General features: G+C 51.8%; 3 protein-coding genes across 4 annotated transcripts; 2 read left to right on the top strand and 1 right to left on the bottom strand.

The window, feature by feature from the left end:
* Positions 1-32,436: 32,436 nt before the first annotated feature.
* Positions 32,437-88,470, bottom strand: LOC116942493 (microphthalmia-associated transcription factor-like). Of its 2 annotated transcripts, none has more exons than XM_032954493.2 (9): positions 88,035-88,470; positions 38,017-38,465; positions 36,837-37,199; positions 36,637-36,732; positions 35,950-36,070; positions 35,008-35,064; positions 34,232-34,307; positions 33,199-33,370; positions 32,437-33,009 (listed from the first exon to the last, which is right to left on the bottom strand). In XM_032954493.2, the coding sequence occupies exons 2-9, from the start codon at positions 38,335-38,337 to the stop codon at positions 32,575-32,577; spliced, it is 1,641 nt and encodes a 546-aa protein (XP_032810384.1). In that variant the 5' UTR covers positions 38,338-38,465; positions 88,035-88,470; the 3' UTR covers positions 32,437-32,574. The 2 variants fall into 2 exon arrangements, with proteins under 2 accessions (XP_032810384.1, XP_032810385.1); XM_032954494.2 differs by having other exon boundaries at positions 33,199-33,346.
* A 12,031-nt stretch (positions 88,471-100,501) lies between these two features.
* LOC116942494 (testin-like) lies at positions 100,502-126,765 on the top strand. The gene is made up of 8 exons (XM_032954495.2): positions 100,502-100,652; positions 103,609-103,694; positions 107,697-108,096; positions 119,145-119,378; positions 120,566-120,847; positions 122,293-122,451; positions 123,292-123,533; positions 124,405-126,765. Exons 1-7 carry the CDS (start codon positions 100,626-100,628, stop codon positions 123,487-123,489), a joined length of 1,386 nt encoding a protein of 461 aa, XP_032810386.2. The 5' UTR covers positions 100,502-100,625; the 3' UTR covers positions 123,490-123,533; positions 124,405-126,765.
* A 4,976-nt stretch (positions 126,766-131,741) lies between these two features.
* LOC142924560 (uncharacterized) lies at positions 131,742-140,452 on the top strand. The gene is made up of 4 exons (XM_076066973.1): positions 131,742-132,021; positions 134,059-134,229; positions 134,860-135,169; positions 135,604-140,452. Exons 2-4 carry the CDS (start codon positions 134,197-134,199, stop codon positions 138,114-138,116), a joined length of 2,856 nt encoding a protein of 951 aa, XP_075923088.1. The 5' UTR covers positions 131,742-132,021; positions 134,059-134,196; the 3' UTR covers positions 138,117-140,452.
* The last annotated feature ends 1,427 nt before the right edge of the window (positions 140,453-141,879 follow it).

The following is a 141,879-nucleotide window of genomic DNA, read 5'->3' as shown; positions in this document are numbered from 1 at the left end:
CACTCTCTGGCTCTGCGAGGTATTTTCCGAGTTATAACGCTGTGTGTTGGTCGGCGTGATGGTCCCAGCATGCAGTGTGAAACGTCGGACATCGGGCCGAAAAATACGCGGTACAGCCCAAACACAAAATCGCAAAGCTCCCATCTGGTCACCTCGGTAAGTCTGAGACCGTGAGATGACTGGGTAGAAGTTTTGTTCGTGGCAGAAACAGACTTCAACTTCACCACAAGGATTCTTCTGGTGATTTCACAATCGCGTTATTCCTGTTATGTTACTTTGGCATGAGCGAGTGTGATTTTAAATTCGCCATTCGTACGGAGGTGGTCGCTTGGGTCAGCAGTCACCACCCATTCACCCACTAATGCACCCAACCTACCCACTCACCCATCTACTCACCCACTCAGCCATCCACTCACCCCCCTTCCACTCACTCAGCCATCCACTCACCCCCATCATCCACCCGCCCACCGACCCATCCACTGACACGCCCACACCCACTCACTCACCCATATACCCATTAAGCCACTAATCGCCCACCGATCTATCTGCCTACCCAAGTCACACACTTACCTACTCACTCACTCACCTAAACTATAAACTACATTTTATTTTATCAGGTAAGCCCCACTGAGCTATACTGTGTAGCTATTTTTCAGAAGCGACCTTGCCACAAATGATAGACCAATGAAAAGTGGCTTACCATCTGTACATTTAAAGCAGCCAGATACTTTAAACGCATGGTTATAAATGTGGAGGAATGGGAGAAAATCCACGCGACCACGGGGAGAGAACACGCGTACTCCAAGTATACAGGCGTCAGGATCTAGATCGAACCCACGACCTCATGTACACCAGGCGAGGTAGTCAACATCTCCTAGCCAGCGCGGCGTCCGCTCACCCTTGTCACCCAACTACCCGCCCACTCAGCCACCCACCCATCGACCCCCACGCACTCTCACCTGCTCACCTTCGACACACCGCAGCACAGCACCCGAACCCAGCTCGCATCACCCATCCACCCGCCCGCCTCCTCCCTCCCCCCGAGGGAAATCTCTGGCAGCCAGTGAGCCCCCCCCCCGACACCCAACAGCCCCCCCCCCACGTCAGTAATTGCCTCCTCCCCTCCTCCGCCCCCGCGAGCCTCCCCTGCCGCCAGATCGCCACTGATTAGCCGCGCGAGTTCCCTCCCCGTGGTGGTGCGGATGGAAGCGCCGTTTTCTCATTCCACGCGTCCGCCCAGCAACGTGCGGATTCCTCTCACCGAGTCTCTTCCACCCCCCTCCCCACGCCATCAAGGACCTGGGTTTGAAACCAGGTTTCCGCAGACTGGGTAGTCAGTTCATGGTCTCAGCCTGGTCGCCAATGACTTTGGTTAGTGGGTAGTGGTTGTGTTGATGGGGCTCTGTGTGGTGGTGGTGGTTGTGTTGATGGGGCTCTAAGTGGTGGTGGTGGTTGTGTTGATGGGGATCTGTGTGGTGGTGGTGGTTGTGTTGATGGGGCTCTGTGTGGTGGTGGTGGTTGTGGTGGTGGTGGTGGTTGTGTTGATGGGGCTCTGTGTGGTGGTGGTTGTGTTGATGGTGCTCTGTGTGGTGGTGGTTGTGTTGATGGGGCTCTGTGTGGTGGTGGTTGTGTTGATGGGGCTCTGTGTGGTGGTGGTTGTATTGATGGGGCTCTGTGTGGTGGCGGTGGTGTTGGTTGTGGTGGTAGTGGTTGTGTTGATGGGGCTCTGTGTGGTGGTGGTGGTTGTGTTGATGGGGCTCTGTGTGGTGGTGATGGTGGTTGTGTTGATGGGGCTCTGGGTGGTGGTGGTGGTGGTTGTGTTGATGGGGCTCTGTGTGGTGGTGGTGGTTTTGGTGGTAGTGGTTGTGTTGATGGGGCTCTGTGTGGTGGTTGTGTTGATGGGGCTCTGTGTGGTGGTGGTTGTGTTGATGGGGCTCTGTGTGGTGGTGGTGGTTGTGGTGGTAGTGGTTGTGTTGATGGGGCTCTGTGTGGTGGTGGTTGTGTTGATGGGGCTCTGCGTGGTGGTGGTTGTGTTGATGGGCCTCTGTGTGGTGGTGGTTGTGTTGATGGGGCTCTGTGTGGTGGTGGTGGTGGTGGTTGTGTTGATGGGGCTCTGTGTGGTGGTGGTGGTGGTGGTGGTGGTTGTGTTGATGGGGCTCTGTGTGGTGGTGGTGGTTGTGGTGGTAGTGGTGGTTGTGTTGATGGGGCTCTGTGTGGTGGTGGTTGTGTTGATGGGGCTCTATGTGGTGGTAGTGGTTGTGTTGATGGGGCTCTGTGTGGTGGTGGTGGTTGTGGTGGTGGTGGTGGTTGTGTTGATGGGGCTCTGTGTGGTGATGGTTGTGTTGATGGGGCTCTGTGTGGTGGTGGTTGTGGTTGTGTTGATGGGGCTCTGTGTGGTGGTGGTTGTGTTGATGGGGCTCTGTGTGGTGGTGGTGGTGGTGGTTGTGTTGATGGGGCTCTGTGTGGTGGTGGTGGTGGTGGTTGTGGTTGTGTTGATGGGGCTCTGTGTGGTGGTGGTTGTGTTGATGGGGCTCTGTGTGGTGGTGGTTGTGTTGATGGGGCTCTGTGTGGTGGTGGTTGTGGTGGTGGTGGTGGTTGTGTTGATGGGGCTCTGTGTGGTGGTGGTGGTTGTATTGCTGGGGCTATGTGTGGTGGTGGTGGTGGTGGTGGTGGTGGTTGTGTTGATGGGGCTCTGTGTGGTGGTGGTTGTGTTGATGGGGCTCTGTGTGGTGGTGGTGGTGGTGGTGTTGATGGGGCTCTGTGTGGTGGTGGTTGTGGTGGTAATGGTTGTGTTGATGGGCCTCTGTGTGGTGGTGGTTGTGTTGATGGGGCTCTATGTGGTGGTAGTGGTTGTGTTGATGGGGCTCTGTGTGGTGGTGGTTGTGTTGATGGGGCTCTGTGTGGTGGTGGTTGTGTTGATGGGGCTCTGTGTGGTGGTAGTGGTTGTGTTGATGGGGCTCTGTGTGGTCGTGGTTGTGTTGATGGGGCTCTGTGTGGTGGTGGTGGTGGTGGTGGTTGTGGTGGTGGTGGTGGTTGTGTTGATGGGGCTCTGTGTGGTGGTGGTTGTGTTGATGGGGCTCTGTGTGGTGGTGGTTGTGGTTGTGTTGATGGGGTTCTGTGTGGTGGTGGTGGTTGTGGTCGTGGTAGTGGTTGTTTTGATGGGGCTCTGTGTGGTGGTGGTTGTGTTGATGGGGCTCTGTGTGGTGGTGGTTGTGTTGATGGGGCTCTGTGTGGTGGTGGTGGTGGTTGTGATGGTGGTGGTTGTGTTGATGGAGCTCTGTGTGGTGGTGGTTGTGTTGATTGGGCTCTGTGTGGTGGTGGTGGTGGTGGTTGTGTTGATGGGGCTCTGTGTGGTGGTGGTGGTTGTGTTGATGGGGCTCTGTGTGGTGGTGGTTGTGTTGATCGGGCTCTGTGTGGTGGTAGTGGTTGTGTTGATGGGGCTCTGTGTGGTGGTGGTTGTGTTGATGGGGCTCTGTGTGGTGGTGGTTGTGGTTGTGTTGATGGGGCTCTGTGTGGTGGTAGTGGTTGTGTTGATGGGGCTCTGTGTGGTCGTGGTTGTGTTGATGGGGCTCTGTGTGGTGGTGGTTGTGGTTGTGTTGATGGGGCTCTGTGTGGTGGTGGTTGTGGTGGTGGTGGTGGTTGTGTTGATGGGGCTCTGTGTGGTGGTGGTTGTGTTGATGGGGCTCTGTGTGGTGGTGGTTGTGGTTGTGTTGATGGGGTTCTGTGTGGTGGTGGTGGTTGTGGTCGTGGTAGTGGTTGTTTTGATGGGGCTCTGTGTGGTGGTGGTTGTGTTGATGGGGCTCTGTGTGGTGGTGGTTGTGTTGATGGGGCTCTGTGTGGTGGTGGTGGTGGTTGTGATGGTGGTGGTTGTGTTGATGGGGCTCTGTGTGGTGGTGGTTGTGTTGATTGGGCTCTGTGTGGTGGTGGTGGTGGTGGTTGTGTTGATGGGGCTCTGTGTGGTGGTGGTGGTTGTGTTGATGGGGCTCTGTGTGGTGGTGGTTGTGTTGATCGGGCTCTGTGTGGTGGTAGTGATTGTGAGAGGCGGTAGGAGGGGCTTGGTTGTAGTGAATGTAATGTTGGATGAGGATGCCCGGATGAGAGATTGTGGTGGAGTCCCGTGGCGGGGGGGGAGGGGGGGTCGTGGCTGAGCCCACAAGGCGATGACTCGCACGTCTCGCTGTGATCTCCACTGCTGGCTGAGCACAAAGGCTGCAGCGCGCATCTCCGCTGATGGAATTTCAGACAATGGGGGTCGTGGTGGCAGTCTCCGGCTGGGGGGCACGGGCTGCAGAGGAACGTCACAAATAACGAAACGGGGTCCCAGGCAGGGGCTCGTGTCGCCGCGGTGTCCCGGGAGGCTGCGCGCTCGTTCCGCGCCCCCCGTTCACCCCCTTGCTTGCGGCCTACGCTACGCGGGATTATAGCGGGGAGGGCGTGGAGGGGGGCGCTCCCCCCGAAACCCATAAATTGTGCATTGTATGGTTTTTTCACTCTCTGTCTCTCACTCTGCCTCTCCACACGACCTCTCACACTCTCCCGCACTCTCTGACTTTCTCGCTATATGCGTCTCTCTCCATCTCTGGCTCTCTCTTTTTACGATCAGAGGAAACAAGAATATGCTCGGTGTAGTCGGCACTTAGCTTCGTTCATCATCTCGTTTTTTAATGCTTTGCTTTATGTAAGCCCCCCCCCCCCCTTTTTAAATGAAAGATTTAACAAAATATTTCTCGCTCTGCTCTCGTTACCCTTTCCCTCTCTCTCTATCCCCCTCTCTGCCCCCCTCTCTCTCTCTACCCCCTCTCTTCCTACTCCATGTCGCTCTCTCTCACTCTCTCTCTCTACTCGCAGTCGAGAGATCCACGGCATTCCGCACTCACGCCTGGGAATGCGCGCCGCTTGGCCGCCCAGTAAAGGTCGCGTCCCTCCTCTTCCTCGCCGCAGCAAAAACCTCCACCACGTGTGGTATGATGACGACGGTCGCATCATGCGGATGGTGGTGGGGGCAGGGGGAGCGGTGGCACTGCAGTTAGCGCACTGCGCTGCTGTGAACCCGGCGAGCCAAGTTCACCAGGGGCGAGTGGTGTCTGAACGGGTTCTCGCCACTGCCGCCCATTCGCCTTCACTATTCGCACGGAGCAGCGTGGTGAAGCATGGCCAACAAGAAGCCTGTTTATCAACAGGGTACGGGGAGGCCTTAATTCAGCAGTGGAGTGACAAAGGCCGCTGTCATCATACTCGTCATCCGTGATCAAACCACTGCTGGATGAGGGTTACACCCGAAACGTCGCGGTGCAGCGATGTAATTGAGAATCCACCCCGATGATGCATACGGCCTGAAAAGTGTGCAAAGCAGTGGAGAGAGAGAGAGAGGCATGCGAGGAAGAGGAACGTATCGACTGGAGAGCACACGGCTGGGCAAGACGGAGTTTGTGTTTGTGCGTGTGTTCACGTGTGCGTATGGAGGCCTTTATAGGTGCTCGCTAGCAGCACTTGCCCCTACAGTCTGTTAAGGCTATACAGGGGATCTTTGTCTTTGAATGGAGGTCGACTCCGCTTCAAACGAATTCCTGGTGCGGTGTGTAAACATCGCTACTCGGGAGACCAAGGTGGCCGGGCGTGGTGCTGGCCATCCACGCCCTTGTGTGCATCGTCGACCTTCATAGGTGTTCGCAGAGAGAACTTATTCCGAGTCTGTCAAGGCTGTCCGGGTGACCATTGTCTTGTGTGTGTCGTGGTGAGCCCCATTGTTTTGTGTGTATCGTGGTGAGCTCATTGTCTTTTGTGTGTCGCGGTGAGCCCCATTGTCTTGTGTGTGTCGTGGTGAGCCCCATTGTCTTGTGTGTGTTGTGGTGAGCCCCATTGTCTTGTGTGTGTCGTGGTGAGCCCATTGTCTTGTGTGTGTCGTGGTGAGTCCCATTGTCTTGTGTGTATCGTGGTGAGCCCATTGTCTTGTGTGTGTCGTGGTGAGTCCCATTGTCTTGTGTGTGTCGTGGTGAGCCCATTGTGTGTGTCGTGGTGAGCCCCATTGTCTTGTGTGTGTCGTGGTGAGCCCATTGTCTTGTGTGTGTTGTGGTGAGCCCATTGTCTTGTGTGTGTCGTGGTGAGCCCATTGTGTGTGTCGTGGTGAGCCCATTGTCTTGTGTGTGTCGTGGTGAGCCCATTGTGTGTGTCGTGGTGAGCCCCATTGTCTTGTGTGTGTCGTGGTGAGCCCCATTGTCTTGTGTGTGTCGTGGTGAGCCCATTGTCTTGTGTGTGTCGTGGTGAGCCCATTGTCTTGTGTGTGTCGTGGTGAGCCCCATTGTCTGGTGTGTGTCGTGGTGAGCCCATTGTCTTTTGTGTGTTGTGGTGAGCCCATTGTCTTGTGTGTGTCGTGGTGAGCCCATTGTGTGTGTCGTGGTGAGCCCCATTGTCTTGTGTGTGTCGTGGTGAGCCCATTGTCTTGTGTGTGTCGTGGTGAGCCCATTGTCTTGTGTGTGAATTGTGGTGAGCCCATTGTCTTGTGTGTGTCGTGGTGAGTCCCATTGTCTTGTGTGTGTCGTGGTCAGCCCTATTGTCTTGTGTGTGTTGTGGTGAGCCCCATTGTCTTGTGTGTGTTGTGGTGAGCCCTATTGTCTTGTGTGTGTTGTGGTGAGCCCATTGTCTTGTGTGTGTCGTGGTGAGCCCATTGTGTATGTCGTGGTGAGCCCATTCTCTTGTGTGTGTCGTGGTGAGCCCATTGTGTGTGTCGTGGTGAGCCCATTGTCTTGTGTGTGTCGTGGTGAGCCCATTGTGTGTGTCGTGGTGAGCCCCATTGTCTTGTGTGTGTCGTGGTGAGCCCATTGTCTTGTGTGTGTTGTGGTGAGCCCATTGTCTTGTGTGTGTCGTGGTGAGCCCATTGTGTGTGTCGTGGTGAGCCCATTGTCTTGTGTGTGTCGTGGTGAGCCCATTGTGTGTGTCGTGGTGAGCCCCATTGTCTTGTGTGTGTCGTGGTGAGCCCCATTGTCTTGTGTGTGTCGTGGTGAGCCCATTGTCTTGTGTGTGTCGTGGTGAGCCCATTGTCTTGTGTGTGTCGTGGTGAGCCCCATTATCTGGTGTGTGTCATGGTGAGCCCATTGTCTTTTGTGTGTTGTGGTGAGCCCATTGTCTTGTGTGTGTCGTGGTGAGCCCATTGTGTGTGTCGTGGTGAGCCCCATTGTCTTGTGTGTGTCGTGGTGAGCCCATTGTCTTGTGTGTGTCGTGGTGAGCCCATTGTCTTGTGTGTGAATTGTGGTGAGCCCATTGTCTTGTGTGTGTCGTGGTGAGTCCCATTGTCTTGTGTGTGTCGTGGTCAGCCCTATTGTCTTGTGTGTGTTGTGGTGAGCCCCATTGTCTTGTGTGTGTTGTGGTGAGCCCTATTGTCTTGTGTGTGTTGTGGTGAGCCCATTGTCTTGTGTGTGTCGTGGTGAGCCCATTGTGTATGTCGTGGTGAGCCCATTCTCTTGTGTGTGTCGTGGTGAGCCCATTGTGTGTGTCGTGGTGAGCCCATTGTCTTGTGTGTGTCGTGGTGAGCCCATTGTCTTGTGTGTGTCGTGGTGAGCCCATTGTCTTGTGTGTGTCGTGGTGAGCCCATTGTCTTGTGTGTGTTGTGGTGAGTCCCATTGTCTTGTGTGTGTCGTGGTGAGCCCATTGTGTGTGTCGTGGTGAGCCCCATTGTCTTGTGTGTGTCGTGGAGAGCCCATTGTCTTGTGTGTGTCGTGGTGAGCCCATTGTCTTGTGTGTATCGTGGTGAGCCCATTGTCTTGTGTGTGTCGTGGTGAGCCCATTGTCTTGTGTGTATCGTGGTGAGTCCCATTGTCTTGTGTGTGTCGTGGTGAGTCCATTGTGTGTGTCGTGGTGAGCCCATTGTCTTGTGTGTGTCGTGGTGAGTCCCATTGTCGTGTGTGTGTCGTGGTGAGCCCATTGTGTGTGTCGTGGTGAGCCCATTGTCTTGTGTGTGTCGTGGTGAGTCCCATTGTCTTGTGTGTGTCGTGGTGAGCCCATTGTGTGTGTCGTGGTGAGCCCATTGTGTGTGTCGTGGTGAGCACGAGGCGCTCAAACATGGCGACGCGAGTTGGATTCGCGCTCGCGGCCCACCCCGTTTATTTCAATCTGTGCTGGGCCTCCCCTAGATTTGTGCCTGGTGCGATGTGTAGTAAACATCGCCACTTATGGAGACAAAGGCGGCCGGGAGTGGTCCTCACCACCCATTCCCTCGCGCGCCGTTCCGGCCTTAATATATGCCACTCGCTAACAGCCCTTGCCCGAACAGTCTGTTAAGGGCTGTCTCTGTGCGTGAGTGAATGTGCAGGCGGGCGGGCCCGCAGAGGCGAGGCGCCGCGAGTTAATGAAGTGCGCGGCTGAGACCGGCCCGGATTTATCGAGCCCGGAGAATAGCCAATAAACCCTGGGAGATATGCAGGACGTGGGTTTACTGCGCGTGTGTAAGTGTGTGAGTCAGTGCGTGTGCGTGCGTGTATGTTTGTGTGCCGTCCCAGCCTTCATTGGTGCTACTCGCTAACAGCACTTGCCCCAACAGGCTGCCGATGTGACCTGCGTTGTGGCAGTCGAACACTGTGGTGGATGATACGAAACAGCCGATCGGTGTCTTGAACCAAACCGGGTCCTCAACACGAGTGGAGGGAATACATTTTCTGACCCGCAGCTACTGGACATCTGTGAAAAAGAGCTTCATAGCTTATCGGATTCCTCTAGGATAAATACCGCTGCCGTGAACTTCGCCACGCGTGGCAGTAGCTCTCCACGAGTGACCAGGAGGCGGCTGGCTGCTGCTTCACGAGGTCATCAGAGTGGAGGCAATCGGCCAGGCGGAGTGAGAGATGTTGTCTCTGCCCTGCGCGAGGGTTCGCGCTCCGCGTTCCCGTCACGCGCGCGGCGACCGCGGATGGTGGCGGTCACCAAATGTCAGCGATGATTTATTCTCGCGCAGCAAAGCGCCGGCAATCTGCCACGAATCGGCGCAGCTCACATCTCTGATGATGGGGCCCTGCGCTCGTGGCTGCTGGGCAGTAATAGAAATAACAAACAGAGATGGAGAAGGAGATGCGCCTGGAGTGAGGAGGGGGGGGGGTGCTGTATGGGGACCAGTGGCACTGCGCTATGAACTCGGCCGACCCCAGTTCGATTCCTGCTCGCTCACGGCCGGGGCCTGGAGTGAGTACCCCCTTGTATGTGTGGTGGCTTTCTCGATCTCACACGAACCCACAATCCTCGCTCTTCATTCGAATTCACGGTCAAGCGATTCAGGACGCGATTTCAAAGCTTGAGATTTATGGACTCCCCCCCCCCCCGACCCATCCACCACCGCTGCCTTGGGAAGTTTCTTGCGACCCGTCTCTGATCCCCCCACCCCGCCCCCCTTACGTGAGCCAATCTCGTGCAATCCACGCGACGTGCGGATCAATCAATCGGCGTCTGAGCGGCCGTGTGAAAAACAAACTCGGATCAAAGGCGAGCGAGCGAGCGGCTCCCCACCCGGCCGTGTGGCTCCACACGCCGGCGCCTCTCGCCGGGTTCCAAATCGTGGCTCTCATCTCCCGGTGACGGCCGCGGAGAGGGCGGACAGACAACGCGGACGAGTCGGCGAGGTGGCGAAGCGGGCGGTGGCTCCTGCAGGGAGGGACGAATGAAGGAATGCATGGATTAATGAATGAAAGAGAAAGGGGCGGTGAGCGTAGGGCGTGGTGGAATCGTCGGGGTGAATTCGGTCCCGTGAGATTGGTGTGGTGGTCTTACTGTGGTGTTATCGGCGTGGTGGGAGCCGTGGTTGTGGATTGGTGCTGTGCTATCAGTGCGGTGCTATTGTGTGGGTAGGGATCCTGGGTAGGGATTCTGTGCGGTGGAGCAGCATGCACACACACGTTACAAAGCAGCATAATCAGCATGCATGGTCAATCCAATGCTGGATGATTCTAATATATTACTTGCCACTTTTGTTTGCTCTGAGCGGGAATCAATCTCAGGTTGCTGGGTTTGAAGCGCAGTGTGCTAACCATTGGACCACCCTCCCCAACGACAAAGATCGCCCGTATAGCCTTAACAGACTGTTGGGGAAAGTGCTTTTAGCAAGTAGCACCTCTGAAGGCCGGCACGGCACACAAGGGGGTGAGTGGCCAGCACCATTCCCTCACACACACACACAGGCACACAGAGAGACACACAGACACAGAATCACGCACACACACACAGACACACAGAGAGACACACAGACACAGAACCACACACACACAGGCACACAGAGAGACACACAGACACAGAATCACGCACACACGCACACAGGCACACAGAGACACACACAGACACAGAATCACGCACACACACACAGGCACACAGAGAGACACACAGACACAGAATCACGCAAACACACACACAGGCACACAGAGAGACACACAGACACACGCACACACAGACACACAGAGAGACATACAGACACAGAATCACGCACACACACAGACAGACACAGAGATATGCATATCACACAGCGCGCCACGCTGTGAACATCAAAGTCGTTGAGAAATCAACACAATTAACCCAATCTCTCAACCACCACACCGAACCCACCGGACCTATCTATATAGTGGTGGTGGTTGTAGTGGTGGCGATGGATGGTAGTTGTGGTGATGATGGGTGTTGGTGTTGGTAGTGCTGTTGATAGGTGGTGATCGGTGGTGGTGGTAGTGTCGGTGATGGTTACAATGATGGGTTGATGTGGTTGTGATGGATTGTGATGATGATGGGTGGTGGCGGTGATGGTGATGGGTTGTGTTGGTGACTGGACACTCGGTAACGATATGACGGATGAGAAGCATTGCCCATTCCGTGACCTTTGCCCCCTCTCCCACCCACCCACCCACCGACTACACGACCCCGCCGTGCTGCGAGGACGAGAGGGAGCGAGGCAAAGAACGGGATAATTGTGGGAGCGAGAGACACAGGTGGGAGTGAGGGGTGAGTGAGAGTAAGACAGCGTGAACGAGATCGAGAGAGAGAGAGACGGAGAGAGAACGACAGAGATTTAGACAGAGCCAGAGCGTGAGAGAGAAATAGCGAGCGAGAGGAAAGGAGCATCAGAGAGGATGAGAGAGAGCGCGCGAGATATGTGGGGTGTGCCGGGGGAGAGCGGAGCGAGAGAGAGAGGCGTGCGGGATATTTTCCAGCTGACGTCTCTTTAAGTAGAAGAGCTGTCGCACAGATTACATTCCGTGCGTGTGTGGGAGCGGTGGCGCAGTGGTCAGCGGGCTGCACTACGAACCCGGCGACACGAGATCGATTCCCGCTCACGGCAAACACCGGTGATAATTATCCGAACCGGTCCTGAGCCTCCCCTAGGTCAACTCGGCCTCAAATTAGTACCTAGTGAGGTGTGTAAACATCAACATGAGGAAGACAAAGGCGGCCGGGCGTGGTGCTGGCCACCCACCTCCTTGTGTGCCGTGCCGGCCTTCATAGGTGCTCGCTAACAGCACTTGCCCCAACAGTCTGTTAAGGCTATACGAGGCCTTTGTTTGTGTGTGAGTGAGATTATTGGTTGGGATCTCCCACAGGTGTGAGGAGGAGCGAAATAATGGAGAGGAGGAGGCAGTGGGAGCAGCAGGAGGAGGAGGGGGAGCAGGTGGGGCGAGACGAGGAACAGATAGACGCATCAGGGAGGCCAGTGATCGTCATCTGATCCCCGCTCGGAGCTCCCTGCCACAGCAGCAGCGGCAGCGCTGATCGAAACGGATTATCTGCCCTTTGCGAGTTCACGTTTGCGTGTGCACGTGAGTGTGTGTACGTGCCTGTCGGTTTAACACGTAGGCTTTCGCGACCAATATCATTCATAATACAGGTGTTGTTGGGGTTACATCGCGTAAATATAAAATATAAATGTGTCGCGAAACCCGCCACAGCCCAATACAGCCAACTCGTAAGGTTTGTCACGTAAACAGAACGTGCCGACTCGTTACTAGTACAGCACACCGATGTGTTGGAGAGTAAATCCACAACATTTACGATCTTGAGTACGACGTTTCGCCAGTAATTACAACCAGCATCATCATCAGGCGACAGTCAGATTTGTGGAGATATTCCTCCTGTTTCGTTCTTAAATTACCTGACGAGTTGGCTGTGTCAGGTGGTGGCGGGTTTAGCGACGTATTGATATTTATGGACGTGTCTGTCTGTGCGTGTGTCCCATCGGTGGGCTTATCCGGCAGGCTGGGTCATGTAGCCCGCATGCCCACGCAGCCTGCTGGATAGAGGGGGTTAAACGGACGAGGCACGGGCTAGAGAAGAGATGGACTGGTGTGGTACGACGAGAGGATGTGGAGCTGAGTGGACTTGCTGATGACCGGTAACAGCGGTGTCAAGATCGGCCTCTGTGGAGGAGGCTCGTGAAGGACGCTGCTGGGCAGTTGGAGGCAGTCGCCCTCCAACAACAACGGCGGGCGGAGGAGCGACGCTCACAACAACGAGCGGAGCACTAGGTGGTTAAAACGCAGCAAGTTGGCATCTGTCAGTCATCTCAGTCAACCCATGGCACCTGGGTCTGTCCCGTGACCTCCTGCCACCGAGCCGTTGACAATTCACGTGGATGCAAGTGTACCTAGCCTGGCACAAGCGCCGTGGTGACGTCGCCTACACTAAGTGTCGAAGGGCTGCTGTTGTTGTGTTCCAGAGTGTTCCACCCCCTCGTGTGCCGTTCCGGCCTTCATAGGTGCCTGCTAACAGCACTTGTCTCAACCGTCTGTTAAGGCTACGGGGGATCTTTGTCTTTGTGCTTGCCTGCCATTGTGAGCCTGCGTCGGTGCGCGTCTGCGTGTGTGTGATGCGTGCGTTCGTGCGTCCAGATGTGTGAATGCTGCTCTCTCTCTCCCGTGTGTGCGCTCTCTCTCCCTCACGCTCTCTTTTTCTCTCTCCCTTGTGTTGATAGAGCTGGGAGAGTCCGTGCGCAACAGAATCAAGAGCGACTTTTTTTTGTCGGCGATGGAATTCAGCGACGCGTGGCTGAATCCGCCACCCTCGTCCCCAAGCAATAACGCAGGGCCCCTCGCAGCGCTATTAAACCCGCGCCCTCCCGTGTCACACACGCAGACACACAGAGATAAAGATCTCCCGTTTAGCCTCACGGCACGCGTGGGCAAAGTGCAGGTAGCCAGTCACTGGTGACGTAGCTGACGAGCGTGGTGCCGGGCGTCTCGGGCGCCGGGCTGCGCACAGCCGAGGTGAGTGGCCGGGTTGCTGCGAGAGGTGAAACACGAACGGGGGGGGTGGGGGGTTTAGTTCCGCCTTAGAAGTCGCGCTCGCCCCTTTAAAGCCCCGCGCTCACTGGCGAGCGGCGTTTGGATGGAGCGGCGAGAGAGAGAGAGAGAAAGACGCGAATTTACATTCAAGGCAACCAACAGTGAGATGTGCCAGGGCCCGCTGATGAATTCGCAATGAAGTCAATTTATTTACGAGGTGGGGGGAGGATGGAGGAGGATGATGGAGGAGGGAGGGGGGGGGACGGGGGTGGGGGGGGTTACAACTTTTTCTGTATCTCCAAATGTTTTTCGAACCATCGCCCGATATCGGCAGAAGGAAGCTCCCTGAAGTGCCACAAGGCGAGCGTCGACTTTGATCGCGGCCGCTCCCACAGCAGCGGCCGCTCCGTTGGCAGCGCGCCGCCTGCGGTCCCCGTCGAGGGCAGCTCGCTCGTTCGCCGCTTCTTGCAGAGGTTCGCGGTGCGAATCAGGCTGGCCGCCCCGGTTAACAATTATTGTTCGAGTGTCCTAACGGTAATAAACCACGCGCCGTCTACTTTAGAATGGACGTAACAGATCCCTGGTAGGTATTTTCAAGAGTAGGCCGTTGCGTACTGCCGTCACGGTCGAAATTTGCTAAGTTTGAACAAAAAACTACCCGCACATTACTCGGTTGGTATGACACACCGAGTAGTAATCCTTGCCCCCTGACTGGCAGCAGACTAATGCGTACTTGCAGGCCGGTGCTGAGTCTTCTTGTACCGCACAGGAACAGCTGCCACTGAACGTTTGAGTTGAGACGTTGATATGAGGAGCGTTGCGATGCTGAAACATTTAAGCAAACGTTGTATTCATGCAAACACGTATTATTGTTCTTGTTATGTAAGCAGACAATTGTTTCACGTGCCCGTGCCTCCACGTACAGGAGACATCCCGTCGGCCACACGGCCGGGCTGCCAGTGAGAGACAGAAAGGAGCACGCGGAGAGCACGCGCCAATCAAAGAGATCATTCCGAGTTCAGGACAAGTCGCCTGTGTGTGCAGGACGCGTCACAGCCAAAACGGGACGATGGCCGGCGGCCGAGAGAGGGAGACACGGCCGAGAGTCGTCCACTGCGGAGACGGAGCGCCGAGAGCGGCGCGCGCCCAGCTGCTGGTTGCGAAGCGCTCCAGAAACGCCCCGCGCGGTGCGTGAGTGGTGAGTGAGCGGTGAGTGAGTGGTGAGTGAGTGGTGAGTGAGTGGTCGGTGAATGGTGAGTGAGTGGTGAGTGAGTGGTGAGCGGTGAGTGAGTGGTCGGTGAGTGGTGAGTGAGTGGTGCATGAGTAATGAGTGAACAGTGAGTAAGTGGGAGTGAATGAGGGGTGAGTGAGCAATGAGTGAGTGGTGACTGAGTGGTGAGTGAGTGGTGAGTGAGCGGTGAGTGAGTGGTGAGTAAGCGGTGAATGAGTGGTGAGTGACTAGTGAGTGAATGAGTGGTGAGTGAGCGGTAAGTGGTGAGTGAGTGGTGAGTGAGTGGTGAGTGAGCGGTGAGTGAGTGGTGAGTGAGTGGTGAGTGAGGAGTGAGTGGTGAGTGAGCGGTGAGTGAGTGGTGAGTGAGTGAGTGAGTGGTGACTGAGTGGTGAGTGAGTGAGTGTGTGGTGAGTGAGCGGTGAGTGAGTGGTGAGTGAATGAGTGGTGAGTGAGTTGTGAGTGAGCGGTGAGTGAGTGGTGAGTGAGTGGTGAGTGAGCAGTGAGTGAGTGGTGAGTGAGTGGTGAGTGAGTGAGTGAGTGGTGAGTGAGTGGTGAGTGAGTGAGTTGTGAGTGAGCGGTGAGTGAGTGGTGAGTGAGTGGTGAGTGAGTGAGTGGTGAGTGAGTGGTGAGTGAGTGAGTGGTGAGTGAGCAGTGAGTGAGTGGTGCGTGAGCGGGCCTCTCTCAAACACCAGCAGTGGATTGAGATTGCGCGAAAGCGACTGTGATGACGATGGCGACGACACGGGAGGAGGATGAGGAGAGCGGGCGAGTCCGCCCGTCACTCGGCTCCGAGACCGATTCAATCAACGCTGATCACCAGAAGCTGCTCCGCCAAGCTTTCATTAAGACGGAAATTTCCCTGAGGAGTGGCCGTGAAGGGGGAGGGAAAGAGTTGACGGAGGGAGATCGCGAGGAGGGAACGTGGTTATGGGGAGCACGCGGCCCTCGTCTCTGTGGTGCGTGGGTCACCAATGCGGACAACATTCGAATCCACTCTCTGTATACACAAAGAGCCGTCCGCTGCCGCTGCTGCTGCGCCTCACACACAGCAGCGGCAAATCGTCACCCCTGTCCACGTGCCTGGCATGCATGCCACGCGTGTACAGTGCTCTCAGCCTTGTCCACACCACCTGCTCCAGAGCTCAATGTGGATTATCGTGCAGGCCACCAAGAGAAGGACAGTTGATATAATAATGAACTTTCTGGTTGGACCACTTAGTGATCCGGCCACACGTGTGTGGCTGATAACCCTCCACCACTCCACACAGCCCACCCGAATCAAATGGTCACGAAGTGTCCAAAGCGTTTACACCACGTGCCAGTTATCCTTCATTCCGCTTGTCGGTCCATTGCCCTCTTGCCATCTCTCGCCCACTCGCCGGCCGACTCGTTTCGGATGACACCACGGGGATCTTCGACGTGCAAGGGGAGTGACCCGCATGGCGCGTCGGAGTCGCCAGGAGTCTTCGCGATTGTTCATCCGCCACGCGCCGCAACGTTGAACAGGACGGACGCTGTATGGAACATTACTTATATATTTATGAAGTGCCTTCGCTCAAGGCGCTTGTCATAGTTTGCAGAATGTAAAGATGTAGGTGGCAGGGCGTGCTACAAGGATTGAGGAATGAGCGACAGCAATGGAGGGGTACTTGGGGATCACGAAAGGGCTACGGGGGAGGGACGGGAAGGAGTGGAGGGGCGAGCGGAGGGAAGAGGAAGAGAATGCGCGACGGAGGAGACGCTGAGGCTTTGAGAGGCACGGAAGGAGGTGAAGGAGGGGGCCTGCTTCATGTACTGGGGGAGTTGACTCCGGTGGAGGAGTGCAAGGACGGAGAAGAACCGAAAACGTGATTGGGCACAGAACATGGAGAGAGAGAGAGAGACGGAGAGAAAGACAGACACAGAGAGACAGAGAGAGACAGACACACAGAGAGACAGACACAGAGAGACAGACACAGAGAGACAGAGAGAGACAGACATAGAGAGACAGACAGAGAGACAGACACAGAGACAGACATAGAGAGACAGACATAGAGAGATACAGACACAGAGAGACAGACATAGAGAGATACAGACAGATAGAGATACAGACACAGAGAGACAGACATAGAGAGATACAGACAGATAGAGATACAGACACAGAGAGACAGACAGATAGGAGCAGACACAGAGAGACAGACAGACAGAGATACAGACACAGAGAGACAGATACACAGAGAGACAGACACACAGAGAGACAGACACAGAGAGACATACACAGAGAGACAGACAGAGAGACAGACACAGAGAGACAGACACACAGAGAGACAGACACAGAGAGACAGACAGACACAGAGAGACAGACACAGAGAGACAGACACACAGAGATACAGACACAGAGAGACAGACAAAGAGAGACAGACACACAGAGAGACAGACACAGAGAGAGACAGACACAGAGAGACAGACAGAGAGACAGACAGAGAGACAGACATAGAGAGGGAGAGAGACAGACAGACACAGAGAGAGAGACATAGAAAGATAGACACACAGAGAGACAGACACAGAGAGACAGACAGAGAGACAGACAGAGAGAGGGAGAGAGACAGACAGACAGACACAGAGAGAGACATAGAGAGATAGACAGAGAGACAGACACAGAGAGACAGACAGAGAGACAGACAGAGAGAGGGAGACAGACAGACAGACATAGAGAGATAGACACAGAGAGAGACAGATAGAGGATTGGTAACAAAAAGAGGAGGAGGAGATGAGAGAGGTGGCGATGGCGCTACCGCTGGGCCGCGCAGGGAGCCACCATCCGTGGCTCTTTGTGGCGAGCCGCGCTAGCGGCTGCCTCGACGCTTTAACGGAGCGCTAATTAAAGATTAAAGTGGTAATTGAAGATGGAGATGGGCTGCTGCTCTCTCGCTGGTTTTCCAATCCACTCTTTTGAGCAAATGAGCGTTGTTTATTCGATACAAATTGGGTATTAAAATTGATCGGATGGCGGTTCAAAAGTTACGCTTTTGTTATTTGTAATAAAAAATCAAGTTAGCGGGATAAATGCGCAGCGTGAGTGCCGCGTGTCAAGCGAGGCCATCGCACGGTCGAGAGAGATTGGAAGCAGCGGCGTGGGCAGAAGGAATTCATCCAGCAGTGGATAAATCATTCCTGATGATTAATGATGGTGACGGTGGTGATGTTGGTAGCGATGGTGATGATGTTGGTTGTAATTGTGGCGATGGTGTTTATAGGGACGATGGTAATTATGGGGACGATAATGGCGATGGTGATGATGGCAATTGCGAGATTGGCGATGTTGGCGAGTGTGTGCTAGACACGCATCTCTCATCTCCGTGGCCTTTTGGCGCACACGGCGATCCGTGGCCTCGTGTAGCACGGAGCGCGATCCGCTCGATCACAATCGGCGATCCGTGGTCCGTGTGGACCTGAATCTGACTGCTCCCGATGAGAAGTCGTATAGAGACTGGCGAGGAATTCCCATCAGGAGCTCCGGCGCAGAGTGGGGAGATGTAGCTCCGAGTTCGGGATCGGTCTGCAGAAGGTGGTGTCACGAAACTATTGCTCAGGTCCCTTGGAGGTTCCTTCTATTACCTCTTAAACGGCAGCAGGAGGAGTCAATCGAACAGCAATCGCAGCGATCGCCATGTACTCTTCCGAGCAGCAATTCGCCAAATTAAATGACAAATGAAATGTCCTGTAATGTTGGTTTCGCGCCGTAATTGGTGACTGCTGAGAGCGCGTGATTATTTATTTATATAGGGACCCCCCCCCCCCCCTGGCTCACTCTCCAATCACGGACTCGACACGAGACTGCGTTTAAAACGCTTCCTGGAATTGCTCTTGCTTGCCTCTCATCTCACTCCCTTCCTTGTACTCTCCTACCTCTCCCCTCTCATCTCACTCCACTCCCCTCCATGCACTCTCCTACCTCTCCCCTCTCATCTCACTCCACTCCCCTCCATGCACTCTCCTACCTCTCCCTTTCATCTCACTCTACTCCCCTCCACGCACTCTCCTTACTCTCCCCTTTCATCTCACTCCACTCCCCTCCACACACTCTCCTACCTCTCCCTCTCATCTCACTCCACTCCCCTCCATGAACTCTCCTGCCTCTCCCCTCTCATCTCACTCCACTCCCCTCCACGCACTCTCCTACCTCCCCCCCCTCTCGTCTAACTCTACTCCTCTCCACTCGCCCTCTCCGCTCTCATCTCCCCAGCGTGGCGCTCCCGACAGCTCGTCGCGGCAGCGAAGCAGCTGACGGTGGTGCTCAGCCCGCGCGCGATATCGCGGGCCGCTCCGCTCGTATGTTTGCGCTGATTCAGGGTAATTGCTGCCTGCGTTCCTGCACGCTATCGCCAAAGACATTCGGCGCCGAGCGCTAATTTCGGAAGCGCATTCCCACTCACGCGTGGGCGCGCGCCACAATTTAAGAGCCAATTTTGCATCCGGCGATGACTCCTCTGGCGTTCGTTCCTCTGCGCAGGGGCCGTGGTCCCGCGCGACGTTCTCGGAGCGCGCCGCGCCAGTACCGCGGACGGTGGCGAGGCCCGCGGCATCTGTGTGGCGGAGACACGGATTGGTGTCTGGGGAGCTGCCGCCGCCAGTCGGGAGGACGCAGGGTCCGTTGCACCTCGCTGCGCGGCAATGAAAGAGAGGGCCGCGCGTCGTGAAAGCCGCACGGTCACGCGCCCACCTCGCCCCCCCGTCGTGCGACGTCCGCCCAGCGGCGTGAGCGGGTGCCGTGCACCACGAGTCCGTCGCTGAGATCGTGGTTCCAAACCGGTTTCATCGGCCGGCCACAGCGATTACACCACGGGGGTGCATCGTCTCAGCCCGGTCACTCAGTGACTAGAGACCCATAGACTACTCACACAGAGACCCATAGACTACTCACACAGAGACCCATAGACTACTCACACAGAGACCCATAGACTACTCACACAGAGACCCATAGACTACTCACACAGAGACCCATAGACTACTCACACAGAGACCCATAGACTACTCATACAGAGACCCATAGACTTCTCACACAGAGACCCATAGACTACTCATACAGAGACCCATAGACTACTCACACAGAGGCCCATAGACTACTCATACAGAGACCCATAAACTTCTCACAAGACCCATAAACTACTCACACAGAGACCCATAGACTACTCACACAGAGACCCATAAACTTCTCACAGAGACCCATAGACTACTCACACAGAGACCCATAGACTACTCACACAGAGACCCATAAACTACTCACACAGAGACCCATAGACTACTCACACAGAGACCAATAGACTACTCATACAGAGACCCATAGACTACTCACACAGAGACCCATAGACTACTCACACAGAGACCCATAGACTACTCACACAAAGACCCATAAACTACTCATACAGAGACCCATAAACTACTCAGACAGATACCCATAGACTACTCATACAGAGACCCATAGACTTCTCACAGAGACCCATAGACTACTCACATAGAGACCCATACACTACTCGTACAGAGACGCATAAACTACTCATACAGAGACCCATAAACTACTCAGACAGATACCCATAGACTACTCATACATAGACCCATAGACTACACAGACAAAGACCCATAGACTACTCAGACAGAGACACAAAGACTACTCATACAGAGACCCAAAGACTACTCACACAGAGACCCATAGACTAATTATGCAGAAACCTAAAGACTACCCAGACGGAGACCCATGGACTACGCATAAGTAGACCCGTAGACGACTCGCAAAGAGACCCATACATTCACACAGAACCCCGTAATGATTTTGAGTTACGATTTCGTATGCATCTCTAAAGTAACCCGCAGCCTCACAGAACCACCACCCAGGCGAACCACGTTCCCAGACTCCGGTCCGTGCGGTCTCCGTTCCCCAGGGTGCGCACAATCGGCTGGGTGGGACGCCTGTGTCCAGCTGGGTTGGGGAGGAGGGGGCTGTCAAGACCGACATTGCAGCGGGCTCCACAAGTCCAGCGGCCCTAGGCGGAAAAGAAGGCCTAAGAGCAGGTAGTAGGAGACTACTCAGACGGAGACCCATAGACTACTCATACAAAGACCCATTAAACTACTCATACATAAGCAGGACTATGGGTCTCTGTGTGAGTCTGTGGGTCTCTGTGTGAGTCTATGGGTCTCTGTGTGAGTCTGTGGGTCTCTGTGCGAGTCTATCGGTCTCTTTGTGAGGCTATGGGTCTCTGTGTGAATCTATGGGTCTCTGTGTGAGTCTATGGGTCTCTAAGTGAGTATGTGGGTCTTTGTGTGAGTCAATGGGTCTCTGAGTGAGTATGTGGGTCTCTGTGTGAGTCTATGAGTCTCTGTGCGAGTATATGGGTCTCTTTGTGAGTCTATGGGTCTCTGTGTGAGTCTATGGGTCTCTTTGTGAGTCTGTGGTCTCTGTGTGAGTCTATGGGTCTCTGTGTCAGACTATGGGTCTCTGTGTGAGTCTATGGGTATCTGTGTGAGTCTGTGGGTCTCTGTGTGAGTCTGTGGGTCTCTGTGTGAGTCTGTGGGTCTCTGTGCGAGACTGAGTCTCTGTGTGAGTCTATGGGTCTGTGTGAGTCTATGGGTCTCTGTGTGAGTCTGTGGGTGTCTGTGTGAGTCTATCGGTCTATGTGTGAGACTATGGGTCTCTGTGTGAGTCTATGGATCTCTCTGCGAGTCTGTGGGTCTCTGTGTGAGTCTATGGGTCTCTGTGTGAGTCTATTGGTCTCTGTGTGAGACTATGGGTCTCTGTGTGAGTTTATGGGTCTGTGTGAGTCTATGGGTCTCTGCGTGAGTCTGTGGGTGTCTGTGTGAGTCTATCGGTCTATGTGTGAGACTATGGGTCTCTGTGTGAGTCTATGGGTCTCTGTGTGAGTCTATGGGTCTCTGTGTGAGTCTATCTGAGACCAGATGGTGGGGATGAAACTCTCTGGGTAGTCCGTGGAGGTCGCTGCGCGTCTCCGGTGCAGCAGCTGTGGGCCCTGGCGGAGGGGAGGCTGCGTCGGGGGCGAGGAGGCGTGGGGGAGGCAGTGGCTCTGGTGGCCGCCGTGGTTCCTTGACCTTGACCCGGATCAGCTCGCCCAGGGTGCTCCTCGCGGGGCTGTGGCCCCAATTTGGAGTCGGAATTAAGAATCCGGGGCGACGCGCGGCCCATATCTTTTATTCATCATCGCCGCCCGGCGCAGAGAGATCCGCCCTCCGCTCCCGACGCCGTGTGCATGATAATGGAACGTGCCGGACGCGAATCGTGGAATTTAATTCTGTTTCATTTGCCAGGCGATGGGAATTTGCCGAGTTGGAGACGGTGCTGGTGATGCTGGTGGCGGTAGTGGTGGATTTCCGCTCACGGCCAACACCAGTGACGAGTATCTGAACTGGTCTTGGGCCTCCTATAGGTTGACTCAGCCTGAAATGAGTACCTGGTGCGATGTGGAATCGTCGCCACTGGGAATACAAAGGCGGTCGTGCGTGGTGCTGGCCACCCACCCCCTCGCATGCCGCTCCGGCCTTCATAGGTGCTCACTTACCGTACCTTTCCGAAAAGTCTGTTAAGGCTGTACGCGGTTTTTTTTCATATGTAGAGAGATCTGTTGCGTGTTTTGGTGTGATTTGCCACGCATTCGACAACGGTGTGTCAGGTTGGAAGAAGGATGTTCGTCTTTAGTCGTATGCTGCTTCCATGTAGCGAGTGCACTGGACCGTGTCTCTGGACTTTGACAGCCCAGTGCCTTTGACCAGAGTCCGTGGTCACTGCGTGTCGAGGACCTTTAAGGAGTCCGGTCCACACCCTGGGAACCCGCTTGGCTTCTGAGATCTGCTGCTGCTGCTGCTGCGCGTGATTGATGGTGGCACCCTCCCTTACACCGAGGGGCCCTGCACACGAGATGAGAGGCTCGGGTCGCAGTCTCAACTCGTTAGAAAGGGGGAACTCCCAGGGGCAGATGTCTCTGTGCGGCTCAGCACCAAGGCATGCAGGAGGGTGTAAGTCTCCCGGTAGGGAGGCGATTATTGCTGCTGCTGCTGCTGTGTGCAACCCCAAGCGAGTCCCCGTGATGGCCGGAAGTGCATCGCTGTGATTGTCTCGACAAATCGAGCTGAGCACTGAGCGCTGAACCAGCAGTGGAATGAGATCCCTGGAGAGACATCACGCCCTCGGGGAAGCATCACGGAGGGGGAGGAGGGAGGGAGGAGAAGGAGGAAGAGGAAGGCTGAGTGACTGATAGCCGGTGGTGAATCCGAAATTTATTCTGGAGTTCTGAAGCTCTGTTTAACAGATGTTCAGTCGAGGCGGGTTAGAAAGTTACAACAATTAACAATGCAACGAAAAAAAAACGAAGAACAGGAGTGCAAAGTAGAGAAAGGGTAAGCAAGTCACGAATAAATATATACATTAAAAACAAATTAAGTACACAAGTACAAATTGCACAAGTACGTACATTCCTGCCGATGTTTCAACACGAAATGCAAGCTTGGGCAAGGCAGCAAAATAACAACAAAGACAATCCCAGACCACACCGAGACAACACACAGCCCTTAATACAACTGCATGTCAAAATTTAACTGTAGATACACGGGTATAGATCACATTTACAAATCACATTCACAAATGTGATTGTATACAACACCAATCTTTTGCTTCAGAATACCATCATCAACAATCATTACCAACATCTACCATCGTTAACAGTGAGTATCGAGAAGAGAGGAGGGAGGGAGAGATGGGGAAGAGAAGGGAGGAGGGGAGAGGGAAAGAGTGGTGGAGGGTGATTAAGAGATGGCACGGAGAGAGAGGCGAGAACGATACGGAAGGTAAACGAAGAAGATAGGGTGACACAGAAGGATAGATAAGGAGAGAGGTAGGTAGGCGAGAGAGAGAGAGAGGGAGATAGGAGAGAGAGATTAGGAGATGGATCAAGATGAGAGAGAGTTAGGAGAGAGAGAGAGAGGTAGGAGAGAGAGGTAGGAGAGAGAGAGGTACAAGAGAGAGAGATTAGGAGATGGATCAAGATGAGAGAGAGAGGTAGGAGAGAGAGAGGTAGGAGAGAGAGAGGTAGGAGAGAGAGAGGGAGGTAGGAAAGAGAGAGAGAGGTACAAGAGAGAGATTAGGAGATGGATCAAGATGAGAGAGAGTTAGGAGAGAGAGAGAGAGGTAGGAGAGAGAGAGAGAGGTAGGAGAGAGAGAGATTAGGAGATGGATCAAGATGAGAGAGAGAGAGCGTCTCTCTCTCTCGCTCCGAGCCCGTGTGGATTCTCATCGATTGGCTACGGCAGAGGCCGATTCAAGTTAATTCCTCGCGTTTCTGGAACTAATCATCACCTTGTCAAATCCATGGAGGGTGGGGGGCGCAGAGGGGTGGAGGGGTGGGCACGCAGGAGCCCCCCTTCTTTAAGCAGAGAGCCCCTGCTCCCTCGCTCTCTCTCCTCTGCCTCCCCCTCCCTGCGTTGTCTCCACGATCCCTCCTCGTGTTCCTCCTCTGCCTCCCCGTCCCTGCGTTGTCTCCACGATCCCTCCTCGTGTTCCTCCGCGCACGTTCACCCAAGGGAGCCTCACTGAGTCTCAAGACACTTTTTCAGCAGGGTCCTGCCAGGTTTTCGCTGTGGGGGGATGTTGCAGTGTGATCCCAATCGAGAGTGCTTTGGCGGAGATACGTGTTCAGAATTCGGATATTTGATCGATGCCAGTTGCATTGCACTGGGAGGAAATCGGAGAACCCCTGCAGAACAGCACCTGAACACACAAATTCCACGCACTCTCACGCTCACTCTGCATCACAGTCAGAGAACAAACTGACCTCGGCTATTCTATTTACTAAGTGAAGCCTACTACGAGCTACTGGATATTAGCTTGTTTCTTTCAGATGCGACCTCAGAGGCGACCACAGATGACGATAGCTCGTCGAAGTGGTCGATATCATCACATTTAGAGTAGCAGCCAAATAATCTAAACACAAATTGTTATTAAATGTGGAGGGGGGCAAATCTAGAGGATCCTGGAGAACAATGCACGCGACCATCACGGCTGGCGATGTACGGTGTGAAATACGTTCGACATACGTCCAGACAATACGCAAACTCCACTCAGAAAGGAGCTCGAGTCGGGAATCGAACTCGGAGGCCTCTTGCTGCGTTACTACTGCACTGCCACTCCGCCGCCCGAGTCGACGGAATGGGTGCAGAAGCTTCTCGACTCGCCTCCACTGTGCTGTGTGTGTGAATCACCGCGTGCAGAGCTCTCCGCTTGCACCAAGCCTCGGATTGAGCAGCGGCCTCGGGAGCGATTGACCGGGTGGCTGGTAGGGGTGGCGGGAAATCGACGAGCAGAGAGAATTTACGATAATTCATCGATGTAGAGGATCGCGGAGCTTGGGCAATTGTTGGTGACGGTTGACCCGCGTGGCTGCTGCCGCCTTGCCGCTGGCGTGTGGCTCCTCCTCGCACCTCTGAGTCGCTGTCTCTCTCTCTGCAGGCGAGCCAGCCAACACTGCGCAGCGCCGTTACGAGTCGACGCTATGATGATGATGATTACTTTTAAGGAGAACAGGCGAGGAGGAGACGCGTCTTATGGAATCGCGAGCGCATCGACGTCGGATTTGTGCGGCACGAAAAAATATTTCCATTAGCATCGCAATTTAGGGTGAGTCACGCATGAAATTGTCTTTTCAGGTTTGTGTGCGGTCCCCTCTCTCTCTCTCTCGCTGCGTAATGCGCGGCGCTCGCTCGCCGTCTGTGCGCCCCGAATCGGCGCGCGTCCCATCATTTGGAAAGGTCCAGAGATGATTTCGCCCTCCCACTCTTCATTGCGTCTGACGGCCGACGCGATGCGTCGCCCCGAGTGGGAGATTCACTCGCGCGGATTATGAACACAGCGAGTGCGCGCGTGCGTGTCCGCGCGTGTGCATCCGTGCGTACGCGTGCGTGTGTTGGTTTAGGAGCGGTAGTGTAGTGGTTAGTGCGCCGTGCTACAAATCCCGCTACCCGAGTTCGATTCCTGCTCACGGTCAACACCAGTGACGATTGTTTGAAAGGGTCTCGGCCCTCCCCTAGGTCGACAGCGGTGTGTGGAGACAAAGGCGGTCGAGCGTAGTGCTCGCCCACCCACCCCCTCGCGTACTATTCCGGCCTTCATAGGTGCTCACTAACAGCACTTGCCCCAACAGTCTGTTAAGGCTACACGGAAGATCTTTGTCTGTGTGTCCCATTGAACCTTCACCAACCTCACCCCCCACACGATGTGGCCTCCCGACCCCTCTGCCCCCCCCCCCTTTAATGGCGAGAAGCGGGGTAACAAAAAAATAATGCGGGGGGGGAGAATGCGGGGGGAGAATGCGGGGGGAGAATGCGGGGTAACAGGGGGAGAATGCGGGGGGAGAATGCGGGGTAACAGGGGGAGAATGCGGGGGGAGAATGCGGGGTAACAGGGGGAGAATGCGGGGGGAGAATGCGGGGTAACAGGGGGAGAATGCGGGGGGAGAATGCGGGGTAACAGGGGGAGAATGCGGGGTAACAGGGGGATAATGCGGGGTAACAGGGGGAGAATGCGGGGGGAGAATGCGGGGGGATAATGCGGGGTAACAGGGGGAGAATGCGGGGGAGCGGTCGAATGCAGCTTGTTACAGATGTTTGCTGTTCTACTCTGGCAGGCCATCCTGGCCAATGCCGCGTTACTCAAGCTCCGCGACGTCGTTCGAGACAGGGATCCCATAGCATGCCGGCGTTTTGGTCAAGAACTGGCACAGGGGACAGCTGCCACCAGGGGTGCCCTTCGGATGTTTGTGATGGCATGCAAATGTAAGTAACAATATAAACAAGGGCATCATCGTAGTCATCATTATGAGTGTTGTCGTGTGGTTAATTCTAGTGTTGTCGTGTGGTTAATTCTAGATTTGAAGTTTTCGTGACTGCAATGATCCATACTCTTCGGTTCTTTCGGTAAAGTCACGTAGGTAAAAATAAAAATGAAATAAAGTTAAAATAAAACGACAATTGAAAACAACTAAATCTAAAAAGATTTAGTATTTTTACCTATGTGACTTTACCGAAAGAACCAAAGAGTATGGATCACGTGTGGTTGTGCGTTGCAGCAGCTCGTCCCGGTCACCTGTGAGGCTCTATCGCCACCACGTGGTCGAACCGTGTCAGCTCACGGTTGTTGATTTAGCATGAGTGAGTTCATGAGTGGTTTAGTTAGGGAGTGGATGAATGATTTAGTGAGTCGGTGGACAAGTAGGTGAATGAATGAGTGGTTGAGTGAATGAATGGGTAGGGGAGTGGGTAGGTGAGTGATTAGGTGAGTGACGTGCACGCGTGCATGTGTTTGTGTGTGTGTGTGGACACGACAGGAGGGGAATGGCAACACGATCCAGACTTGAACCGGTGTCTTGAAAAGTCACAAAGTATTTATTTACCAACACGCGACTCAAAACAGGCGACAGTGGTGATGCCACTGTCACTGCTGTTGTTACTGCCGTAGCACGGTTCAGCAACGCCACTTTCATCTCTTCCATGGCCATGGAGGAGAGGGGAGTGATGGTGGTCGGTGTGGGCTGGTCACAGCTCCAGGTTGAGGAGGCTAGGACACCCGGCCCGGGTTTTGCACAGACCAAACCTGGGCACGTGTCTCGGTCAGCACGAGATCGATAAACAAAACCGTGCAGTTCAATACAATACCGGGGCCAGAGCTGGGTGCAAATCGATTCCTGCCACCCCGAACACGGATACTGCTTGCCGGACTGGTGCCAAACCTATCCCAGTTCCAGTTCTAAAACTCAATAAATTCCGCTCCCGAGTTTTCCAAGCTGAAGTGGTGATGTCTGCAGGTGGATTCAGTGATAAATTGGAGTGTGACGGCTTTGGCTTCATACACAGAGACACACAGACTCATAAAGACCCACAAACTCACACAGAGATCCACATACTCAGACAGAGAGAACCCATAGTCACATTAGTCACATAGACACACAGACTCATACAGAGACACAAACTCACAGAAACCAGGGACTCACACAGAGACCCAAAGAGAAACTGCCAAACAGTGGCTTCATCATCACCACGACCACCAGCCATTATCATCACTACGACCACCATCCACAATTATCCCCATCATCATCATTACAGATTGCCATCATAATCCTCACCACCACCAGTGATTATCCTAATCATCATGATCACCATCATGATTTTCATCGCATGTCCCCTCCCCACATTCCGGTCATCAGCAAGTCCACTTGCACGTGGTCGTCACGTGGGACTGGAGGCCCCTGGGGTGGCGTCAATACGGAGGGCAACAGGCCGGTGTGCGGAGTGTCTGCCTGTGCACACTCCTCCTCCTGGAGCTACACCCCAACCAACACAACAACAACAACACACAACGCCCGGCCGACGTTTTAAATAAAATCATGACGTTTTACAAAATACTCTTATTAAAAATGGAGAGCGAGGGAAAAAAATATATAGAGCATTCAACCACAGGCAAAGAGATCAAGTATTTGCTACAAAAACATAACTTTAACCATAAAAAAATTCAAGCTGGTGTTCAAGAAACATTGTGTCGCAGCTCTACGCGACCGAAAGTCGCGTCAGAAGGCGCCTCGCCTGTGCTGAACGTCGCTGACGCAATGCCGGCGACGTTCACGCTAATTCCCAAACCTCGCCGCTTGCACCGACAGCCAACCAGAGCCCGGCAAAGCGCGGCGCCTCCGTCACGGGAGAAGCGCCGATCAGCGTCACCGTCTTGAGACGTTTATGATAATAATGATAAATCATTATAATTATAGCAGAAACTCTCTCCCTCGTGTGGACAGAACAACACGGTCACTCCAGCCCGACTGTGGCGAGACGCCTGTGCAAAGCCATCAGCTCCATCACCACCGCCACCACCGCCACTAACACCACGGCGTCCACATCGTTAGCCGCACAGCGAATATGGACGTGATGGCGACGTTCGCGTCGCCCGTTCCAACATAGTCAACGTCTGTTCCCGTGAGTGATTGAAGAGCGCTCGTCACCCTGGTTGGGATGCGGAGCTGGCGCCAGGGATCACGGTACACAGCGAGCGGCTCGCAACCTCGGCCAGTGACCCCGACAGTCCGCGAGCCGCGTTATCCGTGGCCCCAAATGGGTCTGCGAAAACTCGCGTTTACCCGTGGCCGAGCTCACCCTGTTATCCGCATCTTCACTCAGATAGGACATGCGGCCACAGTCGGATCTGCCTGCTGATTCATTCATCTGATTGTCCTCGTGTGTGCGTTCTCCACAGCGACCCCAATGGCAATTCGGCGCTGTATATCGCAGTGTTTTGCATCGAACTAAGACCCATATCAAACACAGAGTGGGTACCTTGCCTATAAACATCCGGCAGTTCACCAGCATTTGCTCAAGCAGGCTTAGCTCTGCTAAGATACTGAATGTGGAATCCGGTCAAGAGTTTGCCTGTTTTAAACCAATGCTGCTGAAGTGATTCCCAGAAGGCTGCGTGGCTGGAGGGATGTGGGCACTGTGTTTACGCGGAGGGGACCATCGGCGTTGGTACTGACCTCTCGTTCTCTCGTCCCACGAGTGCCATCTCTGCAGGGCCTCACATCTCCATCTACTCAATCTCCCGCATCTATCAGATCCTCACCCCAGCTGCCACCGAGACCTCCACTCACGCCGAATTGACTATTGCAACTGTCTCTAAAAACTGCCTCCCCACGTCCCTCACCCCACCCACGTCCCTCACCCCCCCACGCCCCTCACCCCCCACGTCCCTCACCCCCCCCCCCACGTCCATCAACCCCCCCCCACGTCCCTCACCTCCCCCACGTCCCTCACCCCCCCCCCCCACGTGCATCTCCCCACATCCCTCCATCGGCGGGCCAATTAAATTCCAAGTCAATATCAACATCTTTAAGAACCTCCTTGGACTCGCCCTTCCTACATCTCTCCTCTCATCTCACTCTACTCCCCTCCACGCACACTCCTGCCTCTCCCCTTTAATCTCACTCTGCTCCCCTCTACTCTGCTCCAGGAAGTGAGGCTTTCTGTCAAAGCGCCAGGCAACCTTCGCTCAGTGGGAGGTCGCTCACTCTCCTCTGCTGCCCCCAGCCATCTCCCAGCAACCCGTGCTGTCGACTCCCTGCATCTGTTCAAGTCCTGGCTCCAGACCTTCCTCCTCTCCTCTGCCGATTGCTGCCTGCCTCACTCTCTCGACATCAAACGAGCAAAGACATTTCCCAAGGATGTCCACTTCGCACAGTCCTGTGCAGCATTTCGAGATGTGGCCGCGTGCAGGCGCTCTCTGAATCCGTGCCACGGTTGTGCTGAGTATCACGGCAAGGGAGATAACGACCCAAATCCGCAAATTTGATTATCTGCCAACTGCTCCCCCCACCTCTCCACATGATTGCGGATAAGAGGAGTATCACGGCGTCGTGTACATCAGGGGATGGAATCCCGTGAGTCACGGGACGCATGCTGGCGGAGCGCACGAGTCGCGAGTCGGAGCCACCTCCTGCTGCTCGCACGACACCGAGGCGTCGGTGCTCATCTCCCGTTTACGGCCCTGCAGATCCAGCGGTGAAAACTCTACATTCCTATGGCAGGGGCGAGTCTATCTACTGCGCAGCCACTGTCGACGTCCCCACAATGGGGGTACTTGGCGGTACTCGTTTTATTGACCACGCAGCGAAGGGATGGTGATGATGGGCCGAGTCGCGGCGTTCTGGTTGCGTGCCGCTCGCTCTGCCGGCGAGCCGCCACGCCATGGCGGCGTTCCTCCCTCTGATCTCTGCGGCTGCGCGGTTCATGATGACGCCTGTCCCCAACAGACTGGGCCGGCAAAAACGACCTTCGGGGAATTTACAAAGAGCGGTCTCAGCCATCCGTGTCCACTGGGGGGGGGGGGGGGGGCACGTGCAGACGAACATTGGGGGACGGTCACACGTCGGCTCATTGAGAGGCACACGGTCGGCTTTAACGGGGGTGGGGGGGGGGTGGCATGGGGTGGGTTTAAAGGGGCACGGTTGGGTTTAAAGTGGCACGGTTGGGTTTAAAGGGGCACGGTTGGGTTTAAAGTGGCACGGTTGGGTTTAAAGGGGCACGGTTGGGTTTAAAGGGGCACGGTTGGGTTTAAAGGGGCTTGGTTGGGTTTAAAGTGGCACGGTTGGGTTTAAAGGGGCACGGTTGGGTTTAAAGGGGCACGGTTGGGTTTAAAGGGGCACGGTTGGGTTTAAAGTGGCACGGTTGGGTTTAAAGGGGCTTGGTTGGGTTTAAAGGGGCACGGTTGGGTTTAAAGGGGCACGGTTGGGTTTAAAGTGGCACGGTTGGGTTTAAAGGGGCACGGTTGGGTTTAAAGTGGCACGGTTGGGTTTAAAGGGGCTTGGTTGGGTTTAAAGGGGCACGGTTGGGTTTAAAGGGGCACGGTTGGGTTTAAAGGGGCACGGTTGGGTTTAAAGGGGCACGGTTGGGTTTAAAGGGGCACGGTTGGGTTTAAAGTGGCACGGTTGGGTTTAAAGGGGCACGGTTGGGTTTAAAGGGGCACGGTTGGGTTTAAAGGGGCTTGGTTGGGTTTAAAGTGGCACGGTTGGGTTTAAAGGGGCACGGTTGGGTTTAAAGGGGCACGGTTGGGTTTAAAGGGGCACGGTTGGGTTTAAAGTGGCACGGTTGGGTTTAAAGGGGCTTGGTTGGGTTTAAAGGGGCACGGTTGGGTTTAAAGGGGCTTGGTTGGGTTTAAAGTGGCACGGTTGGGTTTAAAGGGGCACGGTTGGGTTTAAAGTGGCACGGTTGGGTTTAAAGGGGCTTGGTTGGGTTTAAAGGGGCACGGTTGGGTTTAAAGGGGCACGGTTGGGTTTAAAGGGGCACGGTTGGGTTTAAAGGGGCACGGTTGGGTTTAAAGTGGTACGGTTGGGTTTAAAGGGGCTTGGTTGGGTTTAAAGGGGCACGGTTGGGTTTAAAGGGGCACGGTTGGGTGTAAAGGGGCTTGGTTGGGTTTAAAGGGGCACGGTTGGGTTTAAAGGGGCACGGTTGGGTTTAAAGGGGCACGGTTGGGTTTAAAGGGGCACGGTTGGGTTTAAAGTGGCACGGTTGGGTTTAAAGGGGCTTGGTTGGGTTTAAAGGGGCACGGTTGGGTTTAAAGTGGCACGGTTGGGTTTAAAGGGGCTTGGTTGGGTTTAAAGGGGCACGGTTGGGTTTAAAGGGGCACGGTTGGGTTTAAAGGGGCACGGTTGGGTTTAAAGGGGCACGGTTGGGTTTAAAGTGGTACGGTTGGGTTTAAAGGGGCTTGGTTGGGTTTAACGGGGCACGGTTGGGTTTAAAGGGGCACGGTTGGGTTTAACGGGGCACGGTTGGGTTTAAACGGGCACGGTTGGGTTTAAAGGGACATGCTACGGTTTAAAGGGACATTCTTGGGTTTGAAGGGACATGCTTGGGTTTAAAGGGACATGCTTGGGTTTAAAGGGACATGCTTGGGTTTAAAGGGACATTCTTGGGTTTAAAAGGCACACGGACGGGTTTAAAGGGACACAGTTCGGTTTAAAGGTACATAAAAGGGCATATTAGCATCAGCCGAGATTTATGTTGACACATTACATTTTAAAGGCATATCCTGAGTTTAAGTACACGTGTTGCTGCATAAGGCTGCATGTTGGGGTTTAAGGGCATGTTTAGGAGTTCAAGGCTTTAAGGCATTTCTTGGGGTTTACTGCAGTTTAAAAGAATCAAAGGGGCACGTGTGGGGATGCGGGAGGTTGAGGGTCACAGCGTCTCCCCCGGACTCTCCACCGCGTCCCCCACAGCCAGAACCACAACACGTACGCTGGTTCGTTTCTTATTTTCTATCAACTGGAAAGTTCCTCTTAAAAATATAAATACAGCGGTGACGATACTTACAAAACCACTAAAATAACGGGGAACGGGGGAGGGGACGTTGAGCGTCGAGTCCACACGAACTGCGCACAGTTACACCAACGGGGGCAGCCCGGCGATTCCAGCAACAACAAAGACAACGACGCTCTCAAGCCACCGGCGTGTCGCTCGCACGTCCGACGGTCGTCGCCGAGGATCTGCGATCGACCGATCGGAACGGTCGATCGCCGGAGCCGAGCGGCGGCGTCAGCCGTCGTCCATGCTGAAGCTGCCCTGCCGGCTGAGCGAGCGCGGCGAGAACGGCGAGAGCAGCGAGTCGGAGAAGTTGTCCTCCAGGAGCATGTCCTCCAGGCGCGACGTCGGGTCCGGCTCCGGGGAGTAGACGCCCGGCAGGCGCTCGTCCACCGCGAAGCCGCTCGACGCTCCCCTCGCATCTCCGCCGCCTCCGCCGGCCGCCACCGCCGGGCCGAAGTGCGGCGTGCCGTCGGCGAGGTCCGGCGTGCCGTGGGCGCCACCGCACGACGGAGGAGCCGAGCAGAAGAAGTCGCCGTCGCGGCGAGCGGCGGCGCCGTTGTCGCCGCCGCCGCCGCCGCCCGGCGTCTCCTGCTTGATGGGCGGAACGTCGGGCGGCACGGAGTAAGCGATGGGCACGCCGTGAGCCTGGGCCTGCATCTCCAGCTCCTGTGGGGGACGGAAGAGGAGAGAGGTGTCGATGGCCGCGCCGGGCTAGGTGCGCGTCAACGGCCGCGCGCATTTCGCACCGAGCCTGGCGAAGCCGCGGCGGCGTCGCGGCCGCCGCTCGAAGCAGAGCCTGGCGGCTCGGATCGTTCGGCAAAGGCGGCCGGGGGAGCGCGGCGACGCCGCTCCCACCTGCAGGCGGAGCAGCAGGCTGCGGTTGGTGTGCTCCAGGCGCCGCTGCCTCAGCTCCATCTCCTTGGCTCTCTGCTGCTCCTTCTGCATGCGGCGGATGTAGTCGACGGACGCCTTGAGGATGGTACCCTTGTTCCAGCGCGTGTCCCTGCAATGCGCCGCATCGCGCACGCTTTGGATTTGCGCCATCCCAGACAACGACAACGGACTCGGTTTAGTGCGGTGACACGGCACGCGCGGACACAGGCAGAGTGGCGCGCGGACGCACGGACCCACAGATACACGGACGATGAATGCACACATGAACAAGCGGGAAGGGAGCCCAAACCAGCATCAACAATTGCCCAAGCTCTGTACTCCTATTGGATTGTTTGTCTAAGTCCATGACTGAGCGTTCATACACATGGCAGGAAACCGGAGCACTTCGGGGAAAAGCCATGAGTGCAAGAGGGTAACTCTCAATCCCCGTACAGATGGAAATGAACCCACTTGCTGTACTGCCATCGTACCGTGACCATAAGCCAGGAGATGGCGACCTCGAGACCCACGGGTAGGAAGGGCATTTCCACGAGCGGGCGTGTGATCCACCAACCCTTGCTGCTTCCACAGCGCTGGGCTATAGGCCAACTCAGTCTACGTGAGTCTATGGGTCTCTCTGCGAGTCTATGGGTCTCTGTGCGAGTCTATGGGTCTCTGTGCGAGTCTGTGGGGCGCTAACTTAATTAACAAAACATTCAACACATCTGCCAATAACACTGCGGCCTTAAAATTTTATAATAAATATATGGCAACGTTTCTGGAGGTAGGCGTTCTTCATAGCCCATGAAGAAGGGCTGTTGCCCGAAACATCGCCTATATTTACTTATTTATTTTATTTCAAGGCCACACACGGACACAGTGCTTTTGTTGGCACGGAGCATGTTGAGCCACTGCTGCTGCTGTTGTTGTTGTTTTTTGTTGTTGTTGTTGTTTGTTGTTGTTGTTTGTGCGTCACTGCGTGCTCTGTGTGAGTCGCTGGGAGCCGGTGACTCACGGGTCGCTGGACTTGGGGATGAGCGTCCCCAGCTCCTTGATGCGGTCGTTGATGTTGAATCTCCGTCGTCGCTCAACTGCCGGGGACAGACGTGGGGTTAGAGGGGTCCCGGCGGATCGCGCGTGTGCCCTGCGGCGGCGTCGCCTGTGCCCTGCGGCAAGAAAGGCCTGGGTTCGAGTCCCAACTCGGGGGGCCTTTCTGCGTGCAGTTTGTATGTTCTCTGCATGGGTTCCCTTCCGGTTCTCCTGCTTCCTCTCACAGCTTAATAACACTCACACAGTGGAATCGGTATCAGCCCAAACATCCCAATGCTAACAAATCACCTGCATATTACTCGACGGAGATGACACACCTTCAGCGGAAGCCATGCCCGCTGTTGCGAAAACTTGTCAGAATCCTGGTGGTGGGCCTACTCTTACACGCTCGCCCTATGCCTTGGGAGTAGCGCAGCGCGGTCGTCACGCAGGAGGGCGCCGCTGCGATTCACATACACGGCCTGCAGCAGCTTCACCGTGGGGACACGGCGGCAGCTGCTGCTGCGTGCGATTCCACTTGAGTGGAACACGATGGCCGACTCGATGGCGCGTGCCGCGATTACCGCCATCAGGTAACGCCGTGTTAGCCACGGCCGCCTGCCGCATTCGAACCGCAAACCTTTGCAACGAGCTGCGAACGGAACACGCTGCTGCCGGGACACGTCACCGGCCCGTGAGTACCCACACTTTCACCCTCACCACGCGCCACCTGCCCCTGTGTGCTTGCAGAGCGACTCGTACTCAGGTTGTGGTTGTCCTTCTTCTGGCGCTCCTTCACGATGGCTCTTGCTTCAACTTCTGCCGGAAAAAGCCCGGAATGAGAGACGCACACTCGCACTCTCTTGCACTCGCACACACTCACACACACTCACACTCGCACACCCTCGCACACACTCACACACACTCACACTCGCACACACTCGCACACACTCACACACACTCGCACTCTCTCGCACTCGCACACACTCACACACACTCGCACACCCTTGCACACACTCACACACACTCACACTCGCACACACTCGCACTCGCACACACTCACACACACTCGCTCTCTCTCGCACTCGCACACACTCACACACACTCGCTCTCTCTCGCACTCGCACACACTCACACACACTCACACTCGCAACACACTCGCACACACTCACACACACTCGCACTCTCTCGCACTCGCACACACTCACACACACTCGCACTCTCGCACACTCGCACACACTCACACACACTCGCACTCTCTTGCACTCGCACACACTCACACACACTCGCACTGTCTCACACTCGCACACACTCACACACACTCGCACTCTCTCGCACTCGCACACACTCACACACACTCGCACTCTCTCACACTCGCACACACTCGCACTCTCACACACTCACACACACTCGCACTCTCTCACACACACTCGCACTCTCTCGCACTCTCTCACACTCGCACACACTCACACTCCTCGCGCTCTCTCACACTCCTCGCGCTCTCTCACACTCGCACGTGCGCGTGTGGGTGCGTACCTGGCGCGGTATGTAAACATCACCGCTGCCGGGCGTGGTACTGGCCGCCGGACCCCATGCTGGCCTACATGGGCGGTGCGCGTTAACAGCGCTTGCTCCAGCAGCCTGTGGAAGCTCACCGGGGGGGATCTTTTTTCCGTGTGTGTGTGCACGCCCACTCGCTCGTACCGGTCACCTCCTGCTTGACGTTGTCCAGCGTGGCCGGACACGAGGAGCTGGTGAGCGCCACGGCCGGCACTGCGAGCGTCTGGCCCCCATAGCCGTCGTAGAGGCTGCTCGACAGCGGCAGCTGGGGGCACGCACGGGCGAGAGACACGGGCAGGTGAACACGGGCAGGTGAACACGGGCAGGTGAACACGGGCAGGTGAACACGGGCAGGTGAACACGGGCAGGTGAACACGGACAGGTGAACACGGACAGGTGAACACGGGCAGGTGAACACGGACAGGTGAACACGGGCAGGTGAACACGGACAGGTGAACACGGGCAGGTGAACACGGACAGGTGAACACGGGCAGGTGAACACGGACAGGTGAACACGGGCAGGTGAACACGGACAGGTGAACACGGGCAGGTGAACACGGGCAGGTGAACACGGACAGGTGAACACGGAGAGGTGAACACAGACAGGTGAACACAGAGACATACCGATCCACGGACAGGTGAACACGGACAGACACATACAGAGACACAGAGGGGAACACACACACAAAGACGGAGAGACTGACAAGGACAGAGACACAAAGATACAAACGCGACGCACACGCGTGCCAAATACACAACACAAGCGACGCAAACGTGGCACACACAACGCACGTGTTACACACACACGTGATGCACACGTGTGGCACGAACCGTGTTGGTGACTTCCAGGCGGGCGCCTATGCCCGTGTAGGGCTCGTCGTTGTAACTCGACTCCAGGCTGATGATGTCATCGATCACGTCGTCCATCTACACGCCGGAGACACACCGCGGTCACCGCATGGCATCTTTCACCGTGCCGGCGTGGCGTTCACCGAGCCAGCGTGGTGCTTCCAGCATGACGAGGCATTTACCATATCGGCATGGCAGGTTGGCAGACTCCACGAGGTCGGCTGCTGCTGCTGCTGCTGAGCCCCGCTGAGCTCGCGCTCGGAATTCGAGCCGATGTTCAACATGGCCATGGGGCTGTTGGGGGCGCTGCTTCCCACGCTCGTGTGCAGCTGCTGCTGATGATGATGCTGCTGATGCTGCTGCTGCTGCGGCAAAGGCAGGGAGCCCCCCGTGGCCTGCCCCCCACCCGGCTGAGCCTGCGGGGAGCGAGCCAGCGACTGGCTCGCCACTTTGTACCCGAGCGTCGTTGACAGGAACTGCTTGAGCTGCTGCCGCTGGGACTGCTGGATGTGGTACCGCGTCGGGTTCTCCAGGTGAGTCTGGACCTGCGAGCGAGAGCCAGAAGTAAAGTTTAAAAAGGTTAGAACGCGAGAGGCCAGGGTAGGAATCTCGTCGGCAGCAGCAGCAGGAGGAGGAGGGTTCTGGGTCGTCAACCACGACGAGATGCCGTTTGGAAACCCCTTCTTTAAGTTGACCTCTGGTTCATACACAGTAGAGAGCAGCACTTTCTGCCGTGTGAGAATAATGCTCGTCACATGACCGTCAAGCCGATAACTTTAATTCCCAGAGATTGAGTTTAGCCAATTTGTGTAGAGGCAAAGCAACAAAGATCTATGGTTCTCTGTGCGATACATTTATAATCGGGCTAAGACTATCAACTATACACATGAGGTCCCGGTTTTATTACAGTTGGCTGAAACCTGGACTCGAACTAAGTTACTCTGACCTCTGCACCACCCAGCCACTGCTCGTAATTTGGATTAAAAACAAACTTGCAGACGAGTGAACGTCGCTGTTCCCTGTCGTGGGACCAGGACCGGAAAACCGGATTATCTTCCAGCCCGAACATTAGAAACCCCGCTCGCCAATTAACCCTCCTACTCGTCTCTAAGCTCTGGCTCTGCGAGCGCTGACTACGAGCCAGTGTTTCTCAGCGACCGTGAGCGCCGGTTTAACTCGTTCGCGGTGGGCCGAGCGGTTCCGCGCGTCGCCACTTGCAAGGCAGGTGGACATTGGTCACCTCGCAAGTCGCCATTCGCTCGGGAAGCGGTCCTAAATAATCGTTGTTGGCGTTCTCACAGATTCCCAAGTCTATCACGAAACAAGACGGCGGGCGTCGCGTGAGCCGCTCCCCCCTCTCACCTTCAGCACCTCCATGGGGACGGGGGGCAGGGGGGGCCGTGCCGGCAGGCTCATGGAGATGGCCGGGCTGGGGGGCGGTCTGGTCACCAGCGGCACCAAGTCCGACCGGTGCTGCCCCGTGAGCGATCCGCACTGCGTGCCTTGCTGCTGCTGGTAGTGCTGCTGCTGCTGGTACTGGTGCTGTAGCTGCTGTTGCTGGTGCTGCTGGTGCTGCTGGTGCTGGTAGTGCTGCTGCTGCCGCCTCTGTTGCAGCTCCCTTCTCTCTTGCTCCTGCAGCTGCTCCCGCATGAGCTCCTGGCGGAGCTGCACACGGGATGACATCGTGCTGCCGCTGCTGCTGCTGCCGGTGGTGGTGGTGGTGGCAGGGCACGCCGACGGACACACGCACGGGTGGACGGACACACGGGCGTGGGAATCCTCCCTGCCCCGATCCGGTTCGCGGATTACTCCTGCAAAGGGGAGAGGGGGTAGGGGGGGCACGGAGGGGGGGGAAGGTCAAAGTCACACTAATGGCGCTGGCTCGGGTACCACGGAGAGCGATACCGTCCGGCTCACGCACTGCCCATTAGAGGGGCCTCCACCAAAGGCAGATTGAGGGAGGCCCTCCACAATGGATTTGGCCTACTTTTCCACAACGCTGGTATACACCTTGAGGGTAACGGAAATAATCTGACAGAACAAATGAGACGGAAATTAAGAGACTGGCAGTACAAATGACACAATACAAACGGGACAATTTATACAACAACAGAAAACATGGATTCTAGAATTTATATCTATCACAATCTTAACAGCTAATCAAACTGCGGAATAATATTAACTTACTTCACCTAAACAGCACTCATCCTGACAGCGGTCACGATCTCTGTGTGTCTTCCAATTGCTGTGGGCATCATGTCACGAGATGAATATTGCTTTAGTTCAGAACCCGCACAGAAAGTAGTGCACCACCCTGTGTCAGAGAACTGTCTCAAATCATGTGAAGTCACACGGCTGCTTCTGCCGTCACTTCAAACCGGCCTCGACGCCTCTGCACAGAAGTTGTGAGTTCAATTCCGGGTTGGCGGCAGGGGTTGACTCTGCACATCATCCCTTCCTCCAGGGGGGAGGCTTGATAAAATGAGCACCACATTGTGGCAAAGTCCGTCAATGGCCTTGCAGGACTGTAAATGTCTCAATGCTCATTTGAGCAACGGTATGTGGCTCTGACTTATGACTGAAGTTGCTTCAACGGGCAACTTCATCTCCACTAGAAGCACACACCCTTCTGACAGACCGATGCCAACTTTCAGAATGTCGGAGGCTGTGTCACCTTGTGCTACACAGGCAGAGCTGCCGTCAGGGGGTGCTCTATGTTACAATACTAACAATAATAATAATGATAGAGCCGGGCACTGGCGCGAGCAGCCTGGAGAGGGTAATCGTGAACGTAGTTCGCCTACTTAGAGCTGCACACCCGGCAACTATTGTCTCTGATTTATCTGTGGAGTCGTTGGTGACTGAGACCACCGACTCTCCGCACCTGAGAACCCGGGTGGCTGAGACTCCAACCCACGATCTTAGCCGTGCCAGTTCCGCCTCCCTGGCACGGCCATTGTGAACCCTCTGAGCCAAGGGGTCACCTCAAAAGTCTGAAGCGCAAGGATGTGCATCGGCTTCTCATTAATATTCTTGGTTCTTTCGGTAAAGCCACGTAGAAGGCTTCTAATTTGTTTGATTCGGTTCCTTCGGGCGACAGTCCCCGCCAGGCATTGTTAGCACGGCACGCAAACCCCGGCTGTGGGGGACGCACCATCGGTCCGTCCCTTGAGTAGCCACTGTTGAACAAAGGAGCAAAGCCTTCAAGAAAAACCCTCCTAATCTCCCCGGCCCGCCTCTCGGGAGAAGACGTCAGTTCTGGGAATCCGACGCAGGGCTCCACTGAGGTTGGGCCCGAGAGTTAATTGATAAAGTCAGACGGGTGGAGGCATGGCGGGGGGGAAGTTCCTGTGCAGCCACGGCGATTACTGTGACATGGCTAATTGCAGGATGGGGTATTGTGGGGAGTGAGTGGGTGGGTAGGTACGTGGTTGGGTGAGTGAGTGGGTGGTCGGTGGTTACGGTGGAAGACATTGGGAGCAGGAGCAAAGAGGGATGACCGACAGGTCTGAGAAGGGAAAACTCTTCCCGTGGAGTTTTGTACATTTTATTTCAGTGATCTGTTCCCCGGCGTAACCCCCCGATTGCGCCACCGGCGTAGCGGCGCCACGAGACGAAGGACCCGCTCGGAAGCCTGCACCCACACACACACCCTCACACTCACCCACACACACACCCACACACTCACCCACACACTCACCCACACACCCACACACTCACACACACACTCACCCACACACTCACCCACACACACACCCACACACTCACCCACACACCCACCCACACACTCACACACACACTCACCCACACACTCACCCACACACTCACCCATACACTCACCCACACACCCACCCACACACACTCACCCACACACTCACCCACACACTCACCCACACACTCACCCACACACTCACCCACACACTCACCCACACACACACCCACACACTCACCCACACACCCACCCACACACTCACACACACACTCACCCACACACTCACCCACACACTCACCCATACACTCACCCACACACCCACCCACACACACTCACCCACACACTCACCCACACACTCACCCACACACTCACCCACACACCCACCCACACACTCACCCACACTCACCCACACACTCACCCACACACCCACCCACACACTCACCCACACACCCACCCACACACTCACCCACACACTCACCCACACACCCACCCACACACTCACCCACACACCCTCACACTCACCCACACACACACCCACACACTCACCCACACACTCACCCACACACTCACCCACACACCCACCCACACACTCACCCACAGACACACACACTCACCCACACACTCACCCACACACCCACCCACACACTCACCCACACACTCACCCACACACTCACCCACACACCCACCCACACACTCACCCACACACTCACCCACACACTCACCCACACACACTCACCCACACACTCACCCACAAACTCACCCACACACTCACCCACACACCCACACACTCACCCACACACTCACCCACACACCCACCCACACACTCATCCACACACTCACCCACACACTCACCCACACACCCACACACTAACCCACACACTCACCCACCCACCCACACACTCACCCACACACCCACACTCACCCACACACTCACCCACACACCCACCCACACACTCACCCATACACTCACCCACCCACACACTCACCCACACACTCTCACACACACTCTAGGTCATAACAATTCCCTTTCTGATTCTTCCCTCGCATTGCTCCTTAGTCTCAAGGTCTATGGAGTTGGTTACGTTTTAGTTTAGTTTACTTGTTACATGGTCCCATTCAGCCAGTTGCCTGGCTATTTTTTACGTAGTGAGTGAGCGCAGCAGCAAAAAAACAAGAACATTGACATCGCAGAGGCCAGGATCCTTAAGGTATATTGCACAACTTATTCATATATATCCATAATTAAACCGTTATAATAAGAGCCAACCAACTAGCATGGTTGGCTATGTACGGTGCGAAAGAAGTTAAACATACAGAACTTTCATAGTGCTGTCTGTTGGTCGCTGCTTGAAGTTTTCACACCTTTAGCCTGTGCTCAGTAACTGTGTTGATTTTAAAACCGGGTCCTCGAGTGATGGACTCATTCCGATCACCAATGGCTCACAGAGACTCAGAGATCCACATAAAGCCCCACAGACTGACGCAGAAAGCCACAGACTCGCACAGAGAGCGTGTAGTGCGACACACCCCACCAGGCGCGGCACCGGTGAGAAGCCCTCATCGTCGCCGTGACAGTGAGGTCACGGCAGGTCTCGCCGGGCGTGAGATGCGCCGCCTGATTACCCCTCGCCTCTCGCGGGCGACGGGGCCAACCCGGGTCACGCCGCGCCGCCCACACCGCCGCCCGCCAGCTGCGGGGACGGCCACCCGGGCGCCCAGCACCAGGAATGCGGATCGCGAAGGCGCTGCGCGCGGAGCGTCGATTTGTCGAGAGCGTGCCGCCACACACGGCCCCCCGTCACCGCTGTCGCCGCCGCTTCTCGCCCTGTCGCTCCGCCGCGAGAACGCACTACGCGTGCCGCCCGAGACCGACCACCACACCGCCTCGCTGTCCTTCACAGGGACATTACTCTGGACATATATAGGGATATTATTATTATTATTGGCATCTATTAGGGCATTGAATTTGATTTGAATGCGGCGGGAACTATGTGCAGGGCATGTGAGGAGCTGCGTAGTCTGTTGAGAATGAGAAGCAACTTCAAAGGACCTCAGAATTAGTTCTGTGGTGTCATCTTTTCCTGGAGGTCGATCTAACTCAAGGTGGGGCAGGTACACGGGCGATCGTTTATCTTTGCCGTTCAGCAATGCGTGGCTACACCGCTAGGTGGAGACAAGAGGGGCTGGCAGAGGAGGGAGACGTGGGGAGTGATTTGGCGCTTGCAACAAGAGTTGCACTGGCATTTTTTTATGTGTTTATGGACTAAATCGCTCGCAACGTAAACTAAACAGATGTCTACACCAATAAATAGCCAGGCGAGGAATACACACAGTTGTATGTACCACACAGCAGCCAGGTCCAGGGATAGATGGACAGAGAGATGGGTTAATCGGTAGAAGGATAGGCAGCATACAGATGGATATGGAGTTAAACAAGACAGGAGTTATACCTCTATACTACTGGAGAATGAGTCCATGCAATGGCTGGCATCCCACATTAGACAGAGAGATAGAAGCAGGCAGATAGATACATTGACACAGATACGTCACTGGTCTTTTTCTTCTCACACAGCTTAAAGGTCGTGGTCTAAGCGTGGCTTCTTCCACTCCAGCGCTAATTCCTTTGTCAAGGGGTACCTCTGCGGATGTGTATACTTTAACTTAGCTATTTCAATGAGCCATTTCAATGCTAAATTATATGCTAATTCCTTTGTCAAGGCGCGTGGTCTTTTTCTTCTCACACAGCTTAAAGGTCGTGATCTAAGCGTGGCTTCTTCCACTCCAGCGCTGTCCTCCAGACAGTCTCGTCCCTTCACCTGATGAAGGCCGCTTGTGTTGTGGCCGAAACGTCGTGATTTTTTGTTATTTTATTTTCACCTACGTGACTTTACCCAATAGAACCAAAGAGTACAGATACGTCCTTTGGCCATGACCAGGTAGGAGCCCACTCAGAGTGCAGTGGGGGTGCAGTGGTTAGCATACTGCTCTGTTCCCAGCTACGGCTAACATCAGTGGCGAATGATAATCTGAACTGGGCCTGGCCCCGTCCACTTCCATCAACCTGCACTAACCTGATTGGAGAAGTATGGCCAAACAACTGACACAACTCCTCATCCAGCAGTGGATGACGCAATGGCTGTAAATCATGGAGGTAACACCGTATCACTTATTCATAGGAGCCCATTGTATTTCAAGCGATACCTGGGTTCGAGTGAATTCAGCAAAATCATGCTTTGTAAACAAATACCCCAGTCCCCTAGACACGTGTTGCGTGTGTGCTTGCTTAGGTATGTGTGTGCGTGTCCTCACAGCACTTGCCCCATCAGCCTGCGTAAGCTACACGGGGGAGTTGTGTGTTTGTTGGGAGCGATGATGAAACGGCTTCGTGTGCAGGTGCCGGGTGTATTGTTGCATCACAGAAGGGTGGATGAGAGGAGGCGGCTTGGAGAGGCCTTCATGCAGCAGTGGCTCGGCCATGGCCGATGATGACGACATGTGGGGGGAGGGGGAGCGGTGGCGCAGTGGTTAGCACCGCACCGCGCTACAAACCCGGCGACCCTGAGTTCTATTCCTGGTCACAGATAGCATCGGCCCGCAGTGTTACTTGAGCCAGTCGTGGGCCTCGCTTACGTCACCTCAGCCTTAAGCTAACAACTGATCCAGTGCGTTACGAGCTCAGAGAGACAAAGGTGGCTGGACCTGGTGCTGACTACCCCACCCCTCGTGCACCATGCCGACCTTCATAGGTGCTCGCTAACACTTGCCCCAACAGTTTCTTAGAGGCTGTACAGGGGATCTTTGTCTTTGTAGTGTGTGTGTATAAATACACATTTAGGTATGTGTGCTATGTGTTTGTGTGTGTGTATTTGCGTGTGCGGTACGCGTGTGTATGTATATGCGTATTTCACACGTGCATAGGGCGATCAAAACCCCACGTACTGTATCAATGTGTGTGCCCTGCAGATGAGAGTTTTCAATCAGTGCAGGTCACCCGCCGTGATGTATGGATCGGAAACTTGGAAAGTGAGAAAATAAAATGGAACAAAAGCTGAGAAGTGCGCAAAAGAAGTGATGACAGACGCATGCATGGGATTACACTGGAGAGACACAGAGAGAGGAAAACGCGGATTGGAGAAAGCACACAGGCTCGGGAAATCGCCACGTTGACTGTGAAGAGAAGCGAGGCTTGGGCAGGAGGCGTCAGGGCGAGAAGGGGGGCCGCTGGTTGTGACTGACCACGAAGCTGCAGCCACACCACGGAACGCGCCTGGGTCACGATCACTGCGGAGATGGAGCGATGGAATCGGCGCGGAAAAGTAGACGGCTTGTTACACCGTGAGGCCATAAGAGATAGCGATAGCGTAGGGGGGCCTTCATCCAGCAGTGGATATAAAATGATCGATGACTTCTTTGAAAAAAACCCATTGAAGGCTATCAGCCTAATGAACTGGTGGATCAACGCTTCCCAGCAGCAATTGTTTAAGCGGACCAATCCTACATCGGTTTTGACTTTTATAAAGTCTCACCAGGAGAGTGCAGCCTCCTCTTGTTATTTATTTATTACTCTTTGGTTCTTTCGTTAAAGCCACGTAGAAAGGAAATGAATTCAACAATAGAATACGACGTTTCGATTGCAACACAAGCAACCGTCATCAGGTAACCCGAATCCATCGCTGATTACCAAGTCACCGGAATGCGCAGAGCTCAGTAGCTGAGCTGGGGGGTTGAGCTTGGATAGTGCTCATAATGGGCCTCCACCATGCATAACAGGTGTTATAGGCCTGGGTTGCCACGTGGTGGGCAGTACAGGGCCGTGCAGCAAAACGTATCTCGTTCTGTACGGTACTTCTCATAAGGCTCCCGGCTTTCAAGCTACACCGACCAGTGTGGGGAAGTTATGACCAAACAACTCCCACTACCCTCGCAGCAGGGGACGACGCACCCATCCAGCAGTGGAATGATCACGGCTGATGGCGATAAGCGAGATGGCGCGAAATGAATGTTCCCCGGTGGTGCCGTGCTGCCCTGCACAGGCCCTGTAGTTTTTAAAATTTGGCAACTTTGGACCGTGACGCCGGCGTACAACAGCCTACCCTTGCTCATGACGCCACGGGATCTTTTAACATCCGCTGTGAAGCAGACGGCACGTGGTGTTCTAATGGTTCTTACATCCGCAGGATTAACTGGGATGATAACAGGATTCGAACCGTGAACCTCTGCTTTAAGCAGCAAATACGCTACCGCTGGGCCACATCACTTCCCAAATTCTGCACTTTGCTAAATACCAGTTCTGAGACGTAAATACCAGTTCTGAGACTTATCGGTTCGTCGTCACTTAAAGGGCAGCTCAGTGATATCCGCTTCTGCGGTCCGTTCTCTAATAACACGAAGTTTTTATGCGCCGCTCTGAAAGGATCCTTCGTCTTGTGGCGGCAAGGGCAACATGATGGAGATGTAGTCGGAGGAAAACTCCAATCTATTCACATGATTCTTGACAAACACGAACCACATCCTACCGACGGGGCTCAGAAAAGTCGGGGCCTGTGCCACAGTTTTCCCGGCTTAAACAAAACTTGCTGGTGGAAAACACCGGCTGGTGGTGGTGGTTTTGTGGAGTGTCTGTTGGTGTGTCGGCTGTGGCATGTGCAATGTTTGCTATGAGATAGGCGCCCTATAAATAGTAACTTTCACTGCCCCTTAGCTCCCACGTGTACAGTGTGACAGTGTGACCATCCCATATGGCCTCAGCTTCTGTTTCCACAGATGATTGGGTCCGGTTTTGATTGCCTATACAATTTTTAAATGTTGTTTTATCTCCCAATGTTAGCCCTATTGTGTCAATTGGCGTCACGAAATAAATCTATTCGGAAATCTCGCCAAGCAACACGAATCCCCTTTGTGTGAGAAAACGGGCCGTGGAAGTAGATATCAAAGAGCTGCCTCTGAGATCCCTGCTTATTCAAGGGACACTGTTCTACTCATCGAGCAGTGGAGAGCCCATGGATACATTACGAACACAGTGCTGTACAGGAATCCAGTATGCATTCCTAAAAACAGCGCGTAAGTGGAATGTCGCTGTTTGAAGCACGTTTCCCCATAGACCTTGTACTCGTGTGGAGGGAGGGGGGTATATTGTCGATGACAAATGAAGTAATTTCATATTATTTTATACTTGGATTACCAAAATAAGAATACATTTACTTCTTAATAATTACAATATTAACTCTTTGGTTTTTTCGGTAAAGTCACGAAAGAACCAAAGAAGATTACATAATAGCATACGACGTTTCGATTGCAACGCAAGCAATCATCATCAGGTATAGAAGAGCTAAATTTAAGAGAGAGAGAGAGGAAACACAGAGATGGAGAAGCACATCAAATTGAACAAGATTTAGTCAAATTTGGAAACAATATAATGCAGCACAGAGGGTCGGTCAAAATACAATTAACGCATGGTCTGGCTGATTACGTTATTTCAAAGATTGCTAAATTATAGGTTAAGCAATCTTTGAAATAACGTAATCAGCCAGACCATGCGTTAATTGTGTTTTGACCGACCCTCTGTGCTGTATTATATTGTTTCCAAATTTTACTAAATCTTGTTCAATTTGATGTGCTTCTCCATCTCTCTGTGTTTCCTCTCTCTCTCTCTTAAATTTAGCTCTTCTATACCTGATGATGATTGCTTGCGTTGCAATCGAAACGTCGTATGCAATTATGTAATTTTATTGTATTATTATTTCTTATTTCCACGTGACTTTACCGAAAAAACCAAAGAGTAATTCCTGCAGTCACGACAGCTCCAAATCAACAAAATTAACATTACAAATTACTTAAGGAGTTTATTTAACACAAAATAATCACGATTAAAACTACTTACAAAGATAACTTCATGAGGAGTAGTAAACGTGCGAGATTATTGAATGCGTCTGTGCGCTACTGCGTGACGCACACCACTGGCGGCGGGCACAGGCGCTGACACTGAGTGCCTCCATCAAGCGCTGATGCCATCAGAAATACGTAAACATTACATTTTTTGACAATCGTTATTATTGATAATTGTTGAACAAAAAAAATCCATTTAATTAATTTCGTGTGTTTTCTTGAGCGCCTAGCTGTGAAACGCACAGCGTAAGTCTGAAGTGTGTCCGGAAAAGATCAATCGCGGAACTTACCAATTCGCGCTATGGGGGGTGGGGAGGGGCCTCTAATCAATTGGCTCGGGAGAATGGGAGGTAGGCTGGTAGGTAAACTGATAAGTGGGTAGATTGATTGGCTCGTAGAATATTGGAGGTAGGGCGGATGGTAGGCTGTTAGGTAAACAAGGGATGTAATCTGGTGTGCTCGTAGGCCGATCGGTAGGTACAGGTAAGTAGGTTGGATGGTAGGTAGGTAAGCTTATCGGCTGGTTGATAACCTAGTAGGTAAGTAGGCAGGTAAGTAGATACACTGGGTAGGTACACTGGCTGGTAGGCAGGTAGGTACACTGGGTAAGTAGACTGGCAGGTTGGCAGATAGGTAGATACACTGGGTAGGTAGACTGACAGGTAGGAACGTATATACACTTGGTAAGTAGACTGGCAGGTAGGCAGGTAGGTACACTGGGTAGGTAGACTGGCAGGTAGGCAGGTAGGTATATACACTGGGTAGGTAGACTGGCAGGTAGGCTGGTAGGTAGATACACTGGGTAGGTAGACTGGCTGGTAGGCAGGTAGGTAGATACACTGGGTAGGTAGACTGGCAGGTAGGCAGGTAGGTAGAAACACTGGGTAGGTAGACTGGCTGGTAGGCTGGTAGGTAGATACACTGGGTAGGTAGACTGGCTGGTAGGCTGGTAGGTAGATACACTGGGTAGGAAGACTGGCTGGTAGGCTGGTAGGTAGATACACTGGGTAGGTAGACTGGCTGGTAGGCAGGCAGGTACATACACTGGGTAGGTAGGCTGGCTGGTAGGTAGATACACTGGGTAGGTAGACTGGCTGGTGGGCTGGTAGGTAGATACACTGGGTAGGTAGACTGGCTGGTAGGCTGGTAGGTAGATACACTGAATAGGTAGACTGGCTGGTAGGTAGATACACTGGATAGGTAGACTGGCTGGTGGGCTGGTAGGTAGATACACTGGGTAGGTAGACTGGATGGTAGGCAGGCAGGTAGATACACTGGGTAGGTAGGTTGGCTGGTAGGTAGATACACTGGGTATGTAGACTGGCTGGTAGGCTGGTAGGTAGATACACTGGGTAGTTAGACTGGCTGGTAGGCAGGCAGGTAGATACACTTGGTGGGTAGGCTGGCTGGTAGGTAGATACACTGGGTAGGTAGACTGGCTGGTGGGCTGGTAGGTAGATACACTGGGTAGGTAGACTGGCTGGTAGGCTGGTAGGTAGATACACTGGGTAGGTAGACTGGCTGGTAGGCTGGTAGGTAGATACACTGGGTAGGTAGACTGGCTGGTAGGCTGGTAGGTAGATACACTGGGTAGGAAGACTGGCTGGTAGGCTGGTAGGTAGATACACTGGGTAGGTAGACTGGCTGGTAGGCAGGCAGGTAGATACACTGGGTAGGTAGGCTGGCTGGTAGGTAGATACACTGGGTAGGTAGACTGGCTGGTGGGCTGGTAGGTAGATACACTGGGTAGGTAGACTGGCTGGTAGGCTGGTAGGTAGATACACTGAGTAGGTAGACTGGCTGGTAGGTAGATACACTGGATAGGTAGACTGGCTGGTGGGCTGGTAGGTAGATACACTGGGTAGGTAGACTGGATGGTAGGCATGCAGGTAGATACACTGGGTAGGTAGGCTGGCTGGTAGGTAGATACACTGGGTATGTAGACTGGCTGGTAGGCTGGTAGGTAGATACACTGGGTAGTTAGACTGGCTGGTAGGCAGGCAGGTAGATACACTTGGTGGGTAGGCAAGCTGGTAGGTAGATACACTGGGTAGGTAGACTGGCTGGTGGGCTGGTAGGTAGATACACTGGGTAGGTAGACTGGCTGGTAGGCAGGGAGGTAGATACACTGGGTAGGTAGGCTGGCTGGTAGGCAGGCAGGTAGATCCACTGGGTAGGTAGGCTGGCTGGTAGGTAGATACACTGGGTAGGTAGACTGGCTGGTAGGCAGGCAGGTAGATACACTGGGTAGGAAGGCTGGATGGTAGGTAGATACACTGGGTAGGTAGACTGGCTGGTAGGCAGGCAGGTAGATACACTGGGTAGGAAGGCTGGCTGGTAGGTAGATACACTGGGTAGGTAGATACACTGTGTAGGTAGACTGGCAGGAAGGCTGGTAGGTAGAAACACTGGGTAGGTAGACTGGCTGGTAGGCGGGTAGGTATATACACTGGGTAGGAAGACTGCCTGCTGGGCAGGTGGCTGAGTGGGTAAACCTTGTAAAACGGCCACGCAGAGCCCCAACTCAATGCAGCCGCCCTCGAATACGCGGCGCCTCGCACAGACAGCGCACGCGGCCACCCCCAAGGGCGAACTGGAGGGTGCAGGGTACGAGACGGGGACGATTCGCGATCTAGCGCGCTGCTGAGTTTTACTTCATGGTCTACGAGGGCGGTAGGGAAGTGGTGACACTCGCACCTCACAGCAGCAAGGGAATGGGCTCGAGTCTGTATGGAGTTTGTCTGTTGTGTGAGTTAGTATGGGAGTGAGTGTGGAGTTAGTATGTTGTGTGAGTTAGTATGTGAGTGAGTGTGGAGTTTGTATGTTGTGTGAGTTAGTATGTGAGTGAGTGTGGAGTTTGTATGTTGTGGGAGTTGGTATGTGAGTGAGTGTGGAGATTGTATGTTGTGTGAGTTAGTATGGGAGTGAGTGTGGAGTTTGTCTGTTGTGTGAGTTAGTATGGGAGTGAGTGTGGAGTTTGTCTGTTATATGAGTTAGTATGTGAGTGAGTGTGGAGTTTGTATGTTGTGTGAGTTAGTATGGGAGTGAGTATGGAGTTAGTATGTTGTGTGAGTTAGTATGGGAGTGAGTGTGGAGTTTGTCTGTTGTGTGAGTTAGTATGGGAGTGAGTGTGGAGTTTCTGTTATATGAGTTAGTATGTGAGTGAGTGTGGAGTTTGTATGTTGTGTGAGTTAGTATGTGAGTGAGTGTGGAGTTTGTATGTTGTGTGAGTTAGTATGGGAGTGAGTGTGGAGTTTGAATGTTGTATGAGTTAGTATGTAAGTGAGTTTGGAGTTTATACGTTGTGTGAGTTAGTATGTAAGTGAGTGTGGAGTTTATACGTTGTGTGAGTTAGTATGGGAGTGAGTGTGGAGTTTGTATGTTGTGTGAGTTAGTATGTGAGTGTGGAGTTTGTCTGTTGTCTGAGTTAGTATGTGAGTGAGTGTTGAGTTTGTATGTTATATGAGTTGGTATGTGAGTCAGTGTGGAGTTTGTATGTTGTGTGAGTTAGTATGGGAGTGAGTGTGGAGTTTGTATGTTGTATGAGTTAATATGGGAGTGAGTGTGGAGTTTGTATGTTGTGAGTTAGTATGGGAGTGAGTGTGGAGTTTGTATGTTGTGTGAGTTAGTATGTGAGTGAGTGTGGAGTTTGTATGTTGTGTGAGTTAGTATGGGAGTGAGTGTGAAGTATGTATGTTGTGTGAGTCAGTATGGGAGTGAGTGTGGAGTTTCTGTTATATGAGTTAGTATGGGAGTGAGTGTGGAGTTTGTATGTTGTGTGAGTTAGTATGTGAGTGAGTGTGGAGTTTGTATGTTGTGTGAGTTAGTATGGGAGTGAGTATGGAGTTAGTATGTTGTGTGAGTTAGTATGGGAGTGAGTGTGGAGTTTGTCTGTTGTGTGAGTTAGTATGGGAGTGAGTGTGGAGTTTCTGTTATATGAGTTAGTATGTGAGTGAGTGTGGAGTTTGTATGTTGTGTGAGTTAGTATGTGAGTGAGTGTGGAGTTTGTATGTTGTGTGAGTTAGTATGGGAGTGAGTGTGGAGTTTGAATGTTGTATGAGTTAGTATGTAAGTGAGTTTGGAGTTTATACGTTGTGTGAGTTAGTATGTAAGTGAGTGTGGAGTTTATACGTTGTGTGAGTTAGTATGGGAGTGAGTGTGGAGTTTGTATGTTGTGTGAGTTAGTATGTGAGTGTGGAGTTTGTCTGTTGTCTGAGTTAGTATGTGAGTGAGTGTTGAGTTTGTATGTTATATGAGTTGGTATGTGAGTCAGTGTGGAGTTTGTATGTTGTGTGAGTTAGTATGGGAGTGAGTGTGGAGTTTGTATGTTGTATGAGTTAATATGGGAGTGAGTGTGGAGTTTGTATGTTGTGAGTTAGTATGGGAGTGAGTGTGGAGTTTGTATGTTGTGTGAGTTAGTATGTGAGTGAGTGTGGAGTTTGTATGTTGTGTGAGTTAGTATGGGAGTGAGTGTGACGTATGTATGTTGTGTGAGTCAGTATGGGAGTGAGTGTGGAGTTTCTGTTATATGAGTTAGTATGGGAGTGAGTGTGGAGTTTGTATGTTGTGTGAGTTAGTATGTGAGTGAGTGTGGAGTTTGTATGTTGTGTGAGTTAGTATGTGAGTGAGTGTGGAGTTTGTATGTTGTGTGAGTTAGTATGTGAGTGAGTGTGGAGTTTGTATGTTGTGTGAGTTGGTATGTGAGTGAGTGTGGAGTTTGTATGTTGTGTGAGTTAGTATGGGAGTGAGTGTGAAGTTTGTATGTTGTGTGAGTTAGTATGTGAGTGAGTGTGGAGTTTGTCTGTTGTGTGAGTTAGTATGTGAGTGAGTGTGGAGTTTGTATGTTGTGTGAGTTAGTATGTGAGTGCGTGTGGAGTTTGTATGTTGTATTGGTATGGGAATGAGTGTGGAGTTTGTCTGTTGTATGAGTTAGTATGTGAGTGAGTGTGGAGTTTGTATGTTGTGTGAGTTAGTATAGGAATGAGTGTGGAGTTTGAATGTTGTATGAGTTAGTATGTAAGTGAGTTTGGAGTTTATACGTTGTGTGAGTTAGTATGTAAGTGAGTGTGGAGTTTATACGTTGTGTGAGTTAGTATGGGAGTGAGTGTGGAGTTTGTATGTTTTGTGAGTTAGTATGGGAGTGAGTGTGGAGTTTGTATGTTGTGTGAGTTAGTATGTGAGTGTGGAGTTTGTCTGTTGTCTGAGTTAGTATGTGAGTGAGTGTGGAGTTTGTATGTTATATGAGTTGGTATGTGAGTCAGTGTGGAGTTTGTATGTTGTGTGAGTTAGTATGGGAGTGAGTGTGGAGTTTGTATGAGTTAATATGGGAGTGAGTGTGGAGTTTGTATGTTGTGAGTTAGTATGGGAGTGAGTGTGGAGTTTGTATGTTGTGTGAGTTAGTATGTGAGTGAGTGTGGAGTTTGTATGTTGTGTGAGTTAGTATGGGAGTGAGTGTGAAGTATGTATGTTGTGTGAGTCAGTATGGGAGTGAGTGTGGAGTTTCTGTTATATGAGTTAGTATGGGAGTGAGTGTGGAGTTTGTATGTTGTGTGAGTTAGTATGTGAGTGAGTGTGGAGTTTGTATGTTGTGTGAGTTAGTATGTGAGTGAGTGTGGAGTTTGTATGTTGTGTGAGTTAGTGTGTGAGTGAGTGTGGAGTTTGTATGTTGTGTGAGTTGGTATGTGAGTGAGTGTGGAGTTTGTATGTTGTGTGAGTTAGTATGGGAGTGAGTGTGAAGTTTGTATGTTGTGTGAGTTAGTATGTGAGTGAGTGTGGAGTTTGTCTGTTGTGTGAGTTAGTATGTGAGTGAGTGTGGAGTTTGTATGTTGTGTGAGTTAGTATGTGAGTGAGTGTGGAGTTTGTATGTTGTATTAGTTAGTATGGGAATGAGTGTGGAGTTTGTCTGTTGTATGAGTTAGTATGTGAGTGAGTGTGGAGTTTGTATGTTGTGTGAGTTAGTATAGGAGTGAGTGTGGAGTTTGAATGTTGTATGAGTTAGTATGTAAGTGAGTTTGGAGTTTATACGTTGTGTGAGTTAGTATGTAAGTGAGTGTGGAGTTTATACGTTGTGTGAGTTAGTATGGGAGTGAGTGTGGAGTTTGTATGTTGTGTGAGTTAGTATGTGAGTGTGGAGTTTGTCTGTTGTCTGAGTTAGTATGTGAGTGAGTGTGGAGTTTGTATGTTATATGAGTTGGTATGTGAGTCAGTGTGGAGTTTGTATGTTGTGTGAGTTAGTATGGGAGTGAGTGTGGAGTTTGTATGTTGTATGAGTTAATATGGGAGTGAGTGTGGAGTTTGTATGTTGTGAGTTAGTATGGGAGTGAGTGTGGAGTTTGTATGTTGTGTGAGTTAGTATGTGAGTGAGTGTGGAGTTTGTATGTTGTGTGAGTTAGTATGGGAGTGAGTGTGAAGTATGTATGTTGTGTGAGTCAGTATGGGAGTGAGTGTGGAGTTTGTATGTTGTGTGAGTTAGTATGGGAGTGAGTGTGCAGTTAGTATGTTGTATGAGTTAGTATGGGAGTGAGTGTGGAGTTTGTATGTTGTGTGAGTTAGTATGGGAGTGAGTGTGGAGTTTGTATGTTGTGTGAGTTAGTATGGGAGTGAGTGTGCAGTTAGTATGTTGTATGAGTTAGTATGGGAGTGAGTGTGGAGTTTGTATGTTGTGTGAGTTAGTATGGGAGTGAGTGTGAAGTATTTATGTTGTGTGAGTTAGTATGGGAGTGAGTGTGAAGTATGTATGTTGTGTGAGTTACTATGGGAGTGAGTGTCGAGTTTGTATGCTGTGTGAGTTTGTATGGGAGTGAGTGTGGAGTTTGTATGTTGTGTGAGTTAGTATGGGAGTGAGTGTGGAGTTAGTATATTGTGTGAGTTAGTATGGGAGTGAGTGTTGAGTTTGTCTGTTGTGTGAGTTAGTATGTGAGTGAGTGTGGAGTTTGTATGTTGTGTGAGTTAGTATGTGAGTGAGTGTGGAGTTTGTATGTTGTATTAGTTAGTATGGGAATGAGTGTGGAGTTTGTCTGTTGTATGAGTTAGTATGTGAGTGAGTGTGGAGTTTGAATGTTGTATGAGTTAGTATGTAAGTGAGTTTGGAGTTTATACGTTGTGTGAGTTAGTATGTAAGTGAATGTGGAGTTTATACGTTGTGTGAGTTAGTATGGGAGTGAGTGTGGAGTTTGTATGTTGTGTGAGTTAGTATGTGAGTGTGGAGTTTGTCTGTTGTCTGAGTTAGTATGTGAGTGAGTGTGGAGTTTGTATGTTATATGAGTTGGTATGTGAGTGAGTGTGGAGTTTGTATGTTGTGTGAGTTAGTATGGGAGTGAGTGTGGAGTTTGTATGTTGTATGAGTTAATATGGGAGTGAGTGTGGAGTTTGTATGTTGTGAGTTAGTATGGGAGTGAGTGTGGAGTTTGTATGTTGTGTGAGTTAGTATGTGAGTGAGTGTGGAGTTTGTATGAGTTAGTATGGGAGTGAGTGTGAAGTATGTATGTTGTGTGAGTCAGTATGGGAGTGAGTGTGGAGTTTGTATGTTGTGTGAGTTAGTATGGGAGTGAGTGTGCAGTTAGTATGTTGTATGAGTTAGTATGGGAGTGAGTGTGGAGTTTGTATGTTGTGTGAGTTAGTATGGGAGTGAGTGTGCAGTTAGTATGTTGTATGAGTTAGTATGGGAGTGAGTGTGGAGTTTGTATGTTGTATGAGTTAGTATGGGAGTGAGTGTGGAGTTTGTACGTTGTGTGAGTTAGTATGGGAGTGAGTGTGAAGTATGTATGTTGTGTGAGTTAGTATGTAAGTGAGTGTGGAGTTAGTATGTTGTGTGAGTTAGTATGTGAGTAAGTGTGGAGTTTGTATGTTGTGTGAGTTAGTATGGAAGTGAGTGTGGAGTTTGTATGTTGTGTGAGTTACTATGGGAGTGAGTGTGGAGTGTGTCTGTTATATGAGTTAGTATGTGATTGAGTGTGGAGTTTGTATGTTGTGTGAGTTAGTATGGGAGTGAGTCTGGAGTTTGTATGTTGTGTGAGTTAGTATGGGAGTGAGTGTGGAGTTTGTATGGTGTGAGTTAGTATGGGAGTGAGTGTGGAGTTTGTATGTTGTGTGAGTTAGTATGTAAGTGAGTGTGGAGTTTGTATGTTGTGTAAGTTGGTATGGGAGTGAGTGTGGAGTTTGTCTGTTATATGAGTTAGTATGTGAGTGTGGAGTTTGTATGTTGTGTGCGTTAGTATGTGAGTGAGTGTGGAGTTTGTCTGATGTGTGAGTTAGTATGTGAGTGAGTGTGGAGTTTGTCTGTTGTGTGAGTTAGTATGTGAGTGAGTGTGGAGTTTGTATGTTGTGTGAGTTAGTATGTGAGTGAGTGTGGAGTTTGTCTGTTATGTGAGTTGGTATGGGAGTGAGTGTGGAGTTTGTATGTTGTGTGAGTTAGTATGGGAGTGAGTGTGAATTTTGTATGTTGTGTGAGTTAGTATGGGAGTGAGTGTGGAGTTTGTATGTTGTGTGAGTTAGTATGTGAGTGAGTGTGGAGTTTGTATGTTGTGTGAGTTAGTATGGGAGTGAGTGTGGAGTTTGAATGTTGTATGAGTTAGTATGTAAGTGAATGTGGAGTTAGTATGTTGTGAGTTAGTATGTGAGTGAGTGTGGAGTTAGTATGTTGTGCGAGTTAATATGGGAGTGTGGAGTTAGTATGTTGTGTGAATTAGTATGGGAGTGAGTGTGGAGTTAGTATGTTGTGTGAGTTTGTATGGGAGTGAGTGTGAAGTATGTATGTTGTGTGAGTTAGTATGGGAGTGAGTGTCGAGTTTGTATGTTGTGTGAGTTAGTATGGGAGTGAGTGTGGAGTTTGAATGTTGTATGAGTTAGTATGTAAGTGAGTTTGGAGTTTATACGTTGTGTGAGTTAGTATGTAAGTGAGTGTGGAGTTTATACGTTGTGTGAGTTAGTATGGGAGTGAGTGTGGAGTTTGTATGTTGTGTGAGTTAGTATGTGAGTGTGGAGTTTGTCTGTTGTCTGAGTTAGTATGTGAGTGAGTGTGGAGTTTGTATGTTATATGAGTTGGTATGTGAGTCAGTGTGGAGTTTGTATGTTGTGTGAGTTAGTATGGGAGTGAGTGTGGAGTTTGTATGTTGTATGAGTTAATATGGGAGTGAGTGTGGAGTTTGTATGTTGTGAGTTAGTATGGGAGTGAGTGTGGAGTTTGTATGTTGTGTGAGTTAGTATGTGAGTGAGTGTGGAGTTTGTATGTTGTGTGAGTTAGTATGGGAGTGAGTGTGAAGTATGTATGTTGTGTGAGTCAGTATGGGAGTGAGTGTGGAGTTTCTGTTATATGAGTTAGTATGGGAGTGAGTGTGGAGTTTGTATGTTGTGTGAGTTAGTATGTGAGTGAGTGTGGAGTTTGTATGTTGTGTGAGTTAGTATGTGAGTGAGTGTGGAGTTTGTATGTTGTGTGAGTTAGTATGTGAGTGAGTGTGGAGTTTGTATGTTGTGTGAGTTGGTATGTGAGTGAGTGTGGAGTTTGTATGTTGTGTGAGTTAGTATGGGAGTGAGTGTGAAGTTTGTATGTTGTGTGAGTTAGTATGTGAGTGAGTGTGGAGTTTGTCTGTTGTGTGAGTTAGTATGTGAGTGAGTGTGGAGTTTGTATGTTGTGTGAGTTAGTATGTGAGTGAGTGTGGAGTTTGTATGTTGTATTAGTTAGTATGGGAATGAGTGTGGAGTTTGTCTGTTGTATGAGTTAGTATGTGAGTGAGTGTGGAGTTTGTATGTTGTGTGAGTTAGTATAGGAGTGAGTGTGGAGTTTGAATGTTGTATGAGTTAGTATGTAAGTGAGTTTGGAGTTTATACGTTGTGTGAGTTAGTATGTAAGTGAGTGTGGAGTTTATACGTTGTGTGAGTTAGTATGGGAGTGAGTGTGGAGTTTGTATGTTTTGTGAGTTAGTATGGGAGTGAGTGTGGAGTTTGTATGTTGTGTGAGTTAGTATGTGAGTGTGGAGTTTGTCTGTTGTCTGAGTTAGTATGTGAGTGAGTGTGGAGTTTGTATGTTATATGAGTTGGTATGTGAGTCAGTGTGGAGTTTGTATGTTGTGTGAGTTAGTATGGGAGTGAGTGTGGAGTTTGTATGAGTTAATATGGGAGTGAGTGTGGAGTTTGTATGTTGTGAGTTAGTATGGGAGTGAGTGTGGAGTTTGTATGTTGTGTGAGTTAGTATGTGAGTGAGTGTGGAGTTTGTATGTTGTGTGAGTTAGTATGGGAGTGAGTATGAAGTATGTATGTTGTGTGAGTCAGTATGGGAGTGAGTGTGGAGTTTCTGTTATATGAGTTAGTATGGGAGTGAGTGTGGAGTTTGTATGTTGTGTGAGTTAGTATGTGAGTGAGTGTGGAGTTTGTATGTTGTGTGAGTTAGTATGTGAGTGAGTGTGGAGTTTGTATGTTGTGTGAGTTAGTATGTGAGTGAGTGTGGAGTTTGTATGTTGTGTGAGTTGGTATGTGAGTGAGTGTGGAGTTTGTATGTTGTGTGAGTTAGTATGGGAGTGAGTGTGAAGTTTGTATGTTGTGTGAGTTAGTATGTGAGTGAGTGTGGAGTTTGTCTGTTGTGTGAGTTAGTATGTGAGTGAGTGTGGAGTTTGTATGTTGTGTGAGTTAGTATGTGAGTGAGTGTGGAGTTTGTATGTTGTATTAGTTAGTATGGGAATGAGTGTGGAGTTTGTCTGTTGTATGAGTTAGTATGTGAGTGAGTGTGGAGTTTGTATGTTGTGTGAGTTAGTATAGGAGTGAGTGTGGAGTTTATACGTTGTGTGAGTTAGTATGGGAGTGAGTGTGGAGTTTGTATGTTGTGTGAGTTAGTATGTGAGTGTGGAGTTTGTCTGTTGTCTGAGTTAGTATGTGAGTGAGTGTGGAGTTTGTATGTTATATGAGTTGGTATGTGAGTCAGTGTGGAGTTTGTATGTTGTGTGAGTTAGTATAGGAGTGAGTGTGGAGTTTGTATGTTGTGTGAGTTAGTATGTGAGTGAGTGTGGAGTTTGTATGTTGTGTGAGTTAGTATGGGAGTGAGTGTGAAGTATGTATGTTGTGTGAGTCAGTATGGGAGTGAGTGTGGAGTTTGTATGTTGTGTGAGTTAGTATGGGAGTGAGTGTGCAGTTAGTATGTTGTATGAGTTAGTATGGGAGTGAGTGTGGAGTTTGTATGTTGTGTGAGTTAGTATGGGAGTGAGTGTGGAGTTTGTATGTTGTGTGAGTTAGTATGTGAGTGAGTGTGGAGTTTGTATGTTGTGTGAGTTAGTATGGGAGTGAGTGTGAAGTATGTATGTTGTGTGAGTCAGTATGGGAGTGAGTGTGGAGTTTGTATGTTGTGTGAGTTAGTATGGGAGTGAGTGTGCAGTTAGTATGTTGTATGAGTTAGTATGGGAGTGAGTGTGGAGTTTGTATGTTGTGTGAGTTAGTATGGGAGTGAGTGTGCAGTTAGTATGTTGTATGAGTTAGTATGGGAGTGAGTGTGGAGTTTGTATGTTGTGTGAGTTAGTATGGGAGTGAGTGTGAAGTATGTATGTTGTGTGAGTTAGTATGGGAGTGAGTGTGAAGTATGTATGTTGTGTGAGTTACTATGGGAGTGAGTGTCGAGTTTGTATGCTGTGTGAGTTTGTATGGGAGTGAGTGTGGAGTTTGTATGTTGTGTGAGTTAGTATGGGAGTGAGTGTGGAGTTAGTATGTTGTGTGAGTTAGTATGGGAGTGAGTGTTGAGTTTGTCTGTTGTGTGAGTTAGTATGTGAGTGAGTGTGGAGTTTGTATGTTGTGTGAGTTAGTATGTAAGTGAGTTTGGAGTTTATACGTTGTGTGAGTTAGTATGTAAGTGAGTGTGGAGTTTATACGTTGTGTGAGTTAGTATGGGAGTGAGTGTGGAGTTTGTATGTTGTGTGAGTTAGTATGTGAGTGTGGAGTTTGTCTGTTGTCTGAGTTAGTATGTGAGTGAGTGTGGAGTTTGTATGTTATATGAGTTGGTATGTGAGTCAGTGTGGAGTTTGTATGTTGTGTGAGTTAGTATGGGAGTGAGTGTGGAGTTTGTATGTTGTGTGAGTTAGTATGTGAGTGAGTGTGGAGTTTGTATGTTGTGTGAGTTAGTATGGGAGTGAGTGTGAAGTATGTATGTTGTGTGAGTCAGTATGGGAGTGAGTGTGGAGTTTGTATGTTGTGTGAGTTAGTATGGGAGTGAGTGTGCAGTTAGTATGTTGTATGAGTTAGTATGGGAGTGAGTGTGGAGTTTGTATGTTGTGTGAGTTAGTATGGGAGTGAGTGTGGAGTTTGTATGTTGTGTGAGTTAGTATGTGAGTGAGTGTGGAGTTTGTATGTTGTGTGAGTTAGTATGGGAGTGAGTGTGAAGTATGTATGTTGTGTGAGTCAGTATGGGAGTGAGTGTGGAGTTTGTATGTTGTGTGAGTTAGTATGGGAGTGAGTGTGCAGTTAGTATGTTGTATGAGTTAGTATGGGAGTGAGTGTGGAGTTTGTATGTTGTGTGAGTTAGTATGGGAGTGAGTGTGCAGTTAGTATGTTGTATGAGTTAGTATGGGAGTGAGTGTGGAGTTTGTATGTTGTGTGAGTTAGTATGGGAGTGAGTGTGAAGTATGTATGTTGTGTGAGTTAGTATGGGAGTGAGTGTGAAGTATGTATGTTGTGTGAGTTACTATGGGAGTGAGTGTCGAGTTTGTATGCTGTGTGAGTTTGTATGGGAGTGAGTGTGGAGTTTGTATGTTGTGTGAGTTAGTATGGGAGTGAGTGTGGAGTTAGTATGTTGTGTGAGTTAGTATGGGAGTGAGTGTTGAGTTTGTCTGTTGTGTGAGTTAGTATGTGAGTGAGTGTGGAGTTTGTATGTTGTGTGAGTTAGTATGTGAGTGAGTGTGGAGTTTGTATGTTGTATTAGTTAGTATGGGAATGAGTGTGGAGTTTGTCTGTTGTATGAGTTAGTATGTGAGTGAGTGTGGAGTTTGAATGTTGTATGAGTTAGTATGTAAGTGAGTTTGGAGTTTATACGTTGTGTGAGTTAGTATGTAAGTGAGTGTGGAGTTTATACGTTGTGTGAGTTAGTATGGGAGTGAGTGTGGAGTTTGTATGTTGTGTGAGTTAGTATGTGAGTGTGGAGTTTGTCTGTTGTCTGAGTTAGTATGTGAGTGAGTGTGGAGTTTGTATGTTATATGAGTTGGTATGTGAGTGAGTGTGGAGTTTGTATGTTGTGTGAGTTAGTATGGGAGTGAGTGTGGAGTTTGTATGTTGTATGAGTTAATATGGGAGTGAGTGTGGAGTTTGTATGTTGTGAGTTAGTATGGGAGTGAGTGTGGAGTTTGTATGTTGTGTGAGTTAGTATGTGAGTGAGTGTGGAGTTTGTATGAGTTAGTATGGGAGTGAGTGTGAAGTATGTATGTTGTGTGAGTCAGTATGGGAGTGAGTGTGGAGTTTGTATGTTGTGTGAGTTAGTATGGGAGTGAGTGTGCAGTTAGTATGTTGTATGAGTTAGTATGGGAGTGAGTGTGGAGTTTGTATGTTGTGTGAGTTAGTATGGGCGTGAGTGTGCAGTTAGTATGTTGTATGAGTTAGTATGGGAGTGAGTGTGGAGTTTGTATGTTGTATGAGTTAGTATGGGAGTGAGTGTGGAGTTTGTACGTTGTGTGAGTTAGTATGGGAGTGAGTGTGAAGTATGTATGTTGTGTGAGTTAGTATGTAAGTGAGTGTGGAGTTAGTATGTTGTGTGAGTTAGTATGTGAGTAAGTGTGGAGTTTGTATGTTGTGTGAGTTAGTATGGAAGTGAGTGTGGAGTTTGTATGTTGTGTGAGTTAGTATGGGAGTGAGTGTGGAGTTTGTATGTTGTATGAGTTAATATGGGAGTGAGTGTGGAGTTTGTATGTTGTGAGTTAGTATGGGAGTGAGTGTGGAGTTTGTATGTTGTGTGAGTTAGTATGTGAGTGAGTGTGGAGTTTGTATGTTGTGTGAGTTAGTATGGGAGTGAGTCTGGAGTTTGTATGTTGTGTGAGTTAGTATGGGAGTGAGTGTGGAGTTTGTATGGTGTGAGTTAGTATGGGAGTGAGTGTGGAGTTTGTATGTTGTGTGAGTTAGTATGTAAGTGAGTGTGGAGTTTGTATGTTGTGTAAGTTGGTATGGGAGTGAGTGTGGAGTTTGTCTGTTATATGAGTTAGTATGTGAGTGTGGAGTTTGTATGTTGTGTGCGTTAGTATGTGAGTGAGTGTGGAGTTTGTCTGTTGTGTGAGTTAGTATGTGAGTGAGTGTGGAGTTTGTCTGTTGTGTGAGTTAGTATGTGAGTGAGTGTGGAGTTTGTATGTTGTGTGAGTTAGAATGTGAGTGAGTGTGGAGTTTGTCTGTTATGTGAGTTGGTATGGGAGTGAGTGTGGAGTTTGTATGTTGTGTGAGTTAGTATGGGAGTGAGTGTGAATTTTGTATGTTGTGTGAGTTAGTATGGGAGTGAGTGTGGAGTTTGTATGTTGTGTGAGTTAGTATGTGAGTGAGTGTGGAGTTTGTATGTTGTGTGAGTTAGTATGGGAGTGAGTGTGGAGTTTGTATGTTGTATGAGTTAGTATGTAAGTGAATGTGGAGTTAGTATGTTGTGAGTTAGTATGTGAGTGAGTGTGGAGTTAGTATGTTGTGCGAGTTAGTATGGGAGTGTGGAGTTAGTATGTTGTGTGAATTAGTATGGGAGTGAGTGTGGAGTTAGTATGTTGTGCGAGTTAGTATGGGAGTGAGTGTGGAGTTTGAATGTTGTGTGAGTTAGTGTGGGAGTGAGTGTGGAGTTTGTATGTTGTATGAGTTAGTATGTGAGTGAGTGTGGAGTTTGTATGTTGTGTGAGTTAGTATGGGAGTGAGTGTGGAGTTAGTATGTTGTGTGAGTTAGTATGGGAGTGAGTGTGAAGTATGTATGTTGTGTGAGTTAGTATGGGAGTGAGTGTCGAGTTTGTATGTTGTGTGAGTTAGTATGGGAGTGAGTGTGGAGTTAGTATGTTGTGTGAGTTAGTATGGGAGTGAGTGTGGAGTTTGTATGTTGTGTGAGTTAGTATGTGAGTGAGTGTGGAGTTTGTATGTTGTGTGAGTTAGTATGGGAGTGAGTGTGGCGTTTGTATGTTGTATGAGTTAGTATGTAAGTGAATGTGGAGTTAGTATGTTGTGTGAGTTAGTATGTGAGTGAGTGTGGAGTTAGTATGTTGTGTGAGTTAGTATGGGAGTGTGGAGTTAGTATGTTGTGTGAATTAGTATGGGAGTGAGTGTGGAGTTAGTATGCTGTGCGAGTTAGTATGGGAGTGAGTGTGGAGTTTGAATCTTGTGTGAGTTAGTGTGGGAGTGAGTGTGGAGTTTGTATGTTGTGTGAGTTAGTATGGGAGTGAGTGTGGAGTTTGTATGTTGTGTGAGTTAGTATGGGAGTGAGTGTGGAGTTTGTATGTTGTATGAGTTAGTATGTAAGTGAATGTGGAGTTAGTATGTTGTGTGAGTTAGTATGTGAGTGAGTGTGGAGTTAGTATGTTGTGTGAGTTAGTATGGGAGTGTGGAGTTAGTATGTTGTGTGAATTAGTATGGGAGTGAGTGTGGAGTTAGTATGCTGTGCGAGTTAGTATGGGAGTGAGCGTGGAGTTTGAATCTTGTGTGAGTTAGTGTGGGAGTGAGTGTGGAGTTTGTATGTTGTGTGAGTTAGTATGGGAGTGAGTGTGAATTTTGTATGTTGTGAGTTAGTATGGGAGTGAGTGTGGAGTTTGTATGTTGTGTGAGTTAGTATGTGAGTGAGTGTGGAGTTTGTATGTTGTGTGAGTTAGTATGGGAGTGAGTGTGGAGTTTGTATGTTGTATGAGTTAGTATGTAAGTGAATGTGGAGTTAGTATGTTGTGAGTTAGTATGTGAGTGAGTGTGGAGTTAGTATGTTGTGCGAGTTAGTATGGGAGTGTGGAGTTAGTATGTTGTGTGAATTAGTATGGGAGTGAGTGTGGAGTTAGTATGTTGTGCGAGTTAGTATGGGAGTGAGTGTGGAGTTTGAATGTTGTGTGAGTTAGTGTGGGAGTGAGTGTGGAGTTTGTATGTTGTATGAGTTAGTATGTGAGTGAGTGTGGAGTTTGTATGTTGTGTGAGTTAGTATGGGAGTGTGGAGTTAGTATGTTGTGTGAGTTAGTATGGGAGTGAGTGTGAAGTATGTATGTTGTGTGAGTTAGTATGGGAGTGAGTGTCGAGTTTGTATGTTGTGTGAGTTAGTATGGGAGTGAGTGTGGAGTTAGTATGTTGTGTGAGTTAGTATGGGAGTGAGTGTGGAGTTTGTATGTTGTGTGAGTTAGTATGTGAGTGAGTGTGGAGTTTGTATGTTGTGTGAGTTAGTATGGGAGTGAGTGTGGAGTTTGTATGTTGTATGAGTTAGTATGTAAGTGAATGTGGAGTTAGTATGTTGTGTGAGTTAGTATGTGAGTGAGTGTGGAGTTAGTATGTTGTGTGAGTTAGTATGGGAGTGTGGAGTTAGTATGTTGTGTGAATTAGTGTGGGAGTGAGTGTGGAGTTAGTATGTTGTGCGAGTTAGTATGGGAGTGAGTGTGGAGTTTGAATCTTGTGTGAGTTAGTGTGGGAGTGAGTGTGGAGTTTGTATGTTGTATGAGTTAGTATGTGAGTGAGTGTGGAGTTTGTATGTTGTGTGAGTTAGTATGGGAGTGAGTGTGGAGTTAGTATGTTGTGTGAGTTAGTATGGGAGTGAGTGTGGAGTTTGTATGTTGTATGAGTTAGTAAGCGAGTGAGTGTGGAGTTAGTATGTTGTGTGAGTTAGTATGGGAGTGAGTGTGAAGTTTGTATGTTGTGTGAGTTAGTATGGGAATGAGTGTGGAGTTTGTTTGTTGTATGAGTTAGTATGTGAGTGAGTGTGGAGTTTGCATGTTGTGTGAGTTAGTATGGGAGTGAGTGTGGAGTTTGTATGTTGTGTGAGTTAGTATGGGAGTGAGTGTGCAGTTTGTATGTTGTATGAGTTAGTATGGGAGTGAGTGTGGAGTTTGTCTGTTATATGAGTTAGTATGTGAGTGAGTGTGGAGTTTGTATGTTGTGTGAGTTAGTATGGGAGTGAGAGTTGATTTAGTTTGTTGTGTGAGTTAGATGGGAGTGAGTGTGGAGTTAGTATGTTGTGCGAGTTAGTATGGGAGTGTGGAGTTAGTATGTTGTGTGAATTAGTATGGGAGTGAGTGTGGAGTTAGTATGTTGTGCGAGTTAGTATGGGAGTGAGTGTGGAGTTTGTATGTTGTATGAGTTAGTAAGCGAGTGAGTGTGGAGTTAGTATGTTGTGTGAGTTAGTATGGGAGTGAGTGTGAAGTTTGTATGTTGTGTGAGTTAGTATGGGAATGAGTGTGGAGTTTGTCTGTTGTATGAGTTAGTATGGGAGTGAGTGTGGAGTTTGCATGTTGTGTGAGTTAGTATGGGAGTGTGTGTGGAATTTGTATGTTGTGTGAGTTAGTATGGGAGTGAGTGTGCAGTTTGTATGTTGTATGAGTTAGTATGGGAGTGAGTGTGGAGTTTGTCTGTTATATGAGTTAGTATGTGAGTGAGTGTGGAGTTTGTATGTTGTGTGAGTTAGTATGGGAGTGAGAGTTGATTTAGTTTGTTGTGTGAGTTAGATGGGAGTGAGTGTGGAGTTTGTATGTTGTGTGAGTTAGTATGGGAGTGAGTGTGGAGTTTGTCTGTTGTATGAGTTAGTATGTGAGTGAGTGTGGAGTTTGTATGTTATGTGAGTTAGTATGGGAGTGAGTGTGGAGTTTGTATGTTGTGTGAGATAGTATGGGAGTGAGTGTGAATTTTGTATGTTGTGTGAGTTAGTATGGGAGTGAGTGTGGAGTTTGTATGTTGTGTGAGTTAGTATGGGAGTGAGTGAGGAGTTTGTATGTTGTGTGAGTTAGTATGTGAGTGAGTGTGGAGTTTGTATGTTGTGTGAGTTAGTATGGGAGTGAGTGTGGAGTTTGTATGTTGTATGAGTTAGTATGTAAGTGAATGTGGAGTTAGTATGTTGTGAGTTAGTATGTGAGTGAGTGTGGAGTTAGTATGTTGTGCGAGTTAGTATGGGAGTGTGGAGTTAGTATGTTGTGTGAATTAGTATGGGAGTGAGTGTGGAGTTAGTATGTTGTGCGAGTTAGTATGGGAGTGAGTGTGGAGTTTGAATGTTGTGTGAGTTAGTGTGGGAGTGAGTGTGGAGTTTGTATGTTGTATGAGTTAGTATGTGAGTGAGTGTGGAGTTTGTATGTTGTGTGAGTTAGTATGGGAGTGAGTGTGGAGTTAGTATGTTGTGTGAGTTAGTATGTGAGTGAGTGTGGAGTTTGTATGTTGTGTGAGTTAGTATGTCAGTGAGTGTGGAGTTTGCATGTTGTGTGAGTTAGTATGGGAGTGAGTGTGGAGTTTGTATGTTGTGTGAGTTAGTATGGGAGTGAGTGTGGAGTTTGTATGTTGTGTGAGTTAGTATGTGAGTGAGTGTGGAGTTTGTATGTTGTGTGAGTTAGTATGGGAGTGAGTGTGCAGTTTGTATGTTGTATGAGTTAGTATGGGAGTGAGTGTGGAGTCTGTCTGTTATATGAGTTAGTATGTGAGTGAGGAGTTTGTATGTTGTGTGAGTTAGTATGGGAGTGAGTGTGGAGTTTGTATGTTGTGTGAGTTATTATGGCAGTGAGTGTGGAGTTTGTATGTTGTGTGAGTTAGTATGGCAGTGAGTGTGGAGTTTGTATGTTGTGTTAGTATGGGAGTGAGTGTGGAGTTTGTATGTTGTGTGAGTTAGTATGGGAGTGAGTGTGGAGTTTGTATGTTGTGTGAGTTAGTATGGGAGTGAGTGTGGAGTTTGTATGTTGTGTGAGTTAGTATGTGAGTGAGTGTGGAGTTTGCATGTTGTGTGAGTTAGTGTGGGAGTGAGTGTGGAGTTTGTATGTTGTATGAGTTAGTATGTGAGTGAGTGTGGAGTTTGTATGTTGTGTGAGTTAGTATGGGAGTGAGTGTGGAGTTAGTATGTTGTGTGAGTTAGTATGTGAGTGAGTGTGGAGTTTGTATGTTGTGTGAGTTAGTATGTCAGTGAGTGTGGAGTTTGCATGTTGTGTGAGTTAGTATGGGAGTGAGTGTGGAGTTTGTATGTTGTGTGAGTTAGTATGGGAGTGAGTGTGGAGTTTGTATGTTGTGTGAGTTAGTATGTGAGTGAGTGTGGAGTTTGTATGTTGTGTGAGTTAGTATGGGAGTGAGTGTGCAGTTTGTATGTTGTATGAGTTAGTATGGGAGTGAGTGTGGAGTCTGTCTGTTATATGAGTTAGTATGTGAGTGAGGAGTTTGTATGTTGTGTGAGTTAGTATGGGAGTGAGTGTGGAGTTTGTATGTTGTGTGAGTTATTATGGCAGTGAGTGTGGAGTTTGTATGTTGTGTGAGTTAGTATGGCAGTGAGTGTGGAGTTTGTATGTTGTGTTAGTATGGGAGTGAGTGTGGAGTTTGTATGTTGTGTGAGTTAGTATGGGAGTGAGTGTGGAGTTTGTATGTTGTGTGAGTTAGTATGGGAGTGAGTGTGGAGTTTGTATGTTGTGTGAGTTAGTATGTGAGTGAGTGTGGAGTTTGCATGTTGTGTGAGTTAGTATGGGAGTGAGTGTGGAGTTTGTATGTTGTGTGAGTTAGTATGGGAGTGAGTGTGCAGTTTGTATGTTGTATGAGTTAGTATGGGAGTGAGTGTGGAGTTTGTCTGTTATATGAGTTAGTATGTGAGTGAGTGTGGAGTTTGTATGTTGTGTGAGTTAGTATGGGAGTGAGAGTTGATTTAGTTTGTTGTGTGAGTTAGATGGGAGTGAGTGTGGAGTTTGTATGTTGTGTGAGTTAGTATGGGAGTGAGTGTGGAGTTTGTCTGTTGTATGAGTTAGTATGTGAGTGAGTGTGGAGTTTGTATGTTATGTGAGTTAGTATGGGAGTGAGTGTGGAGTTTGTATGTTGTGTGAGTTAGTATGGGAGTGAGTGTGAATTTTGTATGTTGTGTGAGTTAGTATGGGAGTGAGTGTGGAGTTTGTATGTTGTGTGAGTTAGTATGGGAGTGAGTGTGGAGTTTGAATGTTGTGTGAGTTAGTGTGGGAGTGAGTGTGGAGTTTGTATGTTGTATGAGTTAGTATGTGAGTGAGTGTGGAGTTAGTATGTTGTGCGAGTTAGTATGGGAGTGTGGAGTTAGTATGTTGTGTGAATTAGTATGGGAGTGAGTGTGGAGTTAGTATGTTGTGCGAGTTAGTATGGGAGTGAGTGTGGAGTTTGAATGTTGTGTGAGTTAGTGTGGGAGTGAGTGTGGAGTTTGTATGTTGTATGAGTTAGTATGTGAGTGAGTGTGGAGTTTGTATGTTGTGTGAGTTAGTATGGGAGTGAGTGTGGAGTTAGTATGTTGTGTGAGTTAGTATGGGAGTGAGTGTGAAGTATGTATGTTGTGTGAGTTAGTATGGGAGTGAGTGTCGAGTTTGTATGTTGTGTGAGTTAGTATGGGAGTGAGTGTGGAGTTAGTATGTTGTGTGAGTTAGTATGGGAGTGAGTGTGGAGTTTGTATGTTGTGTGAGTTAGTATGTGAGTGAGTGTGGAGTTTGTATGTTGTGTGAGTTAGTATGGGAGTGAGTGTGGAGTTTTTTATGTTGTATGAGTTAGTATGTAAGTGAATGTGGAGTTAGTATGTTGTGTGAGTTAGTATGTGAGTGAGTGTGGAGTTAGTATGTTGTGTGAGTTAGTATGGGAGTGTGGAGTTAGTATGTTGTGTGAATTAGTATGGGAGTGAGTGTGGAGTTAGTATGTTGTGCGAGTTAGTATGGGAGTGAGTGTGGAGTTTGAATCTTGTGTGAGTTAGTGTGGGAGTGAGTGTGGAGTTTGTATGAGTTAGTATGTGAGTGAGTGTGGAGTTTGTATGTTGTGTGAGTTAGTATGGGAGTGAGTGTGGAGTTAGTATGTTGTGTGAGTTAGTATGGGAGTGAGTGTGGAGTTTGTATGTTGTATGAGTTAGTAAGCGAGTGAGTGTGGAGTTAGTATGTTGTGTGAGTTAGTATGGGAGTGAGTGTGAAGTATGTATGTTGTGTGAGTTAGTATGGGAGTGAGTGTCGAGTTTGTATGTTGTGTGAGTTAGTATGGGAGTGAGTGTGGAGTTAGTATGTTGTGTGAGTTAGTATGGGAGTGAGTGTGGAGTTTGTATGTTGTGTGAGTTAGTATGTGAGTGAGTGTGGAGTTTGTATGTTGTGTGAGTTAGTATGGGAGTGAGTGTGGAGTTTGTATGTTGTATGAGTTAGTATGTAAGTGAATGTGGAGTTAGTATGTTGTGTGAGTTAGTATGTGAGTGAGTGTGGAGTTAGTATGTTGTGTGAGTTAGTATGGGAGTGTGGAGTTAGTATGTTGTGTGAATTAGTATGGGAGTGAGTGTGGAGTTAGTATGTTGTGCGAGTTAGTATGGGAGTGAGTGTGGAGTTTGAATCTTGTGTGAGTTAGTGTGGGAGTGAGTGTGGAGTTTGTATGTTGTATGAGTTAGTATGTGAGTGAGTGTGGAGTTTGTATGTTGTGTGAGTTAGTATGGGAGTGAGTGTGGAGTTAGTATCTTGTGTGAGTTAGTATGGGAGTGAGTGTGGAGTTTGTATGTTGTATGAGTTAGTAAGCGAGTGAGTGTGGAGTTAGTATGTTGTGTGAGTTAGTATGTGAGTGAGTGTGGAGTTTGTATGTTGTGTGAGTTAGTATGCGAGTGAGTGTGGAGTTTGTATGGTGTGTGAGTTAGTATGGGAGTGAGTGTGAAGTTTGTATGGTATGTGAGTTAGTATGTGAGTGAGTGTGGAGTTTGTATGTTGTGTGAGTTAGTATGGGAGTGAGTGTGGAGTTTGTATGTTGTGTGAGTTAGTATGGGAGTGAGTGTGGAGTTAGTATGTTGTGTGAGTTAGTATGGGAGTGAGTGTGGAGCTAGTATGTTGTGTGAGTTAGTATGGGAGTGAGTGTGGAGTTTGTATGTTGTGTGAGTTAGTATGGGAGTGAGTGTGGAGTTTGTATGTTGTGTGAGTTAGTATGTAAGTGAGTGTGGAGTTTATACGTAGTGTGAGTTAGTATGGGAGTGAGTGTGGAGTTTGTATGTTGTGTGAGTTAGTATGTAAGTGAGTGTGGAGTTAGTATGTTGTGTGAGTTAGTATGGGAGTGAGTGTGGAGTTTGTATGTTGTGTGAGTTAGTATGTGAGTGAGTGTGGAGTTAGTATGTTGTGTGAGTTAGTATGGGAGTGAGTGTGGAGTTAGTATGTTGTGTGAGTTAGTATGGGAGTGAGTGTGGAGTTTGTATGTTGTGTGAGTTAGTATGTGAGTGAGTGTGGAGTTTGTATGTTGTGTGAGTTAGTATGGGAGTGAGTGTGGAGTTTGTATGTTGTATGAGTTAGTATGTAAGTGAATGTGGAGTTAGTATGTTGTGTGAGTTAGTATGTGAGTGAGTGTGGAGTTAGTATGTTGTGTGAGTTAGTATGGGAGTGTGGAGTTAGTATGTTGTGTGAATTAGTATGGGAGTGAGTGTGGAGTTAGTATGTTGTGCGAGTTAGTATGGGAGTGAGTGTGGAGTTTGAATCTTGTGTGAGTTAGTGTGGGAGTGAGTGTGGAGTTTGTATGTTGTATGAGTTAGTATGTGAGTGAGTGTGGAGTTTGTATGTTGTGTGAGTTAGTATGGGAGTGAGTGTGGAGTTAGTATGTTGTGTGAGTTAGTATGGGAGTGAGTGTGGAGTTTGTATGTTGTATGAGTTAGTAAGCGAGTGAGTGTGGAGTTAGTATGTTGTGTGAGTTAGTATGTGAGTGAGTGTGGAGTTTGTATGTTGTGTGAGTTAGTATGCGAGTGAGTGTGGAGTTTGTATGGTGTGTGAGTTAGTATGGGAGTGAGTGTGAAGTTTGTATGGTATGTGAGTTAGTATGTGAGTGAGTGTGGAGTTTGTATGTTGTGTGAGTTAGTATGGGAGTGAGTGTGGAGTTTGTATGTTGTCTGAGTTAGTATGGGAGTGAGTGTGGAGTTAGTATGTTGTGTGAGTTAGTATGGGAGTGAGTGTGGAGCTAGTATGTTGTGTGAGTTAGTATGGGAGTGAGTGTGGAGTTTGTATGTTGTGTGAGTTAGTATGGGAGTGAGTGTGGAGTTTGTATGTTGTGTGAGTTAGTATGTAAGTGAGTGTGGAGTTTATACGTAGTGTGAGTTAGTATGGGAGTGAGTGTGGAGTTTGTATGTTGTGTGAGTTAGTATGTAAGTGAGTGTGGAGTTAGTATGTTGTGTGAGTTAGTATGGGAGTGAGTGTGGAGTTTGTATGCTGTGTGAGTTAGTATGTGAGTGAGTGTGGAGTTAGTATGTTGTGTGAGTTAGTATGGGAGTGAGTGTGGAGTTAGTATGTTGTGTGAGTTAGATGGGAGTGAGTGTGGAGTTTGTATGTTGTGTAAGTTAGTATGGGAGTGAGTGTGAAGTATTTATGTTGTGTGAGTTAGTATGGGATTGAGTGTGGAGTTTGTCTGTTGTGTGAGTTAGTATGAGAGTGAGTGTGGAGTTTGTATGTTGTGTGAGTTAATATGGGAGTGAGTGTGGAGTTTGTATGTTGTGTGAGTTAGTATGTAAGTGAGTGTGGAGTTTATATGTTGTGTCAGTTAGTATGTGAGTGAGTGTGGAGTTTGTATGTTGTGTGAGTTAGTATGTGAGTGAGTGTGGAGTTTGTATGTTGTGTGAGTTAGTATGTGAGTGAGTGTGGAGTTTGTATGTTTTCAAGTTTCTTTCCACAGCTGACAAAGACCCCCGTATCGTGCTGTTGGCGAGCGTCTACGCTGGGCGGCACGGCACACCGTGAATTCGAAAGGAAAAGAGCGGAAAGCAAGGTGAGAGGTGAAGAGGCGGGGGATGAAAGAGCGAAACGCACGGGGGGGGGGGGGGGCAGGTTACTCAGGGAGATGCGAGAACGTTCGCACCTCCGATTTTCCGCACCTCCGATTAGCACGGTTGGCTACGTACAGTGCGAAAGAAGTTCAACACACACACTCATAAGGTGATGAAGTGTGACCCAGCACTGGCCCGAAGGGGGAAGGGTTGCAATGAGTGCGGACTGCGATCTGCTGTGAGCCGTCCATCAGAGACGCCGTGGTCGTGAACGACTCGCGCAGAACGCAGAGATGCCCCTTGCAAGGACGCGAGAGGCAGAGCGAGCGAGGAAGGCGTGGACGAGAGAACACACGCAGGTTCAAGACGAACGGCGGCCAAGAGTCATAACGGAGTGGCAGCCCACGGGATGGAACGCGTCCGAGAGGGACATCTACCGAGGAGACGGAGCGACGTATCCCCTCGTGTGGGAGTTCTGGGTTGCTTGCTCCACCGCCGGATCGTGAGAGGTGGCGGTTGTTTGAGGAGGTAGCCATCATCCAGCAGTGGATTGACCATGGTTGATGATGAGCTGTCACATCCTTACTCTGTTTGCAGCCAAAGTGATTTCCTGCTCAATGAGCATTGATGCATTGGTGCTCATCTGTTTACAGCCCTGAGCCGGTGATAGTAATTCCACATTACTATGGCTGGAGCGGGTACTGGATATCCACATGACAGGCACAGTTGACTGTCGCTGTCTGATAAAGTTGGTCGCGATGTAAGGATTTAATAAACTAGCTCCATTGTTTCTGGTAGGTAGGCGGGTAGGTTGAATATAAGGTAGGCAGATAGGTAAACTAGTAGGTAAGTGATACCAATAATATGATTGGCAATAATGTCATTAAGCAGGATGGTGCATATATGGTATATGTGTATACTCGTAGACAGTTGTACAGATAGGTAGGTGTGTAAATATAGTATTTGTTTGCAATACATTTGCACGTGATAAGCCACTTCATTGGGCTATCATTTGCGACCAGGTCGCTTCTGAAAAAGAAAAATATAGTTTCGTTTTTAAATATTTTTTAGTTCTATACAGGCAGGTGGAAGGGTATACTCAACATCGCCTTGCTAGGCACGCTGAGGAGAGGCTTGCGGAGCCCCAATGCGGTTTCAGGAAAGGGCGGTCCTGCACAGATGCCATATTTTCTGTCGGTCTGCTACAGTAGAGGTGTAGGGAATTCTAACAAGACCTACATCTCTGCTTTATTGACCTGGTCAAGCCCTATGATACCATCAGTAGGCCTGGGCTCTGGGTTGTTCTTCGTGCTTTTGGAGTCCCTGACCCTCTTCTCACGATCATTAAGGACCTTCATGATGGTGAGCAGGCCCGGGTAAAACTACGTGGCCGGGAGTCGGAGCCATTCCCTGTACACCTTGGGGTGCGACAGGGATGTCCACCGGCTCCCACATTATTTAACACCTATTTCGACCACGTCGTTCGTGAAGCCTTCAATAGCTGTACCGGAGGAATTTCTATCTGGTACAGATACAATGGGAGGCTGATCGATGCCCGGGTGCGGTCAAGGGATGGCTCCCTATTGCTCAACAATGTTACATGTGCCGATGATCTGGTAATTGCTGCTCACTCAGAGGAGGAGTTGGAGGTGCTGCTGCTGAACCTGGAGCTTGCCACTTAGAGGTGGGGGCTTACCATCAGCGCCACCAAAACTAAGCACCTGCCTGGGTATTTTGTACCATCGGACATTTCACCCCCACAACTCTCAATAGGGCAGTTGTGGAAAGAGTGAAGAGTTTCCCATACCTGGGCAGTGTGCACATGACCGGCTCCGGTTTGACAGCAGAGGTGTCACTCCGAATCAGTCGAGCGGCATTATCTTTTAATCGGTTGTGTAACGCTGTGCGGAAGCTACCTGGTCTGTCGCTCCACACGAAGCTTCAGGTCTTCTCGGCCACGGTCATTCTCTCCCTTCTCTACGCTTGCGAAACGTGGACCCCCCTAATGGAACATCTTTGCTGGTTAGAAACAATTAGGCTGGCCTGCCTACGATCCATCCTGGGTTTAGCCAGGCTGGATTGTGTGAGCTCACACATCCTTGAAAGATCTGGACAAAGTCCCATCGGTGAGCTCCTCTGGCAGGCAAGGCTGTGTTGGCTGGGCCATGGAACCCGCATGCCCAGCCACCGCATGCCTAAACAGCTTTTATTCGGCCGGATCGAGGGGGCTAAACGGGCGCGGCACGGGCTAGCGAAGAGATGGAGTGATGTGGTACAGGAGGACGTGTAGCTGAGTGGACTTGCCGATGACTGGTACCAGGAGTGTCAAGATCTGCCTCTTTGGAGGAGGCTCGTGAAGGACGCTACTGGGCAGTTGGAGGCAGTCGCCCTCCAACAACGGCGGGCGGAGGAGCGACGCTCACAACAACGAGCGGAGCGCCGGGCGGCTAAACCACAGTAAGTTGGCACAGTAAGGGGCACAGGTGGTGTATCATACAGTCATCTCAGTCAGTCGACCTGTGGCATCTGGGTCTGCCCCATGACCTCTTAGAAGTGGGCGTTCGGCACTTCACGTGGCCTCAAGGTGCACATTGCCTGGCACAAGCGTCGTGGTGACGTCACCGCCACTTAGTAGCGAATGGCGGTTGTTGTACAGGTATCCAGGCAGGTGTACAGGTAGGCATGTGTATACATGTAGACAACCACGCTAATCGGATATAGGTATGGTATAGGTTTGCAAGCAGATGTATCAGTATACAGGTATACAGGCAGGTGTGCCCCGAGGCGCCTGGCTCGGAGGCGGTGTCCCTGCGAGGCCTCCCCGGGCCAATCACCGCGCGCGACCTTCACGAGTCCTGGAGGGGGGCTAAGGGGGAGGAGCCGGTAGGTGGGGGGGGAAGTGGAGGGAGGTGCGGGGGGGGGGCTGTTCTGCTCCGGTGACCCTGGCCCCGCTCCCACAGTCGGGTAAGCGGTCCCCCCCCAACCCCGCACACCCCCCCACCCCCAACCCCCCACATCCCTCCAACCCCCACACCCCCAACCCCCACACCCCCCAACACCCCCAACCCCCCCAACCCCCACACCCCCCAACACCCCCAACCCCCTCCCCACACCCCCCACACCCCCCAACCCCCCCAACCGATATTTCCCTCCCATCAACACACCTCTCACGCCTTTACCCACAAAGACAAAGATCCCACGTGCAGCCGTATAAACTGCAGAGGGCAAGTGCTGTTAGCGAGCACTCATTAAGGCTGACATAGCCGCCTTTGTCTCCCTAGTGCGAGTGTTTACGTGTTTAACCGGGTCTACATTTCAGGTTAAGGCGACCTCCGGGAGGCCCAGAGTGGGTTGGGACAACACGGGCGACTGACGTTAGCTGAGAGTCAAACTCGGGTAGCCACGATGTTTGAAATATAATCTAATTGCTGGATGTGATTGTGAGGATTTCGCTTCAACTCACCCACGGCGAGTGAGCTGAAACAACCATACTATGTGTCTGTGTCGGGTGGTGGAGGGTTCTTATTGACACAAATCGTCAGGGTTGATGTCAGCGACGAGAGCAGGTGACCGAGACAGGCATTGGAGTGGTACCCGGAGGTCAAGTGCAGGCCTACAGCCAGAGACCGTGGCGGTTATGATGATCACGACGATGATGATGATGATGAGACCGTCAGAGCGTGTTCCTTGGAGGTCGGCTGTGGACTTTATTCGTATGTTATGATGACGCTCGTTTACCTAGGAAAGTCTTATCAATGAGTCTCAAGACTCGTTTGCAGCAGGATCGTGCCAAATGTCGCAGCAGGGGGCGATGTTTTTGCTGTGTGTGTGATCTCAATTGAGTAGTTTCCGGGTAATGTTTCAATATCGCGATGTTTTGGCGAACACTGTACCAGTTACAATGCCCTCGATGTTTGTTAACTGTGGGAGGGAACCCGAGAATCTGGAGAAAACCCCCTTGCAAAAACAGTGGGAGAGAACAAACTCCACTCGAGCGCCCGAGTCGGGAATCCAACCCAGTTCCCTTTGTGCTGTGGGCACGAGGGGTGACGGCCGCGCCACGCTCCCACAACAACTTATCTCGCAGAATAGACACTGGATATCAAAACCGTTGCAGAGTTGTTGCTTGTACTAAAGCAATGCTGCTATTCGGCACTCACAGAAGGCCGCGTGGCTGACGGGATGAGTAGGCCTGCTCGTCTATTATGTTATCTGGCGCAGTGATAGGCACAGTGTGGTGTGGTGGTGGCATCGCCAACGTTGGCCGTGATGTAACTCAAGGCTGCCTCTTGGAATTTGTCATTAATCCCAGATGGTGGAGTCGTGCCAGGGGTGAGTCGGCGTGCCCCTTCCACACTTGGAGGTGTCATCAAAGGCTCGCCTCGGCTCCCCGTCCATACGGAGCCATAAACACGAACGACGAGGCTCTCTCTGCTGCCTATAATAACTCGTTTCTTTGAAAGCGAATTTCCGATCAACAACATAAAAAATCGGCTTCAGTTCAGCAGCACCGATCTGCGTGCCTCTAAACAATACTCACGCAGGCAACCTGCTGCCTCCTTGCCACATCTGTCCCTCCACGTCAAAAACATATTTTGTACACCCTTCAGACAAACACACGGCCTTCTGGGAGTGCATAATGCTTGCAGCATTGGGTGAATACAGTACAGTGTGACTTGTCTGTGTTTTGGTACAATGCATAAACATTGACCCAAAACGTCAACACTAGGGCATGGTTTGATAGGTGTGTGACAATTGGGTGATGAATAGATGAACAGAGATTCGAATAAGGTATGTTGTTGATTGCTTACGATGTGTGTGAATTTTGCAATCGGGGCTACTGGAATGAACATTGGCACAAACACAGAAAAACAATAAAAACGACAGTACAGATGAGACAGAATAAAAGAGGCAGACAATACAAACTAGACAGACAATACAAACTAGACAGACAATACAAACTAGACAGACAATACAAACTAGACAGACAATACAAACTAGACAAACAATACAAACTAGACAGACAAAACAAACTGGACAGACAATACAAACTAGACAGACAATACAAACTAGACAGACAATACAAACGAGGCACACAATACAAACTAGACAGACAATACAAACTAGACAGACAATACAAACTAGACAGAAAATACAAACTAGACAGACAATACAAACGAGGCACACAATACAAACTAGACAGACAATACAAACTAGACAGACAATACAAACTAGACAGACAATACAAACTAGACAGACAATACAAACTAGACAGACAATACAAACTAGACAGACAATACAAACGAGGCACACAATACAAACTAGACAGACAATACAAACTAGACAGACAATACAAACTAGACAGACAATACAAACGAGACAGACAATACAAACGAGACAGACAATACAAACAATACAAACGAGACAGACAATACAAACGAGGCACACAATACACACGAGGCAGACAATACAAACGAGACAGACAATGCTAACGAGACAGACAATACAAACGAGGCAGACAATACACACGAGACAGACAATACAAACAATACAAACGAGACAGACAATGCTAACGAGGCAGACAATGCTAACGAGGCAGACAATACAAACGAGACAGACAATACACACGAGACAGACAATACAAACGAGGCAGACAATACAAACAATACAGACGAGACAGACAATGCTAACGAGGCAGACAATACAAACGAGGCAGACAATACAAACGAGACAGACAATACAAACGACGCAGACAATGCTAACGAGGCAGATAATACAGACGAGGCAGACAATACACACGAGGCAGACAATACAAACGAGACAGACAATACAAACAATACAAACGAGGCAGACAATACAAACGAGACAGACAATACAAACGAGACAGACAATGCTAACGAGGCAGACAATACAAACGAGGCAGACAATGCTAACGAGGCAGACAATACAAACGATACAGACAATACAAACGAGGCAGACAATACACACGAGACAGACAATACAAACAATACAAACGAGACAGACAATGCTAACGAGGCAGACAATACAAACGAGACAGACAATACAAACGAGGCAGACAATGCTAACGAGGCAGACAATACAAACGAGGCAGACAATACACACGAGGCAGACAATACAAACGAGACAGACAATACAAACAATACAAACGAGACAGACAATACACACGAGACAGACAATACAAACGAGGCAAAACAGTCGAGACAAAAACAATCGACGATTGAATCATTGTGGGCAATGCAGTGAGTCACTGGGGGTGTCGCGCGAACCCAGGCACCCTGCCCTACCCCCACACGCCCGTGAGCTGATGTCACGGTCCCGTTATACACACAGCGAAAATAACCCCGGGGAACACGGGGGGTAGTGCGGGGAGACTCGCACAGAGACCCATAGACTCAGATGTAGACCCGTAGACTTATATAGACACCTACACATTCGCATAGAGACCCGTAGACTCACCCCATCGGCCTAGATTTAACATAAGCATATTATATGCACATAATTAGCGTAGCTAATAAAGAATAGATTTGCCCACGCACAGTTCAATAAATCTGCGTACAGTATAGTTATGCTGATAGGGGGCGGAGGTGACTAGAGGTGGAGGTGAACGGGGAGGTGAGAGATTGGGTGGGTGAGTGGTGGGGTGGGTGAGTGGTGGGGTGGGTGGGTGAGTGGTGGGGTGGGTGGGTGAGTGGTGGGGTGGGTGAGTGGTGGGGTGGGTGGGTGAGTGGTGGGGTGGTTGGATGAGTGAGTGGTGGGGTGGGTGGGTGAGTGGTGGGGTGGGTGAGTGATGGGGTGGGGTGGGTAAGTGGTGGGGTGGGTGAGTGGTGGGGTGGGTGGGTGAGTGGTGGGGTGGGTGGGTGAGTGGTGGGTGAGTGGTGGGGTGGGTGGATGAGTGAGTGGTGGGGTGGGTGGGTGAGTGGTGGGGTGGGTGAGTGGTGGGTGGGTGAGTGGTGGGGTGGGTAAGTGGTGTGGTGGGTGAGTGGTGGGGTGGGTGGGGTGGGTGAGTGGTGGGGTGGGTGAGGGATGGGTGAGTGGTGGGGTGGGTGAGTGGTGGGGTGGGTGGGTGAGTGGTGGGTGGGTGAGTGGTGGGGTGGGTGAATGGTGGGGTGGGTGAGTGGTGGGTGGGTGGTGGGGTGGGTCAGTGGTGGGTGGGTGAGTGGTGGGGTGGGTGAGTGGTGGGGTGGGTGGGTGAGTGGTGGGGTGGGTGAGTGGTGGGTGAGTGGCGGGGGAGTTGGTTTACCTACCTGCTCAAGACTAACACAGTCACCAGTTCCTACAGTTCACCTTGGTAGGATTCCAGGCCACAGCTAACGTCAGTAGCGAATGCTCTCTGCATTCAGTTGGCTGTCCCTCCACATAAAAGTATTTTCTAAACAAACAAAACAAAATACGCATCCCATCGCCCACAAGGCGTTCTGGGAGTATTTTGCAGCAGAATCAGTTCAACACAGATACACTCTGGGTTAATTATTGTCGTCATGCAGTGTCTCATCAGCAGGGCCAGCTCGCTTGAACCAATGCTGGTGAAATTCCAGATGTGTAAAGGCAAGGGCCAACTCTGTAAAATAGCGTTCTTAAAAAGTGGTCTTGAGACTCGGTGAAGCTGGAGCTAGAGATTTGTGTACACTCCCTCTTCACACTGCTGCTGCTGTTGATGTTGTTTACTCCGTTAATGGGTCACGTGGAAACTGGGGTCTCAGCCAATGAAGCTGTCAGGAGCGCGTGATTGTCATGTCGACTGCAGATGCGTCCGTCCCCTCCCCTCATCCCCCCACACTCCTCCCCTCATCCCCCACCCCCCCTCCCCTAAGCCCCTATACCCCCTCTCCGAGTATCTCCCACTTCCCCCTCCCCCCGGTCCCCCCCTCCCCCCCCACTTCCCCCTCCCCCCGGTCCCCCACTTCCCCCTCCCCCCGGTCCCCCACTTCCCCCTCCCCGCGGTCCCCCCCTCCCCCCCACTTCCTCCTCCCCCCGGTCCCCCACTTCCCCCTCGCCTCGCTGTGGCAACGGAAGCTCTGGCTGCGTAGTGTGTCAATATTTATGTTTCAATGTGTGTCACGATGTGTTTGTGTGCCTGAGTGTATCTGTCTGTGTGTGTCTGTGCAGAAGTTCCATACCTGGGCAGTGTGCTTATGACCAGCTCCGGTTGGGAAGCAGGGTTCTCACTCCGAATCAATCGGCGTTATCTTTTCATTGGCTGCGTAACGCTGTGTGGAAGCGACCTGGTTTGTTGCTCCACACAAAGCTCTCAGCCTTCGAGGCCACAGTTATGCCTATCTATGCTTGTGACACGTGGACCCCTCTGAAGGAGCATCTTCGCCGGCTTGAAATATTCGGGCTGGCCTGCCGACGATCTATCCTGGGTTTGACCAGGTCGGATTGTGTGAGAAGCTCACAGTTCCTTGAAAAGTCTGGACACATTCCCATCGATGAGCTCCTCCGGCAGGCGAGGCTGCATTTGTTGGGTCATGGAGCCCGCATACATAAACCACCGCATGCCCAAGCAGCTTTTGTTTGACCAGACAGAGGGAGCCAAATAGCCGCGACACGGGTTCGAGAAGAGATGGACTGATGCAGTGCAGAAGGATGTGGAACTGAGTGGATTGCCGATGACTGGTACCAGCGGTGTTAGGATCGGCCTCTATGGAGGAGAATCGTGAAGAACGCCCCTGGGCAGTTTGGGGCAGCTACCCTCCAAACAGCGGAGGGCAGAGGAGCAACGCTCAAAACAACGATCGGAGCGCTGGGCGGCTTCAATGCAGCATGTTGGCACAGTAGAGTCTGTACCGTGATCTCCTGCCGGCGCGAGCCTTCGCCACTTCAAGCGGGCTCAATGTGCACATAGCCTGGCACATTCGCCGTGGTGACGTCACCGCTGCTTATTGGCAAACTGCGGTTGATGTGCGAGGAGCGGTGGCATGGTGGTTAGCGCACTGCACCGCAAACGTGACGAATATCTGAAGCGGTACTGGGCCTCTGCGAGGTTGACCCAACCTTACATGAGTACCTTGTGCAGTGTGCTAAACATCAACATTGGGAGACACAAAGGCGTCCGGGCGTGTTGCTGGCCACCCACCCCCTATAGCCGATACAGTATTGTGCCGTGCCGGTCTTAATAAGTGCTGCTCGCTAACAACACTTACCCCCAACAGTCTGCTCGAGGCTACACGGGGGACCGTTGTGTTGTCGCTGTGTGCTGCGCACGTGTCGTGATTATCTCTGCCCTCGTCCGCACCCACGCGCGCGTGGAGATAACGCGATGGTGCCGGGAATTCTCGCTCTCGCCGGAGAATATTTGCATCGGCATGCGGTCCACATTTAAATTTCCTCTTCTTCACTGCAATTTCATAGATTTCATTTGGCTCATCATGCGAAGGCCTGAGGCCATTTGTAGCTCCGTTTCTCAGAATGAAATGTTAATTTTAATCAACTCCAAAAAAATGTTTACATTACAATTTGTATTATTGTCTTCCTTTTCCCATGGCGTTAAATCTCCTGATGATGTCAACATCGTCAGTCGTGGTAATAGCAGCCACAGTAGCATATACATAATTATCATCAGCAGCAGGAGCGGCAGGAGCAGCAGATCCATCGATAGGCATCATCAGCAGAATAATCATCAATAGCAGCAATATAATTACAAATTGGCAGCATCAACATCATCATCAGCCATCGTCACGAGTATTTCCACCACAAGCACCATAATCACCACCATCATCTACCCAAAACCCTACAGCCGACTCCAGAGACTTCTGACTTCAGCCCCCCCCCCACCCCCAGTCTCACTCTCGCCCCCGCCCCCCAGAACGTCTGGAGTTCATCCAGCAATGGATAGATCCCCCCTCTGTGGTTAAACCTTCGGCTATGATCGTGCAATGGTAAGACTGTCCCCAGCGTAGGAACGTGGAATTCCAGCGTTGGTCCTCTCTGCTCGTTTGAACAGGGAGACAATGCAGGGAGACAATGCAGGGAGACAATGCAGGGAGACAATGTCATGAGGTTTCTAGAAAGCCACGTGACACCACGGTATCTCTGTTACAAGAGTAAAAACAACACGTGATGAGTACAACATCATGCAGCATTGGGGATACAAAGGTGGCAAGGCGCGGTGCTGCTAGCCACCCACCTCCTCGTGTGCCTTGCCGGACTTAATAGCTGCTCACTGAAAACACTTGCCCAAAAAGTTTGTCGAACGCTCTAAGGGGGGCCTTTGTGTGTATGTTTGGCTGCTTGTGCATCTGTGTGTGTGTGACGGTACACATGGGGCATAAATCCGTTATGTGCGTATCTAAGCGCCACGCTCTATATTTAACCATCAACAGCACTCGAGGGCGTGTGCCGAGTTATTTCTCTGCCTGAAATGCACGAGGAGGGGGCTGGAGGGGATGTGGGGGGGAATGAGGAGGGCTCTGGGGCTCTGGTGAGATCGCGCCCCTGTCCATGCGGTGCTGGAGAGTGGTGGTGTTATGATTACGAACATCATCATCATCATCCCTTCTTATTTACACCCAGGGGACATTTTTACACGCGGGGAACTTAAGATTTAAAAACCTCAGCATCATTGTGCACCCTGGTCTAAATTGAAATTCCACATTACCATGGCGGGTCCGTACGATCAGTCGAAAAATATTGCAGCCCAGCCGAACTATGCAACAGGGGATGCGTTACTTAGCAGTGAGTCACGTTCGTGATGCAGTTGCTTTTGCTCTCATTTCCATTTGCTTCATTGTTGTACTTTATTTGTTTTGCTTTGTAATTGTCGTGCCCCAGGTCACTATTGTGAGTGAGACTCACCTTGGTGAAACAAATATGAGCGGTGGCGCAGTGGTTAGCTCACTGCACGATGAATCTGGCTAGATACGGGGAGAAAGAAGTTCAACATACATTCATACATTTCCGGTCACGGCAAACATCAGTGGTGAGTGCTATCTAAACCGGCCCTGGGCTGATTATAGGTAGACTCAGCCGTAACAGAGAGCCTGGTGCGATGAAGAATCAGAATCTGTATTGATAATGGAGGAATCTGATTAACTATGAAGCTATTTTTCACAGATGTCCAGAATAAAACTCAGCACTGGGGAGACAAAGGTGGCCGGGAGATTTACGGCCTTCACCGGTGATCACTAACAAAAGTTGCCCCACTTGTCCATTAAAGGCTACAGAGGGATATGTGTCTTTGTACATCTGTGTATAAGTGCATCTGTGTATAAGTGTATGTGTATAAGTGTATCTGTGTATAAGTGTATCTGTGTATGAGCGTATCTGTGTATGAGCGTATCTGTGTATGAGCGTATCTGTGTATGAGCGCATCTGTGTATGAGTGTATCTGTGTATAAGTGTATCTGTGTATAAGTGTATCTGTGTATGAGTGTATCTGTGTATGAGTGTATCTGTGTATGAGTGTATCTGTGTATAAGTGTATCTGTGTATGAGTGTATCTGTGTATAAGTGTATCTGTATATGAGTGTATCTGTGTATGAGTGTATCTGTGTATAAGTGTATCTATATATGAGTGTATCTGTGTATCTGTATATGAGTGTATCTGTGTATAAGTGCATCTGTGTATAAGTGCATCTGTGTATAAGTGTATCTGTGTATGAGTGTATCTGTGTATAAGTGTATCTGTGTATTAGTGTATCTGTGTATGTATCTTTACAGTATATATTTACGCATGTGTGTGTATGTGTGTGCTGCTGGCCGGTCCTGGGCCTCCCCTAGGTTAACTCAGCCTGAAATTAGTACCTTGTGTGGTGTAAATATCGTCACGAGAGAGACAAAGGCGGCTGGGCGTGGTGCTTACCACCCACCCTCTCGTGTGCCGTGCCGGCCTTCATGGGGGCTACTCGCTAACCGCCCTTGCCCCAACAGCCTTTGGAGGCTAGATTGGGGATCTTGATCTTTGGTTACAGCGTGTACAACTATGAGCACGGTGACTCATGCTCACGATTATGAGTTTTCTAAGAGCACGAGACGACGATATTCAGTGGGTCAGCCACCCACACCCATACCACACGGCGCCGCCCCGTGCGCAAAATCACCCACGCTCTGCGGTCCAGATTTATCCACTGCTGGTTTGGTGCGGGGGAGCAGGAGGAAGGGAGGGAGGAGAGTAGGGAGGAAGTAAAGCCAACTTTCCGAGATAAAGAAGCAATTGTCTCCAGGGTGAGCAGGTGAAGCCGAGAGCGGTTTTTGTAACAAAATACTTTATGATAAGACACTGAATATCGAAACTGGCCCGGAGTTGTGCTTGTGTTGAACCAGTGCTGCTGATGAGATGCACGCCCAGAAGGCCGGCCGTGTGACTAATGGGATGTGTAAAACACATACTTTTACAGATTTTTTTTCTTATGTGGAGGGACAGATCTGTGGAGTCAAATGACTTATTTACTGTTTAAGACAGTTGTTGAGCGCAGGCCCAAAGACCGAAAACGTCAAGCAGCCAGTAACAAACAGCACCATCAACGTTGTAAAGAAAAGATAGTGGTACACGTCTCTTGAATTGAGCAAGGCTATAATTATAACACGGGCCCGGGAGGAAGAGAGAGACGACGATGATGATGGTGGGAGAGGGAATTCCAAAGTGGATGAGTGCGAGGGAACAAGCAGAGAGAGAGAGAGAGGTGAAGTGACCTGCACAGACGCATGTCATTCCTAGAATGTTTCCATTTGAAGCGTTAACTTGTTTAAGAAGAGCCAGTCGATGTTTGGTAACAGACAAAGCCTTACAGAGGCGCAGCCCTGAAATTCTCCACTCACCCCCTGCTAGCGGGAGGGCGTCTACCTGCGGGAGAGCCGCGAGGGACTACATCGGAGCTCTCATCCATGCTGGGCCCGGTGTCTAGGAACTAATGGCAGTGCCCTCGCTTTACACCCGGCTGCCCTTTCAACTGCCGCGCCTGGAGAACGAAGCTGCGACGGCAGCACTGCAGGTTAAGTGTCCGGGGCATCGCACCACGACAGCTTTCCCCACTGCCGGGTAGAATTCAACATCAAGCAATCTGGGTGAATGGTGATCCAGCACTCACTGATTCGCTCCAGTCATTCGCTCACTCATCGGCGGTCAGTCACCTCCTCATTAATCTTCTATCGCTACTACTTCTGCTACCATAGCTACTGTTCCAGAGAACTTCACTCATATTTCATTCCTCCTCCCGTGTTGAGGACTCGGTCTATCAGATAAATACCAAGTTTTTTCACTATGTTGTCCAACCACCACACTGCAGGTCACAATAATTCACTCACTCACTCACCCATTAATTCACTCACTCACCTATTATTTCACTTACTAACTCACTCACCCACTCATTCACTCACTCACCACACTGAAACTCGCAACACTCTGCGCCTCGGGTAGGAACACTGAACCCTAAGAATGCTAATGATGCCAGCATCTGGCTCGCTGAGCCAAAGTAATCTAGATGTATTGGTTATACTAATATGTGACATGATGACTACTGTAGCCGATTAATATATTATGCAAAATAATGATGACTACCTTAGTCATTACCACCGACTTACACCATAAGTACACAACAGACTGTGTTGTGTACTTAGCTTTGTGTATGTATGTATGTTGAACTTCTTTCGCACCGTATGCAGCCAACTGTGCTAATCGGACGTTTGATGAAATGGCCCTTATTCAGTCAGTTCCATTTTTGTCACCAGCTTATAATACAAAACTCTGTCACTACCAATCTGTGTAGTAGTCCACACGATGTCTTAGTCACGGGGGGGATTGTTTGACCATACTTCATCGTGCTAGCCAGCGCAAGTTATTGAAGCGTGGAGGAGGCCAGGACCAGTTCCGATGTCGTTCGCCAATGATGTTAGCCGTGGGCAACTCAGGTCAATGGAGGAACGCTCTCCCAGACTCAATGGGAAACGCGGCGCCAGTCTCAGCTGATTCTGAAATCTCGAATGAAGACGCGCGCACCCCAAGTGCGCTGTTACAGCGAGAGCGCGCGACCCGGTGGAGAGTACCTCGACTTAACTGGTGTATTTATTTACGTGTTTGACTGCGTGCGATATTCACTGTGTCGATACAAGCTGCGTCAGTGAGAGATGAGACATGTTTGTAGACGCGTTTGTTAACTGTGTGGATGTGTGTCTATCCAGCGGTAGTGTAGCGGTTAGCGCGCTGCGCTACGCACCCAGCAACCCGAGTTCGATTCCCGCTCACGGCCAACACCGGTGACAATTATCTGAACCGATCCTGGGCCTCCCCTAGGTCGACTCAGCCTCAAATGAGTACCTGGTGCATGTGTAAACATCGCCACTGGGAAGACAAAAGCGGCCGGGCGTGGTGCTGGCCACCCACCTCCTTGTGTGCCGTGCCGGCCTTCATAGGTGCTCACTAACAGCACTTGTCCCAACAGTCTGTTAAGGCTATATGGAGGATCTTTGTCTGACAGAAATACCGAGACACAAACAGAGACCAGACACAAAGACGTGGAGATACACTTAGATACAAGACCGATATAGAGACGAGACACAACGACATGGAAGATACACCTAGATACGAGAGAGACCGACACAGAGAGATGGAGAGACACACGCAGACACAAGAGAGACACAAGATAGAGAATGCTGTGGCTCCCCTAAACCTGTCTGGCAGAATGAAGGAATCGATGACGGTGGCGGCACAGGGTGGCACGTGGAGGCCAGCGAGACGCGTTATATAAGCGTGTGTATTTACATCGAGAGGGAGAGTGGGTGGTGTTCGAAGGAGATTGATGCGCATATTTGGATCGCGCTGTGCGCTCTATCTCCCTCGCCCATGTTTTTTCCTCCTCTCCCGTCTCCCTCCCTCTCCAATGTCCCTCCCTCTCCCGATCTCTCTCAATATCCCAGCCCTGTCGCCCAGACACCTGTTGCTTTCATTCTGCGCGCACCTCCAAACCACGCGGACCTCCTCCGCACCACAGCCACAAACAAACCCTCAACACGCGCATCAATTACACCGTGGCCTTAGTGAATACAAATATTAAATATGCGACGTTTCGGGCATTGGCCCTTCTTCATAGCACATAGAGACACGAAACCCCAAGGAGAGCCTCACTGAGTCTCAAGTCGTGTTCGCATGAGGGTCCTGCTGTCACACGAAGATATATGGCCACGACTTCCATAAACGTGTGGCTTCAAGTGCGCAAAGAAGCGAGGAGAGACGCACGCTTGGGATGACACACGCGGAGTCGAGCAGACGGACCAATGAGAGACTTCACCTTGATGACAATGGACACGGCATGGCTCGACTGGACGATATCCGATGGGCGATAGTCGTGATGGCATGGTAACCAAAGGGGTGGGAAACTCCTTCCAAGAGATGGATCAATGAATTCGGCTCGTGCGACAAGAGTTATATGGATTGTGTAATCCCAGGACTGTGAAGGGGTGATGACAGCATGGGGACGTTTTCATCCAGCAGTGGATAGGTCATAGCTTATGATGATGACGATGACTTAATGTGTAGGTGGAAACCGGAGAGTCGGTCATGGGGTTAGTTTAACCACGCTTCTCACCATGGTCAATGCGGGTTGGCTTGGTGACGGTCGAGGGGAGGGAGATTGATAAGAGCAGCTCACACATCAATCGCCACTGATGTCAGCCGCGGCCGGAATACCCAGAAAAAACTCACCGCGCTCTACGAGGGTTCATACTCAAAGCTCTGCACAGATTGATTCAAAAGTACATTTACGTACTGCCATTTCATGGTCACCAAGCCTACAACACCTGTTATTCAAATGCAATTTCTCCATACAAGTACTAACCAGGCCCAAAATTCCTGCTTATCTTGTGAGATCCGGTGTGTGTTTGAGTTATGGTGTGTGTGTCTCTGCCACGTGCCTATGTATTCACACAAACACTCACAAACACTCACACACGCACACACAGAGACAAAGATCCCCCGTGTAGCATTAACAGACTGTTGTGAGGGGCAAGTGCTGTTCGAGAGCACCGATGAAGTCCGACACGGCACATGAGGGGGTGGGTGGGCAGCACCACGCCCGGACGCCTTTGTCTCCAAAGACACAAAGACACACGCGCACACACTCACACTCCGTGGCACGCACCGATGTGGAACGTGGCAAAAAATGATTGGTGGACAACACAAACACACACCCCATTCGTATTCACTGACACACAAGGACAAATTCAAAGATCCCACGTATAGCCTTAAACAGACTGTAGGGGCAAGCGCTGTTAGCGAGCAGCACCTATGAAGGCCAGAACGGCACACGAGAGGGGGGGGGGGCGACACTAAGTCCGGTCGCCTTCTAGGCTGAGTCGACCTAGGAGAGGCCCAGGACCGGATAAGATAATTGTCACCGCTGCTGACCGTGAGCAGGAATCGAACTCGGGTTGCCGGAGTCGTAGCGCAGCGCGCTGACCGCTACACTACCGCTCCCCACTACAATTGTAAACAAACCCCACTGACTGACACTGCTTGATGTCCACTGACGTTCGGCTGCATATAAATGAGGGTTGGTAGATCACGCAGAGAATTTTCAAAACTCCCCATTTCGCTGTCCTGCGAATTGGTAGTCCGGGAGATAGATATCAGTAGATAAAGCGGGTTCGTGAACCCGTCTGTACGGACCTCTGAGTGCGTGTGTTAGAACGTAACCCCTGATATACAGCGCGGTGAGCATTCTCCTGGTATCCTCTTTCACGACGCCAAACAACTGTGAACAACAATAACAGCAGCTGCTATAAATAAGTCAGGCAACCATCGCAATGGGGCAGGACCCTCCCGAAAAAGAACCTTGAGACCTTGAGTCTTTCCTGCATACACACATCGAATTGTTATATCATTGATCACCGTCACCGTGTATCACGGACTGCCGGCGGACGGCACGCGTGTGATGTCGCACGAGCTGATGCTGCGCTTATGCCCTATGCAGAGTACAGTGCCATCGTGAAGGTCACAACCGCACACTCGCCGGACCTTACCGCCCTTTCTTGATGCCGGTCAAGCCAGCCGCTGTCCCACCGGCCAGCCTACTGGTTGAGTGGCCAGCCAGCCAGTTGACCGGTCACTTGTCCAGGATAAGTTGGTTATCTCCAGCAGCAGCAGCAGCAGTAGCCAGTGCGAACTTCCTGTGATGAACAATTATCGTGTCCCCTTGGCTGAGATGTCGTGGGTGCGCGATTCGCTTTCTGAACAGAAGAGTTCAGCCACGTTGTGATGTCGTATGTGTGTGGAGGGTGAGTGTGTGGAGAGTGAGTGGCTGATAGAGAGTGCGAGTGAGCCGCAGAGCACCATAAACACGCGCACACGTGACGTTGCGGATGACGGAGCAGGGAGGGCGCGTGTGTGCGCGCGCGCGTGTGTGCAGGGGCAAGGGCATGCGTGTGTGTGCGAGTGTGTGTGTGCCGGGGGGCTACACGCAGGGTAGACGGGAAGAGAACGAGCGGAGGAGGAGGATGGGAGGCGGGTGGGGGGCTAGGCGAGTGGGCGTGATTGGGGTGTGGAGAGGGGGTCCACCAATGCCCCGTGCGTGGTGCGAGCAGCCAGTGCAGGGCCCTGCACACGCGGCAGGAACGCTCGAAGTCTTCTTGCTGTGCTCTCAAGGTGGGGGGGGGACAAGCGAGCCCCCCAATGGCCCCTTCCCTCGCCCCTCGAGACCCCGAAAAGTGTTGGTGTTTTATTGACATTTACTGGAGGAAATACATTGTGTATTTAATGTTGGGGGGTGTTTAAAGAGCTTGACAGACACAACGGGGCCACCACTGGCACCCCCTTGTGGGAGGTGCCGAGATTCGCCTCTTTGTGTCACCGCGCCGTGCGCGGCTGCCGCCTTCGAGATGAGCGAGCGGCCGCGTGACGGACGCGGGGCAGCCAGGGGGTGCCTTGGCCCCCTGGTGGGCAAAGAAGCTCCGAGTTGGGGCCCCCTTGACAACCACCATGAGATATGTTTTCAAAAACAGTGCAAAGACGGAGCGCCCCTACAGTGTTACATATCTGAGACCGTGGGCGTAATGATGTAAATAGGCCAGAGGTTCCGCGACATAGAATAGCCTCGGTGCGACCGTGCGAGACAATCAAATAGTGGGGCCCCACCTTACCTACTACTACGCCACTGATAATGGAGTTACTACGCCACTGATAATGGAATCACTGCGCCACTGATAATGTAATCACTGCCCCACTGATAATGGAAGCACTTTCCCCACTGATAATGGAGTTAATATACCACTGATAATGGATTCACTACGCCACTGATAATGGAATCACTGCCCCACTGATAATGTAATCACTGCCCCACTGATAATGGAATCACTTTCCCCACTGATAATGGAGTTAATATACCACTGATAATGGATTCACTACGCCACTGATAATGGAGTTACTACACCACTGATAATGGATTCATTACGCCACTGATAATGGAGTTACTACACCACTGATAATGGAATCACTACGCCACTGGTAATGGGGTTACTACGCCACTGATTATGGAGTTACTACACCACTGATAATGGAATCACTACGCCACTGATAATGGAGTTACTACGCCACTGATAATGTAGTTACTACGCCACTGATAATGGAGTTACTACGCCACTGATAATGGAGTTACTACGCCACTGATAATGGAGTTACTACGCCACTGATAATGGAGTCACTACGCCACTGTTATCCTGCTTTATATTCTAGTCGTGTTCCCGTGTGTCTGTTTAACTGGTTGTTTCCGCCCTGTAATGTGGGAGTGATGTTCGCTGTGGTCGTGATGTTCTACTCGCGCGCACGACCGTAGCAGCAGCAGCAGCAGCAGCGACGCGGTTCATGATCGAGGCCAATGCGGAGGTCCCGAGCGAGAGGGCTTCAGCAGAGAGAGAGTCCGTGTCGTTCCTCCTCCTCCGCTGAAGGAGCACAGGCCTCAATAGTTCACTGCGCGGGCCATAGTGAGGGTTGTATGGACACAGACACACGACTCTCGGCTTGTCTTTAATGTATCTCTGTGTGTCTGCCTATCTCTCTGGATATCTGTGGGTTTGCTGTGTGGTCCGTTGTTTGGGTTGCATGGCAGCCCCAGCCGCACTGTGCACCAAGAGGAGTCGATGGTGTTTGTCATTCTTAGGGCTGGACTTGAGCCAAATTAAATGCAGAAGCTGCCTGCGCAATCATCGCCAACGACACGAGTAAGCGGTTCCTCCATGCGAGTGTGGACATCAGTGGGTTAATAAGAATGGGTTAATAATGTGTATATATTTAACATGTAGGCTTTCGCGACCAATATCATCCACTATAAGCCTGCTAACAGTGGATGCCAATTGGCACGTTCTGTTTACGTGACAAACCTTACTAATTGGCTGTGTCGGGTGGTGGCCGGTTTAACGGCACATTTATATTTACGCAATCTATTGTGAATGTGTATATATAAAATTAATTATGTTAATGTCGCATAAATTACGCGAGAGGAAAGCAACATGGAAAAATGATCCCAACGCGACTCAACGTACGAGTCGAATGAGCGTCGATTCACGCGTCGCGCCATTCCCTCAACTCGGGTCGCCAGCGGGGAGGATGAAGTCTGTGGACAGGAGCGCACTGAGCAATGACCCGAACCACCACCCCCTCCCTTGCCTCCACCCCACATCCCCTCCAGTAGTACGTTCATTATCATCATCCATGATCTATCCGCTGCTGGAAGAAGGCCTCCCCAAGCCATCTCCATTCTTCATGGTCCCGCACGAGCTCATTGTATTGCTCCATCTCCGCGATGCGCGTGCTCTCATGAATGCGTTCCCTCCTTTGGCTGACATTCTGTGGTTAGTCTCGACCGGTGACCATCCTCCCTTCTCGCCCAACCCTCAATGTCTTCGCAGTGAACGCGGTGTCTCTAACCTGCTGCGTGTGCTCTCGAATCCGCGTGTTCCTATTCCTACCTCTCACTGTAATTATAGCCACGCCATCTCCCCGTGTTTTTAATCGATATATGAGACTTGTAATTTAATTATTTTTTTATCTGTTATAAAAAATAGTTTTGCTCCGACGAAGTTGAACATTGTCACTTTGAGACTGTGTCACTGCCTATGTGCTCAAGACGCACATTGCATAACCACCGACTTCCCGCTGAAGCCCCGGCACTCGGCATCTGCCCAACTGGAAGTCGCTCACTCTCCTCTGCTGCCCCCACAGTATAGAACTGCCCTCTCATCCCCCGGCCATTCTTGCTGTGGACTCCCTGTCAAGTTCAAGTCCAAGTTCAAGACCTCCCAGTCTCCTCTTCCAATGCCGTACTGCCTGTCTCTCATCGACTCACACGGAGATCTACAGACTCACACAGAGACCCACAGACTCACTTACATGGATATCTATGACTGAGAGCCTCTATGAGATAAATATGCCCATTCACTGTCTGTGCAGCGTCACATTCAGACTCGGCTGCGTACATCCACGAGTGTTTGTGTCGCAGCGCCACCGTCTGTTACACTTTATTGCTGCAGTTGTCAAAGACAAACATCCCCCGTGTAGCCTTAACATGCTGTTGGGGCAATTGAACCTTATGGCGGGACCCCGGGGTCCCATTAGCCCCCGGCTCTCGCATAAACTGCGTTGCGACGTCATTTTATGTCTGTTGAAGGCGAACGACACGGTGATGTGTTCCTTTCGACGTGCTCTACACGAGGCGCTAATCAAAGTTTCAAAGTTTTGTTTATTGGCTTCGGAATTCGTCCTCGCTGCTGCGCTTGGACGACACGACAACAGAACGATCCGCGCCAGGTGGGTAGCGGTGTTCATGTGCGCAGTGGTACGGAGTCGCCAAAACACAAACATCAATTACGAGTTTAAAGTTTCATTTATTTATTTATCATTTATTAGGTATCGCCCTGTGAGCCATGCGGCTCTTAAGTCGGGTGCAACTGCAACAAACAAAATATGAATACAGAACATCCCAAAGCAACGACGTGCAGCAGAAACATCCTGGAATTCAACCAGCAAATATTTTTGCTGTATGCGACCGCCGATGAAGGCCGAAACGGCACGGGAAGGGGTGGGTGGACAGCACCACGCTCTGCCGGTGATGTGTCCACATCGCACCAGGTACTTATTTTAGTCTGTGTCGACCTAGGGGACACATAGGACCGGTTCATATATCTCTGCTGATGGCAGTGAGCGGGAATCGAACCTGGGTGACCGGGTTCGTCGTGCGGTGTGCTAACCACTGCGCCACCGCTCTCCGCAGGCGCAGGTTGGCCACACGGCGGCGCTGTGAGCATCACGCAAAGCCAGAGCTGAAAACACAAACATGGACAAATACAAAACTAAACAATCACCCGCGCCGTTGTGACGTCAACATGAAGCAGCAACGCGTGTCCTTCCCATATCAGTCTGTCCACATACACAACACATTCTGTTCTGTTTCTCATCAACCGCACGCGCCACGGACCCGTTCGGGAGTGCTTCAATGTCGGCAGCATTGGCTCAACACTTTCGGCCGGTTTCGACATTCAGTGTCTCATCAGCAGAGTCAGGCTCGCCTGCACCAACGCTGCTGAACTGCCAGATATGTATAGCAACATGGAAGCTCTCCGTTCAATATGGGTCCTGATTGGACGCAAAACTTTATCGTAATAGACAGCGCAGACTGATCGCTGGGGTCCTTGTTGAGAGCACGGGTCACAAGCCATCACGACAGGGTGGGGGCTGTGTCAGCGGGACGCCGCGAGTGGCGCGCCGGGAGGTCGGACCCCACCTTGGCCGGGGGTGGTCTCCAGGACCCCCCCCCCCCCCTCCAAAAGAAGCTCTGCAGGGGTCCGGTCCCCTGATTAGAACGACGCGGACTGGGCGCCGCGTGCATACGTGTGTGTGTAGCTCAGAGTGTGTGTGTGTAGGTCAGTGTGTGTGTGTAGCTCAGAGTGTGTGTGTAGGTCAGTGTGTGTGTGTAGGTCAGTGTGTGTGTGTAGGTCAGTGTGTGTGTGTGTAGGTCAGTGTGTGTGTGTGTAGGTCAGTGTGTGTGTGTGTAGGTCAGTCTGTGTGTGTGTAGGTCAGTGTGTGTGTGTGTAGGTCAGAGTGTGTGCGTAGGTCAGAGTGTGTGTGTAGGTCTGTGTGTGTGTGTGTAGGTCAGAGTGTGTGTGTGTGTAGGTCAGAGTGTGTGTGTAGGTCAGTGTGTGTGTGTGTAGGTCAGTGTGTGTGTGTGTAGGTCAGAGTGTGTGTGTAGGTCAGTGTGTGTGTGTAGCTCAGAGTGTGTGTGTAGGTCAGTGTGTGTGTGTGTAGGTCAGAGTGTGTGTGTAGGTCAGAGTGTGTGTGTGTGTGTGTAGGTCAGAGTGTGTGTGTAGGTCAGAGTGTGTGTGTGTGTGTAGGTCAGAGTGTGTGTGTGTAGGTCAGTGTGTGTGTGTAGCTCAGAGTGTGTGTGTAGGTCAGTGTGTGTGTGTGTAGGTCAGAGTGTGTGTGTAGGTCAGAGTGTGTGTGTGCGTAGGTCAGAGTGTGTATGTGTAGGTCAGTGTGTGTGTGTGTAGCTCAGAGTGTGTGTGTAGGTCAGTGTGTGTGTGTGTAGGTCAGAGTGTGTGTGTAGGTCAGTGTGTGTGTAGGTCAGAGTGTGTGTGTGTAGGTCAGTGTGTGTGTGTAGCTCAGAGTGTGTGTGTAGGTCAGTGTGTGTGTGTAGGTCAGTGTGTGTGTGTGTAGGTCAGAGTGTGTGTGTGTAGGTCAGAGTGTGTGTGTAGGTCAGTGTGTGTGTAGGTCAGAGTGTGTGTATAGGTCAGAGTGTGTGTGTGTGTAGGTCAGAGTGTGTGTGTAGGTCAGTGTGTGTGTGTAGGTCAGAGTGTGTGTGTAGGTCAGAGTGTGTGTGTGTAGGTCAGTGTGTGTAGGTCAGAGTGTGTGTGTAGGTCAGTGTGTGTGTGTAGGTCAGTGTGTGTGTAGGTTAGAGTGTGTGTGTAGGTCAGAGTGTGTGTGTAGGTCAGTGGAGGAGTTGGAGACGCTGCTGCTGAGACTGGAGCGTGCCACTAAGAGGTGGGGCCTTACCATCAGCCCCACCAAAACTAAGCACCTGCCTGGGTATTTTGTACCATCGGACACTCCACCCCCACAACTCCCAATCGGTGATGGGGCAGTTGTGGAGAGAGTGGAGAGTTTCCCATACTTGGGCAGTGTGCTTATGACTGGCTCCAGTTTAACAGCAGAGGTCTCACTCCGAATCAGTCGAGCGGCAATATCTTTTCATCGGTTGCGTAACGCTGTGTGGAAGCTACCTGGTCTGTCGCTCCGCACTAAGCTTCAGGTCTTCTCGGCCACGGTCATTCCCTCCCTTCTCTACGCTTGCGAAACGTGGACCCCCCTAATGGAACATCTTCGCCGATTAGAAACATTTAGGCTGGCTTGCCTACGATCCATCCTGGGTTTAACCAGACTGGATTGTGTGAGGAGCTCACAAATCCTTGAAAGATCTGGGCAGGGTCCCATCGGTGAGCTCGTCCGGCAGGCAAGGCTGCGATGGCTGGGTCATGTAGCCCGCATGCCCAGACACCGCATGCCGAAACAGCTTTTGTTTGGCCGGATTGAGGGGGCTAAGCGGGCGCGGCACGGGCTAGAGAAGAGATGGAGTGATGTGGTTCAGGAGGACGTGGAGCTGAGTGGACTTGCCGATGACTGGTACCAGCGGTGTCAAGATCGGCCTCTGTGGAGGAGGCTCGTGAAGGATGCTACTGGGCAGTTGGAGGCAGTCGCCCTCCAACAACAACGGAGGGCGGAGGAGCGACGCTCACAACAGCGAGCGGAGCGCCGGGTGGCTAAAGCACAGCAGGTTGGCACAGTAGGGGGCACAGGTGGTGCATCAGCCAGTCATCTCAGTCAGTCGACCCGTGGCACCTGGGTCTGCCCCGTGACCTCCTGCCAGCGGGCGTTCGACACTTCACGTGGCCTCAGGGTGCACATAGCCTGGCACAAGCGTCGTGGTGACGTCACCGCCACTTAGTGGCGAATGGCGGTTGTTGTTGTTGTGTGTAGGTCAGTGTGTGTGTAGGTCAGAGTATGTGTGTAGGTCAGAGTCCGGCAAAACAACCCCCTACCTCCTCGCGGTGCCGGACGGGCAACTCTGTCGTGGACAGTGCTGTGGGGGGAGATATAATTTTGATTGGCTCCTCCCCTCATGGCATATGTGTCCATCACAGGGGCTAAACGGGGGCTCTGGACGGGTGCGAGGGGCTGGTAACCCCTCCACCTTCAATTAATTACCACGAAACCACGAGTTAAACTGAAATATGTAACTAATAAGCTTGTGCCGGAGGCCCCGGGGGGCCAGGCGTCTATGACGTCTCCTGGCCAAACCCCAATTGGCGGAGCCAGGAGATTGAATACTTACCCTCGGGGCTACTCCAGAAACAACGAAAAGCCACTACGGGTGGCCACGTGGAATGCTCAAACGCTCACTGCGGAGGAGAGGCTGCCACTCCTCTGTCGGGAGCTGGACCGGTACCGCCTGGATCTATGCGGCATTCAGGAGGTCCGGTGGACCGGCTCTGGCTCCTGCCACCATGAGGGGTGGACAGTCCTCTACTCGGGGCAGCAGACTGCCAAACAACAGGGTGTGGCTCTTCTTTTGAACAAAAGAATGAAGGGGGCGTGGGAGCGTGGCGGTGGGGTGTGGGAAGCTGTAAGCCCCAGGCTACTTTGGGCTCACCTTCCCATCAACCGGAGGCGAGGAATGGTGATCGTGGTTACTTATGCCCCCACCGAAGATGAACATCCGTGGAGGGATGCAGGCAAAGCCGATGAGTCAGATGCCTTCTATGACCTCCTGTCACAGGTGCTGGCTAAAGTGGCCCCTCGGGATAGAGTCATCATGTTGGGTGACTTCAATGCCCGAGTTGGTCATGATACTGGCACCTGGTCTGGAGTGATTGGAGGGCATGGGCCAGATCAGCTCAATAACAACGGTAGGAGGCTGCTAGATTTTTGTGCAGCCCATGGGCTTGTAATTACCAACACGCTGTTCCGGCATCGGCGCATCCACACAACATCATGGATGCATGCCAGGTCCAAGCAAGAACATCTGCTGGACTACATAGTGATGGACCAGCGGATGTGAGCCCATGTCCTTGACACCAGGACCTACCGTGGAGCTGATCTGCCCTCTGACCATCGACTAGTCATCTGTAAGATGCGCCTGCCATTCTTCCACTCCGGTGGTGGGTGTACACCCAGGACCCCATTCCGACCTAAAGTGGCCTGGTCTCAGTTATCTGATGAAAGTTGCAAGCGAGAATTTCATCATCGCTTGCTGCTGGGGTTGGCATCGTCCCCGACTCCTCCTGATGTCGAGGGTAAATGGGCGAGGTTTAGAACTGTGACTCATGCAGCTGCAATGGCTGCTTTGGGTACGCGGTCTAGACCTCCCCAGAGACCCTGGCTGACAGAGGAGGTGTTCAGGATGGTTGAGAAAAAGCGACAGGCCCACTGCCATCGGCTACAGAATCCCACGTCAGAGAATGAGGAGGCTTACCGCAGCCTTCGCTCGGAGGTTCGGAGAGCCGTGAGGCGCTGCAAGGATGGGTGGTCGTCGCCGGTTGCTGAGGAGATGGAGGCTGCCTCAGTGGCCCGTGATCACAAATCTCTATTTAACTCCATCAAAAAAGTAACCTGCAGCGCCACACCTATTACCATCATTAGGGGAAAAAACGGTGATCCAATCTCCGACCCCCAGGAACAGGTTTGCAGATTTGCTGAGCATTTCTGTGAGGTCCTGGGGGAGGGAAAATCCCTCAGCCAGGAAAACATCGTGGCACAAAGTGAGGATGACCCTGCTGAGGCTGCGGTGCCTCAAATATTGGAAGAAGTCACCCCCTGTGAGTGGCTGGCTGAGGGGCCATCTGTTGAGGAAGTACTGAAGGCAATCCGGAGTCTGAGACCAGGAAAGGCAGCGGGCAGAGATGATCTCCCAAGCGAAATGCTGAGGGAGGGTGGCGTTTGTGCACAGACTGCCCTATATGACATCATAACAACGGTCTGGACCACTGGACGGGTTCCGCAGGATTGGAAGGATGCCCTGGTGGTCCCCCTTTTTAAGAAGCGGGACCGCACAGACTCTAACAACTACTGGGGCATCTCACTCCTCAGTGTGCCGGGAAAGGTCCTGGCAAGGATTATTCAGCATCGCCTTGCCAGGCACGCTGAGGAGAGGCTTGCGGAGCCCCAATGCGGTTTCAGGAAAGGGCGGTCCTGCACAGCTGCCAAATTTTCTGTCCGTCTGCTACAGCAGAGGTGTAGGGAATTCCAACAAGACCTACATCTCTGCTTTATTGACCTGGTCAAGGCCTATGATACCATCAGTAGGCCTGGGCTCTGGGTCGTTGTTCGTGCTTTTGGAGTACCTGACCCTCTGCTCACGTTCATTAAGGACCTTCATGATGATGAGCGGGCCCGGGTAAAACTACGTGGCCAGGAGTCAGAGCCTTTCCCTGTACACCTTGGGGTGCGACAGGGATGTCCTCTGGCTCCCACATTATTTAACATCTATTTTGAACACGTAGTTCGTGAAGCCTTCAATAGCTGTACCGGTTGAATCTCCATATGGTACAGATATAATGGGAGGCTGATCGATGCCCGGGTGCGGTCAAGGGATGGCTCCCTATTGCTCAACCACGCTATGTATGCTGATGATATGGTAATAGCTGCTCATTCAGAGGAGGAGTTGGAGACGCTGCTGCTGAGACTGGAGCGTGCCACTAAGAGGTGGGGCCTTACCATCATCCCCACCAAAACTAGGGACCTGCCTAAGTATTTTGTACCATCGGACACTCCACCCCCACAACTCCCAATCGGTGATGGGGCAGTTGTGGAGAGAGTGGAGAGTTTCCCATACCTGGGCAGTGTGCTTATGACTGGCTCCAGTTTAACAGCAGAGGTCTCACTCCGAATCAGTCGAGCGGCAATATCTTTTCATCGGTTGCGTAACGCTGTGTGGAAGCTACCTGGTCTGTCGCTCCGCACTAAGCTTCAGGTCTTCTCGGCCACGGTCATTCCATCCCTTCTCTACGCTTGCGAAACGTGGACCCCCCTAATGGAACATCTTCGCCGGTTAGAAACATTTAGGCTGGCCTGCCTACGATCCATCCTGGGTTTAACCAGACTGGATTGTGTGAGGAGCTCACAAATCCTTGAAAGATCTGGGCAAGGTCCCATCGGTGAGCTCCTCCGGCAGGGAAGGCTGCGATGGCTGGGTCATGTAACCCGCATGCCCAGCCACCGCATGCCGAAACAGCTTTTGTTCGGCCGGATTGAGGGGGCTAAGCGGGCGCGGCACGGGCTGGAGAAGAGATGGAGTGATGTGGTACAGGAGGACGTGGACCTGAGTGGACTTGCCGATGACTGGTACCAGCGGTGTCAAGATCGGCCTCTGTGGAGGAGGCTCGAAAACGACGCTACTGGGCAGTTGGAGGTAGTCGCCCTCCAACAACAACGGAGGGCGGAGGAGCGACGCTCAGAACAACGAGCGGAGCGCCGGGTGGCTAAAGCACAGCAGGTTGGCACAGTAGGGGGCAGAGGTGGTGCATCAGCCAGTCATCTCAGTCAGTCGACCCGTGGCACCTGGGTCTGCCCCGTGACCTCCTGCCAGCGGGCGTTCGACACTTCACGTGGCCTCAGGGTGCATATAGCCTGGCACAAGCGTCGTGGTGACGTCACCGCCACTTAGTGGCGAATGGCGGTTGTTGTTGTGTGTGTAGGTCAGTGTGTGTGTAGGTCAGTGTGTGTGTGTGTAGATCAGTGTGTGTGTAGGTCAGTGTGTGTGTGTAGGTCAGTGTGTGTGTAGATCAGTGTGTGTATAGGTCAGAGTGTGTGTGTAGGTCAGTGTGTGTGTGTGTGTGTAGATCAGTGTGTGTGTGTAGATCAGTGTGTGTGTGTAGGTCAGTGTGTGTGTGTGTAGGTCAGTGTGTGTGTGTAGATCAGTGTGTGTGTGTAGATCATAGTGTGTGTGTAGGTCAGTGTGTGTGTGTAGGTCAGTGTGTGTGTGTAGATCAGTGTGTGTGTAGGTCAGTGTGTGTGTGTAGGTCAGTGTGTGTGTGTAGATCAGTGTGTGTGTGTAGATCATAGTGTGTGTGTAGGTCAGTGTGTGTGTGTAGGTCAGTGTGTGTGTGTAGATCAGTGTGTGTGTGTAGGTCAATGTGTGTGTGTAGGTCAGTGTGTGTGTGTAGGTCAGTGTGTGTGTGTAGGTGAGAGTGTGTGTAGGTCAGTGTGTGTGTGTAGGTCAGTGTGTGTGTGTAGGTCAGAGTGTGTGTGTAGGTCAGTGTGTGTGTGTAGGTCAGTGTGTGTGTATAGGTCAGAGTGTGTGTGTAGGTCAGTGTGTGTGTGTAGGTCAGTGTGTGTGTGTAGATCAGTGTGTGTGTGTAGATCATAGTGTGTGTGTAGGTCAGTGTGTGTGTGTAGGTCAGAGTGTGTGTGTAGGTCAGAGTGTGTGTGTAGATCAGAGTGTGTGTGTAGATCAGTGTGTGTGTGTAGGTCAGAGTGTGTGTGTAGATCAGTGTGTGTGTGTAGGTCAGTGTGTGTGTGTAGGTCAGTGTGTGTGTAGATCAGTATGTGTGTGTGTAGATCATAGTGTGTGTGTAGGTCAGTGTGTGTGTGTAGGTCAGAGTGTGTGTGTAGGTCAGTGTGTGTGTGTAGGTCAGTGTGTGTGTAGATCAGTGTGTGTGTGTGTAGATCATAGTGTGTGTGTAGGTCAGTGTGTGTGTGTAGGTCAGAGTGTGTGTGTAGGTCAGTGTGTGTGTGTAGGTCAGTGTGTGTGTGTAGGTCAGAGTGTGTGTGTGTAGGTCAGAGTGTGTATGTAGGTCAGAGTGTGTGTAGGTCAGAGTGTGTGTGTAGGTCAGTGTGTGTGTGTAGGTCAGTGTGTGTGTGTAGGTCAGAGTGTGTGTGTGTAGGTCAGAGTGTGTGTGTAGGTCAGTGTGTGTGTGTAGGTCAGTGTGTGTGTGTAGGTCAGAGTGTGTGTGTAGATCAGTGTGTGTGTGTAGGTCAGTGTGTGTGTGTAGATCAGTGTGTGTGTGTAGATCATAGTGTGTGTGTAGGTCAGTGTGTGTGTGTAGGTCAGAGTGTGTGTGTAGGTCAGAGTGTGTGTGTAGATCAGTGTGTGTGTGTAGGTCAGAGTGTGTGTGTAGATCAGAGTGTGTGTGTAGATCAGAGTGTGTGTAGATCAGTGTGTGTGTGTAGGTCAGAGTGTGTGTGTAGATTAGTGTGTGTGTGTCGTATCGGTCTTCATAGATGTTCGCGTTCAACACTTGCCCCAGCAGTCTGGTAAAGGCTAAACGCGGGTTATTTGTGTTTCATAGCGGTGGCGAAGGGGAGAGGGGTTAGGGTGGTAATCGTGGTGGCATTGGGTACAGAGTGGTTGTGGTTGTCGCGTGGGTGGTGGTGATGGAGTGGAGGGAGCTGGGTTGAAGCTGTGGGTGTGGAGGGGAGGGGGTTGGTGTGGAGGGGGGGGGGTCTCCGAGTGACCCGCAGCAGCTTCCCCTGTCGCGAGTGGAGTCGGCGGCGTGCATTGGACCCAGATCTGGGAGCGTGTGCAGTAAATAGAGGACATCGCGACTCGCACGACCGGGGTTTTATGTTCGATTATGGATTTGGACGAGCGCTTTAAGAAGGTCAGATATGAACATTTTTGCGTGTGTGAAGCTGCGTGTGGTGGGATATATCCGTGCGCATGCATGCGTTATGAAGAGCGGTGGCGCAGTGGTTAGCGCACTGCGCTATGAATCCGGCCACCCGAGTTCGATTCCCGCTCACGGACAACACCAGTGATAATGATCTGAACTGGTACTGGGCCTCCGCTAGGTCGACTCAGCCTCAAATGAGTACAAAGTGCTTTGTATTAACGTCGCCACTTGGAAGACAAAGGCGGTCGGGCGTGCTGCTGGCCACCCACTCCCTCGTGTGACATGCCGGTCTTCATAGGTGCTCGCTAATAGCACTTGCCCCAAAAGTATGTGCAAGTTTTACGGGGCATCTTTGTGTGTGTGACGTTATATGTATATGCGTGTACACATGTGTGTAGGGCTGTATGTGTACATGTTTGTCAAGGTGCACCTAGCCTGGCACAAGCACTACGTTGATGCAAATGTCGATGTGTACATGTCAAGGTGTGTATTTTACAGGATAGTTTATTGTATCCTTGGCCTTAATAGGTGTTCGCTAACACCGCTTGCCCCAACAGCTGGTGTGGGCTACACTGGGGACCTTTGTCTTTGTGTGTGGGTAATTGCCACGATACATCACGGAGCAGGGCCTCGTGCCCCGAGGGGACAGCTGAGCCCCGATATCGCACGCCGGATAAATAAACCGAAATCTCTTAGGGAGCCTGCGAAGTTTAAATTATTCAAAGAGAATTATACAAAATGCATGAGTGAGAAGCTATTGTGTGTTTGCAATGCGATTGTTAACCGAACCGTGGACTGTCCACTGCTGGATGAAGTCCGCCTCACGCACGCGATTGCCATCTCGCGCTGTTTCTGTTGTCCGATCTCCATGTTCATTCTCCCAACTCACAGTGATATTAAATGATCATTTTAAAACATATACATTCATCAAACTTTTTGAGTATTGGTTATCGTTCTGTCGTGTGTATTCCCTCCATTGCCTGCCATTCCATTACCAGTCTTGTCCGCCTGGCATCATCATCATGTCCATCCCTTCGAGCCATGACGTAACCTGCCCTGTAGCCAAACTTCACTTCCCTTAACAATGCATCGACGGCACTGGTCGTGGTGACACCATCCAGTTGACCGTGACCACGGACTATCGGGGGTGCGCGGTGTGTAACGGTTTCGCGTTTGAATGGCACAGTTTGGTAAACGCGGAGAGGCGCTGTGCAAGTCGCAGTGTGTGTGGTGTGTGGGCACCCATCCACGTGTGTCGCGAGTAGCCGGGCGAGAGCTCGAGAGGGCCCTGGGTTGTCGCCAGCTGTCACACGCGGCAACGTGGAGACTTAATAAGAGCACTGCAGCAAATATAAATCAACACACATGAACACGTGATGTGCATGTATGTTGAACTCCTTTCGCACCGTATGTAGCCAACCGTGCTCGTCGGAGGTGCGAAATCAATGTAAAATTACATTTAGGACACAATTACTTTGCGTGTCGATGTCCCTATCAGAGACCAACACACGGAGTTTACTTTCTACCCCTGGGCAGCGCCGTCTGTTTTTCAGGCTCTTCTTGCTCCCACATTAAGTAGCGCTGTGTTCGATTGAAGTGAGTTCATGTCATTGTGAGACGAAGACTGAGATCTCACCTGCACCTCACCTCTTCGCGTTGCATTTGCGCTGCTATTTAACTCGTGTGAGTTTCGTTCACGACCGCTAAACGCTGCGACCGTTCCTTGTTCAAACCTCCTCAAGGACCCCGCTCTCTCTTTGTCTGTGTGCCGCTGTGCTCCCCCGCCACGGATCTCCCGTGTAACGTCGCCGGCACACTGGCGAAACGGAATCAGCATCCGTGTAGCAAATACAATCAACCCAACACTCAAACTTTTCTTTTTTTAAACCCGTTCATGGTAACAATGACTTAGAGAGAGATGGGAATGGATTGCGGGTGGTTATTGCCCTCGTGTGTAATCAGACGATAGTGTTGGTCCGGGCAGGGAAGCCAGTCGCCTCTTTACACCCCAACGCCCAGCTGAGATCGACTCAACGCCAGCAGGCCGCCCCGGTTAATACTGCAATGTTTATAATATCTATAAAATACTTCTGCTTCACTCACAGCGGACGTTAAAGGCCCTGTAGCGTCATTTGTAAAGGGTGAGCCCTTTGTGTGCCGACTTTACGGTCGACGCAAAATGTGACAAATTCTTCGAATGACACCGCACATGACTCACTGTGGATCACACAGAGGAGCGATCATCGCCCCCACAGGCAGACTCGTGCCCGCTTGCTCGCCAGTGCTGCGTCAATCACACTGTGCCACAAATGGACAGCTGCCACTGGGGGTGCCCTTCAATGTTTGAGATGAGATGTGATGAGCTGCTGAGGTATTTAAGCAAACGCCATCCACGTGCAAATGGGGATTATACAATATATATTAGGTGGATTATTATATCACAGGATGGAGGCGGCTAAGGGAAGGCCTTCATCCAGCAGTGGAGTGACCATGGTCGTTGATGGTGAGTGGCTTAAATGGACCACGTGTTGGCTTACACGTGAAAGGAAAACGTATTTTGTTGAAACTTAGACGCGGGCTGAAGAATTAACAATCTGCGCAGTGGTCCGTTCAGTTCCTCCTCATAAACGATTAAACAATTGATTTGCCAACCCACGTTGACCAGCGTGGTGAAGTATGGTCAAACAACCCCCACGGCCCGCACAGCGTGGGAGGCCCTCGTCATCCATCAAAGCACCACGCATGTGAATGTGGAAGAGTAGGCCAATCACCCTCTAGAGGGGTTCCCAGCGCTGCTTGGAGTGGAGGCCCTTGCACTGGCAAGGGCGCAAGCACTCTTGGGGTGCACTCTGGGAAAGCGCATCGCTGTAAACATTCTTGGGTACACTTTGTAATCTTGCACGTTCCGACCCCCTGCCCATATCCCCCCCCTCCCCCCCCCCAGGTGACCATTTCTCACGAGTGGGGGGCCGGGGCCCCCTGTTCCGCGTGCAAAGATCGCTGCCCCGGCCTGGAGCTCCATTACTGGAGGTGAGAAAACGGCCCCGGAGAAACCCGCACCCGGCACACCACGTCAAGGTGTGGGGTTCACTCTGGGCTGTGGCTGCGAGCGGTCACGTGCCACCAGTCTGTCGCAGCAGCAGCGACACCAGGAGAGAGCCTCTTGCGTTCCATACTCAGGGGAAATTCCCGCTGCGATAGCTGGTCCGGTTTTATAACGTCTATCCGCGAGATATGATCATCATCATTGTCATCGTCAGCTAGACCTGCTCATCATCAGCTAAATGTGCTCATCATCAGCTAGATGTGCTCATCATCAGCTAAATATGCTCATCATCAGCTAGACGTGCTCATCATCAGCTAAATGTGCTCATCATCAGCTAAATGTGCTCATCATTAGCTAGATGTGCTCATCATCAGCTAGACCTGCTCATCATCAGCGAAATATGCTCATCATCAGCTAAATGTGCTCATCATCAGCTAGATGTGCTCATCATCAGCTAGACCTGCTCATCATCAGCTAGACCTGCTCATCATCAGCTAAATGTGCTCATCATCAGCTAGACCTGCTAATAATCAGCTAGACGTGCTCATCATCAGCTAGACCTACTCATCATCAGCTAGACGTGTTCATCATCAGCTAGACCTGCTCATCATCAGCTAAATGTGCTCATCATCAGCTAGACCTGCTAATCATCAGCTAGACGTGCTCATCATCAGCTAAATATGCTCATCATCAGCCAAATGTGCTCATCATCAGCTAAATATGCTCATCATCAGCTAGACGTGATCATCATCAGCTAGATGTGCTCATCATCAGCTAGACCTGCTCATCATCAGCTAAATATGCTCATCATCAGCTAGATATGCTCGTTATCAGCTAGACCTGCTCATCATCAGCTAGACCTGCTCATCATCAGCTAGACGTGATCATCATCAGCTAGATGTGCTCATCATCAGCTAGACCTGCTCATCATCAGCTAAATGTGCTCATCATCAGCTAGACGTGATCATCATCAGCTAGATGTGCTCATCATCAGTTAGACCTGCTCATCATCAACTAGATGTGCTCATCATCAGCTAAATATGCTCATCATCAGCTAGATGTGCTCATCATCAGCTAGATATGCTCGTCATCAGCTAGACGTGATCATCATCAGCTAGACGTGATCATCATCAGCTAGATGTGCTCATCATCAGCTAGATATGCTCGTCATCAGCTAGATGTGATCATCATCAGCTAAATATGATCATGATCATCAGCGACTGCACAAGGCTAGCCCGCGCTAGCGTTGTGCGATGGCGGGGCCAGGACAATATGCAGGCGACAACAATAACGGCGACTACAACGCAAGAAGGGGAAGGAGTAGGATCCTGTGACTGGGACCGCAGAGCCGGAGTCTCCGCCGACGCGCGGGTTCAGTGGAGCCGAGCCGGCGTGTGGCTGAGGGCGATAGGGTTCTCGGAGACACACACGCACACACGCGCACACATACGCACACACACGCACACACGCACACACGCGTGCACACACGTGCACACACGCGCGCGCACACACACACGCACACACGCACACACACGTGCACACACACGTGCACACGCACACACAAAAACAAAGATCACCCGCATAGCCTCAACAAACTTTTGGAGCCAGCGTTATTAGCGGACACCGATGAAGGCAGGCACGGCACACAAGGGGGTAGATGGCCAGGATCACGGCCGGCCGCCTTTGTCTCCTTATTGGCAAAGTTTACACATCTCACCAGGTACTCATTTGGGGCTGGGTAGACCTAGAGGAGGCTCAGTACCACACACATTCACACATACACACGCTAATGCACTGTATGATCGCACACACACACACACACGCGCGCGTCCATACACGTTTGACGCCCACTCTCTCTGGACGCTGTGGTCAGTCACAACTCCGAGAGAAGGAACTTGCCCAGGAAATTTGAACCCGGGCGATAGCGGCAACAAATCTAGCGATGGCTCTGGGCCGGGAGCGGCCACTTTCTCCACAAAGCAACCCGGGCACGTTTCTCACTCAGCCTGGGTCTGCCATTCAACCCGTGCCGGCTCCTGCAAGAAAGTTTAACACAGCAAGACCCGTACCAGACATCGGCACCGGTCTTGCTGCACCTGCCACACAGGTGGCAATCCGATTGCAGTTCCAGCATGCTATATAGTCTGCCCCGGGATTTACAGGCTCAGGTGACCATGGTTCAAGTTGATTTATTGATATGCAGGTGGATTCACATAGAGACCCTTAGACTCGCATATAACCAGATGTCCCAAATGGAGAGACCGTAAATCCGGAGTGGAGTTTGTAGTCTCACAAAACCCGACGCCGCGATACAGAAACTCTCATGTCCCACTGCGGTGGCAGCGGCTCGCCGAAGAACTTAGATGGCTACACTCACCACGCTCACCACATCTGCCACACGCATAGCACATTATGCGGTGGTGAGACATGACATCACATTATCATGGGTTTAATGTCATCATGAGTTTACCAAAACAGCCATCTTATTGTGTTGAACATAGCATTGCTTTTGCACAAAGCAGTGCAATTAACAATGGTTTGTAAGTGACATTACGATGCCTGTCTGCTAAGGGGTGGTTCTATGGACTAAACTGCATGAATCTCTTAGATGTAAATCCCCTTGGCTCCGTGACGACTCCTCCTGGCCATCGTCCCGTGACGCGCCCCAGGCCGCTCACCCCCCAGCGGCACAGGGCACGAAATGCGTCCAAGTGGACGCCCAGCGGGGAGATGGAGCGAGGAAATTAGTTTGTGTTGCAGGTGCTCCACGGCGTCAGGGCCACGTCCAGAGACATTGCCTTGAGTGTAGCATTTTGAGTTGACAATTCGCGTCCCTTCATGTGCGTGGAATATCCCGTCGCCCTCCATCCACAAACGACTCGGCGCCGCGTGTCAGTGAACATTACAATCCCCGTGGCGCTGTTATCAAGAGTTGGCTATTATGTGCCACCGGTGTCACGATCTACATTTTCCAAATTCGAAACGAAACCGCTAATACTCGATTGGGATTCCATAAAGAGCAGACTAATGCCCGCTCACAGGCCGGTGCTGTGTCACCTTGTGCCACACAGGGACAGCTGCCACTGGGGTGCCCTTTCTAATGTTGTTGAGATGAGATGCGATACAAGGTGCTTTGAGATGTGGAGGCATATAAGCGAGCGCCGTATAAATTCAAAACTGATGGCGATGATGTTGCTGGTGGTCTATCTGGGTGCTGGTGGTCTATCTGGGTGCTGGTGGTCTATCTGGGTGCTGGTGGTCTATCTGGGTGCTGGTGGTCTATCTGTGTGCTGGTGGTCTATCTGTGTGCTGGTGGTTGTGTCTGCGTGCTGTTGGTTCAATCTGCGTGCTGGTGGTCTATCTGGGTGCTGGTGGTCTATCTGGGTGCTGGTGGTCTATCTGGGTGCTGGTGGTCTATCTGTGTGCTGGTGGTTGTGTCTGCGTGCTGTTGGTTCAATCTGCGTGCTGGTGGTCTATCTGGGTGCTGGTGGTTCTATCTGGATGTTGGTGGTTCTATCTGGGTACTGGTGGTTTATCTGGGTGCTGGTGGTTCTATCTGGGTGCTGGTGGTCTATCTGGGTGCTGGTGGTCTATCTGGGTGCTGGTGGTCTATCTGGGTGCTGGTGGTCTATCTGGGTGCTGGTGGTCTATCTGGGTGCAGGTGGTCTATCTGGGTGCTGGTGGTCTATCTGGGTGCTGGTGGTCTATCTGGATGCAGGTGGTCTATCTGGGTGCTGGTGGTTTATCTGGGTGCTGGTGGTCTATCTGGGTGCTGGTGGTCTATCTGGGTGCTGGTGGTCTATCTGGGTGCTGGTGGTCTATCTGGGTGCTGGTGGTCTATCTGGGTGCTGGTGGTCTATCTGGGTGCTGGTGGTCTATCTAGCTACTGGTGGTCTGTCTGGGTGCTGGTGGTCTATCTGAGCACCCACTGCGGTGCAGGGCGACCGAGTAAGGCGGCCACCTCTCGCCTCGTGGTGCCCTCGCAGGAGAGTTTGCGTCAACTGCAAATGCAGCCCGGAGCAGCACCTCGTGGAGTGGGAGCAGGCGGGGCAGCAGCAGCAGCTCCAGCAGGAGGATTTGAAGGAGGGCAGCACGACCCCAGAGGGCCTCGCGGGGGCCCAGAGGTCGGGGTCGCCCCTGTGTGACGGGGCCGTGGGTCACTGTCTACTGCCATCGTCGTCATCGTCACCGCAGTCGATGAAACTCCGCGACGTCAATGGCGATGGTGGCAAGGCTCCCCCACCTCCTCCTCCACCTCCTCCCGTCCCTGCTCCTTCTTCTCCTCCTCTGGCACCGGCGCAGAACGGAAAGCGAGGAGTGGCGGAGAGGGAGCAGCGGGCGGCGGTGAAGCACGCAGCTGGACAGGTCAGGCCCTCGCCTCACCAGGTGAGCGGGTGAGCGTGGGTGCAGTGACACCGCAGCCCGGAGCGTGGCGCGTTCGCCGCTTGTTATTGCAGAAGTTCCATTCTGACGGGCCGGCCCGGTTAATACTGCGGTGGTCGTGTAGGAAACATGAAGTGCTATGACTACTACTACTGTGCGCCGTCTGCTTCACAGAGGACGTTAGAGATCCCGTGACGCCATTCGCAGGAGTGGACCATCGCCTACCGGCGTCATGGTACAAATTTGCCAAATTCGAAAAAATTAAACCGGAAATGACTCGATTGGGATTACACACACAGCAGACTAATGTTCGCTCGCAGGCCAGGTGCTGAGTCACCTCGTGCTGTACAGGGGCAGCTGCCACTGAGGGTGCCCTTTATAATGTGTTGAGATGAGATGCCATGCAAGTTACGTATCTCGTGTAACGCGCTCAGAGGCGCCACTTCCGCAGTGACGGATTTGTCAGAAACACCCCTCACTCATAACGGTGTTAGTGCCGAGTTAGTGCCGTGGTAGAGTTAGTGCCGAGTTAGTGCAGTGGTAGAGTTAGTGCCGAGTTAGTGCAGTGGTAGAGTTAGTGCCGAGTTAGTGCAGTGGTAGAGTTAGTGCCGAGTTAGTGCAGTGGTAGAGTTAGTGCCGAGTTAGTGCAGTGGTAGAGTTAGTGCTGAGTTAGTGCCGTGGTAGAGTTAGTGCCGAGTTAGTGCAGTGGTAGAGTTAGTGCCGAGTTAGTGCAGTAGTAGAGTTAGTGCCGAGTTAGTGCAGTGGTAGAGTTAGTGCCGAGTTAGTGGCGTGGTAGAGATAGTGCCGAGTTAGTGCAGGTGTAGAGTTAGTGCAGTGGTAGAGTTAGTGCCGAGTTAGTGCCGTGGTAGAGTTAGTGTCGAGTTATTGCAGTAGTAGAGTTAGTGCCGAGTTAGTGCAGGTGTAGAGTTAGTGCAGTGGTAGAGTTAGTGCCAAGTTAATGCAGTGGTAGAGTTATTGCCGAGTTAGCGCAGTGGTAGAGTTAGTGCCGAGTTAGTGCAGTGGTAGAGTTAGTGCCGAGTTAGTGCAGTGGTAGAGTTAGTGCCGAGTTAGTGCAGTGGTAGAGTTAGTGCCGAGTTAGTCCAGGTGTAGAGTTAGTGCAGTGGTAGAGTTAGTGCCGAGTTAGTGCAGTGGTAGAGTTAGTGCCGAGTTAGTGCCGTGGTAGAGTTAGTGCCTAGTTAGTGCAGTGGTAGAGTTAGTGCCGAGTTAGTGCCGTGGTAAAGTTAGTGCCGAGTTAGTGCAGTGGTAGAGTTAGTGCCGAGTTAGTGCAGGTGTAGAGTTAGTGCCTAGTTAGTGCAGGTGTAGAGTTAGTGCAGGTGTAGAGTTAGTGCCGAGTTAGTGCAGGGGTAGAGTTAGTGCCGAGTTAGTGCAGGTGTAGAGTTAGTGCCGAGTTAGTGCAGTGGTAGAGATAGTGCCGAGTTAGTGCAGGTGTAGAGTTAGTGCAGTGGTAGAGTTAGTGCCGAGTTAGTGCAGTGGTAGAGTTAGTGCCGAGTTAGTGCAGTGGTAGAGTTAGTACCGAGTTAGTGCAGTGGTAGAGTTAGTGCCGAGTTAGTGCAGTGGTAGAGTTAGTGCTGAGTTAGTGCCGTGGTAGAGTTAGTGCCGAGTTAGTGCAGTGGTAGAGTTAGTGCCGAGTTAGTGCAGTAGTAGAGTTAGTGCCGAGTTAGTGCAGTGGTAGAGTTAGTGCCGAGTTAGTGGCGTGGTAGAGATAGTGCCGAGTTAGTGCAGGTGTAGAGTTAGTGCAGTGGTAGAGTTAGTGCCGAGTTAGTGCCGTGGTAGAGTTAGTGTCGAGTTATTGCAGTAGTAGAGTTAGTGCCGAGTTAGTGCAGGTGTAGAGTTAGTGCAGTGGTAGAGTTAGTGCCAAGTTAATGCAGTGGTAGAGTTATTGCCGAGTTAGCGCAGTGGTAGAGTTAGTGCCGAGTTAGTGCAGTGGTAGAGTTAGTGCCGAGTTAGTGCAGTGGTAGAGTTAGTGCCGAGTTAGTGCAGTGGTAGAGTTAGTGCCGAGTTAGTGCAGGTGTAGAGTTAGTGCAGTGGTAGAGTTAGTGCCGAGTTAGTGCAGTGGTAGAGTTAGTGCCGAGTTAGTGCCGTGGTAGAGTTAGTGCCTAGTTAGTGCAGTGGTAGAGTTAGTGCCGAGTTAGTGCCGTGGTAAAGTTAGTTCCGAGTTAGTGCAGTGGTAGAGTTAGTGCCGAGTTAGTGCAGGTGTAGAGTTAGTGCCGAGTTAGTGCAGGTGTAGAGTTAGTGCAGGTGTAGAGTTAGTGCCGAGTTAGTGCAGGGGTAGAGTTAGTGCCGAGTTAGTGCAGGTGTAGAGTTAGTGCCGAGTTAGTGCAGTGGTAGAGATAGTGCCGAGTTAGTGCAGGTGTAGAGTTAGTGCAGTGGTAGAGTTAGTGCCGAGTTAGTGCAGTGGTAGAGTTAGTGCCGAGTTAGTGCAGTGGTAGAGTTAGTACCGAGTTAGTGCAGTGGTAGAGTTAGTGCCGAGTTAGTGCAGTGGTAGAGTTAGTGCCGAGTTAGTGCAGTGGTAGAGTTAGTGCCGAGTTAGTGCCGTGGTAGAGTTAGTGCCGAGTTAGTGCAGTGGTAGAGTTAGTGCAGTGGTAGAGTTAGTGCCGAGTTAGTGCAGTGGTAGAGTTAGTACCGAGTTAGTGCAGTGGTAGAGTTAGTACCGAGTTAGTGCAGTGGTAGAGTTAGTGCCGCTCACCGCGTTGCCCCTTCAGCTCCTTTAAAGGAGAGTGAACTCTCTCTGTGGCTGCGCGTGGAGGAACGAACTTTGGCTCAAAACACAAAACGCACGACCGGCCAGGCGCCAGCGCCCTAAGCATTGCCAGTCCGTGGGTCTCTGTGTCAGTTGATAGGTCTCTACATAAGTCTATGTGTCTCTAGGTAAGTTTATTGGTATACACAAAAGTTTATGGGTCTCTATGTAAGTCCATGTGTATATACGTAGGTATATGGCCATCTATGTGAGTCTGTGGGTATCTATATAAATGTATGGGTTATCCCGTCAGCCTATAAGTATTATGTTAGATGGTATTTACTAAAAGTTCACGGGTAGCTTTGTAACTATAGATCATACCTAAATATGTGGGTCGTTCCGTGGCTCGATGTATGTGTTTGTTTGTAATTTGTTGGTTTAATTGTTTCTCGTTCTTGCCTGTCTCATTGCCTCTGTGCCATCTGTCTTGTTTGTTCCGCCTCGTTAGCGGAACATCACTCATTGTAATTCGCGCACAATTCCCACACACCCAAAGAGTCCATTCCCATTCTCGCACGACTGAAGTCACAACTCACGTGCAGAGGGATCCATCACAGAGCAATCCGCTCGAGTGATCGTGACGACCAATTCAGTCCGGGAATCGGCTGCGTTCGGGAGGCGGTGGGCATCGATTTGTCCCGACGTTTCGTGCCAGTGCCGCTGTGCTCAACTCTGTCGCAGGGACACTGCACGATTCTGATAATAAACCTGGGCTGACAGAGAGACGTGTCCTAGTTTGCTTTGTGGAATAATAGCAGAGAGATACATACACAGAGACACATTGATTCTCATAGAGACAAGTAGCTTCATCGTGATATAACTAGACACATAGACTCGAACAGAGAGATACATAGGCTCATAGAGAAACACATAGACTCATAGAGAACACATAGACTCATAGAGAAACACATAAACTCATAGAGAAACACATAGACTCATAGAGAAACACATAGACTCATAGAGAAACACATAGACTCATAGAGAAACACAGACTCGAACAGAGAGATACATAGACTCATAGAGAAACACAGACTCGAACAGAGATATACATAGACTCGAACAGAGAGATACAGAGACTCATAGAGAAACACATAGACTCGAACAGAGAGATAAATAGACTCGAACAGTCGAGATACATAGACTCTAACAGAGAGATACAATAGACTCGAACAGAGAGATACATAGACTCGAACAGAGAGATACATAGACTCGAACAGAGAGATCCAGTGAGGGAAAAAAAGTATTTGATCCCGTGCTGATTTTGTACGTTTGCCCACTAACAAAGAAATGATCAGTCTATAATTTTAATGGTAGGTTTATTTGAACAGTGAGTAACAACAACAAAATCCAGAAAAACACATGTCAAAAATGTTATAAATTGATTTGCATTTTAATGAGGGAAATAAGCATTTGACCCCCTCTCAATCAGAAAGATTTCTGGCTCCCAGGTGTCTTTTATACAGGTAACGAGCTGAGATTAGGAGCACACTCTTAAAGGGAGTGCTCCTAATCTCAGCTTGTTACCTGTATAAAAGACACCTGTCCACAGAAGCATTCAATCAATCAGATTCCAAACTCTCCACCATGGCCAAGACCAATGAGCTCTCCAAGGATGTCAGGGACAATATTGTAGACCTACACAAGGCTGGAATGGGCTACAAGACCATTGCCAAGCAGCTTGGTGAGAAGGTGACAACAGTTGGTGCGATTATTCGCAAATGGAAGAAACACAAAAGAACTGTCAATCTCCCTCGGCCTGGGGCTCCATGCAATATCTCACCTCGTGGAGTTGCAATGATCATTAGAACGGTGAGGAATCACTCCAGAACTACACAGAAGGATCTTGTCAATGATCTCAAGGCAGCTGAGACCATAGTCACCAAAAAAACAATTGGTAACACACTACGCCGTGAAGGACTGAAATCCTGCAGCACCCGCAAGGTCCCCCTGCTCAAGAAAGCACATATACATGCCCGTCTGAAGTTTGCCAATGAACATCTGAATGATTCAGAGGACAACTGGGTGAAAGCGTTGTGGTCAGATGAGACCAAAATGGAGCTCTTTGGCATCAACTCAACTCGCCGTGTTTGGAGGAGGAATGTTGCCTATGACCCCAAGAACACCATCCCCACCGTCAAACATGGAGGTGGAAACATTATGCTTTGGGGTGTTATTCTGCTAAGGGGACAGGACAACTTCACCGCATCAAAAGGACGATGGACGGGGCCGTGTACCGTCAAATCTTGGGTGAGAACCTCCTCAGCCAGGGCATTGAAAATGGGTCGTGGATGGGTATTCCAGCATGACAATGACCCAAAACACACGGCCAAGACAACAAAGGAGTATCTCAAAAAGAAGCACATTAAGGTCCTGGAGTGGCCTAACCAGTCTCCAGACCTTAATCCCATAGAAAATCTGTGGAGGGAGCTGAAGGTTCGAGTTGCCAAACGTCAGCCTTGAAACCTTAAAGACTTGGAGAAGATCTGCAAAGAGGAGTGGGACAAAATCCCTCCTGAGATGTGTGCAAACCTGGTGGCCAACTACAAGAAACGTCTGACCTCTGTGATTGCCAACAAGGGTTTTGCCACCAAGTACTAAGTCATGTTTTGCAGAGGGGTCAAATACTTATTTCCCTCATTAAAATGCAAATCAATTTATAACATTTTTGACATGCGTTTTTCTGTTTTTTTGTTGTTGTTATTCTGTCTCTCACTGTTTAAATAAACCTACCATTAAAATTATAGACTGATCATTTCTTTGTCAGTGGGCAAACGTACAAAATCAGGAGGGGATCAAATACTTCTTTCCCTCACTGTACATAGACTCGAACAGAGAGATACATAGACTCGAACAGAGAGATACATAGATTCGAACAGAGAGATACATAGACTCGAACAGAGAGATACATAAACTCGAAAAGAGAGATACATACTCACAAAGCGAAACGTAATAATAATTTACATGTTTTACGGCGCCTTTCATTCCTAGATCCGAATACACCCGTGTATGGAAAGCAGGAAATAGACAGAGCCTGCAGGGTAAACGGCCAGACCTAGGCGAGGGGTGAAGGCAAATTTAAAGAGGAGAATATTCAACTCAGACAAAGACTCACAGACAGACATATCGACTCATGCAGAGACCCATAGACTCAAAGAAGTCTACGGGTCTCTGTGCGAGCCTTTTGGAGGGTTTGCACCCCGGCTCCCGGTGAGCCCAGGGTGGGGCCGGTGGCCGCGTGCCCCCCCCTCCCCCCCCCAGGATCCTCGCGTGCGCCGCTCGCAGAGCGCCCATGGACGGTTCGACTTCTCTCTCTCTCTCAGAATCCGGCGGCGGAATTCTCAAACTTGACTCATTACCCAGGAATTTCCTGTTACTCTCTGCTACTGCCTTATCGGGGAGCGGAGTAGCGAACTCGGCGCTCGGGGCAGGGCTGTTAGGGGGGCCCAGGAAGGAGAGGGGGTAAGAAAAGTAAAGTGTGTGTGTGGGGGGGCTGAATGTGGTGGGTGATTGTGATGGTGGGGGCGGGCAGGAGAGGAGAGAAGATTTGGCACGACGCGAGGGCGCATCCGTGCGCGTCTCTGGGTGATGGTGCCGCCGAATTCCACGGCATGGGGGCACTCAGCGCCCTGTCCGGGGAGCTCCTTGCGGGCGGAGCGCGCGCGGTGCCGCTCAGCGCCTCGGCAGTGCCGCGGGGCGGCGCTCCCCCTCGACGCTCGCGGGATGAAGGACGCTCGCGGTCATGAATCGTCGTCGTCGGTATCAGTCACGGTCAATCCACTGCTGGATGAAGGCCTTCCCCTTCAAGCCGCCGTCACCCGCACAATCCTGCGATGCAACGGCCCACTCAGCACCTGCTCGGTGCACGTGCGTTGTTGTTTGGATTGCTCCATCTCCCCGGTTGCGACCTCGCGGACGCGTGCCACGAGTAACGCGCTCGCGTGGTGGGAAAGTCAAACTGATATCCACTGCTGGATGAAGGCCCAAACAACCATGCCGGTCATCGGGGCTTGTTTGACCATACCTCACCGCGCAGGGCAGTGAGGGCCAGTGAAGCAGAGTGGACAATGCCCGGTTCAGATGTCACTCGCCACTGATGTTAGCCGTGATCGGAGATCGAACTCGGGTGGCTGGGTTTGTAGTGCTCTGGGAAAACCACTGCACTACCGCTCCCCATTACCCAAACACACTCACGCAAGCTTACACACTCACACATATACAGTCACATACACGTATACACTCACGTAACATATACATTTATACACAAAGGCAAACATCCCCCAAATAACCTTAACATACTGTTGGGGCAAGTGCTGTTGACGAGCACTTCTGAAGGCGGGTGGCCTGCACCACCACGCCCGACCGCCTTTGTCTCCCCAGTGGCGATGTTTACACACCGCACCCGGTACAAGTTTGAGGCTGAGTCGACCTAGGGGGTGCGCAGGACCGGTTCAGATTCTTATCACATCCACACATATTGTCTCGCTATGATGTGTACATAATCATAACGCTCTAGATTACACGTATCCCCATCATGCGGTTATCTCGAGTCGCCAGCAGTTGATTGTGGTTATGGTGGCAGGGCCGGGGGTGAGTGAAGGGGTAATGTGTGTGGGTGTGTGTGTGTGCCAGTGTTTTTGTGGTGCTGGCCACTCACCCCCTCGTGAGCCCTGCCGGCATTCATAGGTGCTACTCGCTCACAGCACTTGTCCCAATAGCCTTTAAAGGCTATAGGGGGATTGTTTGTCTTTGGCACTTTAGCACTTTGCCAGAAACAGGGGTGACTCACAGCTCTCATCGCTTCCATCGCTGCTCGCCGCAGCATGAGCAGTGTCATCGGCAGAAGCAGCAGTCGCATAATCATGATCGTCGGCGGTAATATCTGTAGTGTCATCATCAGCATCAGTAGCAGCAGAGCAGTCGTCAGGGTACTACGAATCGAGGCGACCTCCCGGGCCCCGCGCTTTTGGGGGATCACACTTCGACGTCGCAGTGTCAGATGTGATACTGCTGGTTTAGTTTTAAGGGGTCGGAGAGCCTTACGGGGTGTGATTTGACCCGCAGCATCATCACCAGTATCGACTTTGATCAGTTGCAGAACAATCAGCATCATTCGCAGTAGAAGCATCAGCAGCAGCGCAGCAGCAGCATCGTCAATTGCTATGAGTAGCAGCAGCAGAAACTGCAGCATTTTCAGCAGCATCATCGTAATCGCATCAGCAGCCACAGTATGTGTGTGGGTGATCATATTTTTGGGGTGCGTACTTTCGGGAGCGATTCCGTCACCTCGCTTGGGATATTGCCAATGATGGACACGCACCACCACCACCAACCACCACCACCAACCATCACCACCAACCACCACCGCGGTGCCCTCCGTGCGATGGATGATACCGTGTGGTCGCTCTGCCGCGAGTGATCCCAAGCGTGCCGCCTCCTCGTTCACTCGCGGGGAGGCGCGGTGTGCCCATATAAGGCGCAGGCAGAGGGACAGCAGCAGCCTGACCGATGTCTTTCGCCTCCCTCCCCAGCAACAATGACTGCTGCACGGAGCAGGCGTGGGGAGCCGCCGTGGGGTGGCAGTGGCCGCACTCGCTCCCCACGGCGAGAAGGACGAGGGCTCGGTTCACGCCACGGGCGTCCCACGTTGCGTGCAGTTTGGGCGTTCTCTCGCCTTGTTCGGGCATGGCGTTCCTCTGGGTTTACCGGTTTACTCCCATAAGCTAAATCATAATAATTGGTATGAGCCAAACATCCCAATACTGAAACATTACCTGGGAATTACTCACTTGGGATCACACTCAGCGGCAATATCGCCCCCGCTACTGCAAAAAGTTGTCAGGACCCTTCTGAAAGAGGGTCTTGAGACTCAGTGAAGCTTTCCTGGATTCGCAAGCGCAATAACAAAGATTAGAAAGGCGATGATGATGATGATACCACCACATTGCGTGTCACTACATCCACCCACTCACCAAACTGCAGGTCACAACACTTCTCTCTCTTCCTTCCTAGCTCTGTTCCACTTTGAAATTCTCTCTCCAATGATCATCGTGTCTCTTTCCCCCAAGCTCTTACAATAATAACCTTTCTCGTTTTAAGAAACGTGTCAACGACTATCCATTGCGACTGTCACGGTGCCGTTTGTTGCTGGCCAATTGACGTGTTGGGAGTTTGGGCTCTGTGCTCAGCGACTGTGTTGAAGAGCGACCTGGGTCACCAAAACAACCAAAACTAGAACAAAACATAACGTGCAGCAATTCAGTAAATAGAGATCAGAACGCAAACACAGCCGCCGGTTCGCGAAGAACGTTCTCTCGAGCTGTGCCCGTTCACGATCACACAGCCCGGGCCGCCGTGTGAGCATCATCACCAGCATCATCACCAGCATCATCACCAGAATCATTACCAGCATCATTACCAGCATCATCACCAGCATCATCACCAGCATCATCACGACCGCCACGCGTAGAGGGTGTCGGTGTGGGTGAGGCGCACTGGTGGTGGCGCGCACACAACGCACAGCGCGCGCACAACGCACAGCGCGCGCACAACGCACAGCGCGCGCACAACGCACAGCGCGCGCACAACGCACAGCGCGCGCACAACGCACAGCGCGCGCACAACGCACAGCGCGCGCACAACGCACAGCGCGCGCACAACGCACAGCGCGCGCACAACGCACAGCGCGCGCACAACGCACAGCGCGCGCACAACGCACAGCGCGCGCACAACGCACAGCGCGCGCACAACGCACAGCGCGCGCACAACGCACAGCGCGCGCACAACGCACAGCGCGCGCACAACGCACAGCGCGCGCACAACGCACAGCGCGCGCACAACGCACAGCGCGCGCACAACGCACAGCGCGCGCACACGCAAGCGTGGCGACCACCGTGGAAGCTGCAGCTGAGCCCGGCGGCTGAGCGACTCCCCGGTGGTCGGGGTGGAACTTCCGGCCCGATAGGATCTGCGAGCGACGCCCTCGCGCGAAGCTCGTGTGTGCCTTCCCGGGCACCTTCATCCAGCGGTGGATAGTTCGCGCTGATGATGGAGATGATGCGGCAATGTTTACGTGCGTCACATTGCCTCTCATCTCTCACAACAGTTTCGCAACCAATTGTATCTATAATAAAGGGTTTTGGGGTCCATCGCGTAAATATATATGCGTCCTTAAACCCGCCACCACTCGACAGCCAATGTCGGTTTATCACGTAAAAAAAACATGCCAATTCGTTACCCACAACATTAAAACTTGTAAGTTTTACACCGGTGTGCTGAACTAGTAACGAATTATATTCTTGGTTCTTTCGGTATATTCTTGGTTCTTTCAAGTAGAAGGGAAACAATAAAATAATAAAAATATAAAACAATACAATTATCACGACGTTTCGACTGCAACACAAGCAATCATCATCAGGTGTGAAAACCACAACAAGAACATTTGAAAAAAGTGGCTTTTTTAACGTTCTACGTGACTTTACCAAAAGAACCAAGAGTATGAATCCCTGCAGTCGCGAAAGCTTTAAATCAAAATTTAGTAACGAATTGGCACGTTTTGCTTACGTGACAAACCGACGAATTGTCGAGTGGTGGCGGGTTTCAGGACGCATTGATATTTACGCGATCGAAGCCAAGAACCTCTACTATGGATCTCTCACACCATCTGGCAGTGGATGGATCTTGGCTGGTCGCTTTGTTAGGAAGCGACACCGCTAGAGTACAGCACCTGACAGGAAGCCGGGAGGTCTCACGGTGATGTATTGAGCAGCAGGGACGCCTGGCCACTCACGGCCCACTGCCCGGCCCAACATAATGTAGTATTTTGGAAATTCTGATTATTATCATCACGACGCTTGTTGCCCCACAATAGCGTTGCTGAGTCTCAAGCCTCTTTTTCAGGAGGTCCTGCCAAGTTCGACGCAGTGGGGCGATGTTGCTGCTGTGGGTGATCCCAATGGAGTGATTTGCCGGTACATTTTCAGCATTTGGATATGGTTTTGGCCAATACCAGTTCCACTGCGGCGTGTGGGTTTAGCTATGGGAAGAAACCGGAGAATTCGGAGGAAACCCGAGCAGAACAGGGGCATAGCGTATAAACTCCACACAGAAAGGCACCTGAGTCATAAATCGAACCCAGGGTCCAGTTAGCTGTGGAGCGCCAGTGTAGGCACTGCGCTCCCTTGCGCCGCCCTGCATCATTATGGCTGATGTAAGTTATTCACAGAGCTTGGGGCGGTACCCTGGAGAGAGCGGACAGGCTTGGTGACTATCGACGCTCGATGTTCTTTCGCAGGTGACCGAGGCGCCTGGGGGAGATCCGCACGTGAACGACCGCGGGCCCCGAGACGAGGCGACGCTCAGCATGGCCGACTGCGTCCCGCACTGGGCTCCCGTGGGGGCCAACGGGGGGCCCTTGGGGAAACCCCCAAGGGGACCCCCAGGGGCGCGGACCCCTCCACCCGAGACGCACGCGGAGGCCAGTTCCTTGAGCGGAGATGCTAGCGCTGCCGAGGGGCTGACTCTCTACGTGAGTCTCGATGCGGCATCAACGGCAGTGGCGCTTTGACTCAACCCGTGGCTGTCCACAGCCATTTCAACAGTAATGATTGCTTTTCGGGATAGTCGTAACAAGATTTGGCAGCAATTAGGTGCCATTTAGCCATAGCCTGGCTTATATTCAGGCTTGCTGGATTTGTACACAGCGTTACAATTACATTTGTCTGTGTTGGGTGGTGGAGGATCTTGACGACACAAATTTGGCCAGATCATTTCATCGTGGCCTAACCCAAACCTCCGTTACGAATCATTATTTGGTGAATGTAGACTTAATACCTTGTCATAGGTGTCCAATTGGTGTTTGAACATCTGAATACCTCGTGCATTATTACCAGAAAGGGTGATTTGATTATGAGATGATTTTATTTTTGTGGGATTTTCTCAACGTTATTCGGATAAACGCAAGCTGAGGTGCTTGATTAGCTAATTACTATAATGCGCCTGGAACATCCCCGACTTGTAGGCACGGTGTGTCCAGGGTGGCGAGTCGTGTCAGCAGGTGCAGTGCCCATTCAGAACTCACAGCAGCGCACCACCACGTGTTTGAAAACCGTCTGCTGAAACATATATCACAGAACTACTTCTGGGATCCATCGAGGAGGCCTTCATCCAGCAGTGGCGCGGCTCATAATGATGGTGACGATGATATGTATATACGTGTGTGTGTGCGTATGTACGCGGTATGGGTTCACTGCATATGTGCGCGTGTGGGGGTAGTGACACAAGCTCGATTCCCGCCCCACCCCAACATCAGGAGCAATTATCTGAATTGGTCCTGGACCTGCCCTAGGTCGACTCAGCCTTAAATGAGTACTACTTGGTGCTGTGTGTGTGTGTGTTAAACACCAGCAGTGGGGAGACAGGTGGGCATGGCTTCACCATTCACATTGTGGCATCTTGAGGAATGACCACATATTTGAGATGCTTTCATCCAACAGTGCATAGAGCATAGCTCACGACGATGGCAATGACGAGGAAGATGATAACGATGATGACGATGATGTTGATGATGATGATGATAATGACGATGATGATAACGAAGATGACGATGAGGACGACGATAATGATGACGATAATGATGACAATAATGATGACGACAATGATTATAACGACGACGACGATGACGACGACGACGACGACGATGTGTGCTCGTCCCAGGTGTGCTGGGGGTGCGGGGGCACCCTGCAGGAGGGCGAGCGTGCCGTCAGTGCCGTCAGTGCCGTCAGTGCCGGCGGGGAGGACGCGCGACGCATGTGGCACGTCCGCTGCTTCGTGTGCTCCACGTGCCGCGAGCCGCTCGCCAGCCTCCTCTACTACTGGGACAACGGCTCGCTCTTCTGCCACCTGCATTACCAGACCGGGGCCCAGGACATCCACCCTGGCGAAGAGGGGCAGGGGACGGGCGCCGAGGCACCGCCCGTGTGCGCGCGGTGCAATGAGGTGCCGCGTTTGTCCCGTCCCTCTCGTTTGCGTGGTCTCGTTTGTATTGTTGGGTTCCGTTTATTTTCTCATTTGTATTGTTTCATTGGGGCTGGTACGAGTGGCTGGTTAAATGGCTATGGTTAGGGTCAGTGATAGGGCTTGTCCTAGTGGCCGACTAGTTAGTTGGATAAGACTGGTTGGTCGGTTGGGGCTAATACTCCGAGCTGGTTAGCTAGCTGGTGAGGCGTAGCGGTGCTGCTGGCTGGCTGATGGCTGGCTGCTGAGGTACAGTATGGCGGTGGTGCTGGTGACTGGCTGGTGAGGCATGGAGGTGGTGCTGGTGGCTGACTGGTGAGGCATGGAGGTGGTGCTGGTGGCTGACTGGTGAGGTATGGAGGTGGTGCTGGTAGCTGGTGAGGCATGGAGGTGGTGCTGGTGGCTGGCTGGTGAGGTATGGAGGTGGTGCTGGTGGCTGACTGGTGAGGTATGGAGGTGGTGCTGGTGGCTGGCTGGTGAGGTATGGAGGTGGTGCTGGTGGCTGACTGGTGAGGTATGGAGGTGGTGCTGGTGGCTGACTGGTGAGGCATGGAGGTGGTGCTGGTGGCTGACTGGTGAGGCATGGAGGTGGTACTGGTGGCTGGCTGGTGAGGTATGGAGGTGGTGCTGGTGGCTGGCTGGTGAGGTATGGAGGTGGTGCTGGTGGCTGACTGGTGAGGTATGGAGGTGGTACTGGTGGCTGGCTGGTGAGGCATGGAGGTGGTGCTGGTGGCTGGTGAGGCATGGAGGTGGTGCTGGTGGCTGATTGGTGAGGCATGGAAGTGGTGCTGGTGGCTGATTGGTGAGGCATGGAGGTGGTGCTGGTGGCTGGTGAGGTATGGAGGTGGTGCTGGTGGCTGACTGGCTGGAGGTGGTGCTGATGGCTGGCTGATGAGGCATGAAGATAGTGCTGGTGGTTGACTGGTGAGGCATGGAGATGGTGCTGGTGGCTGACTGATGAGGCATGAAGGTGGTGCTGGTGGTTGACTGGTGAAGCATGGAGGTGGTGCTGGTGACTGGCTGGCTGGTGAGGCATGGAGGTGGTGCTGGTGACTGTCTGTTGAAGCATGGAGGTGGTGCTGGTGGCTGGCTGGTGAGGTATGGAGGTGGTGCTGGTGGCTGCCTTGTGAGGTATGGAGGTGGTGCTGGTGGCTGTCTGGTGAGGTATGGAGGTGGAGCTGGTGGCTAACTGGTGAGGTATGGAGGTGGTGCTGGTGGCTGACTGGTGAGGTATGGAGGTGGTGCTGGTGGCTGGCTGGTGAGGCATGGAGGTGGCTGGCTGGTGAGGTATGGAGGTGGTGCTGGTGGCTGGCTGGTGAGGTATGGCGGTGGTGCTGGCTGGCTGGTGAAGCATGGAGGTGAGGAGTTGATCGCGACACTGCGTTCCTTCTCGGCCGACGCTGCCGCTGTGCATGGCGCCCGCCCAGCCGATCGTGAGCTGCGAGTACACGCGTGCCGAGGGACGCTGCTGGCACCTGGACCACTTCTGCTGCCTGGAGTGCGGGGTGCAGCTGGCGGGGCAGACCTACGTGGCCGAGACAGAGCAGCCCGTCTGCCTGCAGTGCTACCGGAGCTCCTACGCCAAGGCGAGTGCCGCACCCTCACGGCCATCCCGTGCTTAACTCAAAATCTCTCCTTCCCTCGCTTCAATTCCCGACTCGGGACGTCTTTGTGTGTGAAGTTGGGGGAGCGGTAGTGTAGCGGTTAGCGCTCTGCGCTACGAACCCGATTCGCTCTCAATGTCAACACTGATTATCTGAACCGGTCCTGGGCCTCCGCTAGGTAGACTCGGCCTGAAATGAGTACCTGGTGCGATCTGTAAACATCGCCACTAGGGAGACAAAGGCGGCCCCGCGTGGTGTTGGTGACGCACACCCCTCGTGTACCTCGCCGGCCTTCATAGTTGCTCGCTCACAGCACTTGCCCCAACAGTCTGTTAAGACTATACGGGGGATATTTCTCTTTGCCTTGTGAGTGTGTGGGTGTTTGCCCGAGTGAGTGTGAGAGTGTGTGGAGCTTATTTGTTGTCCGTCCTCCTGTCCCGCATGGGTTTCTTCCTGGGTTCTGTTTCCTCCCATAGCTAAACCCACACACAGTGGGACTGGTATTGGTCAGACATCCCAATGCTGAATAATCACCCAAATGACTCATTTGGGTACACACACAGCAGCAGTAGCAACATCGCCTCCCCGACTGCGAAAACTTGGCAGGACCCTTCTGAAAGGGAGTCTTGAGACTCAGTGAAGCTCTCCTGCCTAAACAAGCAGAGTAATAATAGTAATAACTGCACAACCCACTGAGCCCATGACCGTTCACTTCATGGACGTGCCCTTGGCATGGGGGAGACTGACCCCGCGTTGCTAAACGACCGCTTCCCCCTTTCCCCTCCCGACCCCGTGACCTCGCGACCCCCCCGCCCCCGGCAGAGCTGCGAGGGCTGCGGTGGCGTCATCGACGCGGAGGAGGAGCGCGTGGCGCACGGCCCCCGTCAGTGGCACGCGCGTCCCTCCTGCTTCCGCTGCTCTGGTTGCAGCTGCGCCCTGGTGCAGCGGCGCTTCATCCCGGCCGGCACGCGGCTCTACTGCTCGCTGGGCTGCCGCGACGGCGTCCCCGGGGAGGGATAGCGAGCTGGGATGCTGCTGGGGTGGGGGGGATAGGAGGCCGTGAGGTAGGAGGGGTGCATTCCCAAAATGTCAGGGTTTTTTTTGTAGGGCCCCACGTTAATAATAACACGTCACCTATTTTCTCTGGTGGATATTAAACCAAAATTTAAATTTCCGGGGTCTGAATGATCAGCCGCTGGCAGAGAGTGCGGTGGGTGGTTCCCCGAGCTGCCCGCTGGGGGGGACTCGTCGATCTGGGTGGTTGCCAGCGCTTCCAGGTGAATAGCTCTGGGTAGGGGGCTGTGTGGAGTGGGGGGACCTACATGGGGAGGGGGCAGATAGGGAGAGGGATAGAGAACTTTGCATCTTGGTGGCTCCTTGAACTACCACGGGAGTGGTTTAGGACTTTGGGTCTGGGTGGCTCATTGCACTACGGGGGGGGGGTGATGATCAAAGGCAGCCGTAGGGATTCGTGAGATTGGTGCCGAGACGAGCTGCGAGCTGAAGACGGCTCGCAGCTCATGGTGCTGTGTGCGGCACTGCGCCATCCACCGCGTGACGTGTTCACGAGACGCGTGGTGATGTCACAGCCATGTGGCTCCGCGTGACTGGGACCACGTGGCTTTGAGCCGGCTCCCTTGAACCAGAGCCAAGCCTGAGCCGAACCCTGACTCACAAAACGAACCTTAAGGTCTCGCCACCGCCACCGTTTGCTTTTATATAACTGTCTTAAAAACAGAGTTCACGATCAGACGAACGGATTACAAAAAAAGCAACCATACAGTCGTTGTGCTTTCGGGGTGTTGTCGTCAAGATGGCGAAGAAATGTCTATGCTGAAGTCCTGCAGGAAGCGGTGCACGGCCTTGTGTGGCCGTGGAAGATGACGTCAAATAACTACTTCTAAAGTCACTTCAATTGCCTCTTTCGCACACCAGGTGGCGGAGCGCCCTGGAGAGGTAGACAGCGCGTGGCAGCCAGCTGGAAGATTTTTCATCATCATAGTTTGAAAACGTATCATATTGTATTGTGATGAGGCTGAGACCATCAGCTGAGACCATCAACTGAGACCCTAGCATTGAGAACCTGGTTTAAACAGATCTCAGTCTGTGTGAGTATGTCGGTCTCCGTGAGTCTGTGGGTCTCTAGGCTAGTCATTGGTGACATAGCTGATATCATCAACTCGCTACACTTGAGGTCCCGATTTTATTTCAGTCGGTTGTGAAACCTGGATTCGAACCGAAGATAAATGCGGAGCCAACTCAGAGTTTTCGGGATGGCCATTATGAACCCCCTGAGCCAACCGGCCACCTCAACACAGTGGTACAGGCAGCACGTCCTTCATAGGCCACTTACAGCCTCACCAACACCACCATCACCACCACCATCTGCTCCACAGAGTCATTGAAACTTACCCTCTCCAGCACCTACGCATACCGAGCTATGCTATATATTTTTAACTGTGTAATACATAAATAATGCATGTATCATGCAGTCACTTTGTACCACTAGTTTAAACTAATCACAACAAATAAACGTACATTGTATAATAATAATAAACAAAATGTCGTTATTGTTTTCCATCTCCCGGCGCGGCAAGTGAAACAATGAGTGGTGGGTGGCACGGACTGCAGCACGGACAACCAAGGCAGACCATGATGATGATGATGCACACTATGATGCAGCTGATGATGCTGATGATGCTGATGATGATGATGCAGCTGATGATGATGATGATGCACACTATGTTGCAGCTCATGATGATGCTGATGATGCAGCTGATTATGATGATGATGATGATGTAGCTGATGATGATGATGATGATGCAGCTGATGATGATGATGATACACACGATGATGCTGATGCTGATGATGCTGATGATGCAGTTGATTATGATGATGCACACTATAATGCAGCTGATGATGATGATGATGCAGCTGATGATGATGCACACTATGATGGAGCTGATGATGATGATGCTGATGATGCAGCTGATGATGCAGCTTATGATGATGCAGCTTATGATGATGCAGCTGATGATGATGCTTCCACAGATGATGATGCAGCTGCTGCTGATGTTCGAAGTCACCAGGTGGCGGTATTGCCCGCGTGTGAGCTGACACAACGCACGCATTCCCCGCTGTCTACGAGGTGAATATATCACGGGGCTGACAAATCGCCTCCGCATCATATGCCGGTCTCTCCACGTCACATTAACTTTTTACACATCCCATCAGCCACACGGCCCTCTGGGAGTGCAATATTCCAGCAGCATTTGTTCAAAACCAGCAAAGACATTCAGTATCTCATCAGCTTCCTGTCTTTGCTGGTTTGAAGGTGTGGAGCAATGGCATAGACGTCTGCGGACTTCGCGACGAACTCAGCCACGCGAGTTCGATTCCCAGCCACGGCTAACATCAGTGGCGAGCGATATCTGAACCCAGCCCTAGACCCGCTCTCCTACTTCACCAACCCGCAGCATCGATCAGCGTGGTGAAGTATGGTGAAGTAGGGAGAAGTATGGTGAAGTATGGTGAAGTAGGGAGAAGTGTGGTGAAGTAGGGAGAAGTGTGGTGGAGTATGGTGGAGTTTGGTGAAATATGGTGAAGTATGGTGAAGTGTGGTGAAGTAGGGAGAAGTATGGTGAAGTGTGGTGAAGTATGGTGAAATATGATGAGGTATGGTGAAGTAGGGTGAAGTAGGGTGAGGTATGGTGAAGTGTGGTGAAGTATGGTGAAGTATGGTGAGGTATGATGAAGTAGGGAGAAGTGTGGTGAAGTATGGTGAAGTAGGGTGAAGTATGGTGAAGTATGGTGAAGTAGGGTGAGGTATGGTGAAGTATAGTGAAGTAGGGTGAGGTATGGTGAAGTATGGTGAAGTAGGGTGAGGTATGGTGAAGTATGGTGAAGTAAGGTGAGGTATGGTGAAGTAGGGTGAGGTATGGTGAAGTATGGTGAATTATGGTGAGGTATGGTGAAGTATGGTGAGGTATGGTGAAGTGTGGTAAAGTATGGTGAAGTATGGTGAAGTAGGGTGAAGTATAGTGAAGTATGGTGAAGTATAGTGAAGTATGGTGAAGTATGGTCGTCGAAGGAATCCGAGTTGCTACCAGGAGTACGGTAGTGGCATTTTAGATCACCTGGAGTTTTGAGTTGGTAGTGGGGAGGTGAGCGATGTGGAGAGGCGAAAGGATGCGGTGAGTGGGGAATGAGGGATGTGGTGGTGAGTGTGGAGGCGAGGGATGAGGTGTAAGCATGGATGATGCGGGTCACGGTTAGCGCCGGGGTGAGGAAGAGGGGTGAGGAGGAGGGGTGAGGAGGAGGGGTGAGGAGAAGGGGTGAGGAGGTGGGGTGAAGGGGAGGGGTGAGGAGTGGTGAGGAGGAGGGGTGAGGAGAAGGGGTGAGGAGAAGGGGTGAGGAGGTGGGGTGAGGAGGTGGGGTGAGGAGGTGGGGTGAGGGGTGAGGTGGGGTGAGGAGGTGGGGTGAGGTGGGGTGAGGAGGTGGGGTGTGGAGGTGGGGTGAGGGGGAGGGGTGAGGAGGTGGGGTGAGGAGGTAGGGTGAGGGGGAGGGGTGAGGAGGGGTGAGGAGGTGAGGTGAGGAGGTGGGGTGAGGAGGAGGGGTGAGTAGGAGGGGTGAGGAGGAGGGGGAGGAGGTGGGGTGAGGAGGTGGGGTGAGGAGGGGTGAGGAGGTGGGGTGAGGAGGTGGGGTGAGGAGGTGGGGTGAATAGGAGGGGTGAGGAGGTGAGGTGAGGAGGTGGGGTGAGGGGTGAGGAGGTGGGGTGAGGGGTGAGGAGGAGCGTGAGGGCCACCCACACGACGCTCCAATCACGCAACAAAGACAAAGGTCTCCCGCCTCGCCTTAACAGAGGCAAGTGATGTTAGCGAACACTTCTAAGTCCGAAACGGCACACAGTGAGTGGCCAGTATCACACCGGACGCCTTTGTTTTCCAAGTGCTCATTATGTTCAAGTGCTCATCGTGCCCAAGTGCTCGTTTTTAAACACGGCAGCAGCTACTCGTCCAAGGCTGGATCGACTCCGGGGTGGGGAGACACAGGACATCGTCACCCATGTTGGTAGTGAGCGGGAATGGAACTTGGGTCGCCGGGTTCGTAGCGCAGCGCGCTAACCGCTACACCACCGCTCCCCACACAATAACACAGACACACAATGACGCACACACACACAGACACGCATAGCTCGCCACATCGGCCCCGATGATGTTTTGCGCTGCAATCCGAGGCGCGGGGTCTGAGGGGCACACGGGGGAAGCCACGCGGGGTGTTTAACATTGAGCCCAGCGCCTCGAACCCGGTTGGGCATGGCGGCACCATAACCAAAACCCTTGATGCCACCCTCAACACCTCCACCATCCTTGCGCATGGCGGGCAATGCTATTGAGGAGATCAGTCCCGAAGGGGGCTCCCTGCTGGCTACGGGAGGGCGTCGGGAGAGAGAGCAGCGCCATCCCAGAAGGGGATCGCGACTTGAGTCAGCGGCGGGTGGAGAAGTTTGTCGAGGCCTTCATGGTTGATGGGAGGGGTGGGTGGTTGTCTTTGGCAAGAACAACGTGTCAACTACCCCCACAAGTATGCAATGGTTACCTAGGTCGCAATGCACATAGACAAGATACACAAGCGGACAATATCCCCCTGCAGACATCTGTCCCATCAATAAGCTCTCTTCACGTCGGTAGAAGCTATTTAATGATCGCGTGACGTGTGAGCCGACCCCACAAGTTCGCTGCCTCACCCCAAGCCACGCACGAGACTCCGCGCCTCACCCACAGATCGGCCAAGCCGCGGGCAGAATTCACGGAGGGCGCTGAGGTACGGGCGCAGCCTCACGGCCCCCTAAGCATCCTCGAATCTCACCTCCCAGACCCACACCTCCGATGAACACGGTGGGCTACGTACGATGCGAAAGAAGTTCTACATACATATGTCTGGAGGAACGCTGCTGATGTGCGAGCACAGTGGAACATCTTGGATAAGTGCCTCATTGGAGACCCAAAGCATCACACCTCATGGATTGGACATCCCTCCTCAGACACTGGGGTGGGACCATTGACATCAGGCCGATGTGCAGCACCGCTTCTTCATGATGATAAAGGCAAGGGCCCTCTGTTAGGTATGGGTCCTAGTTTGACGCAACACTCTCCAACGCATCATCCAAGCTAATCACCAGCGTTATTGGGGATAATGTAAGGGGAGAATATTTGTTGCTGGTCGATTGGAGTTTTTTGGCATCTTTGCGCCCTCCGCTCATCAACCTTGATTTTTTTTTAAGTATGCGCATTTTGTAAAGCATGTGAATTTTAAATTATCATGAATTCCAGGTTCGTTCCACTGCTACCCTGCCCCTCCCCCCACGTGGCCCCACTCGCTGGTTGTCGGTGGGAGGGATTAACCGGTTTGGCGTGAGGTTGCTCATTAATGCGCTTATTCGTCAGCACGTGTCTGTGTGTGTCTCTGTGTGTGCGTGTGTGTCTGTGTGTGTGTGCGTGTGTGTTGAGCGTGTGAGTGTCTGTGTGTGTGTGTCTGTGTGTGTGCGTGTGTGTCTGTGTGTCTGCGTGTGTGTCTGTGTGTCTGCGTGTGTGTTGTATGTGTGCGTGTGTGTTGAGTGTGTGAGTGTGTATGCGTGTGTGTTGAGTGTGTGAGTGTGTGTCTGTGTGTGTGCGTGTGTGTGTGTTGAGCGTGTGAGTGTCTGTGTGTGTGCGTGTGTGTTGAGCGTGTGTATGTCTGTGCGTGTGCGTGTCTGTGTGTGTGTGTGTCTGTGTGTGTGAGTGTGTGTCTGTGTGTGTGCGTGTGTGTTGAGTGTGTGTGTGCGTGTGTGTGTGTGTGCGTGTGTGTGTGTGCGTGTGTGTGCGTGTGTCTGTGCGTGTGTGTCTGTGCGTGTGCGTGTGTGTCTGTGCGTGTGTGTCTGTGTGTGTTAAGTGTGTGTGTGTTAAGTGTGTGTGTGTCTGTGGGTGTGTGTGTCTGTGCGGTCCTGCACAGATGCCATATTTTCTGTCCGTCTGCTACAGCAGAGGTGTAGGGAATTCCAACAAGACCTACATCTCTGCTTTATTGACCTGGTCAAGGCCTATGATACCATCAGTAGGCCTGGGCTCTGGGTTGTTCTTCGTGCTTTTGGAGTCCCTGACACTCTGCTCACGATCATTAAGGACCTTCATGATGGTGAGCGGGCCGGGTAAAACTACGTGTTCGGGAGTCAGAGCCATTCCCTGTACACCTTGGGGTGCGACAGGGATGTCCTCTGGCTCCCACAATATTTAACATATATGTTGACCACGTAGTTCGTGAAGCCTTCAATAGCTGTACCGGGGGAATCTCCATATGGTACAGATATAATGGGAGGCTGATCGATGCCCGGGTGCGGTCAAGGGATGGCTCCCTATTGCTCAACCACGTTATGTATGCTAATGATTTGGTAATAGCTGCTCATTCAGAGGAGGAGTTGGAGACGCTGCTGCTGAGACTGGAGCGTGCCACTAAGAGGTGGGGCCTTACCATCAGCCCCACCAAAACTAAGCACCTGCCTGGGTATTTTGTACCATTGGACACTACACCCCCACAACTCCCAATCGGTGATGGGGCAGTTGTGGAGCGAGTGGAGAGTTTCCCATACCTGAGCAGTGCGCTTATGACCGGCTCCAGTTTAACAGCAGAGGTCTCACTCCGAATCAGTCGAGCGGCAATATCTTTTCATCGGTTGCGTAACGCTGTGTGGAAGCTACCTGGTCTGTCGCTCCGCACTAAGCTTCAGGTCTTCTCGGCCACGGTCATTCCCTCCCTTCTCTACGCTTGCGAAACCTGGACCCCCCTAATGGAACATCTTCGCCGGTTAGAAACATTTAGGCTGGCCTGCCTACGATCCATCCTGGGTTTAACCAGACTGAATTGTGTGAGGAGCTCACGAATCCTTGAAAGATCTGGGCAGGGTCCCATCGGTGAGCTCCTCCGGCGGGGAAGGCTGCGATGCCTGGGTCATGTAGCCCGCATGCCCAGCCACCGCATGCCGAAACAGCTTTTGTTCGGCCGGATTGAGGGGGCTAAGCGGGCGCGGCACGGGCTAGAGAAGAGATGGAGTGATGTGGTACAGGAGGATGTGGAGCTGAGTGGACTTGCCGATGACTGGTACCAGCGGTGTCAAGATCGGCCTCTGTGGAGGAGGCTCGTGAAGGACGCTACTGGGCAGTTGGAGGCAGTCGCCCTCCAACAACAACGGAGGGCGGAGGAGCGACGCTCAGAACAACGAGCGGAGCGCCGGGTGGCTAAAGCACAGCAGGTTGGCACAGTAGGGGGCACAGGTGGCGCATCAGCCAGTCATCTCAGTCAGTCGACCCGTGGCACCTGCTGGGTCTGCCCCGTGACCTCCTGCCAGCGGGCGTTCGACACTTCACGTGGCCTCAGGGTGCACATAGCCTGGCACAAGCGTCGTGGTGACGTCACCGCCACTTAGTGGTGAATGGCGGTTGTTGTTGTGTCTGCGTGTGTGTTGAGTGTGTGTCTGTGTGTGTGCCGATGTCCCATGGACTCGGCCTCAAATGTGTATCTTGAGCGAAGAGTAAACCATCATAAAGAGGGACATCAAAGGCGGCCACATCACCTCCTGTGCACATTTACGGCTTACGTCAGTGAAGTTTATTTTGTTTCACTCGGCGAGAACTAAAAAGATCAGGAGTCCCGCTGGCAAGAGTGGACCTGGGTCATGAAGATGACGAAAGCTAAACATCAACACTGAAGTATTGTACAGCAATGGACCAAATAGAAATCAAAGCAAAAACAACCGCGCTTTAGCAGCACTTGCCTCAAACGGTGTGCGTAAACTATAGCGATGGTCTTTGTCTCCGTTATGTGTCTCATCGCCTCGCTCGTGCCTCACCCGACAACCCCACACGCCGAGACGGCCGCCACCTGGCGTGCTCAGTGCGCTTCACGACACACGCGTGGCTGGATCGGTGGGCAGACAGGTGGTGATATGTGGGGGACAGGCTGGCAGGTAGTTGAGTACGTAGGTGAGCAGGTGACTGGCTAGACGGGCGAGCCGGTGGGGTGGGCGAGCCGGTGGGGTGGGCGAGCAGGTGGGGAAGGCGAGCAGGTGGGGTGGGCGAGCAGGTGGGGCGGGCGAGCAGGTGGGGCGGGCGAGCAGGTGGGGTCTGCGAGCAGGTGGGGCGGGCGAGCAGGTGGGGTCTGCGAGCAGGTGGGGTGGGCGAGCAGGTGGGGTGGGCGAGCAGGTGGGGTGGGCGAGCAGGTGGGGTGGGCGAGCAGGTGGGGTGGGCGAGCAGGTGGGGTGGGCGAGCAGGGGCGTGGTTTCTCCAGGTGAGTGATCCACTGTCTGGACGCTCCCACACCGCCCGCCTCAGCGACCGCGCCGGCGTCTCGTCTCCTCGTCTCTCCCCCCCCCCGCTCTCTCCTCTTCGTCTCTTGCCCGTCCGCCTTTATTTCTCCTCTCCACAGACGCGGAGATCGCAGGGCAGACAGAGACACCGGCAGGCAGGAGCTACCAGCAGGCAAGAGCTGCCTCCACATCATCTCGCTCTGGCGTCAAAGACGGTAACGTGGAGTGAGCGACTCGCTCCAGCGACGCGGGCTACGGTAGAGGCGCAGCCTTGAAAGTGCTCGCGTTCGCCCCTGCTGGCCGATCGGGGCCTCCGCTGGAGATAACTGTAGAGGACTATGAAATACATATTTTGGCGATACTAACTCGTTCGTTAAAACCACCGTGTGGTCTTAAAAATAAATGATACCTCATATTGGCGACGTTACGGGCAACGGCCCTCTTAATAGCCTCGTGCCAGTTCACAATTCCCTGTGCGTGGCCCTAAGAGGAGCAGTGGGCTTCGGGTCATACAAAGTACAGTACAGCGGGTGCCGCGACCTACAATACTCGTTCACGCACGGTCAGATAAACTTAGTAACAGACTGGCACGCACGGTCACGGTTCGTCGCAATCACTCGTCACCGGCAGCAGCCCTCATCACTCCACTGCTGGATGAATCCCATCCCAAGCTCGCCGCACCTCTCACGATCCTGAGGCGTAGCGATCCACCGAGCTACTCACACACGTAGCAGATTCCATCGCTCCATCTCCACTGTTGTCATCATTTCGGAGGCATCGGGGGAACTGTGTTGATACTTCAACAGAGAACGAGCAGCAGAATGATAGCAAAAACTGGACGAACTCTCTCTTTGCTAAAAGCCCTCTCGTCGTGGCGAGCAGCAGATCTCGGCATTGGCACCTCGCTCGCTCGCCTATAGCTGCCGCTTCAAGACCACCCTTGCCCCTCAGCACTCTCCATCATCACCATCATCGCCCTGCTGCTGCAGCTACCGCGGGATAACGCGGCTCTGTGTGCCCGCCAGGCTCCGTGCCACGAGCAGTGAGTCGGCAAGCGCTGGCGGGCGGGGCGGGTGTAGCCGTGGTGGTGGACAAACATCCACCACAGACATGCACCACTCACGGGGCCAGGGCGAGTCTCGTCTGCGAGGGTGAGCTGGCCTGTGAGTTGGGGCGATGATGGCTGTGTCTGCTACTCGGCGTTATCCCGATTGAGTAAAAAAAATGTTGGTGTCATTTTAGAATTCGGCAAAATGCGTCCGCTCACGCCGGCACACAGTGGCCTACTCTTGAGCAAGACGCCAGCGGCACTTTAACGTCCGCTCTGAGCAAGCGGAGCGCGTAGCATTCTGATTATTTACATCCCCAGTCGTGAGCGGGGCGGTGAACGCGATACATCACTGCAGACAGCGTCATGGGAGAGTTTGTGAGTGTGGTCACGAGGTGTGAGTAGGGTGGTGGGAGTGTGTGTTGTGTAGTGTGTGTGTGGTGGTGTGTGTTCGTGAGTGTGTGGTTGTGAGTGTGTGGTTGCATCTCTTTGAGTGTGGTAGGGTGTGTGAGAAAGGCATCGTGTGTGTGTGGGTGAGTGTGTCAGTGTGTATGAGAGTGTGCTGGGGTGTGTGGGTGAGTGTGTCAGTGTGTATGAGAGTGTGCTGGGGTGTGTGGGTGAGTGTGTCAGTGTGTATGAGAGTGTGCTGGGGTGTGTGGGTGAGTGGATCAGTGTGTATGAGAGTGTGCTAGGGTGTGTGGGTGAGTGTGTCAGTGTGTATGAGAGTGTGCTAGTGTGGGTGGGTGAGTGTGTCAGTGTGTATGAGAGTGTGCTGGGGTGTGCGGGTGAGTGTGTCAGTGTGTATGAGAGTGTGCTGGGGTGTGTGGGTGAGTGTGTCAGTGTGTATGAGAGTGTGCTGGGGTGTGTGGGTGAGTGTGTCAGTGTGTATGAGAGTGTGCTAGGGTGTGTGGGTGAGTGTGTCAGTGTGTATGAGAGTGTGCTGGGGTGTGTGGGTGAGTGTGTATAAGAGTGTGCTTGGGTGTGTGGGTGAGTGTGTATAAGAGTGTGCTAGGGTGTGTTGGTGAGTGAATCAGTGTGTGCATGCTGTGCCGACCTTAATAGGCACTCCATAACGTCACATTACTGTGTATGTGTCATTAATTAAACGAAGACATGTAAATGGCGTGAGTTTATGATAGTGATAATAGTGATGGACGATTATCGCCGTCCAGCAGTGGAAATACCATGATCATGTGCCCCCCAGAGCGACCCGTACCGGGCCCCCGCGGTGGAGGGGGTGGTGCGGCTGGTGGCGTACCGTGACGACCCGCTCCCGAACCGGGCCCCACCGGACCAGGCCCCACCCGCTCCACACCAGCCCCGCGCCGTCACGCAAGCAGCCATGCCGGGCGCCCAAAGAAACAGGGCCACGGTGGTGAGTTCGATACCCGGGCCGAGGCTAAACATCGCCACTTTTTCCACTGCCCAGGGAAAGCATGCCGGCCTGGTACGTCAACCCAATGCGTCTGCCAAGCACTTGGTGGATGCGCTTCTGTGCAACCGGAATGAGTCTTGGTGCTTATCAGGCGCCAGAGCGGTGACGGCACCACGGTCACGCTCGCGCCTCACGGCGAGAAGGACCTGAGTTCGATCCCTGACTTGGGCGCCTCTCTGTGTGGAGTTTGTGTGTTCTCCCCCTGCTCTGCATGGATTTTCTCCAGGTTCTCCGGTTTCCTGCCATAGCTTAAAAAAACGTGCATTGTGACCAGCCTTGGCCAAACATCCCAATGCTTAAACATTACCTGGGAATCACTCACTTGCGGTGACTCGCATAGCAACATTCGTTCCTTCGGTAAACACTCGGCAGGACCGTCCTGGAAAAGAGTCTTGAGACTCGGTGAGGTTTTCCTGGGTAAACAAGGGTAGCTCTAATGATGATTGCAGTGGTAGTGACAATAATGATTTTGATGGCAATAATTACGATGAAAATTATGATTGTGATATAACAATGATGGTACCGATGATGGTGATGACGATAATGGTGACGACGACGATGCCACTCCAGGCCGCCCTGATCCCGGGGCTGTCCGCCGAGGAAGCCGACTGCGTGCGATTCTTCGAGGAGATGATCGAGTCTCTGGACGACTCTGAGGCGGAGTCCATGTCGTCCGACCACGCCGACGGGCACTCCGCGGACTCGACCGACGGACGTGCCGCCCCCCCGCGATCCGTTCCCAGCCCCCCCAAGTCGAGGCCGCCCGATGACAGCCCCCCTCAATCGCCCGCCTTGGCTCACGGCGACCCCCCCTCCGCCAAGCTGCCCGGGCAGAACCAGCACCAGGGGCTGGCGCGACTCCGCTACCGCCCGCCCACAGGTGGCGTACCCTCCTCCTCCTTATTGTTGTTGTTATTATTGAGCCGGATTCATCATCAACCGTGGGTTGGGCCACGTAATGAGTGAGAATAATTGAGAGACGCGGGAATCACCCAGAAAAGCAGGAAAGGCAGCCAGAACCAGCACCAACATTTAGCTAAGCTCTGTGATCCGATATTGGGACGTTTGGCCAACGGCACTAATGATCATTTATATATATACGACAATGAAACCGCGAGTGTCTGGAGATAACCTCTTGGGGCGAGGAGGCTCACCCTCAGTCTTCAACAATCGCCCAAGCTCTGTAGTCCTTCTTTGGCCGTCTCCAATGTTTGGTCATCACCAATCCCACCTCGTGTAGTTATAGCCTGAAATGTTTTTGTGTTCTGTCATGAAGCTGATGCTTTTTTTGCTGTTGTTGCTGTTGCTGTGCAGACATCGACCCCGTAACACTGGTGACCTCACCCATGACCTCATCTGTGACTTCATCCGTGACCCCACTGGAGCCCATATACGCGATCCCATTTAAGACCTCACCCATGACCTCATCTGTGACTTCATCCGTGACCCCACTGGAGCCCATATATGCGATCCCATTTAAGACCTCACCCAAGACCTCACCCAAGACCTCACCCAAGATCTCGTATGAGACCCCAAAAGTAACCTTTCCCGAGCCCATATATGCGACCCCTTTCAAGGCCCCACCCGCGTTTGCGCACGTGACCTCACCCGTGACCTCACCCGTGACCTCACCCGAACCCATATATGCGACCGTGACCCCGCGCGTACACTCGCCTGTGACCCCATCCATCATCTCAGGCCCACCCCCGTCAGTGACCCCATCACCCACCTCGCTCTTGACCGCAGCTGCCCCAACCATCTTGGACAACTCCTCGATCAACTTCCGCACGGTCCCAGTGGCCTCCACGTCCTTCCTGACATCGCCAGAGACCGACCCTGTCATACCACAACAACCACCACAACAGCCATCGCCACCACCGGCACAACAACCAACACAACAACCACCACCACAACAGTCATCACTATCACGACAGTCGCCACCACCGCCACAACAACCACCACCACCACAACAACCAACACCACAACAAAAACCACCACAACAACAACCATCACTACCACGACAACCACCACCACAGCAACAACAAACACAACCGCCACACCAACATACACAACAACCAAAACAACAAACACAACAATCACCACCACAACAACCGCAGCTGCCGGCACCGGTGATGGCGGCGTCACAGCACAGTCCGGTCACCGCTGCTGCTCCCTCGCCGCTCGCCATCGCTGTGCCTCCTCCGGAGAGCGCTGCCAAGATGCCCTCCGGCGGCGGCGGCGCCGACGGTGCCGGCGGTCCCGTCGGGGCCGGCGCAGCCCGCCGGCTCCACGTCGTCTCGCCCGCCCAGCGGAGCACCCCGCCGTGCTTGGAGACGCTGAGCGTGTCGGAGCGCAGGGCCAAATTCCTGCGCAATGCGTCGCTGGGCAGCGGCCGGGACGAGGGGGGGCCGGGGGCCCCTCCGGACAGGCGCCAGCAGCCGCAGGGAGGCTCCAAGTTCTGGCTGCAGGGACGGCCCGAGCAGCTGGCCCACACGGAGGCACGGGCCAAGCTCGGCCTTCACGTGGGCGGCTCGACGGAGAGCGCCGGCTCGGAGGAGGAAGAGTGCGGCCGGGCGCTCGTCGGGCCCCAGCTGTCCCGCTCCCAGTCGGTCGGCGCCGGCATGGAGCATATGGGGACGCAGGGCGGCGATCGGGGTCGACAGATTGGCGTTGTAGAATATCGCCAGCAGCAGCAGCAGCAGCTAAGCCCTGCTTCTTCTGCCGTCGCCGCCTCGAGCGCCGCACCCGACAAAGGTCACGCAACTATTTCGGTTCCGCCGCCGCACCCAAATCAGTCGCGCGTGCAGCCCAACCCGGCGGGCGCGGCACTTCTGCCGTCCGCCGCGCGCCACGCCGAACCCGACCAGAGCTCGCGCGGCGCCGACTCAGACGCCTTCTCCCCCGTCTGCTCCGCGTTCGTCAACCGGGTGAGGAGCCGGACCGTCAACTCCACGCACGGCACGGCAGCGGAGGCCGCGGCCAGGGTGAACGCCAAGATGAACAAGGGACCGTCTACCACTCAGCAGCAGCAGCAGCAGCGGCCGAACGGTGCCCAGAATGCCGCTGCACGGGCCTCGGCGTCCCGTCCGCCGGCTCTGCATGCCGCCACGAGCCTGGTGGACATCCGCGAGCTGGCGCCTCCAGTCGCGTATGCCAGGAAACATGAAGCGGAATTTCAGGCCGGGTTCCACGCCGGGCTCAAGGCAGCCTTGGAACTGGGGCACCTCTCCGGCAACCAGATTGGCCTGGTCACTCAGGTGGGCAACCCCGTGGTCAACCCCGCGGTACATCCCGTGGTCAATGCTGCGGTAAACCCCGTGGATAAGCAGGCACCACCAGCTCGCCAAGACGCCCCTATGCCCCCGCCCAAGCCGTGGCAGAGACGCATCACCATTAAATCTGGGGACAGCTACGGAGAGCAGACGCTCCCCTCTCCCGCCACCCACGACGCAGATGCAGCAAAGGCGGTGGCGGTCAAAGCGACGACTCCGACCGCCGACGAGCCCAGGGGCGAGGCCGTGACACGTTCGCAGAAGCAGCGCATCACCGTGTCTCCCGCTGTCGTCCACCTCAACTCCCCGCTCTTCCGAGCGCCGCAGGTCTCGGCGGACGAATCTCAGCCGTACAACACCGGAGTGGTGGCCGCGCGTTCGTCGACGTCGCTGCCGAGGTCCTACGCCCCCCACGGCACCCCCCAGGGCCCCAGCGTCACTGCGGCCGCTCCACGAGCCACCCCCGTGGGGCAGTTCGTCCCCGTGCGAAAAACCTCGCAAAACGACCACACGGAGGCTCTGAAGAAGTTGGGAATGAAGGGGGTTCACCGTTGAGTGTTGTGTGTGTCCGTGTCCGTGTGTGTGGCCGTGTGTGTGTCCGTGTGTGTGCACTTTGAGGCTCGTCAACAGTTGGAGGCAGTCGCCCTCCAGCAACAGCGGAGAGTGGAGAAGCAACTCTGACAACAGTGAGTGGAGCGTGGGGCAGGTAAAATGCAGCAAGGTGGTGCAGTGTGAAGAACAGTTGGGGCATCTGCCGGTCATCTCAGTTAACCTGTCCTCTGACCTGTCAGCGCTACGAATGCGGTGACTCAAGTTCCATTCCTGCTCATGACGAATATCTGAACAGGTCCTGGACCTCCCCTATGTCGACTCAGCCTTAAATGAGTACCTGGTGTGCTGTGTAAAAACATCGGCGATCGAGAGATGAAGGCGGCCGGCGTGGGCCTGGTGCACCGCCCCCTCGTGCGCCGTGCTGCCCTTCACCGGTGCTCGCTAACAGCACTTGCCCCAACAAGATGTGCAGGCTACATGGGGGATCTTTGTGCTTATTTTCTCAATGAATATTTTCTGGGTCGCTGGTAAAATACTGGAGTTGGGTATGATCAATGTATGTGTTTCGGTCGATATTGCTGTTGTCATGATTGTAAATATCGTATTTGCTAAACAGTGTGCTCATATAATAATGGGATTTTACCACAAGGGAAGTATAAGTGTATAATCTGCTGCCTCAGTAGTTGTATTGTATGTCATCATGATCATCGTAATCCATGATCTATCCACTGCTGGATTAAGGCCTCTGTATGCCTTCAGCCTCCCTGACTGTCATTGTCACCAGTTTCATCGATCGTCTGTCGTCCATTCTGGCCATGACAGGCCCCGGTCCCCAACCGCTCTTCCCTCCAGCCAGCGGTCAGCATTGACCTCCCTTGTCGTGCGTGGTTCTCCAAGGCGCGTGAGCCCCTGTCTCTCGGTGTCATTCCAAGCACGCGTCTCTCACGCGCGCTTCTTTGCGCACTTTTCATCTTGTTCTCTGTCCACGTTTCCGAGGTGTGATAGCCGGGGGCATGCAGAGTATTTCTGGATTTGTTTTGGTTTAAACGGCGACGATTTCCCATCGCATTGTTTGGACGACGAGCCTTGCGATACGCTGCTCAAGGCGCCCGGTGAGCTGTGGACGCTGCGCTGTCGCATTCCTGCGCAGCGTTCCGGAAACCGGTTTTTCAGCGGGTGAGCGGTCGGTGGTTTACGATGCAGGTATTTGCGAGCGCCTTCATCGACCCGAGACCTGAGCGGCGCACTAAATGAGGCATCACCTACGGTCGTGAAACCGCGGTGGTCCTTGTTGATGTTTTTTGTGAGGGGAGGGTGTCATTCTGACTTCCTGGATATTTACAGCGCGACTGAATTGTTTGTCTGTTTCGGGTCGTGAAGGGTCTTACGACACGAATGTGACCAGCTCATCTTGTCTCGTTGCTACATTGTGCTGTGAGGATTGTTCCTAAACTGAGCGGAGTCGACCTGAATCGATAATAGCTGGCTCCTTAACAGATTGTACACGTGACGGGTTCATTTGTTTGGCTGCGTTGTGTAGTGGAGGGTATACAAGACAAGATCGTCACGTGGTCTGACCCGAGAGACAGTTATGCATTTGGTAGCCGTGGTTGTTGATACCTCTGTTCAATCAAAGTGATGCAATGTGTAATGAAACGTGTGCATATACTCGGGATGCGTTATGGATTTAAATATAACATTTTGGAATTTTAGATTGTTAAGGAAAGCTTTGTATCGTATTTTCATATAATTTACTTGGTTACACATCTGTGTCTTCGGGTTCGCAAAAGTGATGTCACCAACACCAGGTGACTCAGCTATTGGTTTTAAAGCAGTGGAAGAGACGTCACGCCAGTGACGACATCTTCATATCTGATCCTTCCCATGTTTGTCTGCACATGAGAAATACTTTTATATTTCGTATAAACCCATTTTGGCTACACGGCCTTCTGGGAGTTCATTTTGTCAGCGGCATTGGTTTAACACCAGCAAACTCTCCACCGGATTTGATCTGCGGCGTCTCACCAGCAATCAGGCCAAGCCCGATGATGGTTTACTCGGGATTTAACCAAGCGCTTTCATTACGTGAAGTTTCACGGTGGCAATACATTATTCTGTAGAGTGGTATATTAATGATAACAGTTCGCATAGTAACAAGAGTCCTTGGTCAATACACTGCTGGATGAAGATATTGTTTGCATTGTCTGCCTCGTTAAACCTATTCGCCTAAATGGAACGTCTCTCTACGATTTGCATGCGTTACAGATATATGATGCTCGAGCAATATTCTTTGTGTTTGTTGTTGAGTGCCTAAATAATAAATTGTAATCATTCCTTGAGCTATTATTCGCTTGCGATCAATCCCATAATCGTGTCTGACATGTATGTATCAGTCGGTGTTCACAGCAGACGGCTCGCGATCATTACACCCTCGCTCTGCCAGGGTGTTTCAACGAGTACCAGGGCCATTTGCCTGAACGTTTGACTGCCTCCATAACAATGTGGAATCTCCACTGCTGGCTTACAGATGCGTGCCGTCTCGTCCCCCTGAGTGGGGAGATCCCGACTCGCTTGTGTTTGGTCCTTGACCTCCGATTTTGCAGCACATCGATAGATTATCTATTAATAGATAGGTAGATTATTGAATATATCTGTGCATTGATGCGAGTGTCGCCCTGCTCGTATCCAGTTGCGCGGTGCTGCAGGGGTTGTCTCCGTGTTGTCCACACGGAGCCAAACTCTCGTCGTGAATGGGAGTGGCCAAACATTGCCATGTAGCAGGACCCTCCTGAACAATCGTCTGAAGATTTCGGCGAGGCTTTCCTGGGTAAGCGAAGGGCGTTGTTATTACGTGCGGGGTTTGTGTGTGTGTGTTTTATTGACACTTAGGCATTTGGTTTATTGCACGTGGTGTAAGGCGAACCCCATGAAGCGAGGCGGCTCGAGTCGGCGCAGGCCGAGGCAGTCCGTGCCACGCCTGACGCTCGCGAGTCCCTTGGAGGCGACTCGCACGGAGGAGTCCCAACGCTGACGTCGGCACGTAACGTGGCGACGCGCGATGCCGCCTCCGCAGCTGCCATGGGCTGCACAAAAATCTAGCAGCCTCCTACCGTTGTTATTGAGCTGATCTGGCCCATGCCCTCCGATCACTCCAGACCAGGTGCCAGCATCATGACCCACTCGGGCATTGAAGTCACCCAACAAGATGACTATCGCGAGGGGCTACTTTAGCCAGCACCTGTGACAGGAGGTCATAGAAGGCATCTGACTCATCGGCTTTGCCTGCATCCCTCCACAGATGTTCGTCTTCGGTGGGGGCATAAGTAACCACGACCACCACTCCTCGCCTCCGATTGATGGGAAGGCGAGCCCAAAGTAGCCTGGGGCTTACAGCTTCCCACACCTCACCGCCACGCCCCCTTCATTATTTTGTTCATAAGAAGAGCCACACCCTGTTGTTTGGCAGTCTGCTGCCCCGAGTAGGGGACTGTCCACCCCTCATGATGGCAGGAGCCAGAACCGGTCCACCGGACCTCCTGAATGCCACAGAGATCCACGCGGTACCGGTCCAGCTCCTGACAGGGGAGTGGCAGCCTCTCCTCCGCAGTGAGCGTTCAAATATTCCACGTGGCCACACGAAGTGGCTTTTCGTTGTTTCTGGAGGAGCCCCGAGGGTAGATATTCAATCTCCTGGCTCCACCAATTGGGGTTTGGCCAGGAGACGTCATAGACGCCTGTCCCCCCGGAGCCTCCGGCACAAGCTTAT

The sequence above is a fragment of the Petromyzon marinus genome, chromosome 14 (genome assembly GCF_048934315.1).
Source record: "Petromyzon marinus isolate PM22_M1 ecotype Great Lakes invasive population chromosome 14, UKy_Petmar_22M1.pri1.0, whole genome shotgun sequence".
In the NCBI taxonomy this organism is placed as follows: domain Eukaryota; kingdom Metazoa; phylum Chordata; class Hyperoartia; order Petromyzontiformes; family Petromyzontidae; genus Petromyzon; species Petromyzon marinus.
The sequence above is the reverse complement of the archived record's forward strand: the minus strand, read 5'-3'. Positions and strand labels throughout refer to the sequence as shown.

Coding starts and splice junctions, on each gene's coding strand:
- LOC116942494 (XM_032954495.2), top strand. CDS start 100,626: ATGGATTTGGACGAGCGCTTTAAGAAG. Junction 108,097..119,144: donor TCAGGCCCTCGCCTCACCAG/GTGAGCGGGTGA, acceptor GTTCTTTCGCAG/GTGACCGAGGCGCCTGGGGG. Junction 122,452..123,291: donor ACCGGAGCTCCTACGCCAAG/GCGAGTGCCGCA, acceptor CGCCCCCGGCAG/AGCTGCGAGGGCTGCGGTGG.
- LOC116942493 (XM_032954493.2), bottom strand. CDS start 38,337: ATGTCATCCCGTGTGCAGCTCCGCCAGGAGCTCATGCGGGAGCAGCTG. Junction 36,071..36,636: donor GCCTGGAAGTCACCAACACG/GTTCGTGCCACA, acceptor GCGTGCCCCCAG/CTGCCGCTGTCGAGCAGCCT. Junction 35,065..35,949: donor CGTCAAGCAGGAGGTGACCG/GTACGAGCGAGT, acceptor TTTTTCCGGCAG/AAGTTGAAGCAAGAGCCATC.
- LOC142924560 (XM_076066973.1), top strand. CDS start 134,197: ATGCCGGGCGCCCAAAGAAACAGGGCCACGGTG. Junction 134,230..134,859: donor AAAGAAACAGGGCCACGGTG/GTGAGTTCGATA, acceptor ATGCCACTCCAG/GCCGCCCTGATCCCGGGGCT. Junction 135,170..135,603: donor CCGCTACCGCCCGCCCACAG/GTGGCGTACCCT, acceptor GTTGCTGTGCAG/ACATCGACCCCGTAACACTG.